Genomic DNA, 144,179 nt, shown 5'->3' with positions numbered 1-144,179 from the left:
CTGGACAGGTCGCCAGTCTGTCGCAGGGCCAACACACAGGGACAGACAACAATTCGCGCTCACATTCACTCGCACATTCACACCTAATGGCAATTTGGATTTTCCAATTAACCTATCCCCACAAGCTGCATGTCTTTGGACGGTGGGAGGAAGCCGGAGTACCCAGAGGGAACCCACGCAAACACGGGGAGAACATGCAAACTCCACAAAGAAAGACCCCGGCCTGATGGTGGAATTGAACTCAGGACCTTCTTGCTGTGCGGCAACAGTGCTAACCACCGTGCCACCATGCTGCCTGTCTCTGCTTTACTTTAAAATGTAATTACATTTCCATTTAATTGTCAGCTGAAATAAAAACAGATACTTAGATTGGCAAAAAGCTAATATCGGTCAGACTTTAGTGTGTAGTGTTGCAAGCAGATTTTTTTCCCGCTGTGCTTATATTGCAGCGCTTCTTTTAATCTCTGTGTGACAGGGAGGACGACGGACTCGACCGCATAGTTCAGTTTACACACTTTTATTTCCCGGTTGTCGTTCTACACACTCAGCTGCAGCTTTTCAGCTGCCAGCCACACACAACATAACAACAACAACAACAGCAACAACGTCCTCAGGTGCCAGCACGTTTAATAGGGGAGGCGTGATGAGCCGATAGAGTTCAGGTGTGCCACAAACCACGCCCATCACACTCTGTAATAATTTTTTATTATTATAATTAATGAAATAAGACATTGTTAGCTTAACCAAAGTATTATTTGTTGCCTGTGTCTCACACTGACTGCTATGACCCCAAAACTAGCAACCACTAGATTGTGTAAGATAGCTAGCAAATCTTAGCTAATTACCGTTCCCCTGTGCTTTCACATTGAACTGTTTTCACCTCCCAAACGCAACTATACTACACGTCTGTACATTTCTACACTTTTAAAAGGGCAAGATTTTCCACCAGCTACACATCAACATTGACATTACAAGAAATTACCAAGAAAAATGTATTCACCAATTAAATATCCACTGAGAAAGGATCTAATACAGCAAACCTTTAGCAGTACAGTGTAACCCAAAGTTAATCCAGTCATTCACTTTGAATCCCACAATAGTACAGGTAGCAGATGCCATTAACTTAGTGGGTTTTCTTCATGCACACAATCATTAGACACACCGAAGGTGTTTTCAGCACTTGACAGACACCTGTTGAACAACACTGGTACAGACAGCTGTGTTAGAAGCAGTCACAAATGATAATCAGCTTTCATGGTGCCTACACGGGGCAGTAATGGCCTGACTGAAACCTGTGATTCTCCAGCTAAAGAACCACTTCCCCTCCACAGAGGGAGCGCATGTAACCACGGAAACCTTCTGTAAAGCCACACAAAAGAAGCCACTGAAAACAGATGGGGATCGAACACTGCAGTTGACTATTATCGATTTAATGTTTGAGAGAGAGAAGGTGATGTGGACAGAAGATCAAGTAACTGCTTCTGGGCTCAAGTTGGTCTTCAGCAGCTAAACTGAATCTTTGATCTCGTGAACGTTCTCACACATTTAGATCCTTTTATCAGCCTTATCAACATTTTAACTGTAAGAAAGCACTAGACATTGTCAGGGGAAGACAACCAAGAAATGTCTCTCGTGTTTGCAATGTGGCTCTTTAGACCAGAAGTAGGACTACAATCACCAGCTGCAGTCACGGACAGTGGAGTGGGTTTCTTACCACAGACCACACCTGAATGATAGAGAAGCACCACAACAAAGACCTGATCAGCAAGGAAGCCATGAAGGAAAAAACAAAACCAGGGGCAGATGGATGAAATGGTACCCGAGCATTTCAGAATCTACAAAAGCTGTCCAGATGACATATTTTGTTTCAGAGTGAGCCCTGTTGTTAGACAAAGTGATTTCCAGGTAGATTTCTGATAGTTTCTGTTATATAACATATGATAATATCTTCCTTTCCTTGTGTCATATTTTACTAATTAAAGAATAGGAAATTCAATTGTTACACACGGGGTGCTGCTGATTCGTATTGCGTAATGGCTTTGGGAGTAATTCATTCTCATAGGACTGTTCCTCTCTACAGTAGTAGTGTTTCCATCTACTCAAAATTACTTGAAATCTTGAAACCTTGACCTTAACACGTGTTGTCACCGTATACCACACGCAGGACGCAGACTAGCATCGTGTTTGAAACCTTAAGCTGTGTCCTTTTTCTTTCTCTAAAACTCAAAGCCTCAAATAACCCCAGTTCTTGTTTGTGCGATTGCTTATGCAATACTAATTATACACATCTGACCAGTAACACGTGATTATGGGAAGAATTGGCATCAAATTTCCCCAATAAAGCCTTTTATTAACACAGACAGACGGGCTTTTCTTTGCTGTTTATTAGGTTTGTATTTGTCAGCCTGTGTCTTCTGGGGTGAACGGTTTGCAAACCAGGAATAATAAAGGACTGTCACAGAAACCCACCTGATTTGGTGCTTACTTGTACATAATGTAACACTCACACACACATACCAAACATCACACACCGACATGAGCACAGATGCCTTAGGACATGGTTGCAAGCTCTTGCCCTGTGTAATTTTAAGTGTGTTGGAAATTGTATATTGGGGCCATCAAAGCAGTGCCCTAACCGTTAATGGCTTTACAGCTTGTTCGTTAGTTTTAGCCTGCTTAGGAGGGAGGGTGTGTGTACGCAGGCTTGTGTATGTGTGTTGAAGGGAGGTGTTGTTTTGTTTAAAAAAATAAAAAATAAAAAAATCAGGAGTGTGTCAGGGTGAACTACATATACACAAATGCCTGAAAACGCACATCAGTAGAGGAAAGACACGCTTGTCTATACACACACACGTAAGCAGGAGGGGAATGTATATAGTGGAGATTGACTCATATACACAAACACACACAAACGGTAAACCAGCATGTCGATAGTCATCTCTCTTTCTGCCTCTCTCTCTCTGGGAGTCCGGCGAGGCCTGGCCTAATTGAGCTGGCCTCAGGAAGCCCATCATTAGCCCTGCTGCTCCGGTCACACATGGCCACCAGATGTGAGTCCAGCCACAATGGAGCGCAGAGGGCCACTCTTTCTCTCTGTCTTCCTCTTTTCCTTCTCCATCTCTCTCTCTCTCACACACAGCCTGTTACTCTGTCACTCTTCAGCCTAATAAACTAGCTTTTGTCTCCATACGGCCATTGTCCGTTTAGCCTACCACAGCCATAAGAGAAGTCATTGGGGCCTGAATGTGATGCTTTGTACTGACAATAGACAGAAATAGGAGAGGCAGAAGAGAGGGATGGTGAAGGCGAGGGGGGAGTGAAGGGTAACTAGAGAGGTTTTCAATGAACTCTCTGGAATTTTTATGGCTTGTTTTTGCACTTTGAGAATTCAGTGTTGTGGGACTATGAAGTACGGCATGGCACCTTTCTTAGCTTCCGCTCTACCTGCCTGTCTGCTGCAAGACGCTGCTCGTGATTGGATAATTGTGTGTGTATATGCATGCTGTTTTTATGAGATCCAGATAAAATTAACCTCTTTAGTAAGGGAATTTGTTGTAACTCATTTAATGTTTAAGTTAAAGGCTTACATTTGTTACAGTTTTTGGACTGCTTTCACTTTACACTTTAATTTGGCAATCATGAGCTTTAATTTGCTGCTACAACAGCGAACTCCTTGGAAAGCTTTCTAATAGATTATAGAAAAGGGTTCGCGTGGTCAGCCACTGATGCCACATATTTCTAACCTTGACTGTTCACTGGACACAGCTGGATTGAATTCAGGTTGAACGGTGCCTCAGCCGTGGCTCTGATAGAGTTCGGATTCTCACAAGCAAAAATATAGAGTATTTGGATGGGCCTGCCAATGAGCAGATTGGCATTGCTATGCAAACTAAAGTTCCACATGATCTATCAGCTTTACATTTGGTTTTTCCAAATGAGGTTTAAGACAGTTTGGGGGAAAAAAGCATTGCTTTGTGTTACTCCCAATAAATGGTTTGGTTGAATCCCCTCGCTCTTACACTACATTCCATATAAAGTTTGAAATTCCAAGTTGGATTTCCAACTCGAAAAGTCGAGAAGCCAAGCCCGACTTTGCAAGTTTTATGGTTTTTGCAATCTGTATTATCACTGTTGTTTATTTGTGCCGCACTAAATAAGCCACACAAAGAGCTCTGACCAGCCTCGACCCATGAACGTGGCACAGCTGTGTTTTTAAGTGCAAAAAAAGAAGGCATTGCATTGTACTGCTAGAGATGCATGAATGGCTTTACCTTGCCAGGGACCAAAAGAAAGCCTGCTTTTCCGACTATTGCTGCTTGAAACAATGTCAAATCAGGAGTGACTTCACTCCTAGTTCTGACGTCTGACTTCCGATGTAAAAGGGGCAAAGCATTCTCATTTTGAAAGTTGAGTTGTTGCTACCAACTAGCCTTGGTACTTACCGTCAGCTAGCTTGCTAGCCAAGTTGCTGCTGTTGGTCCTTAATGTCATCCAGCTGCTTGAATTCAGCGGTCTGAAGAACTCCAGCATCACAGCCTAGGAGAGCAGCTGGTGATGGTACCCCATAGCATTAAAATATAGTGGTAGAAACAACTGCCCTTTAATCAGAACTAAGAGAACTACTTGAAAGAATAAAAGGCAAGCAGAAATTTGACAGTACATAGACAGTGCATACATACCATATTCCATATTGAAGTAATGAAGCCTGATGTATCTGCAGCAAATACACTGAAACCACGTTCACGCTGCCTTTCTTCTGTTGTTTTCTAATTGTAAAAATGTCTTTATCTCACAGCCACTTAGGGGAGGTGTCTGTGCGTGTGCATGCGAGCGTGTGGGTTAAACTGTGGACGCATGGCAATACATGATCCATTTCGACGGCTGCCCTCATTTGAGACAAATGTAATTATCACGCGTGGCTGAGTTTTTTCTTATTATTGGAAAGTTAAGTCACTAATCTGTGAAGTTGTTCCTCGGCTGAATTAATTCAATTATCTGGCAGCACGAGTAGATATCAAGGTTTGACGTTTATGTCTTTGTGGTTATTTCTGTGTGTGTACAGTTGTGCGTTATGCATATGTGTGTTTTGATGTTAGTGTGTATCATTGTGTGCGTGTTTCTGACATGCTGTAGCGTGCATGAATGTGTGCACGTGTAAAAATGTGTGAGAACAGACGCCATGTTTTTCAACTCCCACTGGATCAAGGCCTTTTATAATCCACTGAGCCGACATAATTCCACCTCACTTACAATGGATTTGTCTCTGCTTTGTCTCCTCATTATTGTTCTCATTCACATGATAAGCTGCTTCACGATTCCATTAGCATTCTCTTGTAGCCGCCACCACTTTAGTGTTGGGGAATCAAAACTTTTTACTCAATTTATCTCAGTCTGACCAGCTGAATAACAGCTGTGAAACATTCAGTATGGAAAATAGGTCACCTCAGACTGTTTTCATACTTTTGGGGGTACGTATGAACCAAAGCATTTTATCATAATATCTCCCCTTATTCTCTGTGTAAATCAGTTAGTTTCCTGTTCTAAAAAGTATACATTGTTAACTGAACTAATTAGCATCAACACTGGACCACATGCTTATTTATTATCTCTAGGATTTGCTGAGCTCTTTAACATTTTTCAGCTCATTATATTATAATGTGGTTTAATGGCAAGCAGCGTGGTGCTGCAGTAGTTAGCACCCTCAAACAATCTTGAGCAAGAGGGTCTGAGCGAGCCGACTCTCTTGGGTCCTGCTGTGTCGAGTTTGCATGTCTAAAGATGCATGCACGTTAGGCTAACTGGTGACCCTGAATTTGATCATAGATGTCTTGAGGCCGGCTTCTTATTCAGCGGCAGCTTGGATAGGCTCCTCCGTAGGAGCTAGCATCTACTGTAAACAGATAAAACCAGCAGCTAAGCAAGCACTTGAAATTCAGCTCTGTAGAAACTTCTGCGATTGTTGGTTCATAGTCTCACCTTGGTAATAATTTCTTGCCGCTATTGAAGGCTAACAGAAATTTGCTGTGACTTATTAAATGTATTGCCCGACTTTGTCACAGTTTTGTTTCTTTCCGCCAGAATTTGAACTGATTTATTTATAAAACGACATCAATTCTCGCTTCTTCTGTAGTACCGCCCGTAGCTGTGTCATCTGAATTGTCATTAGCTGTAGCCATGCCAGCAAGTTGTATTGCTGCTTATTGTTCATGATGTGCAGCACATCTGTGTCACCACAGCTGTTTAGAGCCGTGAGCTAACTTGTGTGCTCTTGGTGTCTTTGATAGCTTTAACTGTTTAAGTTAAATGAGTACTCTTTTTAATTTCATATTTCAGATGTAATACTCTCATTTAGCCTAGATACAGTGTGTTACTGTCTCCATCTTTCACAAAACTGGGTGATGTCCATACTACTATACTTGCTTTTTTTGGCTATTGGACATTGCTTTCATTATTGTAGTTGTGTCAGTCGTGTTAGTCTCATCAGGTTAGTTTAAAAACAAATCTTATTTTCCCTTAACTAAACACTGTACCAGAATCAGTTTGCTTTTAGTGCTGGTTCATCCCATTTAAAAGAAAAACTTATATTTTTTTAATCATCTTTTTAAAAGACTTTTGGACTCTGGACAAAGAGCAGCAGTCGGCTGTAGCATGTTTTTCTTCTTATCTTTGTTTTTTTCTGGCTGTCTTTCTCTTTCTCTGTCAGACATGCTAATGCTATTGATCCTCATAGGAAACAGGACAGAACCATCTACAGATAAGAAGACAATGCTTGCAGCAGCCCATAGATTTCTTCCTGGTGCTCTAAGAGGTGTGTTGCAGGCTGTATTGGAGTTCATGGGGTTCTCACAATCTGTTGTCTTGTATTGACAGTCTCCTCTGAGCTCAGCCTAACAGTCTGTTTTTATCAAAGAGGATAGCAAATTTTAGTGTGTGTGTGTGTGTTTGTTTGTGGATGATTTTGTTTGTACATGCATATAACATCGTGCGTCATGCATTCATTTTTGGATTATCTTGATCAAAGACCGTAGAAATTTGTTGATTTTTGCATTTTTTTGTATGTATTTATCTGATGTTTGAGCAAAGGTTTGTGTAATTTATTTATCTAATGTCAGGGTCCCAGACAATGCAACTCCAGTGTCAAGGTTGGCAGTGATGGTTGCTATGGTGACGCTGGCAAACAGATCTCACAGATCTGGGCTCTCTTTCTCTCCTCCAAGAGGAAGGGAGGCTTTTTGAGACTGAAGAGCAGAGAGGGACCTTTTATTTTTCTTCTGCCAGTAGAGTGGTGGATATTGATCAAGAATCGAACCTATGTCGCTCAGTAGAGAAGCCTAATGCACTTCTACTCAAGAGAGGGGAAGGAAAAAAGGATGACCTGCTACAGTGTATCACAGATGGAAGAAAAAGAAAGAATGATTGACAAAGAGTAGGGGACAGAGGGATGGACAAGGGGAGCTTGTTTTTAGGAGCAGATCAATTAGGTCTTTGCAATCTACTGCTACCATCTGCATCTGAAAGGGCATAAATACTCCAGTTAAAATGCAGCCAAATTCACACATTCAGTACAGTACATAGGCGTTTTCACGCACAAACCAGTCAGCTTGAGCCCTACCTGCTCAGTGTGCCATGCAGGAGGGAGAGTAGTTAAGTGAAACGTGTTGAGCCCTCTCAGGTAATTACATCTCCATGCTAATGTCTAATTAGACAGCTCAGAGGGGACTCATCTGCACTGCATTAATTAATACAGTCAATCCACAACTTACATGCACGCATGTTCAGTGACAAATGCACACATCCCAATCCATTGGTGGGTGTGTGTGTGTGTGAGGAAATCAATCAGGCCTTTATACTGGTCCCTGCTCGTGTGTGTCTGTGTGTGTGGCCAGGGCACGAACGCGGGCTAAAAGGAAATCTGTGCATGTGTAAATAGATGCCAGGACTTAAACTGATGCACACTGTCATCTCGATGACATTTGCAGCGTGTGACTGTGAACTTACCTGGAATTTGGATCATCTTATTTGCTAATTCTGTTTGTCAATATTTGAGAGTAAATCATGCTGCATAATAATAAGAGGCTAAAGACATCAATTTAAATGGAAAAAACCCCTCTAATTATGATTTGTAATGAGTCTTAGAGGGCAATAGTTCGCGATTGTGAGGGCTGGGAACCCTTCAAAGGGTCACATGAGATAGATGTTGTTCCATAGATTTAATAAAGCTGAAATGATTCGCTTGTAAGTCAAATAGCGACTGAATTTATCCTGACAAACCAGCAAAAACAGAGGGGAGAAAACAAAAACTATGTTTCAAGTCATTTTTCATAATCCTCAGAATTTATAAACTAGAAAGGACTTACTTTCTAGTTTATAACAACATTTTTAGTTTTTATACTGTGATATTGTTTTGTCCCATTAACTTGTTATATATTGTTATTTCTTAAAATCTTTCAAAATTTCTTTCATTATTACATGACAAAAAAAGAAGCATCTGACGATGCAGTCTTGTTGCTCTTATATGCTAGAAAATTCTTCGTTTTTAACATTTTTGTCCTCCTTCTGTAAGAGTGAAGTAACTAACTGTCCACCCATGAACCTTTCTGGCTCATGAGAGAATCCTTGACGATTAAATAAGAGGTTTGTCCTCTGCCATGCCAGGCAGACAAAATAAGTCTTAGCATGGTGCCCCACCAGGACACTCCCAGTGTCCACATAGTTGTGTTAACTGGTTTGGCACTGAGATTCATTTTGACCCCAATTTCACCCCATGTCACCTAGAAAACTGCTAAGATCACCAGACAGCACCCGGCACTGTGTGTATTAGCATGTCTATGCTGTATGTGAGTGTGGTACAGTAATCTACCGACCCCGGGCTTTTACAGTAGTGATGAGAGGTAACTGCACTAATTCACTGTCCTACTGTGAACGTCTGGTGCAATTAAGGCCAAGTTGTCAGACGGATCATGCTTCTGTTTTGTTCCTCCATTCTTGTTCTCCCAGTGCCTCCACTCAAAGTGCTTCTTTATTAGGCGCGTGAAATTTATTTTGAAAAATCTTTAAATCTCCTAACGGGGATTCAGACCATGTAATCTGGTATCAAAAAAACCAAAACTGGCATGCTTTAAGTAGAGGTTCCGAAAACCATTTGTTAGATGACGCTTGTCTAGATTTATTCACCTTTAATGGAGGCAAAAAGTTTCAATGTTCTCCTGCTGCTATTATTCTGAAAATATTTAGAGGGGAGTGACTGGTGTGTATGTACAGTTTAGACATATATGTATTTATTTTTAACCATCTTTGTACTAGATGTATTTATCCATATGTGTGTGGAGGACTAAAAGAACTGTGTGTACATGACTCTGGCATACTGCAAAGCGTAAGGGAATCTGGTCTCCAGCGTCTTCCTTCGCAGCAGCGTATCTCCATCAGACCACAACATGCAGAAATCTGCTTGCTAATTACACCCATATAAATCAGCAGTTGTAATTATGCTAATTAGACTGCTAACTTCCTCTCAGAAGCCTACACAAACAAAGGCGGCAGTATCGGATGATGTGGCGTGTTAACGAGCTTGTCAACTTATCTGACACAAGCTAATTACTCAACGGGACTCCTCTGTGTTTAGGAAGAGGTAACGAAGCTTCTGCTTTTTAAGGTTGCTGCACCTCTGCCTGTGACCTCCTACACCCGGCAGATTAATACCAGCATCTTTCAATGGGATTACCCTGAAGTTTTTAACTGCATCACTAACTGCTAATCGTTTAATCACTCTAGCTGTCTGAATGACAGTTGGGGTTTTGCTGTTCAAAAGCACCTTGAGTACTCAGCCTAAACTAGATAAGGCTATATAAATTCCGGTCCACTTTACTATAAAGAATTGTGAAAGAACATTTTACTTTAAATGGTGCAGATCAGTCACATGAGATAACAATTAACATGTTTGGTTCATGTACATCTCAGCTGGGTAACACTTTATAATAGGCACTGTAAATACATTTAAATTCTTTGTCTAGGCCTCAGTAACACATCGCTAGAAGACTAGTCAGCAAGTCCTTGAAAAACACTGGTTGCTAGGGAAAAATGTATATTCCCTAACAGGTTGGCAAGTGGTTGCAGGAGGTTGCTGGCTGTTGGATGGTGGTTTAGTGGGTTAACTTCAAAATCAAACCAGACTTTGACGCACATGAACTCAGCAAATAAGCTGATCCGCAGATCTGTCATGTTGGGGATCTACAAATTTTAGCAAGCTTTATAAATATAAATAAAGTTTGTCATTTCAGAAGGAATCCATTTTGCTTTGTGTGTATTTTTTCATTTGAGGGCAAAGGTAGTGATGGCCTTATCTGGCATCCAGTGAAGAAGCCACAGGGATTAAAACTACAAGAGACCAGGATTAATTAACATCACATTTAATGGAAAAAAAATGAAAAAGAAAATTATGTGCTACTGTCGTAGTGCGGATGTGTGTTTGTGTTTGTGCCAGTCTCAGGTGTTCAGCTTCACAACACAAGCTTCCAGCTGTCATGACACACATGCACACCCAACATTCATGCACAGATTCACACACTCTCAGCCCTTCTCCTGCATATTAACCTTTGCCCTTCTGTCCATCTGCCTGTCTGTCTGTCCATATGTCTGTTGTCTCTCTGTCTGTCTGCATGTTTTTCTGCCTATCTGTCTGTCAATATGTCAGTCTTGCTGTGTGTTTGTGTGTCAGACAGACTGCTTCAGACCCACAAACCTGCTAGAAGTCGAGTGCTATGAAGAACGCCGAGCCTGAAGACAGGTGAGAAAGAAAGTTGCCTCTCATGTCAATTATTTGCTAAAAATAATACTTCAGGAGAAAAGAAAATATATTTGATCCAAAGAAAATACCAGAAAGTTGGGGGTTTTTATACTTCCTTGAACTTCACTGTTCTCAGAGCAAACTGTACAAACTGACAACTACTCTTCAAAATAGTTCCTACAAGGTTTGAAGCTGTCTTTTGGGGAATTATCCTGTGGTTAGAGGAAACTCACTCCACTCAAGCAGCATGTCATGGCATTGTGATAATCTTTGTTTTATCCAGTACCAATCCTCAGACTTTGGCCTCACTCTCCTTCATCTTTCGATATTTCTCGCTCCAGTGTGCTTTTGCTCATTCTAATCCTGTCCTGTTCTTGGTCAGGTCACATATGGCTTTTTCTTAACAACCCTGTGTAGAAGGCCAGCCTTCAGCAGTCTCCTCTTGAGTGTTGTGTCTGGTGTTTTGCTTGTACTGTTTAATAGAAGTGCCAGCTGAGGACTTGTCGGATGTTTTTTTTTTCCCAACCTAGAGAGTTTTAGGGTATAATACTGTGCAAAAGTCTTGATCTGTCCCTCATTTCTTGAAATGAGTAATTAGTTGCAGTGGTTTATTAAAACATGTGCAAACACACATGGAAATACAGGATGCAAGGCTAAAACAGAATCTGTACTGTTGTAAAGAGCTTGAACCTTTATTCTTCCAAAGTGCCTGAACTCTCTTGAGGAACTGTCTTGTAGTTTCTTTAAGTAGTCTTCAGGAATAGTTCTCCAGGCTTCTTGAAGGACAGCTCTTCTTTGGATGTTTGTTCCATTCTCTATCAAGATGATCCCACACTTCTTCAATATTGTTGAAGCCCGAGCACCGGAGAGGCCAATCAACATCGGATAGTGTTCCACTGTCTTTATCTTTCCACCAATGCTTTAACTGTATTATCAGTGTGTTTGGGATCATTGTCGTGCTGAAAAATGAGGTTGTTGCTAATCAGATGCTTTTCAGATGGTGTTGTGTGGTTGATCAAAATATGACCAGTGATCAGTGATAACATAAATGCAGCCCCAAACCATGACAGAGCTCCTTTTAAATTGATTCATCGCTCAGTCCAGTTCTTGTGTAATGTGGCATGCCTCAGTATTTTCTCCCAGTTTCCCTTCCATTGAGGTTGTTTATGATGAGGCTTCAGCAAACAGCAGTTGGATTGACTGAAAGGCCCGCCTCGTTGGTACAGAAATGCTATTTTATTTTATATCTTTAAATGTTCCATATATTCAACCCAAAAACTGAGAACAAAGATACAGTTTAAAGTAGAGCTGGGCGATATAAGATTTTTTCATATCACGATATGTTTTTTTCATTTCAGGCGATAACGATATATATCACGATATAAACCAAATAACTATATTTGTAAGATTTAAATGTGCCGTTGCTCACAAGTAAAATGTGAAATAATCAGCAGCTTGTTTTGATTTAAATATTTATTTCCCATAATAAGTTCAACAGGGTAGATGTATTTAAGGAACATGAGACTTTTTCAGATAAATAAAGGCAAATATTGCAAACTACACAAAAGGCAGCCGCTAAAGCGTTTAAGTTTCAAAATAGAACAAACAAAACAGACTAAATTGTCAATTCCACTTAGAAACAAAATATTAATTCTAAAAATAAATCTTAGTTTGTTTTACAGAAGATCAGACAAAATTGACTAACTTTTGTCAATATCAAATAAACTGAGAACTAAAAGGAAATTCTCAATCTCTCCTTGTTGTATAGCTTAGCTTTTCAAACAGTTTTAACAGTTACTTTAGTCTGACAAAAGCCGAATGACGAATTAGCGCTTTCAGTCAGAAAGCGATTTATCGTATTTCCAGACTTGCTTTCGGCACAATTTACAGTGCGCACTACTGTTTTTTGTCAGACTTGAAATAGCCGAAATACCTTCACACTACGGAACTTCTTTGGCTCTTCCGTTTGACAATCTCTCCGGCATTGGAACCATCATCTGTTTTCTCTTCGGTAACCTTCGGTCACGCTCTCGGTTGATTTTTCTCTAGTCGGCACACTCATTTCCTCCGTTACCCGGGCGACACGGCGGCTGGCTGCTTCCCAAACAAATACACATGTGCGGCTTGGCACTTGTGCTGTACGTAACAAGTCACGTGACGTGACGCTGCGGCTGTGATTGGTTCGGCTCTGCGCTACTTAATTTGGATTGGCTGTTCTTCCTTTTTTTTTTTTTTTTTTTAAGAGGACAAGAGCGGCGAGGTCTATCGCAATAGTTTAATTTTTCTATCGAGAAAAAGTTATTTCGCAATACATATCGTTATCGTTCTATCGCCCAGCTCTAGTTTAAAGTATAGTTTTACATATAACATATCTGTCACGTGAAGACACAACACTGGTTCATGCCAGTATTTTTATGCTTGAATTATTATTCCAGACAAACCAAAAACGTCTGAATTTTGTCAAGTAAAAGGACGGGAATGAAAATAACTGAAAGGGAGCAGAGAAAGTTCTCTCTTCCTGTTGTTATTACGGTCAGTCTGTTTTTGGAATTTTGGATATTTTAAGACTATCATTAAACCCATTATGATGGACAAACCTAGCCAAACTATTTGTTCTGTGACCAACAAAAGCTATTCCAACACAACAATCTGTTACAATAGCATGGCCGCTGGAACACAGGAGTGATGGTCACTGTATTCCATTAAAAATCTTAGCTTCTTAATATGTATTTATATCTAATCTACAAGTTATTAACACTTTAATGATAGTTATATTGAAAAACAGCCAACAAAAGGACGGATAGTATCCACAGCAGCTATAACAAAGCATATAGAAAAGCAAAGAGTGAACATACCATCGGTTTTCTTCTTCTAAGTAAAGTGTTTTAATAGAAAAGTAACTCTGTCCTTCGTTACCGATCAGAGTTGTTAAAAATGTTCCTCTGTGCATGACTACCACCTGCTGTCTACCTCAGTCTCCTCCTTCCCTCTATCATCTTCCTCCTCCCTCTATCCTGCTATTCCGCTTCTGTCTTTCCACCTTTTTCCTACTGCTTCACTCGCAGTCACGTTCGATTTCATGAAGTTTTGACATGTTGTACTCAGAAATATTTCATGTGTAACAAGTCCAGATGAAAACTACTGTGTAATGTCAATGGCAGGCCCATTGCTGGTTTCCCTGCTCTCTGTTGTTCCCACCTGATTTTCAACACTTTGGGATATTTGATGATCGGGCCCTTTTCTTACCTCATCTTAATTATTTTACCCTGCGTTACATTGCATGGTTAGCTCCTCTCCTCTCCTCTCCTCTCCTCTCCTCTCCTCTCCTCTCCTCTCCTCTCCTCTCCTCTCTCCCTCAATCTGTCTCTGTGTTCAGTATGCGGTGCTGAGAGGGCATCATTACGGAGCCCGTATTTGAGTCATTTTGATTTAAGCAGCCAGACAATGGCCTGTTGATTGAAGCAACCAGAAGGCAGACAATAGGGTTCTATGCCACATAATGCGCCACCATTTTTTCTGAGCTCCCCGCTTTCAGAAAAGGGCCCCGGCTCTCCATTGTGCCTCTCCCGGAGGGAAAAAAATGGTGCTTGGGGAGGAGGAATATTTTCCCGTGGTATGTCATTATTTTGCAAATTTCTATTATCTCATCATGTTGTCTTCATTGTAATTGCAGCTAATTAGGAGGCTAGTTAGGAGCCTGGGCTTTGAGGCTGGCTCGGCTGCTGAAAGGAGCCCACCGATTATGGCCCCGACAAGAGAGGAAGCAGGAGAAAAGGGGAGATTAATGCTGTTACCCAGGAGACACTGGCTTCCATCTGCGGGGAACAATGCAGTTTTGTTTTCTCCGGGATCCTGCTCAGATCAACAGAATGGGCTAGCTCGGCTCTACTCTGCTCGGCGACAATGCCCAATTCTGTCTTACCGGGGCTCAGGCAAACCCCCCCCTGTCCTCTCCTTACCTACCCTCCCTACTCTAGTCACTTTACCTTCCCTCCCTTCCTCCTCCTCTCGCGTCCCTTCCCTCCGTCATTCTCGCCACCTTTCCTCCGTTCAGCAGGCCCTGACTAAAAAGCTTAGCACCCTCAGCGAGCCAGCCAGCACCAGTGACTGAGAGCTCTCACACACCCCCAGTATCAGATGAAAGCGGCGCAATGTGTGTGGATTGAGTTCCCAGGTTGCGGGAGGTCGTGCCCTTGTCACACAGAGCTGCAAGGTTTTACTCCCCAATCCCTGCCGAGCTCCAAAGCACTTAATGAAATAATATACTCTGTCGCTTTTGCTCTTTCTTCTTCCCCTCGTTCTCTCACTCACCACACAGACCCCTTCCCACCCCTGCCACCTCCCTCGCTGAGCCGAGGCAGGCCCCTTGTCTCAGAGCAGGGCCCCCGCAGCCCCTAGACACCTTCTTTGCAAAGAGAGAGAGAGAATACAATGAGAGAGGGAGACTACTTTGGTACAGTACAAACACACAGAGGACAAGCAGGCTAGAAGAAATGAAAGGCCTTTGTCAGGCTTCGTCAGGGGGGAGAGGATACTGAGAAAGAAGGAGAAGAACGAGCGCTTATGGATAGAAAGAGAAAGCGACAGAGAGAGAGAGAGAGGCAGGAAATAGCAGGCCGGATCACATGACTGAGAGCATTGTGATCCTGAGTGAGAAAGGTTTGGAGCAGAGCATCTCTCCATCTGGTCCAAGCAAAAAAAGGGAGACGGATAGAAAAACACACCCGAGATGGAGAGAGAGGGAGAGAGGAGCGCAGCATGAGAGCAAACAGAGACAGAATGAGAGAAAGTATTGAGTTAGTGCCAGTGACATCTGCTCCCGTGGGCACAACAATAAAACTCCCTCTAGATCGGCCTCGCACTATACAATATATGTTCACACAATGCATCATTTTCAAAGGCACAAATAAATATGTGTGTGCGCGTTCGTGTGAATGAAGAATGCTCTTATGTTCACCAAGTGTGCCCACGAATCTGTTTAACATTCACCTACACACCGTCTAAATTGGATCTTTATCTTTATGGTGAATATATTTTTGAATACATTTTGTCTCCTTTTGTGGGAATCGCGGTTAAAATAGTTTTGCAGAGCTTTGAAAAGTTTCCTTTTTGCTTAATTGACAAATAAATTAGGGCACCTCGTCGTTCTTCACAGAAGAATAGGATCGTTCTGTGTGACTCACACGTTGTACTCGACTCCAGATGCTTATTTAAATCTTCCACGTGCTTTTGTTTTATTAACGCCGCCGTCATTATTCACATATCCTGTTGTCACGCAATTTTCACTGTTTTTAATAACTCTAAACAGTGTTGCGTGGTGTGGTACGAAACAGCCTACTTAAGCATCTTGTTTCTAAGTAATTATGGCTGAAGTTGTCCTGTTGATTTGACCCTTGTGAAATCTATACCACAATGAATAGTAAATAGCAGTTGTTTGTTAGTAAAGAATAAGGAAACCGTATGACTCTGATACACCGCCATATATAGATGAACAGACATATAGGATCTGAACATAGCAGCTACTTATCATGTTACTCAGAGCCAGAGAAACGCTATTGGTCCAATTAAACCATCTCCCTTTTCTATAGTATACAATGAAAGAAGTCCCTCTATAAATCCTCGCCATTTATTCTTTCAGATTTCTTGCCTTTTGTATGCGACAAACACTTTGTATATATTTTTTCCTCTTAAGTGTTTTTGGCCAAGGATCTGTTTTTGATTGGCTGAGAGATGATTGAAGAGAAAAAGAGTAATTTTTTTTTTCCAGTTGGCTTTTGAAAAGTTGGAACTGAATAGTTGGAAAGTTATATGTACCTGAATCAGAAACAAACCCAACAAAACTTTAATCAAACGGCTTGAAATCCTAACAGATTCTGAAAGCGAGCAGACAAGGTAATCTTTGTTGTTTAGGGACCGCGGCGCACCCCTACGCCATTTATCTTTGTGGGGAAAAATTTCTCCCTGTTGCGTTTAATGTGTAGTCAAAGTGGAGAGGGCGAAATGCTACTCTCTAATTTTGTATGTCATCTCTCTCCAAATCACTTCAAAGACGAGGCCCTTGCCAAAGATTTCCTCCCTTTTTCTCCTTGCCTTTTTCCTTTTCTCTCTCCTCTTTCTTTTGCGCCTTTGCTTGTTCCCTGAGTTGCTGTTGTCACCATCGCTCGGTGCCAGCAAATCGCGGGCATCTAAACAGCAGCACACAATGTCGTAAAAAGGCTCTAGAGTTTTACTTTCAGATGTCACTCCAATAGCACACATCTGCTACGTGCCGTGCATCTGCTAGGCTCTCCCGTCTCACAGAGCCGGGAGTGCTGATTGAACTGAAGACAGAAAACGTCCTCATTATCTCGGGCAATGAGCGAGCAGGGCTCCGCAACAGCCCTTTTAATGCATTTACTCACTTAACTGCAGCCCGGTATTGTGGATACGCACATGCGGATACATGCACGCACACGCAAGCACACACACACACACGCACACGTGTTGACATAAGGAATTGTATGTACATATATGAACACACAAACAAATGCTGCCTCGGTTCCAAACGCCACTGTGTCATGAACAATAGTATTAACCAGCTTTTGTGTCAGTGCTTACTGAGAGCTATCCTCTGTCTCTACTGTGTCTCTGCTGGATATTCCAGCAGCATGCATAAGGCTGATTTAGCGGACTACACGATTTGTCAGTGGGAAAGCAGACAGTGAAAGTCGACCAGAACAGGTGAATCTGCAACCTCTATGCCTGTGTTGACTCTAATGATCTTTGCTCGTCTGGTGGGAAGAACTTTGGCCTAACTTAAAGAGCTTTAATGCTTATAAACCTATAAAATCACCTACATATAACACTGCACTGGGCTGATGAAAGTCATTGTTATGGACTGCTAAGGAGACAAATTGAAGCTAACCACTAAATACAACATTTTGTTGTATTTGTTGTAAGTGACATAACGTCATTTTGCCTCTCTCATACCTACTTTATGTCAATGCCTGCTGCTAAACACCGGAAAAATGCATGTTATGTTATTTCTCATTCATTATAGGAAAAGATCAAATAAAAACAAAATGAAAAAGAAAGCTATACTGCCTTTAACGCATCGTAAAACATTTGTAGGAGTATTCGCATTCCAAGCAGATTGCGCTTTTACTATCATCTGATGGCCAAATTCAAGGAGCAAACTGATATATTTCAATTCATTATTCAACATAAATGTCTGCACAAATGTTTGCAGCTTGCAAAGGAAAGTAAGAGCTGTTTGCTGTCTGTTAGACTGACCACCAGTTCTTGCTTCTTTGTCCGACATCTTGGATCGGGTCATCGCTCCCGCGGTTCTAAAAAGGATCAGCTTTTATTTTTAGGATTATGTGACCCTGAATCGTCCCTTAGTTATACTTCAGTAGGCTGGGGACTTCCCCTGCTACCCACAGCGCTCACCTCTTTTTCACTCCCCATGTATTGATATACCACTGATGCATATTATTGACTCTCTCTCATAATTTGATTTGTCCTCGTCACTCTTTGCTGTCCTTTATTCTCTTCACTTCTCCTTCTCTTCACCCAGATGGCTCCTTTTCCCTGAATCATTCTTCCTGTTAAAATGCCGTTCTCTCTTCCCTCCTTTGCCAGTTGTGCTCATAGGGAAGATGACTGATTGCTGGGGTTATCTGGTGTTATCAAATGTTACAGGGTTTTTGCACCTTGAGGGGTTGGTGTCTATTGTGAGAGATTAAAAACGCTGAATTGAATTAAACTGAATTGAATTGAACTAAAGCAAACGAGTAAACGAAACCGATTTTGTCTGTGGTTTAGATAATTGTCTCTGACTTAAAGATTGAAGTTGATAGGAGAAATCATACAAAGTAAATCATGTTTGTCCTTTTGAGCTTCTGAATACAAGATGCGCAATCAGTGACAACCAATGAAATTTAGACTGGCACAGATGCTGGCCAATCAGATGTCAATAAATGACTTCCTCTCCTGCTCTGGCTCCGCCTCAGCATTTGGTAAATCCTGTTATCACCTTTTGTCATCGAGAATCGGTTCAAGCCCAATCCATCACAGAGCACTGTTCCACAGTTGACCAGAGCCTTGGCTTCTTACCCTCACCTACTGACGCAGTAGCGATAAAATGTAACTGTGGCAACCGTCGCTAGTGACAGACTTTAATAGTCACATTTCCAAGCCTGTTGTCAGTATCAAAATCGTTCCTTGTCCTCTGCTAAGTATGTCCTCGCAGCCCCTTCTCTGACTCAGTGTCGCTACTCAACGCTTACACTGTCCTCTCAGGTGTACCACCACTTCCTGATGTTGTATAGTTTGTACACCAGTTATTCAACAGTTCTCTAAAAGCTGATCCGTTGTTCAAATTCAGATTGTTAATTAAAAATCAATGACACACGTGATGTGTCACTGAGGCTGATTAGGTGGGGTTTATAATGCCGGGACGAGAGACGGCAGGAGCAGGGTAGTGTGCCAACGCAGCCAGCTGAGCTCGAGTGTGTGTAACCTGTATTAGCTGGCAGGAATCGGCAAGGGTGAAGCTGTTCACCACGTTAATAGCTACAGAATGAACTGAGGACACGGTAATAAAGCGATAACAGGACTGGGTTGAGGAGGGGTGGGAGGGAAGGGAAAAGAAAAGAGTGGAGAAAAGGGCTGGATTAGGGAAGGATTAAACAAAAGAGAAACGAGACGGAGAGGGCAAAGAGATCGGGGTGATGGTTATGGTTAAGTGAGGATTGCAGATATATTAAAAACAGGAAACACTGTAGAGTGAGTGAGAGAGATGGTGGAGAGACTATGAAATGAGGGGGGAAACGGCTCATCAGGTAGCAATAGTGGTGTGAATATATTAGTAACTTTAAAGGAGAGCATTTAGTTTGTTTGTAGAGGTATGTGGGATCCAGTGTGTTTGGCACTCGATCCAACCTGAACAGCAAATTGAATGATGTCTTCGCATCTGCTGCTTCTATTTTAATCACCTGTACAATACTTGAGTGTGTTATTGATAAGATTAGATTAGTAGCAATCTAATGCAAAGTTGGCAACAGTGTTAAATCATTTTACAGGCAGACAGAAATAAATAATGGCCCACAGCAATCGATGATACGCGACCTTTTCTTTTGCCAAGTGTTCTCACTGCCCTGGCATTTTAGGACTCATAAAATGGAGACTTTTGGAAATGTTCCTGACCCCATTTTAGATTGAAATCGTGTTTTATTTGGGATGTGCAGAAAAGGATTATTAGAAGCATTATTAGAACAATGGGCACACACACTCAGGTTTGCTGCTGATGACTAAAAACCTTCGTTTTTGTCCCCATGACGACCCTGTACTCAAATGTGACCTGTGTTGCAGGTCTTTGTCATTTCAAACAAAGAGATCAGTGACCATAACTTCACCGCTCTTTCTTTATTTTCTATAACTTAAACCAAAACTCTCTGCTTCCTTTTTAGGCTGGCACTTATATGTGGTCTTCAGGTGTATGCATGCTAAAAGGTTCAAATTAGTGAGGAGGTAGCAAGTCTTCACTAGTGCAAGATAAAGAGATGTCAGGCGGTTGAACAACTCCTTTGAAATGGTTGCCTCAAAGTCAGGGAGCAGGTCTGCACCACTAGCAGTCGGCTGTCCGCCTTCAAGATGCCAAGAGGGTGATAGAACAGCATTAACACAGTTTGAATGGGGTCATGTTGGGGATTTGTGATAATACAATAGTTACTTGTGAAATCAGAGTCAGAACCTCATAGATTTCAGAGAGAAATTCTGAAATTCCGGCACAAATAGTAACATAGTTGCTGCAAGCCAATCTTGTTTTTGCTTTTGTATAGGAATATAACCAGAATAACACCAGCTGCCAACCAGTGCACCCTATTGAAAAGAGACACGTAGCAGATGAATCGGTGCATGCTGACTCAGATAAATTGCAACGTGTTGGCGTGTCTGTGTTTGTGAATTAGGCAGTGATTATTCATCAGTTTCCACCAATCTTGTCTGAGACTGGTTGCAGCCAGACTGAGTTGGATCACGATTGTTTGCAGATAGGTTGCTTCCCACCAGATGACATGTGTGATTGTCAATGATGTTGCACATTCAACCTGTGGGAGTTGGTCACTGGAACTATTTGCAGTCAGTCTCTAAAAGCAAAATAATTCAGTATATGACTTTTCCTAGTTGCAAGGAGGTTGGCGTCCTAGATTTAGTTTTGTTTCACTGAGACATAAACAGTCACAAACCGAAGATCTAGAGACAGGAGTAAATGGAGAAGTAAATAAAGTTAATCAGTTTGCTAGCTACATCATTAAGATCAGGATGTGCTAAAAGAGAGGGGCACTACTTTTACAGCATCTTTAAAAAACAAAGAAATTGCTTTGACAAAAACATTTAAAAATATGATTGTTTTTTTTTTCCCTTAAAGGTGCTGTGAAGCTCATTTGGATGTTCCACACCAGCCAATTGAGTTTAATGCTACAAATAACTTTGTTTAAAAAGAAAGCCAGTTGTTTGCACTGCAGTGTAGAATGCATAGTCTATTTTAGAAAGTAGGCACATTTAAATGTTCGGATTTTTCCTCCTCATTACAGCGTGAGATTGATGGCAGAATAACTTATGCATACAAGACAAACAGTCCAACGAGCAAATTAGGCTTCACCTTATTGCCTTAAAGAGCAGAAAGACGCATTCCACATCAAGAAGAGCTGTTTTTAATGATAAATTCAAATGTTTTTATGTAAATATTGTTCTATTTACATTACAAGTGAGGGGAGTGAGTCCCCCGGTAGACAATTCAGAAGATAAGGTAAAGACAGATGAGAATCAGAACCTCTGGACGGGTTAAATGATTAGATTCCCACTCAAACACAACTGTGTGTGTATGTGTGTGTCCATGTCCGTGGTCTAATGACTGCGCTGTCTGCGGAGAGTGGAACACAGGAGGGAATTAGTCGTCATTGCATATCAAAGGCTTAGCCATTAGAGACACAGGGTAGGGTCTTCCTAATGAGAGGGGTACCGGTGTATGTGTGTGTGCGTGTGTGTGTGGTATTTGGCTGGGTCACAATATATGCATACTTAGACACACACCTTCAAAAGCAGCATGGTATATACATATTGTACTTTGTTACACATATTTAGATAGAAGGTGCACCGAACCAATCACCAAGCAAATGAACACATGCATATGCGTACACAAAGTCAGAGACATACACGGCCTTGCCAGCCCCTCTGGCAGGCCTCGCCGTGCCTCTCAGTGTGGCACGGCGTGGGCAGAGGTGCCAGCGAGATGCCAGGGCTTTGTGTGCCACGCTACATTAACGGCAGCCATCGCACGTACACAGTACACCGCATGCCCGGGGACACAGGACTCACACACCCACCTTCATCTATACATGCATCCCTATCTTTCCAACTCTTCCCCATATGTCTTTACCTTGTTCCTCGTCTCCCTTTATTTCCCTGTGTAGGTGCGTATGTGTGTGTATGTAGGCTGATTGGCGATGCCCTCTGTGCCATCTGCAGCAAGCCCCCCACCACACACACCCTTCCCACTCATCACAAGGATGGGCTTAACCATCTGTGTGCCAGTGTGTTCCCACAGTTTGAAAAGAAGGACTCGAGGGTGGGGGTGGGAGGTTGTAGTAAAAGGTGTTGGGGTTGCCACGACAGACATTAGAAAATAAAAACGGCATGGCACACTGCATGTTGAGATTACATGAAGTGACATGTGAGCGCATGGTAATAATAGCCTATAATATCCCATGTATAGCTCGCAGTATTATTTGGATGAAACAAACGTAAGACCCTTTATTTTTACCATTTAAGCTTCGGCTTCCATACTTTCCAGGATGAGTTAAAGTGAGCAATAAAATATGTGTAAAGGAAATCGATGATATGGCTTAAAGGTAGCACACATTATTGCTAAGAATAGAAACTAAGCTCTTATGCTTACACGGTACAGAGACGAGAGAAGCAAGTAGCTATGATGCATTTCTAATTTTAACGATCATGCATTCATGTTGTAATTGTACTGTTTATTGTTGCCCATATAGATAAGTCCAACGGCCGTGCTAGTGCTTACCATTACTGCAGGGAAAAGGTACACCGAGTAATTTTCCAACACAGCTCACATGTTAGCTAGCTGATCATTGTTGGCTAATGTTAGCTGCTGTTGTTGAGAAGTTTCCCTGCTGCTGTTTCTGGGCCCAAACGCCTGTCTTGATACTCTCTATCAATTTTTCCACATTTAGCTTTTTTCTTGTTTTTCAAAATTAAAGTTTGCCTCTATTTTCCAGGTTCTCCAAATTTCTGAGTTGTCAAAAGTAGTGTTACACTGATTTCTCAGGAAATTGTAGAACAGCTTCCAGGGAGACAGCACTGCAGTATTTTTAACTCTTAGAAATCCACAAATAAAATTTCTTCACATCTATTCTTTTTGTTTTGGTGCATTTGAAATATTGTGTCTTTGCCCTTTTTATATTTCTAATTTCACCTTATTTGAATCTTTCTTTCTTTTCTTTTTTTTTGCTGAGATTTTTTTTCTTGCAGTTTTAACCTCCTAAGATCCGAACTCTTCCACGACATGCATTTTTAATTTCTCTTTGATATTTGGGTATATTGGGGCCCAATGAATGTAAAAACAAAGAATTACCAGATTTTTTTTTACCTTATTTTTGTTTTGAAGAAAAATAAGAGCCACATATGAGGATATTCATTTAAAATTTTGATAGAACAGTAGCAGTATAATGTCCTTGTAGGTGGATATCAGGCCACTTACGAGGGCAAAATTGAGTATTTTAGTCTAAATAACCCAAAATGTGATGTCCACATATGTGGACGCCAGATCCTAGGAGGTTAAATTTCTTTAAATCTTCAGGATTTTGCTGGGCTGTCAAAGCACTTTGTAAACACAGTTTTTGAAGGTGCCATATATAATGGGATTAAAGCAAAGTTTTACAAAAAAAGTTGATTTAGTCTGTGTGACTTGAATCTCCATAGTGATGGTGATGGAGGGTATAAGTACCAAAAGTTTCTAATCACTTAGTCGCTTCACCAGTTTGTGTAACTTTACATATCCTGCTTTGGGTTTCTCCATAAAAAGCCAGACTACAACTAGAAAGCAGCTATTTATCATCTTTTCCTTTGACCCAAGTGTCAAAGTAGCTTCTGCACGTCTGTAGTAATGTTTCAACACCTTAGGATTAACTACACATCTGCACTGGCCATAGATCTGGTCATTATTAAAATCTGATGTAAATAGTTTGTATGAAAAGGTAGCGAGCTGTTCTCTGGTAATGATGGTGTGTGGGTGTAAACTGCATGCTGGTTTACGGAGGCCGCTGGGCCGTACGATGTTTAGGAAGCTCACCACAACTGGTGTGCCCATGGGCCAACTGGCTAGGAAAAATCAAGTAGTGCTGCTCTTTTTCTCCGATTTCTGAGCGACTGTTATCTGTCTGTCGTCGTCTTAGCTCTCCGTGCCCGTGTCTTACTTTGGCATATTGTCAGAGCTCTTGCGCTTGTCCTCTTAGCCCACCTGTCCCTCTGCAGACGGCGCGCACTCTCAAACACTTCTGTCTCTTATTGTTCTTTTTCACACATAGTAGTGCTGATGAAAAAGAAAAAACTCTGTCAAACCTCACACTCAGTCTGCTATGCGATAAGATTAGAATTATTTCTCCAGCTGTGACACAGAAATTGGAAGTGGATTATTTAGTAAGAAAAATGACAGAATTAAATTAAAACTAGTAGGCGTTATTGTTAAGCAAGGAACATTGGGGGGGCTTAAATATATATATAGGCTCAGCATAGCCCTCAGGCAGTGGATAGCACAATCTCTTCTCTTCTTGTTCTCACCAATGGACTTAAAAAACACACATTTAAACAGCCTTCCAGGACCACAAAGCCTGTGTAGAAAATCAGAAAATCATTTCCTCTTCACTCTAGATTTCTCTCTCTTTTCTTCTGTTCTCTCTGTCGTCCCCCTTCTTCGCTTAGAGCAAGTACACAGGGGGCTGCCAGGCCGCATCAATCTGGGGCTGAGCTTGTGCCTTGACGTGGAGAAACACAAAGTGCAGAGATTTGGTGCATAAACATGTGCTCTTAAAAACGACTGAAGCGAGCAAGGAGAGGGAAACGGTGCCAAATCCCCCCATTCAGCCTCATACCCAAGGAGGCAACATCCTGACAGCTTTGAGCAGGGGGAAAAAGTAGGGGGGGAAGAACGAAGAAGAACGAGAGAGAGATAACAACTGAGGGGAGAGATTGTGATGGAAGAGGCGGGAGAAAGGGATGAAGAGGTAAAGTCAGCTCCTGGGGATACAAACAAAGCTTAGAGTCTAAAAGTGTTAGATTTATGCTGTTTTTTAATATTCAAAAGTATTTTACTGTCTTTTATGATGAGACTAGAAATCAGCCTCTAGTTTGACCTGTCACATCTGTCAGATTTGAAAATACTTTGGGCAGAGTGTTGCTGTTTTCTCCTGCTTCGTCTCAGGGATGTCATCCGCTAACCTAATCAGAGTTGTCTCAAGCCTTAACCTCCCATTCAGACCACCTGCACGTGCACATTCTCCATGTTAACACAGCAAAGATTTACCTCCGTGCCCAATTGACCGTCATGTTGAGAATCGTCACTACAATGAGAGCTTGTTTTCAGACTATGACCTAAAGATCAAACAGTATTCGAGGGTGGTGGGTGCAGTGCAATGCTTTACAACGAGAACACCCTGAAGGGCACGTTGGCCAGATTTCAGTAGTTTTTTTAGTACAGAGTACGTCTTCTGCTGCTTTGGATCTTATTACATTATCCTTATCGACAGATTTTCAAATCCAAAGCTCTCACTGCAGTGATATTTATCTTGTTGCCACAAAACGTAAGACACAAATTCAATTCTTGTTCATTCTTAAAACGTCTTGACAAGAATTGAACCCTGGAGTTTCCTGAATGGCACTATTGTAACAATTAGGGATGGGTATTGATAAGATTTTCACGATTCCGATTCCATTTTCGATTCTTATTTTTAAAGAAGGAGAACACTAAGGTCGATTATCTTAGAACTTTGTTTTATATTTTCTCTTTGAACAAGATAGAAATTTGGGTTTGTAAGGCCATGTTACTCCTAACAGTGAGATCTTAAGAGATCCAGCCTACGGCTCTTCAATGGGGTGTCACAGGGTCCCCAGGAAAAAAAATTGTAAATGTAAAATAATAAAATAAATATTCTTCTGTAGCAATAACAAAGTGTAACATAAATTATTCTGTAGCAATTACACAAGAATATCCAGTAATGTCCCTGCCTACAATTAAACACATTCACTTACCAAAGTGAAATCGGGGGCATCTGCTGTGGCAAATGGGTTCAAGCCTTTGACCACAAACTTAGTCACTGCTCGGTGACATTCGTCTATCCTGGCCTGAAAGGAGACGCTACGGTAGACTGCAGCGAGAACTGCCAGCATCTGAGCCAGACTCTCTCTCATCATGGTCACCTAAATGCACAGTAATGGCAGGTTTTGTAATAAGGCAGATCGCGCTAACATAATCTGCACTGTTAGTTGATTATTTATCTGCTGCATTAACGGGAGAGGACGTGCAAACGTTACCGCTGCTGCTGGGTTGAGATTCACGAGTCCGGAGCGGAATTAAAAACACGACATTCATTTGCCTTCATTTGACATACATTCATCGTAGTGTTTCCTCCCTTAAAGGAAATATCTACTTTGCAAGTATTGCAAGTTTCCCTGTTGTCATCCGTTCTCGTAAAGTATAACCAAACTTTTGAGCGTTTGAGCCGCTTAGGCGCCGTGTTTCCTGCCAGGTAAGCGACGCTTCGCAACGTGGTGGCGTCATTCAGGAAGACTGGAATCGATAAGGGAATCGTTTGCAAAAATGGCAAACAATTCCAAGGAATTGAAACAGTGGGAACCGGTTCTCAACAAGAACCGGGTTTCGATACCCATCCCTAGTAACAATAAAGTTCATGTTTTAGTGTTCATGGCCAGATTCTATAAGCTGATGGGAAAAGGGTTAATTTTTTGAACGCCAGTACTTCTCCTTGCAAAGAAAATTATTTCTTTTCTTAAAAAACATCATATATGAGACTCTGTTAGACATTGTAATACACAACTCTAAAACTTCTGTGTAGACAATTAACCAAATTTCTTTAACATAATTAGATACGACTCTAAACAGGAAGGCTGATTACTAAAACTTTGACTTCTAGGGGTATAAGGTGTCATAATTCTGCAGGAATTTGGCGTATAATTTTAACTTTATAGCTTATAGGTATGATTCTGTGTGAGTCACTTAACTGTGTGCCTGTGCAAATACAATGCAATGCTCAAGGTTATCATAAGATGAAAAGTAGCAGCAGTGACTTTTGACCTTTAGAGGAAATGCATAGAAAAGAATGGATGCAGAATTATGCTTGTCCAAAGTTGGCTCTTAGTTGAGAAGAAAAGTCTCCAGTGTCTGTGTTGTAATGAAGTGGCAGGACAATTAGAGCGTGTGAGTTTGTGTCCTTAAGTAAAAACACGCTTTGTGTTTGCATGTGTGTATTTGTGTGCTTCTGTACATTTTTTTTGTAAATCATTCACTTTTTATTTATCTTCCCAGGCTAGTGTTTCATTAACCCTGCCGTGACACAGACTCTCTTTCATTCTCGTCTTACTTTGTCTGCTCCAGCCGCTTCCTCTCTCGCAGCACTGAAGCTTACTAATAAATAAGTGACACCAGAAACAGACCATTTTCCCTCAGACATAATTAACTGACTTGATGTTTTCAAGGAGAGGAGCTAATTAGGAACGAGTTAAGATTTTCACAAAGAGTACAGATCGTTAATTAATTTTCCACGCTGCCATTGTCGGCGAAGAAAACAGCTTTGTTTACAGTGCAGCGTTTACCTTAGTGGTTAGAGCGGCGTGCTCGCCGTAGGGGCACGGCGGCAAAAGGGTTCTGGCTTGAACACTGCATGCGCATTCACTGTCCGGTAACCTTGTGCCAAAGCAGAGAAATGTGTGATTAAGACTCGGAGTCAAATGATTGGATGATGGAAGGCATGAACCTGTGGTTTCATTCAAACAAGATGGAATCAAAAATGATTAGAAATTAAATGATAAAAAATGTTCTGCTGTCCATCGATGCTGATGTAGATCCATGACGTCGCGACATTTTCATTTTCTGAGCTCCTTAAAAAACACTTTTGCAATATATTCAAGCTTACAGGTGAATTTAATAGTTTCAGAAGTCAAAATTTGCCAAAAATCACTTTCTTGATATAAAGAATAAAGAATAAACTCTATTATTTAGGACATTTATAGCATGAAAGTTGGTGCTACAAGCACAATCGAGCAGGCAGCTTATACTTGCTGCTGTTCTTACTCACTGCAGAACACCAAAAGTGAAGTCATCGCTGCTGCCGTGTGCTGTGGTGTCGCTTCGGCCGTCACGGATGAGCACGATGCACCAGTGTGTAAACAGGTCTGTGTCTACAGACATCTCTATGATACATTCATGCAGGAGCGTAGGAATACCCAGATGGCACACAGGAAGAATGCTGCAACTTTAAAAAAAGATGAGATGTTCTGCAGAAAAGTGTGGAAAACCTCTGAGATCATTTTGTTTCCTGCTTTGTTTTGGTGTTACCTTATATAGACTGATTCAAATATTTGTCAAGCTGGCTGGCTAATACGTGTGGCTATGCAGCGGCAGCACTGATTCGTTTTACTAAAAGTAAATCATTTCATGACAGACTGCACACTGTGCCCATCCTTTTATATGCATTTTTAATCAATGCAGTGCAGTGTTGAGATTTATTTTAAAGGCTCTTCTGCCAGTTGAAGTTGCATAAAGAGATACTTTACTGTTTATAGATTTTCACTCGCTTACAGATTTTTAAAAGAGAAGCTTGATATAATTTTTGTATTTTTGGACTAAGAGGCAAAAAGTCATCAACATAGTTTGACAGCTAGGCTGGCTCTCTAAAGTTAAACCACCTATTTACATTTACCTTGAATACTTTGTATAAATTTCATCAATGTGACTTTCATTAGTTTTTTGTTATCCTCTGTTTACATGTGGAGGGCAGGAAATAGCCAGATGTTGTAGTTGTTCGATCAGATTTCACTTGATCTCATCAGATACAGAAGAGTGATCCCTACTTATATCACCTTTACTTATGCTCGTATCTATTATTTTTAATAGATGTGGAAGTGCAGTAAAACACTTAGAGTCCTACAAAAATAGGCTCTCTATAAAGATCCCAAAGATTACTATAAGTACTGCAGGTTTGAGGCTTGGACTTCATGGTCCACATTATTTTTCAGAGAGAGTAAAACCTTTCCAGTTAAAAATAAACTCTTTCCATGGATTTCTTTTCAGATTTTTTTCAGTGCCATGTCTCCTCATTATAAAGCCATAATAAAAACAAAAATAAAAAAAGTAATGTACAATACTGTACATCCTCTGTCGTTTTGAGATATCAGGACATCAAAAGTGATCCTTACCAGATTTTAAAATTAGGTCAATTTAATGCATTAGAAAACGTGATTTGAAATTGAAATTCTAAGTCTTGATATTTAAAAAATAAAAAATTGTTATATATATATATATATATATATATATATATATATATATATAACAACAAGCTTTATCTCATGGACAGATGGTCTCACGTTTGACTCCAGAATACTTTGGTACACAGACGAGTTGACGGATAACTGCACAACTGCAAGGTACCCGGCTCCTGTAGCTCCTATAGCTGCAAAACAAGCCACAATCATGACCCTTCCACCACTGTGTTTGACAGATGATGGGTTTTTGTGCTGATATGCATGTGTATGCACACGGTGCTGTGCATTATGGCCCAAACCTAAAGGATATTGTTCAGAGTCTTTTAGCATTTTCAGATCCTTAGTAGTCCTGTTTTAAACAGGAAGGTGATTTCTCAACAAGCCATACTTGTTTAGTCGTTTTCTACTCCCCAACTGCCAAAACCTCTGTTTTTATAGAGGTGCTCACACTTGGTGAGGATCAATCAATCAAGTGCATAAGGACCAGATCATTTTTATTACATCCGAAAATCTTAGAATTTACTTTACTTTTACCAGGACTGTTCTCTGTCATGTTGGTTCAGCCAGATCCAAGGTGTGTGAAGAGTTTTTGTAGGAGAACAAGAATCTCCAGGTTTCTGTATTTACTCTACAGCTCTGACAACAACCAAACCAAAATATTTATTTCATGCAGGAATGTTGGCAGTTTAGTATTTAATTGTAAAGCAGTTAAAAGTTTTCAGGACAAGTGTGCAACCTCCTAGAGTCCATTCCACTAGTGCCTCCACTTCTACGGGAGAAGGAGAGAAATTGTGGATGCAAACAAGTTCGGTAAGGGTGAGGCATCTTATGAGTTACACATGGATGTCTCAAAACAGTAAATGTGGCGTGCACTTTACCTCACATTACTCACACCACTATACTTTGGTCGTAAAAGAGGCAGAGACAGTAATTTGTTTGTCTGTGTTCTGGTCTCCACCCGTCTACCTGCCCATTTATCTCTTCAGTTTTCCTCCCTATGTGACGATTGATGGGTTCAGGATGGTAAAATAGACACACAGATAAGGAATTGCTTGTAAGTGTAAATGAACACGCACATGTCTACATCCATGTTCGCTGTGTGTCAGTTAAAGTACATCAGGAGTGAAGGTGTGCTTCTGTGTGTGTGTGTGCGCATGTGTGGATGACAGAGGCCCGAGTCCCTGCCTGTATTAAGAGGACCCTGGCAGCAAGAGATAGCGGCTCTATCTTAATGGCTTCTGCCGCCTGCCACTCAGCCTTCAGACGGAGTCTTCTGCCTGCACGTGTCTCCCGACGATAAAGCCACTTCACACGGTTTTGCGCCTCTCCACACTGGCCTCTCCTCTGTCCTCCTCTCCCTAGAAAGAGGAGAGAGAGGGAGAGAAGAAAAGATGCCATAGGTATTGATATATGAGCTCACCCTGAGACTGAGAAGAGTTTTGAGAGACAGGTGGAGAGAGAGCCTTAATGCACAATTCTGAAATGTTATCTGATATTTGTGTAAGACTGTCCTGCGATGTAACCTAGAACGTAATATCTGATGCAACAGTGTCAATTGTGTAGACCTTCAGAGAAACAATAAGACTTTGCAGGTATTTTTGGATCTATTTTCTGTTTTTTCTTCTTCTTTCTGATGTGTCTTTGTGTCACTGATACGTTAGTTCTAGAGCTAGTGTTATAAATGTAAGGTGAACGATATAAGCTATGTTTTAGTCATTCGTTATTCTACTGGTAGATAACATTGTAACAGTTTGTACTGATCCCTTATCAGCAGGAAATGTTGAGTAATTAAATATCCCTCCATAGATGCATCCCTAGCGGGTTCGACAGATATGTTAAGTAGTACTGGACTTTTTGTTCGATGCGTTTTGCAACTAGAACTACCTTAATTCTTGTTGACACAGATTGAAAAAGGTTTCCTCTGAGTTTTTGGTCCATATGGCGTCACACAGTTGCTGCAAACTTGTTGCACATCCATTATATTAATGCTCTGTTTCACTACATCCCAATGGCGTTGTATTGGACTGAGATTCGGTAACTCTGGAAGCCGTTTGGTTGCAATGAACTTGCTGTCTTATTCAAGAAGAAACTAGTGTGAGATGATTTGAGCTTTGTGGCATGCCGGAATTATTCAACTGGAAGCAGCGATCAGAAGATGGTCTTAAAGAAGGGCAATATACCGAGGTAGGCTGTGGTATTCAAACAATGCTCAGTTGGTACGAAGAAGTCCAACGTGTGCCAAGATAATATCCCCCAAACCATTACACCACAACCACTGTTTACACAAGGCATGCTTTCATGTTTACACCACAGCAGAAATTGAGGCTTATCAGACCAGGCAATGTTTTTCCAGTGTTCAATTTAGGTGAACCCAAATTGTATCCTTTGCTTCCTGTTCTTAGCTGGCAGGAGTGTCACCCGGTGTGGTCTTCTGCTGCTGTAGCCCATCTACTTCAAGGTTCAATGCGTTTTGCATTTGACATGCTCTTCTGCAGATCTTGGTTGTAATAAGGGGTTTATTTAAGTAAATGTTGGCATGTTGTCAGCTTGAAGTTCTCTGGCCATTCTTCTCTGACGTCAGGCAAGCATTTTCACCCAGAGAACATCTCCATTCTGATTCTCACTTTAAACCTGAACTAGTTGTTGCCATGGCATTGGCTGAGAGCGCGTCAGGTGTGAGTAAGGCAGTGCAACTTGAAATAATTAGCTTTGCTTCATTTAACGCAATTTCAAAACCTCAACGTCTGGATAACTCAAGCTGCTATGTAAGATGGACAAATGCCAAAGGTTCAGCATTAAGGCTTGACCTTGAAAAAAAGAGTCTGTAATCAAACTGTAAGTGTTCAGAAGTGGGATGAGGTAAGATGATTTCATAAGAAGAAGTACAGAATCGGTTCTTTTAGCAGCTTCCTCAAGACATCTGGTCACCTTCAAGTGACAAAGCTCCCCCTGCAGCAACTGGGGTTATAAAAGCAAAGTCTGGTGGAATTATTATAGAGAAAAACACAATGTGATATTTTTCCCCAAGTTTGGTGTCAATATAATTGCTGATATTACATTACTTCAGTGTAAAATTAGATTAACTATGATGGTTTTTGAAAATTTAAGTTCTCTATGAGGGATTTTGTGAGGTGCAGTCTGAGGATTACCCATAAACCCCTTGATAAAATGCAGCATGGTGGTAGCATCAAATGGGTTAACATGTTGACAAAGCTTTAATATAGTGTGTGCTTCTTAAAATGCAGGCCTAGGCTTGCTTGATAGACGAATACATTGCTGATTTCACTCCCTGTTGGGCCACCTCACCACTAGGTTTAGGGTTTTTAAGGTTTTTCCAAAAATCTAATATGACTAAAATTGATGTCATTAAACTCTACTTAATTCATTACATTAAACAGTTCCTCGTGTTCCACCTCATAAAAATTGGGCTTATGGTTAAAAAACATAAAAAGCGAATTGGCGGTGCCAAAGTTCCCAACTCTGATTAAAAAACTGGTGCCAAATTTGAAAACATTTAATTATATGTTTCAAGGAGTTGCTATAGATTGGAACGGCAGAAGACGATAAGAAAGAAGAAACATAAGAGAAGCAGAAACAGCTTTTGTGTTTACACAGCTTTGCAGTTTGGCCTCCAATGATTTTGACTTGCAGATGGGGGAGCAAGAATAGAATGCTTGTGTTGTCCTTTAATGCAACTAAATGGTTGTTTTAATTTAGAAGACTTGTTGGCTGTTCTTTCCAACTCAACCTTTTTTTTCTTTGTCAACATAAGAAGTCCTGGAGGTGCTCTGGCAACTGAGCATACTGCACCTGCTTATTAAGACAGTGTGGTACAGTGAGTGGCCCCAAGATAAACGAGTAAACAGAACTTGAGCTGAAATAATTTTGTCAGCTGTTGTTTCGACTATCTCTTTCCACAATATTTGGCCACAGAAACTGCGATATAGTTATGTTATCAAAGAGGATCACTTTAATGGTTGAAGTGTAACTACACACACAGTCTGATGCACTCGTGTTTATCATGGAAATTGTGTACAGCTGCCTACTGAAGTTGTTTTTAGGATCCTAGACCCAATAATCATTAATCACTATAAAGCAGTCATTTTGAAAGCAAATTATTGACCGTTTCTGTCTTATGAAGAATGGCTGCAACAGAAAAAAGGAAAAGGTAAATGCAAAATTTTGGACAGCTCTTCCCCAGAACTTTGATTCACAGCAACAAAGCACAGGAATATTCAACAATCTTTAGCACGCTCATTTCTCTCCGATTTAAATGCAAACTGTCATTTTCCAGACGCGATCTTGCTCTTTCACGAAAAGCCCTCTTAGGTCCATAACTACTGATTTGCCACATTGTGTCTGATGTGTGTGTCTCTGCATTTGCATAATATGGCGCATGAATGTTTGTGAAAATGTGGGGGTGATGTGTGCGACCGTGTGTGTGTGTATCTTCGGGCTTTGGGATTGTTGCTGCCGGTCTCTCCCTGCCCTTGCACATAGTCGGCCCTTAATGCACTACAGCTGTTAGGGTCCCGACACGGGGGCCTCCCATCAACGGTTTCATTGTAATGGACTGTGTGTGTGTGTGTTGTTTGTACATGTTAGCCTCTCTGTGTTTTTCCCCCTTTGGTAGTGAATGAGTGTGTGATACGTGTGTGTATCTGCAGCACAGTGGATGTTTGCTGTATCGCCTGGGTATTTTTTTTCCTGTCTCTGTGATGGTGTGTTTGGTTCTGTGTGCGCTTTGTCCTCGAAGAGCAGCTCTGTGACACTTTCTACTTTCCTCGAACATTTGAAATCAGCCAAAACAATAAGTTCTGGTCCTTTTGTTTAATTGAATTCTTCTTGCAACACACGAACTGCAGGCAGTACTTTGTTATTGGGAGACTGGTTGTTCCTAGAGCACTCTGTGTTAGAGGACAGAGCCTTCTAGGTTGTTTTGGTGTGAGTTGCACAGTTTTGGTGATATTGGCTCTAGACATGCAGGCTTTCCTGCACATAGACTTTACTTGGGCAGGCCGCTGAAGCACATTGCTGATGCCTCAAGTATATTTGATGAATTGGGACTGCCCTGCTGGACAAGCCGCTTTTGCCTTAGCCTGTGAAATCCTTGAATAATCCAGCTCCATTATCGTGGCCGGCAGGTGGTAACGCCTGGGACATCAGTTCTGAGCTGTACGGAAACTCTGCCGAGAAACTGACGGTTCATGTGCCCCTAATTCCTGCTCTCCAGCTGCAGTCCAAGACAGAGGTGAGACTGATTGGAGAGGCTTCCGCTTGTATCGGTTGGTTATATACCTGTAAGGTACTCAGTCTGCATCTATCTATGATGGAAGGCTCATACTGGAGACACAGTGTAAACAGTAATGATGTTCCGCTTGAGTCAGCTGTAATGTTAGCTAGCTGTATGCTTCTTTGAGACGGATGTCGATGAAACTGCTCCGAACAAATTTTGTGGATTTTTAGATTAGTGGAATTTCAGCTGCTTCCTTTATATCCAAGGGAAGAAAGATATTTCTACACTTCTATCTGCACAACTGGGGAAACTTCCAGTAAAACAACCTAAATAACACTTCAGGAGAGAGAAAAACAAAGTTGATTTTGTGGTTGTCCCTGAAATAAAAAGAAGAAAAGTTTATTTTTTCACAAATGCTTTCTGTGCAAATTCCACAGAAGGCTTTTTATACATGACGCTCGGGTTGGCTGATTGCTGTGCATTTGCATTGTCCCTGCACCGTCTTATTGACTATATAATACATTGTCAAGTCAAAAATTAATCTCAACTAAGTTCATGGCAAGTGAACTCTCACAGCTGCTGTTGGCCATGGCTATTGTGTGAGTGTTATTCTCATAAACATGTATTGAAAACACAACAAATATGAGTCTTGTCCTTATTCTCCCAGTGTTCTCCAGCGGGGACGGAGAGCAGGCTAAAGAGTGTGCCCAGGTCAGCGCTGCTCCGTTATGTTGACCAATTGCTGGCGACTCAGACGTACAGTGGGGCAAAAAAGTATTTAGTCAGCCACCGATTGTGCAAGTTCCCCCACTTAAAATGATGACAGAGGTCAGTAATTTGCACCAGAGGTACACTTCAACTGTGAGAGACAGAATGTGGAAAAAAAAAATCCATGAATTCACATGGTAGGATTTGTAAAGAATTTATTCGTAAATCAGGGTGGAAAATAAGTATTTGGTCAATAACAAAAATACAACTCAATACTTTGTAACATAACCTTTGTTGGCAATAACAGAGGTCAAATGTTTACTATAGGTCTTTACCAGGTTTGCACACACAGTAGCTGGTATTTTGGCCCATTCCTCCATGCAGATCTTCTCAAGAGCAGTGATGTTTTGGGGCTGTCGCCGAGCAACACGGACTTTCAACTCCCGCCACAGATTTTCTATGGGGTTGAGGTCTGGAGACTGGCTAGGCCACTCCAGGACTTTCAAATGCTTCTTACGGAGCCACTCCTTTGTTGCCCGGGCGGTGTGTTTTGGATCATTGTCATGTTGGAAGACCCAGCCTCGTTTCATCTTCAAAGTTCTCACTGATGGAAGGAGGTTTTGGCTCAAAATCTCACGATACTTGGCCCCATTCATTCTGTCCTTAACACGGATCAGTCGTCCTGTCCCCTTGGCAGAAAAACAGCCCCATAGCATGATGTTTCCACCCCCATGCTTCACAGTAGGTATGGTGTTCTTGGGATGCAACTCAGTATTCTTCTTCCTCCAAACACGACGAGTTGAGTTTATACCAAAAAGTTCTACTTTGGTTTCATCTGACCACATGACATTCTCCCAATCCTCTGCTGTATCATCCATGTGCTCTCTGGCAAACTTCAGACGGGCCTGGACATGCACTGGCTTCAGCAGCGGAACACGTCTGGCACTGCGGGATTTGATTCCCTGCCGTTGTAGTGTGTTACTGATGGTGACCTTTGTTACTTTGGTCCCAGCTCTCTGCAGGTCATTCACCAGGTCCCCCCGTGTGGTTCTGGGATCTTTGCTCACCGTTCTCATGATCATTTTGACCCCACGGGATGAGATCTTGCGTGGAGCCCCAGATCGAGGGAGATTATCAGTGGTCTTGTATGTCTTCCATTTTCTGATGATTGCTCCCACAGTTGATTTTTTCACACCAAGCTGCTTGCCTATTGTAGATTCACTCTTCCCAGTCTGGTGCAGGTCTACAATTCTTTTCCTGGTGTCCTTCGAAAGCTCTTTGGTCTTGGCCATGGCGGAGTTTGGAGTCTGACTGGTTGAGGCTGTGGACAGGTATCTTTTATACAGATGATGAGGTCAAACAGGTGCCATTCATACAGGTAACGAGTGGGGGACAGAAAAGCTTCTTACAGAAGACGTTACAGGTCTGTGAGAGCCAGGGATTTTCCTTGTTTGAGGTGACCAAATACTTATTTTCCACCCTGATTTACGAATAAATTCTTTACAAATCCTACCATGTGAATTCATGGATTTTTTTTTCACATTCTGTCTCTCACAGTTGAAGTGTACCTCTGGTGCAAATTACTGACCTCTGTCATCATTTTAAGTGGGGGAACTTGCACAATCGGTGGCTGACTAAATACTTTTTTGCCCCACTGTATAATGGAGAAATTAAGTTTCTGTAATGCACAAATGAGGTTATCATTGGTTTTGCAGCTGTTCACGGGGTCAAGGAGAGATGCCGTTTTCAATCGAGGCTCAATTTAGTCGGGAATGCGATTAGATTTAGTCCTTCCAGTGTATTCTCTCTATTTGACCATGAATTAGATTAGGTAAATAGAAAACTAAAGCCATGATTGTTGTTGACGTTGAAATGTTCATATTGCTGTCTTGCAGGAAGCCAAAGGCATAGATATGTACTTTGTCTCTGCATAGGTAAAAATAAACGTAATTGCATGAATTACAGTGTTATCTAATGTGGCCATCAATACTTGTGCTAATAAAATGTTCTCGGTGCTTTTGCATGAGTGCGTGTAGAAACAGAGATTTTATCCTACAATTAAAATTGGCATGGGGTCATCTCAGTGCAGGCCGATTTCCCATAATACTCAAAGCAACCTGTTGCTGTTAAAAGGTTATCTAATTATAAAGTCACGGTGTTTCTGTCATCTACAGCTTGTAAAGACATTACCGTCCATCGGCGGTATCTGTTGAATTTTTGATGGGTCAATTAAGGTCGACTTCGTATTGTTTCAGATGCTATAAAATGCTGTCGTTTATATAACACCACTGCCATTGCTGAAATCTTGCCTATTATACCCAATGTTGTTGATAATCCAAAGAAGCTAATATCTGACATCTGTGTTGAGTTGCTGGCTCAAACTTTTTGTATAAAACATTAATTTCCGCATGACTTTTTCTCTCCTTTAAGTAGCTTTGTGTTTGGATAAAACCATCTCATAACATTTACTGGCATACTATATATACATAAAGTAAACTAAATACTGATGGGTTATTTTTAACTTGTTTGCATTAATTTACCGAAAACCCAGAAGTAGCAGTGTATTTATAAAATAAATGAAATAATAACGTGTGAGAGTAGGATGAGCTAAAATCTTAAAGAGAGGCGATTCACAGTAATGTGGTGACTTAAGACCGCAGGGAGCCAGGAACATTTACTGACTTTTCCAAAATGGGAGAAATAACTAGAAGTTTCTTTCTTTCTTGTCCTTGATGTCAGCAATCGAAGGGACTATAAATGAGTGTGGAAGATATCATTGATAGACACATGACAGGGTGATAAATGCATTAGAGGACGACTATGTAACCACTCCCTAAAACATCTGCCTGTGGCTAATCATCAGCTACAAACCAATGTGCAACAAGTGTATCAATTCAATTCAATTCAATTCAGTTTTATTTATATAGCGCCAAATCACAACAAATGTCGCCTCAAGGCGCTTCATAGATACAGAGAAAAGCCCAACAATCATATGACCCCCTATGAGCAAGCACTTTGGCGACAGTGGGAAGGAAAAACTCCCTTTTAACAGGAAGAAACCTCCGGCAGAACCAGGCTCAGGGAGGGGCGGCCATCTGCTGCTACCGTATCGCTCCCTTTACTCGCAGGTAGCTGCTGCAATAGGTGTCACCACAGATAATAACGCCATGTTAGTGCAGATATGGGAGAAGAAGTCAAAGCCAGAACCAAAGAAATTGCGGATGACCCTAATATGGGCATCTTATTTTGGGGGATTTAGCTGTAACCACAGAAGCCCACCTGCTTTTCAAACTTGCTGTTTCTGATGGACAGCCAATCAAACAGAAGCTGCCTTCAAGGATGGATGGGGGGGGGGGGGGGGGGGGGTGTATGTATCCATGATCGTTTATGTTAATGAGAGTGTGGGGAGTGAGTTGGAGGGCGGGGTGGGCTGCTTTTAACCACGTAAAGCACTTTGTGCTACATCTTTGTATGAAAAGTGCTTTATAAATAAAGATTGATTGATTGAACCAATACTGAATATTAGTAGTAGTCCAACAATAGAAATCTAGAGTTAGTAATGAGAACATAATTCACAAGAAAGAGCTTAAGCATAATGTTTTAGAAAACATTGAAGGGTACACTCAAAGGTCATTCGCAACCCCCTGTCTCACCCAAATTTAGTGGGTCTTCTTGTGTTTATGCTCCACGTCCCCACCAATTTTTTTTTGTTGTATTCAGATCAATTTAGAAGTATTTTATTGGCATGTCAGCTTATAAAAACAAATTGCCAAAGTGTAAGGATACAATTTAGTGAAGTATCGCAATAACAGGAAATAAAGAACGTGAAACTGATACTGAACTGAGTAAATATTATACAGATGAGGTAAGAAGCTCTTGTCCCCTTATTTCCAGCTGTCTTTACTCTGATGTCATAGGTCAAACTGCAACCATCCCTGAAGTCAGCCTTTATTTTAATCTGAACTACACACCTGTAAAATCTGTTGACAAAATCTGTTCACAGACAGACAGGCAAATAAACACAATACTCAGTACTGCCTTTGTGGTACTTCCTGCTGCAGTAGGTGTTCCCCAGACCACATTTTGCTTTTTTAACACAAACACACACACACAGGCAGACAGACTCGCAGATGGCAAATGGCACCAACCCTCTCTGTCCCAACTGGTAATGACACTCTTTCCCATTAACATGTTACCTTGTTACCTGTTCTTTAGAACTCTTGCTGGAAACATTTCAGCAATAAGATTGAAAAAAATAATAATATAGTTACATATGTCCAGTTTTTACATTTGTAACAGTTCTAGGGACTGAAAGTTAATTTTTGATCCTGCATAAGGTAAGAGGACTTCACTGACCTGGAACTACTTCTCTTTTTTATGTAGTAATGCGGTCTCAGGCTTGACTTTTCTATATATGTTCATGGACAGAAAATACTAAAAGTACAGAGAATAAAACTGATCTACTTCCACACCAACTGGCTGAAGTCAAACTGCTTAGGAATATTGCTTTTAAAAGAGCTACCAAATGGATGTTGTGAAAGGCTGTTTCCAGCTGTTTCAAGTCAAAAATGAGCTTTTGATTTCATCACTACATCTTAATGTACTCTCACTATATGAACAGCAGTGCATGCATGTTGTGTGTGTGTGTACATACAGTAGTCTGCTTGTCTACAGTAGGTACAGTGACAGGGCTTGCTTTCTCTCCTTCCTCTGTGTGTGCCTCTCTCAGTGTCTGAGTGTGTATGTGTGTGTCTGTGTGTGTTAAAGTATCACAGAAGTGGCAGTCTGTCAGCTCTGCTTTTCTCTGTGCTGCGCAGAACAATAGCTGGATTGGCCGTGTGTGTGACACGCAGACCACACACCCTTAATAGTGACTGACAGCGCTAAGGGCTGCAAGCAGCATGCACCACCGATGCACACATACACACAGGCATTCGTGTTGTACGCACACCTAAGGACATAATGGTTTTAGTTGATTGGTGAAGGTTTCAGTCGAGTTGCATATGTGCATTGTGTGATTTTGAAACTGTGCGCGTGTGTGCATGCGTTCATTCATGCATGTGAGCGTCGGCATATGTTCTTTTGGAAGTGTTCAGCTGTCTTCTTGTAACGAGACTGTTCTCTGTGGCAGAATGAAATGTCTGTATCAAAGAAAAAGGAAAATGAAAGGAAATTAAAGTCACTTAAGGTTTTTATTTGTTATATTATGGCCATGAAGACAGACGCACTCTGATTGGCTGGACGATAGAAGTCATTCGTCAATACCTGTAGTGCATATCCTTGACAGTATCCCCTACATTAATTAAAGGCAAAGAAATATTCTAACATTATGTTGATGTTAATAGCAACAAATGTTAGCACAGTAATACATGGAAAGGTCAAGATGGTACAAACAAAGAGATGGGTGATTAAAGTAGACTACTGGTAGATATACATCTCGTTTAAAAGAAACTTGACTCATTACAAAAGTATGCTGGGTCTGAAGCAGAGGTGAGAAAATGTGCTTTGGACTGTGCAAAATTGTTGGATTGGGTGATGGATGTGAGTTGTATGCATCATGCTTGGCCCGGATGACAAAAATTAGCTTTTAAATGCATATCAAAGGAATAACAACAAGAGATGGCATGGTGCTCAAGTACGAATGCAGGTGTGGTGAAAAGTAAGACTGGTAGAGGACACAGCAGTAGTATTAATGTCATTTAATTTTGCTTTTTGACCTGTAGTGTAGGGAAATCAGTACTCTGAAATAATTCAGACACTTAAATGTTGGGGTAGCTCGTATTAATCTCGTTTCAAGGTTTATTTCACATCCACTGTTCTCTTACTTTACTCTGTTAGCATGGCCAATCATGTCAAAAGCGTGATGTGAATCAAAGTTGAGCACAAAACAGCTTCACTTTCCTAACACGGTGGAACCAAAGGGACAGTGAAAGAGGCTGGGACAAGACAAGATAACCAATTAAGCACGGATGAGTCCACAGCATTGGAGTAGGGATAATATGAAAGGAGAATGTATACATTCAGTAAGAGCATTAGAAGTGTGTAGAAGTGTTTAATGGCCCAAACTGAGTTAGACTCATTTGTCAAACTTGGACCAACTTCTTTCTGTAGAACTCTTGTGTAGCTTTTAATATTAAAGTAAAATAAACCCAACGAAAAGGTTGCAGCAATGCAGTAAAAGTGATTAATTAAGGTAAGTTAAGTGAATTTTTGTTTGCGGTGTTTTTCCAGAAGAGTTGAAAATGATTACCTGTTAAATGCAGTTAATGCTCAGGATTTTCTGTGTGTGGCAAAAGACGATATAAGTTCCCAGTAGTGCAATTTAAACCTGGAAAAAAAACCCAGCTAGCATCACGTTCAGACGAGGCGTGTAGTTTGTTCTATTAGGTGTCATTAATTCCCTGCTTATTGCATAATAAAGTGTATGAGGGCTTGTAGTGGTCCTATCAGTCTGAAGTGTGTCTACATGATCTGTAACTGAGTGTTTGAACACTGTGTGTGTGTGTGTGTGTGTGTGTGTGTGTGTGTGTGAGAGAGGGCAAGAGAGAGATGGACTTGTGGAAGGGGGCAGCACTGCTGTGCATTTACGCTGAGAGATAGATGAGCCCTCTGGTCAAACAGCCCCTCCCCTTTGCATACACACACACACACACACTCTCTCTCACAAACCCCAACACACACAGTCACGCACTGAGCGAAAGAGAAAGAGACTGTGCTTCTGGCCCTTTAAGAGCAGAGCATAGATCTCACAGCTTACAGCGAGGGAGGGAGAAGAGGAGGGACGGAGGCAGAGCGAAAGAGAGAGAGGGAGGGTGTGAGGCTGAAAGTGTGTGAGTAGAGAGAGAGAGGAACACAGAGAGAGAGAGAGAGAATCAGCAGTGTGTGTGAGGTTGAAGGATCACTTCTATCCCGTCTTGTTTTTGGGAGACTAACCTTGTTCATCTGAGCATTGTGGGACTGTTTTATGTTGTTGTTGTCGAGAGAGACGGACCCTTACTCCAGCATGCTCACTGAGCCTGAGCTACCTCAGGAGTGTAACAGGTACGTGACGCTTTCTCTCTCACACACACGCACACAAACACACACATACCCACGTTCACATACAGATGACAGAGGGTGAGGACGGAGCGGGATGCAGGCAGGGAGGATAGGGGTATAAAGCAGAAAGTTGCTGTGTGTGAAGAGAAGACTCGGACTCGGTGCGCGCGCGTGTGTTGAGCAGCTGTCTCAGCGAGTCCGCTGAGTTTGAGTCTGGAAGAGTGTGTGTGCGTCTCTGTGTTTGTGTGTGTGTGACAGTGGGAGACGGTAAGGGGGGGAGACTTTATGATTGACTGCTACGCTTCTGGTATATGCAAAGGAAACGTATATCAAGCAATATATGTGTACGCGTTTGTAACAACAGTGAGAGAAAGGACTCTTTCTTTCCTCCTCCTTTGAGTTTACTGACTAAAGTTCTGTTCATTCAAAACCTCGGTGTGTCTGTAAGAGAGAAAAAGTAAACTCAGAGGTGTGTGTGTGTGTTAAAGTCAGAACGTGTGCGCCGTTCCTCTCATCATTTCGTCTGCACCACTCACTCACCTCAACTTCTACTCGTGCGTCCACTCGCAACTCCTCCTGTAAACCTAAACCAGCCTAATATATATGAAGTTGATCTGAGCAAGTCAGAAATAAACTCAACATTTCTTCTTTTTCAAACACTAAATTGTTTAAAAATAATCGGCCAAAATATAGAAATATGCCATCCTTTATTTGAAGTGTTTGCACTCTGCCCCGCTTCCCTTTTTTAAAGTTCTGTTTATTTGAGATTTATTTTTCACTTAATCCAAATTCATGCAAACCCTTAGTAATCCTATTGTCAGTCTCCATGGCAGTGGTGTTGTTTTTCTATTTTTCCCCCCTTGCCTTATGCTAATGTTAATTTCAATGTTGTTTGTGCAGGCCTGCTTCATTTAGAGGTGTCAACCCTCTAACCTTGCCCTTTTCCAACACTGTCAACACAAGTGGCTTTTGCCTGTGGAATAATGGTTGTTTGATGCTAATGCTGCGAGAGACAGATTATGTTATAATACCCTACGATTTAATACCAACACACATACACACTCCTGTCTCCCTTTGCCTGCTTTACTTTTATTGCATTATAGTAGCACTCTGTTTATTTTTGTTTTTTTTAATGCCCTGATGAAACTAATCTTTTGTTCAGAGATAAACTGAGGTTGGCGGGTGGGTTGTGAGTGCGTCGGGCGGGGGGCCCCCCTTGAATTAAGAACACATTTAGATGTGGCAAAAAAAAAAAAGAAGTGTTTTTAATAAACCGTTCAATCCGGCAAAGTGGTTAGAGGAGAGAGGGGAGAAAAAAAAAAGATGACAACAGCTATGAGGAATTAAAAATTTAAAGGATTACACAGAAAAGCAGAATGTATGGAGATAAATGCAGGGATTACAATGACTTAGGAGGAGAGCGCTTAAAAGTCTTGCTTTCCAGTAATGCACTCCATCACTGTGGCCGTGCTACATGTGTTTGTGTGCGTGAGTGTGTGTGTTTTCATATGAGCGGGCGAGCGAGGTGAACCTTCCATTGAGCGGTGCGTTTCGAGTGTGTGCGTCGAGCGCTTGTCTCTCGGCGAGCGGAGCGCGCGCGAGCTGCCAGAGTGTGTGTGCGCTCCAGCCTCGGTGGTTGAGATGCTCTCGGTTCCTGTGTCTCTGTAAGTGCCCGCTCGCCTCCTTCACCCGCGCTTCTTCTTCTTCTTCTTCATCTTCCCATCAAACTTCCTCTTCTCTAATTCCTCTTTTCTTCTTTGAAAATCATGCAGTTTGCTAAAATTAACTTTTTATTAAAAATAGCAGTTGGGGAAGAGTTTGAGAGAGTTCTATGTAAATGTATGATTTTTTTTTTTGCAAGTGAGAAGTCATATTTTTGTGTCGTTCACTTAATGCATGCAAGAATTTTCATCTCTTTTCTTGTTGCTTTGACAAAGACTCATAATTTTGCAATTTACATTATTTCATGTTCTAATTTTGCACTCTGCTTTTTTGTGATTTCAATCACTTTTTCTTCTTTTTTTTGCTTCTCTGAGTGCTCTGCTGTGTATCAGAATTTCCAATGTGAGACTGAAAATAGTGGAAACAGACTGCCTTCGCTAGAACGGCCTCATCTGTTTGCACAAACAGAACAGAAATATACACATTGGAAGAAACGGAGAAAGCCAAAGCAACCAAATCATGAGAGGGGGTTTAAAAAAAAAAGAAGAAGAAGAAGAAGAGAGAAAAACAGACACTTGAAGGAGCCGCTGATGCCGCTGCTGTTGGACGGAGAGATGAAGGAAAAGAAATGATGTGGTCAAACTGACACATTCCTCACCCACAAAGAAAAAGAAGCAGGTTTACAGAAAAGTGAGAGTGCCAGAGATGAAGAGGGTAAGGGCGGGTGGGGGTGATGGGGTGAAGGAAGAGGACGAGAGGAAAGAGAGGAAGAGGTCCCTGTCAATGTGGTGTTAAAGCAGTGGTGGATTTTCACACCCCTCCATTTGTCCCCTCCGTCTCGTGTGTGTGTGTGTGTGAGTGGAGATGAAGGGGGTAGAGACAGACAACAGTGGATGTGTCAACACTTTGAACACTTTAAGCAGGACACACTCAGACACGGAGTGATAGTAGTTGCGTTGGACTCAGCAGCTAGAGCGGCATTAGCAGCCGGAAGGACTTGACTCGGTTTCCTCGACACGTTTCAACAGTTTCAATATTTGTCACTTTAATTTATCTTCAGTGGCAGAGCACATTTAATCATGCCCTCTACTCGAGCACAGGCACCTCTAATTGTTAACTACCCTCTCAGATAAACACCTGAAATGGGATGAATTGTTCATATTAATCAGCTGTTTCGGTCAGGCAGTAATAATTCTCCCATTGTAGGATCGATTCACACTTTTCAAACTTTTGTGATTTTTTCTTTTTTTTTGTAAACATAAGAACGGCGTTTTATTGTGAATCTGCAACTTCCACTAAATCAGAATCGAGTCTTCCGCTGCTGTTTATTTCTGTTTATTAGAATATTTATTGGCTTTCGTTTTGTAATTATAGAGGAACGGACAGTTTTAAAGACCGAGTTCTTGTGGCTGGCCGATAACAACTTGTTTCCAATTTGAGTGAGCAGTGCTGCTTGCAGTGCAAGTGTCGCTGTACTTCATTTAAAAGGGGTGAGATTAAAGTGGTGTGTGTGTGTGTGTGTGTGTGTGTGTGTGTGTGTGTGTGTGTTGGAGGAAAAGGAGAATGTGTGTCTGAAGGAGAGAGAGTAGAGTAATTGAGTAGAGTGTCCGTGCTCTGAAAACTAATGCGCCATTCTGCCCTTCTCTTCCCCTGTGGCCCTGTCCTGGCCTCCCTCTCTCCGTCTCTCTCCCTCTCTCTCTCTCTGTGTCCCGCCCCCTCCACCACCACCTTGGACTGGAGGCCATTGTCTGGACCATATTGTCCGTCCCCAGAGAGGCTTGATAACCGTGTCTCCATCCATGGAACGAGAAGGGGGGGTTAAAAAAAAAAAGAAGAAGAAGAAAGAAAGGGAAAGAAAGAACGACAGACAGAAAAATACCAGAGGAGAATGCCAAAGCCTCTCCCCACCCCTCCTCCCCACTTCCTCCCCTTTCTCAGCACACTCCTACCCAACCCTTCACCCCTCCAACCCTCTCTCCCACCGCGACCTCCCACCCTGGTGTGCTCAGCTGACCCTCGCCAACAGCCAGCAGAGACGGGGAAATATTAGGCCACATTTGTTTGTGTTGTTGTGTTTACGGACGGGGGAGGAGGGGATGAAAGAAAGTGAGAGTGATGAGAAGCGATTTAGGGGAAGGAAAAAAAGTGCGTGCGAAAAAAGCAAGAGACTGACAGAGGTGTTCCCTCCAGGCTAACTAGAGTGTAGTCATATGACATGAGGTCATAGGGTTGGAGTCAAAGGTCAGGTGGTGGGATTCTGTTGTCAGCAGAGCCAGAAAGCTCAGCAGTGTGCATGCACTGTATATTCGCTTTTTCTTTTCCCCCATTTCTTTAGCCATCCATCAATCCAGGCAGCTTGTGTTGTGCTAATCCCACTATGTTGCTTTTGCTGTCGCTCTCTGCCGTTCACATTTACACACTCTCCATCCTTCGAATCTTCAATAGGAGACAGTTTCAGGAGCTTGGAGCTCCCTCCCGGAGCGCTACAATGAAACCTCTGTTTTTCCAGGTAGCGAGGGCGAGAGAGATGGGGTAGGGAGGGGGTGGGGGGGGTCGGAGGAAAAAGGAGGAGACCATTTGGGCCGAGGTGGGAGAGTTTCAAAGTGCGGGGACGAAAGAAAGAGGCCAGCTGGGACTCTGTGTGCGCTCGTATTTGTGTGTTGTCATTTATGTGAGAGAATGAGCTTGCATTTTGTGTGTGTTTATCTCTGTGTGTGTGTGTGTGTGTGTGTGTGTGTGTGTGTGTGTGTGTGTGTGTGTGTGTGTGTGTGTGTGTGTGTGTGTGGGTTTACAGGGGCAGGCCAAGTCGCTGACAGTGAGACAAATGTTGTGACTCCTTTATAGATTGCTTAACAAATGCAGCACAAATAGTGGCCCTGGCACAACAATGGAAAAACACTGTCCGTCGCTCAATAAACATTATGCATCGTCTCCCCCTCGCAAAACACCAGGGGAGCGGGGCCGCCGTCCACCGGATGCACTTTTTCTCCTCTCGCCGTCTGCATCCCCTCACTCCCCACTTCTCCCCCAGTTCTGCCTCTCGTCTTCCTTTTTCAATGGCAGCACTTGAGATTTTCCCACGGCCTTCCGTCGCGTTGATGGCGTTCCTTATTTCTCCCGTTTTGCTTTATCTTTTCGCCAGTGACAATCACGTAGTGACTCCGTGTAAGGACATAAATAAAAGTTTTAAAGAGGGAGAGAAATAAAACTAAGTATGTGGAGCGATGCCCGTCTGGTGACTAAAGCTTTGGGTGGATGAACGGGCGAGCGAGACAGACAGAATAAGGGAGGGAGAGAGAGAGGTAGTCTGAGAGGCCACATGAGTTAGCCCACGTCTTTCTGCGCTCACCCCCTTTGCTCTCTCATTTTCTGTCTCTCTCTCTACACACACACACACTACACGCATGACTTTTTTTCTCCACCGTGTGTGTGTGATTAACAGTGGTGACATTAGGGTTGTGTGTTATTGCCTTTTGTGGTTAAGCTGGACAGGAAACACGGTTTGAGCTGCCGGGCGCCGATTTAGGGCACCTCACAGAGGATGCTTTGTGTTTGTGAGGCTGAGTGTGTGTTTGCGCCTTTGTGTATACGTGTGTGTAAGGGTGTGTCTCTGTGAGTGTATGAGCATATACAGGCAGGAGCTGTGTTCACATTTTCTGCCCGTTATGCGCTGTTTATTTAAACAGAGAAAACGATTACGGAAAGTTCAGCGTTTTACAGCAACTCTAGTGGAATTCGTACAAATTTTTTAAACTTTATTTTCACACTTCATCAGAATGTCTCCCTATAAAATTGATATTTTGTCTACAAGTCGCTAATGTTTGAGGGCTTATTGGTCCGAAGTTCTCTCAAGAGTCTAAAACGAAATCTTGTGCTTGTCAAGAATATTTAAATATAGCAAAGCAGCCCCAAAGTAAAAGGGAATATCGCTGACCACCTCCTTCCTAATCTTTACGCCTCCATCTCAGCTTTTCCTCTCTGTTGCTGCCCCACTCATCCCACTGTTCGAAAGGACAGTCTATAAATAGATATTAGGCAATATCCTTAAGAGTCTGCTCGGAGAAGAAGGGAAAGAAGGAGGGAGAGGGAGAGAGAGGGGAGCGATGGAGCGACATTCTTACAAACAGCTGATTGTGTAAAGAGGGAACAGTGAGTAAGACAACACCGGGGGAGGGAGAGGGAGAAAAGACGGGGAGGACGAAAGAGCAGGAGGACAAGCAGTGTTCAAATAAGTTCAACAGCGTGTGACGGAGAGACGGAGGTAGAAGGAGATGGGGAAATTGTTTTGAAAGCTGGGAAGTGACGAAGGAAAAAGAGGAGGATAGACAAAAAGAAAACGATGGCAATAAAATGAGCGATAGCGTGACACAAGGGGGAAACATTTGTTGAAATTCCTGCCTGAGGTGTCATACGTAAATGTTGCGGTCTGCTCCTCGGAGGCAAAACGCTCTGGGCGCCTTATCTAAAAGGCACATTCCGCTCAACTATTTTGATATGCCCTTCCATCCCCTCAGAGAACAATTTCAAAGATAGCTCACATTTCCACGCAAATAGACCCCACACCTGAGTGACAGGCAGGCAGTTCTTAGCGCTCTTAAGGTGGCGGTGGATGCGGTGGTAGTGGGGGGGGGGGGGGGGGGGGGGGGGAGGAATAACGAAAACACAAATGTCACGTTGGCTCCTGACGGCCTTTTGGAATTAGCCTCTGCGCTTATTTTTACTGCAGACGATAGATCCAACTGACTGTGTGGTGGCTGAAATAATGGGTTGTAATTTAAAGCGAGGGTGCGAACGCGCACACGCACACTCACGCGTGCATATGCCGAAGCACAGACGCACACTTTGCTGTGGAATTCTCCAGAGGAGGCTCCCACGCTCCCTGAAAGCTTGTTCTGAGTAGAGGAGTTAACAAGAGCAGTTAGCACCATGATTATGTTAGCAGCCAGACACACAGAGTGAAAGAGCCGGGTGTGTGTGTGTGTGTGTGTGTGTGCGATAGTCTGTGACATTTCTGTGATGGCTGCTTTTGTCTTTCTCTCGCTCTCCCTCAAAGCTTAAACAAATCTTTGTCCCCACTTTGCTTAATTCATTTGAAATGTGTCTGGATGCATTTCTGGGGGATGTTTGGCGTGTGAGAGCAACATCGATCGCGTGTTCATAAGCTCGCTGCCTGTATTTAAACACGCTTGCGTAAGCTTGCCGCCGCTGACGTGCCAACGTGAAATGGACGTGTTGATTACAGTAAGCGACGGCCAGGAGACAGTTAACCACCGCTGATGGCGATTATTCGGCCTGTTAATGGACGTCCGTCGCTGTCCGATTAGTGACTTAGCTGCGGTGGACATATGTGATATGAGGGACTTAGTTGAGGAGCCACTAATCATCAAAAAGCCAAAGGGAAGTGGCACTCTAATCTCAGCTTAGCACTCTCACTGTGTGGTGTTGTGTGTGCATGTGTGTTTTCTGTGAAAGAAATGAGAGTTTGGATGGAGAGGGGCGCAAAAAGATGACTTTTTAAAATTCCTTTTGCTTGAATTTGTAAATACGGCAAAAAAGGGTCATCATCTCATTTGAAATGTTAAAGAAACATGTGTCTCGTGTGTTTAACAGAGAAGGAGATGTTCCTTGGTGTTCTTTTGTTTTGTTTTTTTAAAACAAAATTATGCTAATTTCCCTTAATTATTACCTAAGACAGCCTGGAAATTAATCACATTATCTCTTTAAATCCTCGCTGTTTAGACAGCTTCCTTTAGGTCTACCACCAGCATGACAGCCCTGCCAAACTTTTAAATGAAGTAGCCAGCGAAACCTGCACACCCGCTGTGCCCAATTGTATAGTAATTTGACTTCAAAGGCGAACAGACGGGGGAAAGAGGGACTTTATAGCCGGAGAGGAGCTGCGAATGGCCTCCCCATTCATAGACACCCACCTCTGAGGAAGTAGTAGCAGAGTTGCGGGAGAGGAGTGGGCAAATGAGAAGAGGAGAGAAGGAAATCCAGAGATTGAAGGCGCTCTCCCTGCCTCTTAGAGCTTTTGGATACCTGTGTTGCCTTCTGTGTTAATGTGTAACTGTTCTTGTCTATGGATTGCCCATGTATCTAGATATGTTTCTGTGGCTACTGTGGTTAAATGACGGATAACAACGTTGTAAAAACCAAATTCAAATCCTCCCATGCTTTCAAAGATGTCTCTGTAACATAGCCAAAGTGTAACATTAGCGAGGTAAGAGCTCTCAAAACTGATCACAGGTGTGTGTGTGTGTTGGGTTATGGCTGGAGTAGAGGTGTGCAAAGGATACAAGGGGAGGTGTGTGTGTCTGAAACAAAAGGCCTTAGTGTGAAAGAGTGAAAGGAGGTAAAGTAAACAGGCGGTGATGAAGACAGACCTGCAGTGTTCTGCTCTGTTCTCTCTGTGTGTGTGTGTGTGTGTGTGTGTGTGTGTGTGTGTGTGTGTGTGTGTGTAGTTTGTACAGCTGGGCCTGCCGCTTGCATTATACAGCGCGGCGGCACACGCACAGATATAGGTTTCCCCACAGTCATTCCAACATGCATCATAAATGTTATCTCAAGTCAGTTTTAATATCAATTTGCTTTAGTGCTCTCATCGTGCAGTTTTATTTCGAAACAATACACATTCTTCAGCTGTCATTTACGGCCTTAGTTTTTGCTGAGCAAGAGAGAGCGTCCAGGAGAAACCGATAAAGAAATCAGCTGCAGATACACCAGCCAGTTTCGACAACTGTCTCTGTGTTTGGTTGCGTGTAGTTTATACGGCGTCCTTCATGAAAGCACTTAGCCACCGTCAACATTATTGTAACTACTAGAACATGCTTCATCCAGTCTAACCTTGATTAAAGCTGCGAGAAAGTCACTGAAAAGAAACAATTGTAGCTGTACAGAACTTCCTGATTTAGTAGTAAAAGATATATATATATATATCTGTAGTGGTGATTTAGCAATTTTCTGATTTAAGTTCAAATGAAGGGTCCCTTCTAAGTGGATGAAATAGTCCGGAGCAGCGTTAAACAGCTCTGCAGAGCCCATTGAAACTCAAAAACGCATGGAAGGAAAGTTCCATGATCCTTAAATCCTGGGGTTTTACATTAAAAAAAAGAGATCCTGTATACAAAATACACTCAGTACGAAAACAGAGAATACAAATTCCAATTTGTAAATCAGTTTAAATTATTAGATTATGTATATCTATGAATATTGCAAGCATCCTCCCAAATCAATTAAATGTAATTAAATTAGGTCACTATGGTGCAGGGGTTTTTCGGTTTCCTTTCTCTATCTTTATCATTTCTTTTTCTTTCCTTTTTTTCTTTAATCTTTATACTTCAGTGGAGTTTATTTGATTTTGACCGTAACCTTCCTTCGATGTGATAAAGCCGCATGTTGCGTGTCCTAGCGTGGCGCTTTCCTCATCGCCTCCAGTGAGCTGCACTCAATATTGTTTGCCTTTCCACTGTCATAAGGTAAATAAGCAATGAATTAGCAGCAGGGCTGCTCCTAGGAAAAATGCCAGATGTACAGTCCAGAGGAAATCCAATAGAGTTGAGAGTGTAATCAGTTTACCAGAGACAGGCAGGGGAGAGAGGGGAAGAATTTGAGGGAGAAAGGCTGAAGAGGAAAACGGAGGAAATCACAGGAAGGCACGATATGGATGCCGGATAAAGAGAGTGAGCGGATGAGTGAAAAAACCCAGCTTGTTAAGTCAAAAGACGGAACAAATTAGCGGAGTTTGAAAGTCAGATGCCTGTTGCTTATTTCATCAGGATCAACCCTCTGCTAAAGTTTTCACAATCCCTCCATCCTTCCATCGCTGTCATGTGTTGCCTCTGTGCGACTGAGCGTTAGCAGCCTATTACCCAGGGTCATAGTCGCAGTGGCTTCAAGGCTGACAAGTGCATCTGAAAGCACTCAGGCGATGCTGAGAACCACATTAAATTCTATTATTGCCACATAGTCACTGCATCCCTATTCAGCTGAAGTACAGGGAGGCAAATTTACCTTGTGAGAGACAGAGTTCACCTAATAGATGTGGCTTTATATCCTTTGCTTCCTTTCAAGGGAACAAAGGCAGAGTAACAAATGCAAACAGCGGGGGCTGTCGTGCTGCTACCTTTTTTCCTTCCCGTCACTCTATTGTCCAGAGGTTTTCATAAACACATTATTGTCACTGTACATACTGCTCTCCCTCTCTGTCTCACACACACTCTCTCGCTCTTTCACAATCTGTTTTTCTCTGTGAAAGCCCATTGTCAAGACATGGTCATTTCCTCCACAATGCCAGTCCAAGCGCGCTCCTTTTGCAGTAACGGCCCCGATGGTAAACATACTGTAAGACCCGAGAGTGCGTTTGAATGTCTGCCAAGAAGCTCGCTAAAGTCGATGTGAGGAGATGCACCGTTGTTGTCATTATGAGGGCAAGGGTTTCCCCAGAAAACTTAAGATGGAGAAATGTTGCAGGTTGATCAGATGAATGTCTACCGGACAGATAGCAGAGGGGTCAACACTTAAAAGTTTGAACTATCCGGGAGTTTCTGAGAACTAGTTTGGAGCCTCCACACTTTTCATTGCTACCAACATATAAGTGGAGTTGTCAGCCTATTATATCATCTTTTGAGTGTTGCTCATTCTTCCTCCTGTTTTTCCTTCTCTCTCTCTTGTCTTTCTATCTCCTATTTATTTTCCAGGATGTCTTCCAAGCGACCAGCCTCTCCATATGGGGGGACAGATGGAGAGGTAACCATGGCAACCAGCAGACAGCGAGTGGAGGATGAGGAGAGTGAGGGACTGGGCGGTGTCATCCACCTCCCCCTGGCCTCCTACTGCAACAAGGTGTCCCCTCGCTCGCCCCCCAACCGCAACTTGGACAGCCCGCCCAACATGGTAAATAATAACGGTTTTCAAATCAGTCTCACCCATCGTTTCTCACGCTCCGGGCACCCACCTGTGGGTGACGGTAGCTGATTTGGGGTTGCAGGTGAAACAGTTGTAGAGACATTTGGAGGAACTTTAGTGTCTGAACTCATCAGAAAAGTCTTCGTAGAGAAACTGCAAGAAAACTTTGTAAAAATGACTGTTGGCATGTCCTACACGCTTCCAGTTTCTAAAATATAAACAGATATAACCCAGAAAAAGGAGTTAAAATTGATCTTATGTTTACATGCCCAGAAGAAGAAGAATCCCAAAACTTGCATGGTTATCCCATACATAGATACAATGCAGACCCTACGTTCACAGATATGTTTAGTGTCAGCAAAGGTAGTTGAACGCCACAGTGATTATGAGCAGCCAGCTGTTGAATATTTGCCTTATTTATGAACTATTTTATTTAGAACTAGAGGCAGCATTAAGAGGCCACAGAGGTGACATCGTTGGTGGGATCAGTGATGTTGTACGCCACCTGTGAGTTGGTGTCATCAGTAAACCGCATCGGAATGGTACTTAGCCATGTTAGCTAATCATGCAATTCTCACCAATACATGAAGGAATCTCTGTATGTTTGCTCTCTCATGTGCTTAAGACTATAGCTGGAGCCCAAAGAAGTGCAGTATCCATTAATGGTACTTGGAACTGCCATTTCACTGTTGGCGTAACAGACCTCATGATGTCAGTGTCAATGTCCAGGCTATTACGATTAGTCGTTAAAAAAACTACGACTCTACCTTTAGTGAGGCTAACATTTGTGTGACTTTGGGACTGCACTGCCATAGGCCACAAAAAAGAAAACATTTTTTTAACCACAACCAACCACTTGGCATAGAAATGTGTCTACCAGTGTAGACCTTCAGTTTTACAGACTGCAGGCTTGGTCATTGGCTTGGGCTTCATCTCTCTATCTCCATTGGCTTTCTGCCCTTCCAGTTCCTTCCTATAAGGCTGTCATCTGTGTGCGTTTGAGAGGCTTGGGGTTGAAAGTAACCCCAAGGCTCAGACCCCAGATCAGATTGTGGTCATGGTAGTTTCAACCTCTCAAATTAAGCGATTATTGAAAGCATAGCCATTTTCTGTCTTTAAAGACAGCCTGGGCTGAAAATGGAATTAGTACCTGTATGACAAAAATCTACAATCTTTGCTTGCAAAATGTTTCACTTTGCAGATGTATTCAGCTGGAAATTAACTTCCTCGACCTTGTGTATTTGTCATTTTAATTTCGTGAATTAAGCATTTAGAAGCATTTAGAAATTAGAATGGTTTTGCTTTTATGGGATTTCCAGTAATTTCTGGACAAGTAAACAGCTTTTTTTTCCACATATTGAATGCATTAACAGTTTGGGTCTGCTTTAACTTTGGTATGTTGTTTACTCTTCTTATGGCAGCCAAACTATGAAAAGGTACATGTATCTCAACGACGATAAAAGAAAGCGAGGTTATTTGTTTGGTGACTGACGGTAGATGTGAAAAGAAACAGAACCCTAAAAAAACAAAAACAGAAATTGACTTTCTTTGCCAGTAGAAAGCAGGTTCTTTCTGGGAGCTGACTTTTTCTTTTTAAATATGAACATTTTTAGGTTCAAGGCTAAAATTTGGGTGCACGTGTGTTTGTGAGAGAGGTTTTTTTCCCTTTTTTTCCGCTTTTATGTGTGCGCCACCAGCCGTTGCCTTGAGCCCATTTGATGCACAGTTGCGTGACTGCTAAAATGTGAGCCATTTGTGTGAGTCATTTTCTTGGGGATGAAGTGTGAGGCTGCTTGGTGGTGCTAAATGTATGGCGCTGTATTTGTAAATGTGTCTGTGTGTCAGTGTGCGTATATGTAAAGTTGCGTAATTCAAATTGAATATTGAGCTGTATTTTTGCTAGTTAGTTTGTGAGTATCAGACGTTTATTTATTTTTTAAACTTGCTGTGATATGTTGACACAAACAGAATTGATGCAACACTTTTAATCTTTTCCTCCCTGACTTTTGTATTATTTTTATATAATGATGATCAAATTATTTAATGTGGGACGCATGTACAAATAAAGGTTTTGCTACATGTGTTTTTTGAGATAAGAGTGTTGGGGTTATTAACACAATATTATTTATGTTATTCGACTTCGTTATGTACCTATAACTACCTTAGCTGCCAGGAAATCCATGTTAGCTAGTAGCTAAATGTGGCAACTTGTGCATGTTTTAACACATGCTACCTAACAAACGCCAAAAAAACAAAACAAAACTAAAGGAAACTTCTCGTGGCCCTTCACCTTGATACACACCTTATCATACCAGTGCTCTCATAACACCTGTCGACCTTTCCCCCATACTGACCATAAATACCCACGCGCTATAAAACAATGAAACGGTGGTTAGCAACTGTAATTAAAAGCTAATTCTGTAATTAGCTTGCTGATTAGCCAGTAAGCCCCTCCTACTGTGGACTCTGTATGTGTGGTAGCTGTGGACTGCAAACCAAAGTCCTGGGTTTGCAGGGGAATACACAAAGACACACACACACACACACACACACACAGGTGTGCAGAGATGCAGATCTTCATACTGGGTTATCTGCTGTAGTTGAGATTAGTCCCTCTTCATTTAGATTTACACTATCCAAACAAACATTACGCTCATGAATATTTTAGGCGTCATGGCTGACCACTTTAGGTGATCATGAAGAGAGACTGACAAAAACCTTAAATATTCACGACAAAATGACACACAGCTGCTTTCTTATTCATTAATGGACACCAGAAGGGAGGCTGTTGACGTGTATGTGTATGTGGAAAGTCTTATTAATAATAGTTGATGTGGATTATTAAGTGCAAGCCTCTGCGTGTGTGTGTGTGTCTGGCAGGAGGTGGAATGGGGGCTTATCCGACTGCCTGCTTGGCATGTTGTAAGATGTGTGTTTTTCTTCTTTTTTTTAAGGGGGATTCAGAGGGGGGTGTTTAACAGTGCCAATCCCTTCAGCGCTGACTGTCAGTGAAGAGTGGCTGGAGAGTGAGGAGAAATAGGGGAGATTTACAAAGAGGTGGGGGGGATGGTCTCTCCCCCTCTCTCTCTCAGGGCAGTTGTTGTAAAGTGATAGGGGGAAGTAAATGGCTCATCAGCGACTGCTTGATTTGGATGTGAGGCAGCAGGGGGCAGCGGGAGGCGAGAGAGAGAGGGTGGGGGGCAGATTACAGCCTTATCTTGTCATAGTAAATTAACACGGTGGCGGAGAAGCGCTCAGCTCCACACTGACCTCTTCATTCTGGCTGCCTCGCCTGCCTGTTTGGCTTTGGCTCGGCTGCTCTACCTGCCCACTACAGCTGCACAACCACACCGAGTGAAAACGGCACCCGCGCATATTTTAAAAGCGTGAAAGGTGTCGGATTATTCACTTTTTTCTCCTTTTTTTTAATGTGTTTTATTCCCCCCCGCCTGTGAGTAAGAATAGCACTGCTCATAATGGTTTGCAAATGAATGTAGTTTAGCTAAAAAGGGTGTCTTTAAAAAAAAAATAATTATTGAATGCGAACTTCTCGCTACGCAGCTGGACCCTGATTGGCTGGGAGCACCTGAGTTCAAATGCGTTACGGGAAGGATTTTAGTCGGGAGTTCAGCGAGGTCAACCAATCAAATCCAGTTATGACACCGCCGAAATTACAGAGGGAAACAAAAATCTGTGTAAATGTATGTGAAAATTGTAAATGACGACAGGAAACGTTTAAGCCCACAGCCCGCGAATGAGATATTTTTCTCTTGCTTTCTTTCTTTTAGATCTTTTTATGTTTATGTTTGCAGATGCTGGCAAAAAAAAACCTGTTTTCACATCAGGCAGAGGCAAGCATCTTCTCTCATAAATGTGCTAATGGACAAACACTAATTATTTCATTAACAGGCGAGATGCACGCTTACACGTTAGAAAACTATAAAGATATTTCATCAAGCATAATTTCTTATTCATTTTTCCTCTCTCTCTTTTTTGTCTAATTTGTATGTGTGATTATGTGTGTTCCTGTGTGTGTGTGTGTGTGTAAATGTGAATTTGACAGATTTAACACAGTCATTGAGCAGTCTTGAGACACAGTGGTCACACTTAATTTCTCATGCCAGTGATGCACTAATGAATCAACACACGCTTGCCTGTCAACAGTGAGAGGTCTTGGTAAAATATACTGGCGTTTTTTTTTTTTTCTCCTTTTTTAGCCAAACTGCTACTTAAAATACAGCTGCAGGTTTTTAGATAAGGAAAGGGCAACTGTGTGCAATAAGACAATTAGAATCAGCAAATTAAAATTTTGTAATTTATTGGCTTTTTTTTCCTCTTCAGTTTTAGGGGTCAGTCGCATAGCTCAATATTGTTGGAACGCAAGGAGAAAATTAATGCGTGTCGTTGTGTGTTTTCTTGCTTGTCCTCATCCTGAAGGACCCCCCGAGTCACCACTGACAGTGTCTGTGTTTAGCCATGGCATGTAAAGGGATTTGCTGTATCTGAGGTGTGTTAAGTGTATATATTGTGGAGATTGGCAGGCTCTGGCACAGGGTTGAGTCTCGCCCCCCCTTCGCAGGAGCGATCGGTGACATTCTCTCGGTGTGTATTCGTGGGCACGTATTTTAGTTGAGCAGCTGTTTCCAGCTCTTCCTACTGCCACATTGTCCATGCCTTGATCCACGACGACGCGCCAAGCATCAAATATTGTTTTTCACACATACACCTTGCACAGCCCGAGACATGTCAGGCTGTGGCGCAGAAAGAAGAGAGAGAGAGAGTTTCTTCTGTCGGGCAACGGAGAAGGAGGGAGAGAAGAAGACGGAAGGAATAGGAGAAGGAAGGAAAAAAAAGAAGAACATGAACAGCGGCATCTGTGCTGGCTGTAGGAAAAAAATAGCATTTGGCAAGAGTTAAGTGTTTTTAAACCAACCTCCCCTCACAGATGAGCTTAAGAAGACAAAAGTTGTTTAATTCGGTTCCATTGCAGAGGCAGTAAAAGGATAAAGAGAGTGGGGCGCAATTTTTACTTTGTTCCAGTCATTTGGAAGAGAATTGACATCTGCAAACTAAAGGCAGAACCGCCCACACTGCCAGCCTGCCACATCCAGTGCATATAAATACATATATGCAGACACTCACACATTTACACACCTACAGGCTATGTGGTGCACTCACAGTGTCACACATATATGCACAAAAAAAAAACCCTGCTCGCACAGACATGCACAGAGAGGAGGGCATGAACATTTACAGTAGCCAGAATTTCTGTTTGCACTCATGAATAAATGCATGCTGATGAGGAAAAGTTTTCGCCACCTGCGTTACTCCGGGATCGGCTGACTGACACCCATTTACAGCGGAGAATCTGCCTTGTGTCGTGTCTCTTTTTTGATCCCTCTGTCTTGGACTTTGCCGTACAAATCGCCAGCGAGGCGTGTGGATTATATGCCGGGAGGCTGATCGGGAGGTGGGGGGGAGAAACATAAGCCATTTAAGTTGCCTTCGGGATAAGGCTGTCTGTCAGAGTTCACACATAAATAATGTCACAGGCCGTAATGTACCAGGTCTTTGAAGAAGCCATGGCTCCCTGCTAATTCCCTTTGATTGGGGAAATGACCTTCATTGTTGGACGCAGCGAGATGACATCTCTCTGGCAGCTTTTCGGCAGAGTAAAGAGATCCGACAACCCCTCACCCCCTCTCCTCTCCAACTCCATCTCTCCTCCGACCACCCCCCACATCTCCCTCTGCATATTCTTGTTCTGTTTGTTTTGTTTGCGCGACATCTTTCTCGAAAGAAAGAGTGCGGCTGTTTTAAGTAGGCGCTGGATTAGATAAATGGGATGTGACAGGTGTGACCGCTGCCTTCAAGATGCCTGCTTTCCTCTTTGCTCTCTCTCTCTCCATGCATCTCTCTGTCAACTCGCACGCTCTCGCTCGCTCTCATTTCCTCTAATAACGCTGCTTCTCTCTTCTTTTTTTTTTCTGGGGATTTCACTCAGTCTTTCTTTCTTGCTTTCTTTGACTTTTACACTCTTACGCTCTATCTCTCCTTCCGTCTCGTTACATTTGCACGTCGTGCCGGCGCTGATGCAACTCCTAATCACAAATCCGCTCATTTTTGAAGTCTGACTTTCCCTAATCTGAAGAACAGCGAGAGGGTGAGGGAACAAAGAGAGGCACGAGCAACTCGGTCAGGTGGTCAGAGGAGAAGAGCAAAGTCTTTCAGGGCTTTTAAAATCACAAGACGCTTGTGACACAAGGCTGTTAGCGGCCTCAACAGCGACTGACTGAAACCTCATTACCCCGTCATATACAGTATACACAAACGTTCCAACCTTTCATTGCTGTCACAATCTGTCCCTCTGTTACAATGCATGTGCAAGAACGCCAAGGAGAGGACGAGTGAATTATTGAGTGCGCTGACTTATTCAGAGTGTGGAAACACACAGAGCCCAACACAGAGAGTCAGCGAAGTGTCGAAAATGCCAAGTGATAATGGTCTGCTGTACCTCTCATGCAATGTTTGGCTTCCGACAACAAAAGCATCATCGATATTGAAAGCCTCTGCCTGGCTTTATGTGCTTAAAAGGACAAGAAAAAGTAATTTGAGACTTTGTTTTGAGTTTTTCTCTTCTTAAATCGTCTCATTTAAATGCTTTTTTTAATTAAAGAGACAGATCAGTCTGTTTAGACTCTAAATAACTTCACTGTGGACTGTGATCTTAGTGTTAAGTTCCACTTCCACCAGCAGCCTGCGAGTTAATGATTAGAAAACCATCTCCACCTTAATGCTCTGTAATGTCATTATTAAAGGTGGAATGTATCACCACCTCCATCTCTGTGTCTCTCCCAGGTGCACACCCACACAAAGACAAACACAGGTACGGCGTATGTGTGCCGCTGTCACAGGTGGCGTGCCCCATACTGTAGTGAGATTAGCCAAAGATTAACCCTGTGGACCATTGACCCCACGGAGAGCTGCGCTGACAGACTGCTCGGCTGATCGACTGACTCATTTGTTTTTGTAATTAAACAGCAACACGCACAGTTTACCACACCTGAGTGCGAGTTCAAGAAGGAGCGCACTTCTGTGCATGTAGAGCATACATACCCTCATGAATCCATCTGTGCATGTGACAAAGAGATAACAGCGTTCCCTCTCGAAGCTGACGGCATCCTCACTCTCGGTGTCACCGCTAATTGGGCTGAGCCGGCGTTAAGTCTGTAACGCCGCCTGTAGAAACAAACACAGGTTTTATGGGGTCACAGATTAAGATGCTAAGAGTTACTTAGCACTCGGCTACTGTCCCGAGGCTCGTTGTTCATGTTTGAGCTTTCGTTTTGAAAGGGGACAATAACGTCCATACTCAGACTCGCTTATTTAAATGTAAATAAGTGCGTTCGAGCTGTCGGTGGTCAGAAATATAGCAGTGAAAGTTGATACAGATTTCTAAATATAATAAGAAAACAATGTTTAGTGGAAAGAGGTCAACTTGTTCTTCTGCGAAAGTCCACTTTTCAGCCACAGTCATTATTTCCAAGCATCATTAAACTAAACGTGTTGGCAATAGAAGAGAGCTTTACTGTAAGCTGTATATGTTATAATTACTTGCTGACATGCTGATTGTCTTTTCTCCTACAATGATGTTTTTTGCCCTTTCAGTTCTTTATGAGTTTAGGGGAATGATTTGACCTCACAACAGAGGCGTTTTTGGAGTTTTTTTTATCTCTGAATTTGACGGAGTTGCTTCCTCAGCATTAATTTCTGAAAATCTTTGGACAAAAGTAAAGCAGCGCTGAAAGTTGGGCTTGGAATTTGTAGCATTGGACATCCCTCAAAGGAAGCCATTGAAGGCTTTGTAATGAAGAGTTAGCGTGACACTTAAAGAGCGTGCAGTCTTTTACTGTTTCATGTGCTCGTTCTGTCAAGTACCTCCAAGTCAGTCAAATGCAGATTCCAGAGGATCTGAGAGCGAGAGAAGTAGTATGCCCTAACTTGAGATAACTGGACAGGGATGAAAGTTGTTGCTTTGGGGTATAAGAACAGGAGATGTAGAAAACAGGAGCAAGAGTAGAGAAGAAAGATGGAGATAATGAATGGGTTTATGCCAGCTCCTCCCTCGTTTCCTGTTAATTTTCTTTCTCTACGGTTTGTTTGTGTCTTTAAAATCGCTTTTTTGAAGCTAAGAATTGATTAATCCCTATCCCCCCTCTTCTTCTTCTCTCCAGGAGCAGGATGGCACTAAGGGGAGCTCCCTGAGTCCTTACCCTCAGCACAATGCTACCTCACCAGGCAAAGAAGAGGGCGGAGGCGGGGGGCGCCTCTGCAGCGACGGGGGCTCGGCCGCGGGCACCCTGGGCACCCCCGAGAGACGCAAGGGCAGCCTGGCAGACGTGGTGGACACACTGAAACAACGCAAGATGGAGGAGCTGATCAAAAACGAGCCAGAAGGTCAGCGATGAAAGGAAACGCTTGTTACAGCCAGATGTGTGATCTGCAGGTCCCCACCATCTCCCTGGCTCTGCGCCCGACTTTTATTACACTCTGTTGTCGTTTCCCTCTTCTTCATCATCTTCTTCTTTCTTTCTATCTTATTTTCTTTCTCTCTCTCACTCTTTCCCTCTGTTCTGAACCCACACACATTCAGATGAGAGGCGAGCCTTTGTTTTTTTTCCCAGCATACAGACAGACAGCATTGGCTGCTTGGGCCTATTGTCCACCGTGCCTTGCATATTTATCACAACCTGACAAATAAGATAAGCGAAAGGCCTCCAAACATACTTTAGTAGATTAACAAATCACCAAATGTTTCCCTGCTTTAATTTGAAGCAGTTACTTAAAAATTCTCTCAGCTCAGTGATCATCTTATCACCTTTCTTAGTCATTTTGTAACATGTTCTGTTGGATACAGATTCCAAACATTGTTTTTCTGCAGGGCCTCCATAGTTAAGCTCGATTAGCCCCCGCATTTGACTCTCAAATGTATCCTCAGGCTAAACAGTTGGAGTCTAGAGAAGATAAAGTTAGCCCACTAATGTCCACTGCTGCCACAAATGGGGGCTTAAGTCACCATGAAATGCATTTAAGAGATAATGTGACAACAGGTGTCCATCCCCTTTAGGAAGACGTGTTAATATAAATAACAGGTTACTGTATTGGTCAGTGTCAACTTTAAAGGATAAACTGCACCCCTAAGAAATGCAGCTTAGAGCCTGCAACATGTTGGGGTCCTACCAAAACCTGTTGTGCAGGAAAGTCCTTTCTAATTAACCCGAATAGATCCTGATTGAGGGAGACGAGTTGATTAAGAGTCAGTTTCCAACAGTTTGTCAGAGTTGGACATGGTGTTGCTATGATGTCACCTGTTGGTCTCTGGACTGAATGTTTGTTGTTGTTTTTGGAGCCGAAAGTGATATTTAGGCGAGAGTGAAGCGTTAAGTTATCAGCTAAGTGTAGTCAAGTTTGTGAGCAAGCTGCTTCCTTAAGCAAAACGGACGCAAAGCCTTAAAAAAATCCAAACAGGTGGGTTTTAAAAGAAATGCACCTTTCATATAGATGTTACAATTCGGGGGAACGATCCGTGGATGCAGTTTATGTAGTGTTTTATCATCTATTGGGGATGGACGAGCTTTTGGACCCAGCCTGAAGTGGTCGCTGGAGAACAGCTTTCAAGTCTGCAACGCGTTAATATTTGTACATCTCTGACCGAGCAGCCTCAAGCTCACATAACAGCATACCCAAAAGGTGAAAAAACAGCTCCGTGGTGCAGTGTGGATTTGCCTTTAAAGTGTAGGTGCATTATGTGTTTGTATTCCGCCAGTACATCAACAGGCTTTCATTTCAAGCTGCGATGCACTAACCTTATTTTCCAGGCTTTTCTGCCGAGTTTTCAAAAGGCCGAGACTGCTGGTCAGCTCTCGCTGTCTGGTTGTTTTTATTCCAGTCGATAGAGAGGCCTGTTGTGGCACATTTTAAGGAAAAAAAAAGAAAGAAAGAGAGAAAAACTGAACTGTTTGTTGAGCCGAGCTGTAATTGAGGTGTGTTTTGGGTTGTTCGCTGCTTCACTGGACCTCGTGAACTGGCTGCACAGGGAAAAAAACCAACAATAATGGATCTTTATGAGTCAGCCAGCGGAGAGTGAGAGAAGGAAGAGACAGAAGGTGAAGGTAGGGAAAGTGAAGAAGAGAAAGACCAGTGTCTTCACAGACCCCATTAGCACAGTGCCACAGCGGAGCAGCATCCAAACCGACCTGGAGCATTAGCTTCTCTATGTTTAAATGAGACGCGCTAACAAAAGGCCCGAGCGCCTCAAGACCCGGCACGCACACACAAACCCGGGCTAAAGAAAAAAGAAAAGAGAGTAAAGGAAGAAAAAGGAGGCTGAGAAAAGATGAAGAGAGGCAGAGGGAAATGGAGGAAGTGGGGGGGGGGGATGAGGGGCAGTATTGAACGTGAGATAGAAATCCCTTTTCTGTGTTCTGTGCCCGGCTAGCTATTGTTTGGCTGTGTGGCTCACAAAGGCCATTAGCAGCAAACAGCAGGTTGGGATGAAAATTTAATGAAGGCTTTAATCATTATGAAAGGCCTGGAATATTACTGCTCTCTCGCTCTCTCGTTCACACACACACATACACAAAGCCTCCAGCTGGATCAATGAGACACACACACACATTCGTAGTGTACGAACATTGACACCAGGAGGGATGTGAACAAGGGGCCAGGGACACAAAATGGGTCAGAAAACGATAAACATCTTGAAACAGAAAGAGGGGCTTGACTTATCGAAGGCAGGCCCTGAGCTCTTTAGACATCGCGCACACACACAGACACACAGACAGTCACGCTCGCTAAGAATGCCTTAAGTTTGAAAGATTTAGTTTTGTGTCTGTGGCTAGTGCTGCTCTACTTAGGCTAGATGAATGGAGATAGTAGATACTAGGTCAGTGTGAGTGCTGTTAAAGCCTTTGGGAGCACATATACTTGCGCATGTGCATTTGCATATGTATTTGTGGCAGAAAGTATGTGTGTTCGCTGTGGGAAGGATTGCATTTGGTTGCATACATGTAAGGTGTGTGTGTTGGCCTCTAATAAATGACTAGCCATGTTGTCCCCCATGGCCTGGCCCAACCATGCTCCACCGCTCTCCTGCTCTCTACATTCATCTCCTGTCTTAATCCACGGCCACCTGCTACCCGCGAGATACTCACACACACACGCGTGCACACTCTCTCAAACACACTGCTACAAAACATGTGCAAAGACACACACACACAGACACACAGCGTTCTGTCTTTAATAAATTCTTCAGCAGTGACAAGGCGAAGATAAAAATGCCATGACAAAGCGTGCGTACATGTGCGTGCATGTGCGTTCAACTCGATGCAAGAGGCCGTGCTGGAGCGTGCGCGTTGTGCCATTACGTGGAATTATGAGTGCAGAGTGCAGAGCATGGCAGGAGGCTCGGGGTCAAGAGGAGACGCGGTGCAGAAACCCAAGAGAGATGGCTGCACGAGCACAAGCACGCACACCTGGACAGCTACCTCGGAGTCATCATTTAACCTTTTGTGACCCATACGCCACAGAGCAACCCCCAGTGATAACCTATTAGCCCAGTCAGACACACAGACATACAGACAGACAGAAGTTATAAGCTGCAAAAAGAAAAATGAGGGGAATTAAAAAGAGGAGTAACATCACTAAATGGGGCACAGATGTTCCTCTCGGCCCCTGGAGTGGTGCCTCCACTGCCCTGGACTTTCACCAGACACTCAGCCTCCTCTCCTCTCCTTTTCTCTCCTCTCTTCTCCTCTCCTCGTCTCACTACATGGCAGCACGGACTGTAAGTGGCTCGCACATTAAGTGCCAGCTGAGCTCCATCTCTGGACCCGTCTGTTGACCCTCTGCTACCCAGCTACAGCTACCAGTCACTGGGGCTTCATAGCCTTTGGGATTGTGTTTTTTTTTTCTTTTTTAGCTTCAGCTGTTACAGGGATAAACAAAGCTTCCCAGCCTGAAGTCGCTCAGAAAATCTGCTGTATGTGTTTTTTGGTAGATACAACTTTCGACTTTGTATTCAGCTTAAATTCTGTTGCAAAAACTGAGACCCAGTTACTCAGAAAAGTCAAAAGTCTTGTTGCAAATAGTTTAATGTGGACAGTATTTACTTTTTACAGTCTATGAACAGTAAAAGAAGCAAAGAGCACAGGTGAGGGAGACACCATTAATGCTTACATCCTGTCACACCATCTTAATGTTTCGCCAGGTGTAGTTTTCTAGAATGAAAATTGTCCCGACACGAATGTGATTACACTATAACAAGGCTCAAAGCTGTTCTTTGAGCAACCACCTCGTTATATTACGTATATCATTAAAATGTATTATTATTATTTCAAGAAAGAAACATTGTAGCTTACTTTTATAGGTACTTGGTGCTTTGGGCACCTCAGGGCAAGTCCTGTTTCATTCCATTCCATTTAAGAGAAAGCAGATGTCTCCAAAACTGGGCAACTCACACCACAGCAGTTTACATGGATAAATAGCACCACAGGCCAGAGGAAAGCTATGTGAATTAAATTCTGGGGTGAGCTGTCCGTTCAACTTAACAACATTTAGGCATTTTAGCATTTGAAGATTTGAGAAAAACAAGAAGTCTGCAGGAAACTGGATTCTTAGTGTGACGCTTCCTTTCCTTCGTACCACTTGGGAAAGAGTTTTGTACTAGTTTGAAAGTGAACGTTAACATTTGCATAAAAGAAAAATGTACCTGAGTCTACTGCCATTGATATGAATGAGAGTACAAGCAATAATACTGTCCTGTATTTGATGTATGCGTCTCTCCTGTCAGAGTCTTTGTCGGGGTCAGTAAATGGCAACGCTGTCGTTTCAGCGAGCCAGCGTGCATGTTCGAGGTTCTTTATCACCTAATTTTGTACATACATGCACAGAAACAAGAGACGCGCTCGTCCCCACGCACTTGTAACCTCGCACGCCGGTCTGCAGCCCTGCAACCTTAAGGTCAACCAAAACAGTATTTCACTGCTGAGCGTACTCGCCGCCCCGAGCTCCTCGAAGGCACAGGTTTCCATCCTGAAAATGCCAACTCAGTGACAGATGTCATGCAGCACACAGTCACCGACACATGCTCGCACATGTACACGCAGCACTTCATCTATTTTCGAGACATGGAGGGGTACCAGGGGCTTGCTTTTAGAGAGCACTGAGGCATTTTATAGGACAGCACTTAGGCGAGGCCATTGTGCCACACAGGCGCACAGTGGCCGGAGCTCCCTCACGCCTGCGTACACTCCAATGGGTGACAATGGGAAGGGCGGATACATTCTTCCTAAGAAGAAGGAAAGAGAGAATGAAAGGAAGGGGGGGGGAAAAGGAGGCAGAGAAGCGGAGGGATCGAGGCAGTTTCTCGTTCATCCGTCCATCAGTCGCGTCGCCTCCCCTCTGCCCCCTCCTCATCCTCACTTTGCCTAATCCTACTTCTTCTCTGCTATCTGGGGGGTTACGTCAAACACGCTTGCACACATGCACACACTATAAACATCAACAATGGCATGTACGGCCCTTGCAAGTCACCACACAGACCTCTTGATTTTTTTATTTATTTTTAAGCAGAGATCCCTGAGGGGAATTTGCAAACTGCAACACACATATATGGATCTAAACACACACAGCAGCAGGTTCACACCCCTAGCGTGGGAGCGGGTTGAACGTCTTTATGTGATTTCCACCCTTTGTTGGTAATTAGTTAGTTGTATAAATTAACACGAAGTGCAGCAGGACTCTCGCAGCCATTGTTTGCCGCGATTATTCTTGTCGCACTGGGGAAAAGGAAAGCAAGTGAAACCAAACCGAGGGGGGACGTTGAAAGAGATTTTTTTTCCTTTTTGCTTTTGTCAACTCGCTAAAAATGAAGGGGTAAAGCAAGAAAAGGCGTGATTTTACTCATTCGCAAATCAAAGCGCTCCAAGTGTACGGACAGCATTTGCCGAAGAGAAGTTGACACCATGCTTATGAGACTGCTGCTACCTTGAACCCTTTCCTAAGGAGATGTGGACTCGTGTTTGGTGTTTTATGCTTCACCATCTATTCGGTGACCTGGTGGAAAAAGAAAAACGCCCTCAGTAGTAAAAAATCAAACATTCTTTGCTTAGAAAGATCTTCACATTAAAAAAGAAAAGAAGAAGAAGAAAGAAACAACAACCTTTTTGGTGAAATAAAACTCACTTTGAAGCAGGAAAAAGTGGACGCCTCATGTTGCTTATCCAAGAAAACCAAACCTTTTTATTTATCGTTCTCTCCACTTATCCGAGTCTCATTGTGCCAGTTAACTTCGCTGGGTTTGTTATAGAAAGGGGAAAAAAATCATCATGGACATGGCTCACAATTCAAATCGAGTCAATTTGGCATTTCTTTTTCTTTTCCTTTTTTTTCGTTCTTTCTTCTTTCTCCTTTTGTGGCATGAGAAACAGGCAACGTCATGGGGCGAACCTGAGGCCTATTGTGGGGCTGGCCATTGTTGGCTCGATGAAAGGCGCATTCAAGTCACTTTTCTCATTGAATTGTTTTGCGTCCGCTTTTCAGCGTTGCATTCTCTCTCCAGCGTTGCACGAGACAATCGCTGAGGATGAAACTCTTTTTCTGCCATTCTTCCGTGTCCAGATGAGCAATATTAAGTAGATGAATAGTGTGTGTGTGTTTGTGTTTTTGAGGGGAAAAGCAGTGCCCCAGCTTTTGTCCAATACATGAGCATAAAAGCGCTTACACAGAGGAGAGAGGGTCCTGTGGTTTTTCTTAAGGTGTGTGTGCGCGCCTGTGTGTATTATTGCCCCCCCGGCGTGGCATTAAGTTAAGGACAAAGGCTCGAGCTTCATGAATCAGCCGGGGCTCCCATAGCTTAGCTGCTGTGACCTAGTCACAGTTTGACTGTCCTAGAGTACAGTGTGTGTGTTTGTTGATATCTGATGATGAGTTGGGCAAGAGGTGTGCGTTTCTTCAAGGTGAGATTGTAAAGTGCATGTGTGCAAATGTTTGGGCTTCTGTGCGCGTCTATTTGTGTGAGTCTCTCATAAAGGCCTAACTCCCAAATATTAGACAGGCCCCAGTGTTTTGGCACTCACCCATTAATTTCCATTCAGCATCATGTCCCATGACCAAATCAGCGGAATCCATGATTTATCTATTCAGCTTTCTCATAAACTCTCTTCATTTGCACACCCACTTGTTGTTTTTCTTCCTTTTTTCTCTCATTTTCCTTTTGGTCTTTTCTCCCATTCCCATGGAGAGTCAGAGGAATGTTTTTATGCTGCAAAATGGCTGCAAGATTAATGAGTTTTGTGCAGAGTGCGCTGACTTTCATTTGTCCCTCAATTACTTTATCAAAAGGATATGAAATGCGGCAGAAAATCTCCAAACTTTTCGCCGAGGCACTTAAGCAACATGAACACTCTGAGAAACACTGTGGTGCAATTGCTGTTTGGAGTTCAACCAGTTTTTTCAAAGGGGCCAAATAACTGTGCCCTCCAACATTTTTACTTTGTGAGAAAAATTGTCAAGTTAGCCAACAACTTCAACAATCTTCCATTAAGTAGTTTAGTGACATACCAGCAGTTACTTTGTGAGTAGGTGGATGTTGCATTTTGGAAAGAAATGCTCGAGTTTTTCTCTTTTTTTTCATCTTGACTCTTTGCCACAACAAAATATAAAAAGGTATCACTTAGCTGCAAGGTTTCCACAAACTTCTCTTAATGTGGACATTTAGTGCGTGCACAGGAACTGAGCTGACTTTAAATAGGTGGAAATTGCTCACAAGTTATGCTTTTGAGAACTTGAGTAACATATATGCTGTAGTGTATGAGCTGCCTGTTTTATATTTTGTATTTCTCGGTTAATTACAGGTCTGTCATGTCCTTACTGGGCACAACAATGTGCTTAATGTGCTCTGGTGCTGATAAATACCTCATAATTCATAATTCATTGTATTACACTAGTAACCTTTTGCATGTTCAGTTAATCTGTCTTATAAAGTTGCACCAAAACATAATTTTACTTGTAGTGTAATTGATATACAGCCTGAGGACCAGAAAGCTTTAAAATCAAAACTATAAAGGCCAATGTATGAGCCTTCTGTAGGATATAAAATATGTATTTTAAACAGAAGCAAGTATCCTCTGTGATTAGCTTATTAGCAGACTTTCTGTACTCTTTATTCCATACATTAACCAAATCTCTTGCTGTACATTGTGGTAACGTATACAGTATGTGTGTAAGGGACTGCACTCCGGTTTCCCCTGTATAATCCATGTAGGCTTGTTGCAAAGTAGCACAATCTGCTTAGTGCAATTTTACATCTCAGCTCTAACACTGATGTGAAAGCGTCAGAGCTGTAGTCCGCTCTCGCCCATGTCAGCAGCGTCCAGAGCAGGATTTAAAGCCTGACATGGATGTAAAGGGGCTTTAACAACTTGATTGGAGGCGTGGGATTGATGTCACCACATAGCTCTAGTTATGTTCTCTGCACACACGTACTTTCAAGTCTGCATACACATGCATGATAAATGCACCAAGCTGTTTGACCTGACCAAGGAGTCAGAGCTTCCCATGATGCATCAGGGATAGCGAATGGCCACACGCCAGCTATCCACGTAGCCACCACCCACGAGCCAGCCCCACCGTTTCTGCTCCCTCCTATATCACAGATATGAAGGTGGCGTTCTTCAGCGCGCAGAGAGTAACAAATCTGTCTTGTAGTGTGTCAGGAAGCCAGTCCTAGTCTGGTCCAGCAGCCAGTCAGTGTGTCAGTCTTTGAAACCACAAGGTCTTTATTAATTAACCCCGGGCTGGCTGCTCAAAGGGGTAAGGTCCTGCAGATGAAGTGGCAGCGTCTGTGTTGTCAGCCGCATAGGTCACGACCTGCCCCTGCAGCATGACCCCGGCCTTATTTGAGCCAGATGTTAAGGAGCAAGGGTCTGCGCTGCATTCTTTTCTTTCCCTGCTGCTTGGCCAGCAGAGCGGTCACCATCAGCGACTCGAGTCGGAGCTCTGGTTTTCTTCTGGGTAGATCGCTGCTGTTCTCCTCTGTCTGCCACCCCACACCCCACCTTTTTCCCTCTCTCTGTCTCCCTGTGGGATCCATCCTTTCACCTCTCCCCCTCCCTTCCCTCTGTTTTTCCCCCTCCTTCCTTGTTTGGCCCATTGCCCCTTTCCGCTTCGCTCAAGGGAAAGAGTGCCGTGTGTGTATTGCCTGGCAGTATGCCCGCTCTCATCATTTTCTCCCCATCCCCTCCTTCGCTTTTTATGCCATCCTTCCCTCGTATCTCTCTCTTCTCTCACTCATTCTGTGCTTTTTACCCCTCTCCTATCTCTGCCTAAATTTTTCTTCTCCGCCACGTTCCCTTCATCTTTCTCCTTCCACCTCCCTTTGTCTCCATCACTCTTTCCACCTGCTTCTAATCACTAACCCTCCATCTCTTTCACTCCCTGCCTTCATTCATACTTCGCTCCGCGTCTTTCTCTCTTCCATCCTCCCTCTTCCCCCCTCCTCATCTTTTCCTCGGCTGGGCTCAGGAGCAGTGAACAGGTGTTGTCTCCTTTTGATTTGGGTGCGTTCGGATTAATGCTGTCAGCTCAGCTGTTAAAACAACTGCCACCGCCAGATGCCAGTCAGTTTGGGGCTGGAGTTGTCACCTACACACAAACACACACACACACGTACACACACATATTCAAACATCCAAACATGCTCAGATGCAAGTGTGCTTGCACACACGCACACGCGCACTCACACACACACACAAGCACTTGGCCTCTTGGCTCATTGTAATACTGACAGAGCAAATCAGCTGTTGTATGCCAGTCTTCTCTATAACCCAGGTGTGTGTTTCTGTAGCCTTTCCAAAACATCACAGACAGTCAGTATAAAAGAGTATATGACAAGATACTGCAGTGATCATTAATACACTGCCAGAGTTGCTAAAAACTCACTTAGACTGTCATTTTTTAAAGGTTTTTTTTGTCTTTAACCATAGCAATACTCACACCGGTTCCAGTTAAGAAGAATACTTAATGTTCTGAGTGGAGCTCGATGAATTTTCTAAACTCAAAGAATGACTTTACCAGCGTTTTCTTAAGTTGTGTTCGGGGCTGTAAACCATGGGAGCGGGCATTTAGCAGACAGGAAATATGACTCTTGTGAGTCCCTTAATTTAATAGAAGAAATCTTGGCGCACTAAATGATGATGCTAAAAGTCTTCCTGTTGTGGACAGTTACTTTAAAGTGAAGAGACACCACTCAACCATTTTGGGATCTTAAATTAAGCAGTTTGTCATTCAAAAGTTAGTCTTAATTAGATATTTGTCTAAAAATAATAAAAGACAAGTAGTACTAACCAACCGCTGATGGATCAGCAGAATTTCCTAATAGCAAATAAAATGACATTTAGTGATGTCAGCTGCCGATTTCTTTTGCCAAATCAGTTTTGCCCTCTCTGTAATTTTTCTGATCGTGTGAAACACGGTCAGTTTTTTCATTTTAAGTTTTTTTTAAAGGTTTCCTGCACAAAAGAGAGAATAGATAACTATAGAAACACAGCAAAAATACTGGCGTCAACCCAAACGTTCACAATCGGTACATTCAAGTAAAAGACATTTGATGAAGAACTAACTTTGAAATGTTTTAAAGCTTGTAGCCAGTCAGTTATTTAAATGTTATGCTACAAAACTTTCAAATTCTTATCCCAACACATTTTCTTCAGCTGATTATATGTGTTTGTGTATTTAATGAGAAACCTTCAGAAAGACTGGTTTGTATTAGCTTAATTACTACATTGCTAAAGCAACATATGATATCCACATTTCCCTTCACACTTCTTCCTTCCTTTCTTTTTTGCTGTTGTCTGTAAGTGCATACTCTGCACTCGAGAGGTCCTTAAGCATCCGTACCTGCTTGATTTTAAAATGTGATTGTAGTTCTAGTTCTTTCTCCTGTTTTTTGTCACACACTACCCAACACACACACACTCACAACCATTTTCTTCCTGTCAGTTGCTTAAATTTAGAATGTGGTTCCTTGTTGTTTAAGTTTGTTAGTAAAATGATGAAAATTATGATCAACTGTGAATATCAGCGATTAGTAACAGTGCTATTTATGGCTCCATCAGATGTGGGTAGAGACTGCAGACTCACTGGAGGTACACGTGTGTGTCTGTGTGTGTCATATGGTGGGTTGCTGGCCCTGTAGTGGTGATACTGGTGCCTTTCTTTCTCTGGGGTTCCAATTTACATCATATATTCATATTTCATCTTTTTTTCAGTTCAGTCTCATGATGGTGGCTTAAGGAGAGCCACACAGAGACGTTTTTAAGGTGGTGCTGGTTTATCTGGCACTCTTTCTCCCAAACTCACTAATATTGAGCCCTATTTGTAGTGTAGCCCCCCGCCTCCCAATCCCACGATCAGATTATCAGTTTACGCTTGTTGCTGTTTTGTAACCCACCAACTGAACCATATTTTACCCCATTTTACTGCCGATCACGGCCTCCTCGTCCATTTCGTTGGTTTGTCGAATTACACTAACAAAGTTATTTCCAAGGTTATTATACCCCACTGTAGTCTCCAGTTTCCAGCGAGCCAAACGTTGTTAGGACAATTAGTCCAATCAAGGAGTCATGGGTGTCTTGTGGGAGGAGGAGGAAAAGCGGATCAACACAGACAGGAATGTTCAGGAAGAAAATAAGTACCACACAACATGTTGTGTTTATAAGGGTTTACAATAAATGTGATATTTATCAATAGAGTTCATGCACCCGACTTGACTCAGTTATCTTGTTCTGAAAAAGATATGAATGATAAGATTAAGCGCGGGTTGATTTAATAAAAAATAAAAAAAAGAACCACAATATGTTTTGATAAACATTGGTTTCTAGTTTATTTCCAAAGAAAAGCTGAAGCGGTGTCGTAGCAGATATTCCAATCAGATTTTGGCTTTGAGTAAATTGAATTTGAATTTTTTGACAGCCGTTTTAATCCACTTCAAACTTCAGCTGGTAGTGGGGTAGACCTGTTACACTGTACTTATACTTCTATAGTATATTACTTGTATAGAGGTGAATGTTCATGTTAAACAAGACCAAAGTTTCAAATAATAAGGTCAACGTTTTGTACAAGTAATACCCGTGAGTAGGGATGGGTACCGGTATCCGGCACCGGTTCTGACATAAACGGTAGTAACCAGACCAAAAAGCAGCGCACATTTCGGTGCTTTTTGTTTCCTGAGATGTCATACACTTTGGATTCTAGCCAATCATTTTACCTTTCCAAGGATAGTAGGCGGGCCCAGGTACGTACGTTCTTTTAGAGCAGAGCTACAGATTAAAAAATGTTTGATAGAGTGATACCATATATGCCCTATAGCTGCAAAAAAGGCTAATATTGGTATCTTTTTACAAAAAAAAAAAAAAAACCCAGCTAAACATGGGGTTTTTGGACAAAGTTTGTGTTTTCCATTGTTTAAGCACCGGTTCCAACCAAAGGAGGTATGTTGTATCAACAGAAAAGGCTAACTTCGGTTAACTAACATCGGTTTGAGCACCGTTTAAGCACCGGCAACGTTTCAAAAGTACTGGTTTGGCCGGTCCGGTATCGGAAAAAACCTAAACGATACCCATCCCTACCCGTGAGGCATAAGCTTGGGCTCCAGACTTCTCTAAAGGCTTGGTTTCATTCAGGTTTTTCTTCTGCTGGCTCTGTATGATTTAAGTGTGAGTGAATATGTCTGAAAGGGTCGTCAAGCACAGCTCACAACTTTAGAAAGGAGCCGTTTAAAGCAGCAGCAGAAGTTCACTTTTCAGTTCCCAAACACTTTGTCTTCCAGCTCCCAAAATGTTGACTTGGAAACTTGTATTTGATGCTTTTTGTTAAAAATTGTAAGTCTAAAGACTGAGGGGAAGTAGAGTAACCCTGATGACAACACTGTCACCTCCACGGGGTTGTTGTTTTACTTCACTGTTGTTACGTCATCCCTCGTTATAGTTTAATTATATCAAGTTGCTCAAATGTCAGCACAGGCATTGGTTCGAATCCAGGCTAGCTAGACCTTTACTACGGGTCTTTCTCCTGCTCTTTCCCCCGTCCTTTCTGTCTATCTCTGTAATTTGCTTCGTAAAATAACGGCAAAGACACCCACAACTCTGTCATTTAATGCGTGAGTTTTACTCTTCCTATTTGCTAGCCACAGATGGCTAAGTGATCTAAACGTGACCTAACCATCGGTTGTTATCAACGAGGCATCTCATCTACCAAACTTATTTCTTCGCCTAACTGCGGCGTAATCTTGCCAGGAAAACTTGAGAATAGGAAAAGATTTACAAGGAGCGACGTTGACATGCCCGAGTAATTGGTGCACGGTGACCCATAAGGCTCCAACAGGTCAGACACACACACACGCAAACACACACATGCTAGTCAGCAGAACATTCCACTGCTGTTTGGACTGTTGTTGCCATTGGTCTAATGGTTCTCACATGTCTGTCGCCCTATCTTTGAGCTGCACACAGGACAATGTGGGCTATTCTTAAGACTTTACAACATGCTCCGTCTCAAGCCGTTCAGCGCACAGATGGAACAAACATTCACACATAGAGAAGAAAGACAAAAAAGAGACAGAGATGGATATCAAGACTCAAACAGACACATAAACAGAGGGAGAAGTGTGTGCGCATGTGTGCGCGTCTGTTTGCTCTTGTCAGCGGCGTCCGCGTTAACTGGAATAGGCGGATCCCGCCTCCGCTGTCCGGCAAAGCAAAGCCACTCTAAAGCCAAGCCAACTGTCAATCAAACAGCCAACACAGGGCCAAACTATGATAACATCAGAAATAACGGTCTTCACCCATCAGTCTCACAAGCGCACACACACACACACACATAAGAGGTTAAAGTCACAGCTCAGCACTGTTTGAATAGGCTTCCAACATGCAAAACAGCATTAGTGTGTCAGCAGCGTCTTGCTGTTCTGTCTGTCTCTCTGTCATTGCTTTGACAGGCAGACGAAAAATGTCATGACTCGCAAGAGAAAACGCTGCTGCCGTGTGTCTGCGTGTGTGTGTGTGTGTGTGCGTGCACGGAAGCGCGCACTCTCAGTCTGTCTCTTGTGTAGTTAATGCGTGGGTCCATTCCCCTTCTATACTCGGCAGGCCCAATACACAATGTCTTCTTTTGTTGTCACGTTAAAGTGATGCAATAAAGCTGTGCAGTGACAAGGACGGCCCGGGGGCTGCTGCAGTGACAGAGACGTCGAGTGTGTTGCGTGCGTGCGTGTGTGTGTGTGCGTGCGTGGAGTGGAGACAAGAGCACTGAAGAGGGGTTATTGCCACGAGACAGATTGCAAGTGTCATTTTCCATTACAGCAGCCTGAGCCACTGTGTGTGACACATGCACACACACGCACACAAGGTGCACATGCCTTGGCCCACTTTAACAGGATGCTTTTGACAGGGAGAGATGTGCATGCGTTAAGAGCACTGGCCCCTAGTATTTAACTCCATCCTTATAGAAACACATTTAAGGATTTTTTCCCCTTTTTCTTTAGATGGCTTATCTGATTGGTTGAGCCACAGCTCATTGGTATGAATCTGATTTTTCCATGAAAGTAAAGACTTCAGGTAAATTGCATTTGAATTTGCAAGTAACTAATAGATGCTGAAAACCTAATTTTAGCGATTTACATAGTTTAGTTGAAAGATTACATCACGAGCCATATTTGAACCCTTGTTAAACAGGCTGAAAACATATTGGATCATTTAAAAAAATCTAAAGGTAAAACAGAGATTTTCTTAGTTGTATTTCTTTATTTCTTTATTTATTTTTAAAGTTCACAGTCACAAGATGCAGGGTTTTTTATGTGGCAACAGAGCAGCTTTTCAGAGGCTCCTCAGTGAATACATTGAGTTTTAAATACAGCATGACCCATTGTTGCATGTGAACTTCTATTATCTATTCAAAAGTCTCTCATGAGGCTCTGTTTGTTAACCAGGCAATTAGCAGGCAGTATTTGGTGGTTATCAGTACTTCAGTTGACACTTGGTCTCTTCAGCCTGTAAAGTATGAGGCAGTAAAATGAAAATGGGATCTGTGTTCAGTCCCATAGCTTGTCCCTAATAAGGTGTGGTGGCAGCGGCTATCAGGGGTTGAGCTGAATTAGTCCGCAGTGGATTCAAATGTCTAGATCCTATCAAACACCATTTAATGATAATGGAGGTCACAGAGGCAATTGGGAAAATGCTGTGTGCATGTCTGTGTGTGTGAAAGGAACGTTTCTCTGTCTCCCGCAAAAACACAGCATTAAGATAGCATCGCTAATTTCACCGGCTCGGCACAAAAACAACACGCAGAGGAGAGAAGAAAGGAGGGGAAAAAAAATAATGCAACAACACACAAGCGAAACGAAACAACAAGGAAAAGTTTCTGTGCGACTTTCTCGAATGTCGCTCCAGATTTTGCCCTTCATCGTTCTTTCACAATGTCGCGCCCTCTCCGCTGCTATTTCTGACTGCCAGTGTGTGGATCTGGCTCGCTGAGATTTCATGCCAGTGTAAAAATTGGCTGAGGGTTTGGTTCAAATCAAATTGGACATAAGCACCCACAACACCATCTGTTAGGGAAAGGCAGTGGAGTGAAGGGCAGAACTCTGCATTCAGATAAATGGATTTTCAATTTATTAAATTGTTGACTGACACCCTTGTAAATGTTCGCTTTATGTGGCGCGGCCTATTCTTAGAACTTAATGGAAACATGTTGCCATACATCCATGCAATTCCTAATATTAGAATGCAAAAAAAAAAAAACCCGTCCTGCTGCATCTGTTGTTTTGAGTTCGATCTTTTCTTTTTGCAGCACGAGAGAGAAAAAAATAAAAACGTGTCCTTTTTCTACAACTTAAGACTAAAATAAAGCGCCCCGCTCGGTTAGACTTCAGGTGTTTTGGCAAGTGATAACGTGTGTGACGGTTTGTATTAACAGGTGTGTCGCACCGAAACACAGCTGAGATTGTCACAGCACTTCAGGGGAGGGCCATATGTCGTCCCCCCACCCTCCCCGTCGCTTCACCCAAAAACCTAACTTACATTAAAAGGTGAAAAACAACCTCACAACTCTCTGAAGTTGATTTTGTTGAGCATGCCAGATACTTTGAGTCTGCGTGTGCTGGTGTCCTCCCTAGTCTAGTGGTCTGGGTGTTTATTAATAACTAAAGTTGGAGCAGCTTCTGAATGAAGAGTCACTGCGGACACTGAGGCCGACCAGGGACTGAATCTACACTCACGCACACACATCCTCTTCTGTTTCTTGCTGCGATCCTCTGCTTCAGTGGGAGAAACGGAGCACTGGGGAGGGGGGTTAGAAAGTAAGGAGGGAGGAGGATGAGGAGGAGGAGAGGGATTTTAGTGTTTACACAGAGGCCCGGCCACCGCGGCAACTGTTGCCAAGCGCCGTTCTCCCCAACAACAAGCCAGTAATTGGTACTTTTAGCAGCTAACCTTGCGGAGGTGGTGGTGCGAGGTGGGCTTGGACAAAAAGCTTTTTGATACATCTCCTCTCTGAAACATAGTGCCCCTGTTTCTGTTTCTTTTTCCTTTTTTCCCTTTTTTTTTTTATAAACAAGAGACTGCCCATAATCTTGGCACCATCCTCATTGCTTTGGAACGATTGGACTGTCTTTAGAAGGAATCGATGAAAATGTGTCCAGACACATGGCCCAGCTCAACCAGACATGAATTGATCATCAAAATATCAACATCATCATTTCGTAATGGAGCGTGTTGGCGCCGTCAGCGTGAGGGGGGGAGTCGGGGGTAGACAGACTGCGCAAAGCAAGAGCTGCGGTATCGAGAGGGTGTAAATAAGTGAGTTGTATTCCAAATTCAAAAGTTTCTTTGAACACCTCCATAATGTAAAAGACTGTTAAAGTTGAAGCGTTTTACTGCGGCGAGACTGGGTTACCTACAGCTTTGTAAATAGTAACAACCAAGCTTTTTGCTTTTTTGGAGTAAGTATAGATATACCGGAATAAATCTGTTTTAGGTGAAGCATTAAGTCAGGTAATTACAGCTTGGAGCTATCTGGAATCAAACGTCGTTCTTAATTACGAATCCACGTGTAGGTGTGTTTGACTCCATCCTCAAACTGGTGCTTATAAGTCTTTTTCGTACAGTGTGTAACCCAGATACAAGGTAAAAGTTTGATTAGTGCTTTTATGTAGCTCGGAATAATCAGATTTGTTTTATAGCTGACTCGAATGTCTACATGCATTAAGAAATTTCATCTGTTGTTGTATCGTCAGACAATTCTGACTAAGGCTATAAATCCAAAATGACGAGCAGGTCAAATCAGTTATGTTTCTGTGATTTTCACTTTGATTCGTTTAGGGTAACCTTGTTAAGGTGTTTGCATGACTGTTGCACAGAGTTATCTTAATCTAGTTATAGTCTAATCTTTAGATCACATGTAGACATGCGTTTTCTGTCTCTGTGATGAGACCAGCTAATGTGCGTGTGTGCTTTTTTTGCTTTCTTAACTGCAGAAGTCGCCACACGTTTTAGCGCCTCACTCGCTGCCTCTCTGTTGCTTCTTCCTGCCATCTCAATACTTCTGTGTTCAGGGTGGCAGTCTTAGACAAACTGCACCAGTGCTTGTATAATTGCTTATTCAAAGCTGACCCCTGCTCAGTTGGGGAGGAGGAGAATGAAGGAGGAAGGGGTTAGAGGGGGGAGGAGTAGATGGAGTCTCCTCATGGCTGCCAAGGCCCAAGTCAATGTGGAGCCTGTTTTGCGGGATATAAGCGCCGGCCACGGGTCCCAAGCCAGGGCCCTTTCCTGTGGGCCCTCCTCCTCCTCCTTGTCTTCGTTCTCCTCCTTCATCCTCCACCCTCCTCTGAGCCCGGCTGGGCCTGGCGCTGGCACAGAGGCCCCTTTGTTGTGCACCCGAGGACCCGGGCTCTCTGTCTCTCATACTCTCTCTTTTCCTCCCCTCTCTGCCTCTCTCTCTTTTTCTTTCTTTCTCTTTCCACACACCACTCCGCCTCCTCCTCCTCCTCACCACCACCCCCCTCTCTTTTCCTTTAAAGGTCTCCAGTCTTCACAAATATGAGATAATAGGAAAAATAGAGCTGGCTGCTTCTGGTGACTCAGGGCAAAACGTCTGAGTGAAAAATAGAAAGTGAGAGAGGGAGAGAGAGAGAGATGGCATTGTTCGTAAGGTTGGTCCGAGCAAGCTGGACTGAGGTTGAGTCTCCTCCCCTCGCTCTCTCTCTCTCCTCTCTCCAGCAGCTCCTGAACCAAAAGCTTACTGTGGATCCAAAAGCCGGACGGGGGTTTGCTGCAACACACACACACGCACAGACACACACACACTGTTTCTCTCTCCGTCTCTCGGCAGGTGGACGGGGTTGTTTTGGCTCGGCTGCAGGGCAGCAGCTTGACTCCGTTTGAGCCAATGAGCCAAAATAATAGCCGACGATTCCAGAGTTATTGTCAGCGCTTTCCCCCCTCTGCTTTTCCCAGAATCCTTCTCAGCTGTGCGGGATCCGAATCAGAACGTCGCCCTCGGATGAATTCATTCGCTTACGCATGAAAATACAACAGTGGGATCACCAGTTGTTTGTACTGTACGCTCCAAACCATACAGACAAAACAAGGAAAGATGATTTTTGAAACTGCCTAATCCTCTCTGATGGATTCAAGCGCCAAAATGTTGCAGGCAAAAAAAATATAAATTGAAGGAAATGCACAGAAAAACATCTAGAATGATGTGTGTTGGTATTTTACTCAGTGCAGACATCATACAGTTTAAACAAGGAGCTGAAGAATTTTCATACAGAATATGTGTGTGTGATATTTTCAACATTATTTACATCCTTAAGCGAATAATGGAGAGAACTGCAGTTTAAATACTTAGCATGGTGAATGCGCCGTGAATCCCAACACTTCCTCTCGCCTAATTTTTCTTTTAACACAATAAACTCCCCTCGCACCTTATTTTTTCTCACAGGGTATCCTCCCTCACCCTCATCTCACACCACCCAATCCTGAAAATATGCGACCCACACCCGTGCGTGGGCACCAGACTCCACCCGCTTACCTCACACAACACCAACATACGCAGACACATACTCGCATACACACTCAGCATCCCATACGTCAGAGAAACAGGGAGTAGTGTCTCGTATTTTCATGGAAAGTGTTGTGCTGTCCTCCTTTATTATGTGATTTTTGGCCCGTAATTAGCACTAGTAGATTCTTGCTGTGTTTCCATTCAGCTGTCAAGCAGATTTTATTTAAAACTTCTTAAAACATTATGGAACATGAAGGGTGCATTAAGTGCATTTCCATATGCTGAGCTGAAGGAAATAAATCCTTGAATCTGAACGAGGTGGAAAGAGTCTTTCAAGAACCGATTTGTATTGGACAAGTTGTTTTGGTTGTTGTGGAACATCAGCCGTGGACGTATTTATATATATATTTTTAGAAGGAAGACAAAAACAAGCGATTTGCTTCTAATGAACTAGTGAACAAGTAGATAATGCATAGACAGGTCACAGTTTCAGGCTGTCTAAACCAAACGGCAACCTCTGGGGCTTAAAAACGAAGTTTGAGGCTGCAGTTCCTTTAGTGACCACTAGGATGGCTCCAAAAGCACGTTAATCTCCACAGTCTGCCATGGTTAAAAGCCTTTCACTTAAAGTTTAAGTATAAATGGCACAGACGGTCATTTTTTGAGGTTATTTATTAAAGATTCATTGATTAGTATACGATGTGTATATCTCTGAAAGCAATCTCATAAACTATTAAAAATACCTAGGAAGTGTGTGTCATTTTGAGGAAGGTGCCATGTTGCCCCGTCATTTTGAACACACAGTGGACAACAAAATACCACCTCATATGTAGTACACCAAAGGTGAAGAGAAGTTGACTCGTATTCATGTCTGCACCTTCAAACTCAAGATATGAAGGATCATACCTATGTTTGATCAGCTTTTCAATTCAATCCAGTTCAATTTTATTTATACAGCGCCAAATCACAACAACAGTCACCTCAAGGTGCTTTTTATTGTAAGGTAGACCCTTCAATAATACATACAGAGAAAACCCCAACAGTCATATGACCCCCTATGAGCAGCACTTTGGCAACAGTGGGAAGGAAAAACTCCCTTTTAACAGGAAGAAACCTCCGGCAGAACCAGGCTCAGGGAAGGGCGGGGCCATCTGCTGCGACCGATTGGGGTGAGAGAAGGAAGACAGGATAAAAGCTGAAAAGGGGTCCTCTTCACTGAAGAAGGGAAAATGTGAAGGAAAGAGACAACACAGCTGGCATCTCCTCACCTCAAGCCTCAACTCCTGAACTGGATTGAGGACTGACAATGGACCAGCTAAACGACAACAGTTGATTATAAGCTAACATTATATCTCATATTATATAACATTATATATATATATATATATATATATATATATATATATATATATATATATATATATAGCTAATGTTGGGCTCGAGTGTTCTAAAAATCACACTTTCCTTCTTATAAACAGTTTCATTCAATTCGCATTTACCAAGCGTCAGAGTCTAACTATGTTTTCTCCACTTCAAAGAAAGTTTCTCTAACAGTAGCAAACAGTCGAACAACAGCTAACCAATACAGACAAATGTTGTCTGTTGCTGTCTGTCAGGTGTCACCGCCACTAATTTGAGTCACTGAATTGATCTTCTCGGCTGTCTCTGTGATGTTTGTGGTTTTTGGAGATTTTAATGAAATTACGCAGTAAATAACACAGCCTGCTGTGTGGTACAGAACATCATTGCATTACATTCATACAGTTTATAGAGGTAGCTGGATAGTCTAAGCCAATAACTTGGCACGCCACCCTCTCATCCAAATATGGTTCTGATACCAAAACAAGCACCCAAATATTGTGGCTTCAAAATGCAAAGCCCAGAAAGCAATGAGTGATGTCACCGATTCCATGTCCATCTTTCTTTTACAGTCTGTGGTTCAAACAGACCTTTTAACCGATTCGCACATGTATGCGTGGGTTATTGACCTCTATTTCTGTGTATGTGTATTTTTGCAGTTTGTCATGGGTGACAGTGGAAGTTCATTTCTCTTAGCGTTCGCCACATCAATCAACATCCCACTAAAAGATACAGCACGCCATCCCCTCTTTCCTTCTCATCCCCTCTTTTCTCTCCCTCTCAGCTCCTCCTGCCCATTTCCTCCCATTTTGCCATCCGCCGCACAATGAAAGAGCCTCTTGGCTTTTATTAATAGTTAAAGTGGCCCCAGCCTGTCACTGGGGACAATGGCTGCAGCCCTGTTAATAAATAAAAATAATAACTAGGAGATGGAGACAGAGAGGGAGTGCAATGGAAAGAGAACAGGCGACACTGCCATTTGTTGTTCCCTCTCACTTGTCAAAGCTCTTTGGCTTAAAAGCCTCTGTCATTGTTGAGGGAGAGGGGGCTGGGGGGGAGGAGGGGAGTGAGAGACAGAGAAAAATAAGGAGAGAGAGAAAGAGGCAGTGCCAGGGGCTAATAGCACCTGTTGGGGTGATGGTGAGACAGCTGTCGTGGAGGGTGGGTGGGGGGGGACACAGGAGCACACTCTTTCTTCTACTCTTTCTATGCATGTTTTTGCAAAAGACTCTCTATCGACTCGTGCTCCTCCTCTTCGCCCTACCTTCATCCTGCTGTGAACCGATTCCCTGAAGGCTACGGTGGCTTCTGAGTGAAAGCACTAGGGCTGCTGTCTTACTGGTTAAGTGGCAGCGTTGAAAACTCAAGGACAGAACAGGGCAAGGACAGTGGGAAGACGAACAGGAAAAAGTGAGAAGTGGACTTGGCTCGAAGTTCAGCGTTGATCCCGAGGTGTGTGTTTTTTTGCAAATGTGTGCTCACTGTAATCAGCAGGGCATGGATAATGTCGTCTCCGCCAGAGGAAAGGACCCGATTCAGGCCTTGAGGGGAGCAGAAATTAATGTGCGCTATTTTTTGAGTGTGTGCGATTATGTGAGGGGAGCTCGCGTGCAGGTTTGCAGGTGATCGGGTGTCGTTTAAATCCTTTAAATCTCCAGGTGGTTTGTCAACACTCCACTGTGGACAGAAAGGGAAATAGACGGATGAGAAGGAAAGAGAAGTTTAGGCAAAGTGCTGCTTTTTTGTGTACTCTGATTTGTTGTTGTGTGGAAGATGTGTACATTCGTGTCTCTTTTAGAGGAAGATGCACTAAGCTGTTCAACTCAACACACCGGACATCCCCCCCGTCTCTCCTCTGTGGAAAACCTGAGTGTTTGTGCAGCAGTATGCATGTGTATGGGTTTATGCATGCAGGCTGTCTCACACCAGCGAGATTAAGACTTTTCTTAAATCAGTCTCGTCATTATAGGGGGAGAAAAATAATCTGGGGACAAACAAACTTTTTTCCTGCTGTCAGCGTTTGCAAGTGTGTATACATCTATGTGTGGAGCCACATATACTGTATGAGCACATTCAAGTGTGTGTGTGTTTGCATTGGCTGATAGGGTTAATCTCCCTACTCAAAGTGTAAAACCTCTCTCCTTAGGAAGGCCTCACATCCCAACTGCAGATGGCTCCCAGTAAATAAAGTACTCTCTCTTTCTTTCTCCCTCTTTTGTCTGATCACTCCTCTCTCCTCCTCGTTCACGTCAATCACAGCCAACAGGGCGACTACTCTAGGTTCGTGGCCGTATATCTGTGTATGCGTTTGTTTTTTTCCGGTGCTTATATGTGCACACATCTTAGGATTGGATCTTTCCAAGTGTACACTCACCCGTGTGACATTTCCATTTCCCTCACTGTATGTGTACTTGTGTGCACAACTGTTACCATAGTTTGATTGTAATTAGTGAGTCTGCGAGTGTGTGTTTAGGTAGCGGTTTGTGCGTGTGTGCGTGCGCCTGTAAGGGTCTGTGTGGAGTGTGTGTTGAAAACAAAGCACTAGCTGATAATGTGTCCATTGTGGCGGGTGCATTAAGGCCCTCTTTGTCTCAGGGCCCACAGGGCTAATGATTCTCTAGCAGCAGGTGAGAGGGAAAAAAGCCTCTCTTTTTTCGTCTCTCTCTCTCTCCCCCCCCATCTCCTCCACTTGTCTCTCCCTTTATCTTGCGTTGCGCTCCCTCGCTCTCTCCCTTTTTCGCTCACTTGTTTTTGTTTTTCAGATTTCCTCTCTTTCGATTATCAGCTCCTCTCTTTCCGCCTTTCTCTCCCTCTCTCTCCTGCTGATGCGGCCATTAGGCTGAGCCGCTGCTGCCTTTATTACAGCAAATGGACTTTAAATGAGCTTTATTGTCATGTTGGCCAGCCATCTGAATCCCTCTCTCTCTCCCTCTCCCCTGCACCCCCCTGCCCCTCATCCTCCCCTAAACAGAGGCCCCCAGCATTGAGAGGCTGTTGTCAAAGGACTGGAAGGATAAACTTTTGGCCATGGGCTCAGGGCACGTCGGAGAAATTAAAGGTACGGTAAAACTAAATTATGCCAGAACTTAAAGACTTTAACCTGTGTACTTGATTACATAGATTAAATATATGAGGCAGAAAGACCTAAAGCTTGGTATGACATCTAGTGATTGGGCCATATTGTAAAGATGGCAGCTCAGGTTAAAGTTGAACTGAATTCAGATGAAGTGATCCCTAAATGAACTTGATCTGTCCTGAACTAAACCAGGACACCTGCTTCATCTTGTGCGTATGACCAGCGCGTCAAAAAAAAAGAAAAAAGAGTTAATGGCGTCTCTGCTAGTCTCGCAGCTCGCTGTTAATTCACTGCTAATCGACCATTTTATCCACAACAACCCTCTTTAACACCCAAGAGCGACACAGGCGGAGTAGGACAGAGGGCAGCAGGGGATACAAAAAGGGAACAAGTGGAGCTGTGCGGTGAATATGCAGGAGCAAGAATCAACGAGAACGAAAGCGAGAGAGGGGAAAAGATATAAGAGAGGCAGAAGAGACTGTGGCCATTATTCCCTGTAACTCCAGGGCAAAGCCGTCGTTCTCCTCCAGTAATTGAGCTTCATTAGGAAGCAAAGCAATATGTAATCAAAGAGCCTCGCGGAGCAGCGTGGCCATCGAGAGCAGGGCTCCATTGATCAAACCTCCTTTTCCCAGCTCCCTGCCGAGCTGACATTTCTGTGTAGGGGCGTCCCGCTTGGCGCACCACACACCAACAGCTGGGGAGCAATGTGTGTGCACGCAGCGGAAGCACACATATGCACGTTTGTGTCTGTTAAGCCGGTGCGTGTCTTACGTAAGAATCTATGAGAAAAGGTAGAGCTGCGGAGATACTAACGTGTTTGCTTTAATAGCGTCAGTGGTGAGCGCACACTCTCACACTGTCAGCGCATCTCTTGATTTTATTTTTTTTGCCCCCATCGAATTCCACTGAAGAGCATTTTGTGGGGAACAAAGTGAGCCGCTGCCTCCTGCTCCGTTGGCTTTATTGAGAAGAAACATTGGTAAAAAGGCCCCATGCGGTTCACATAGCGATACACATACACACAATTATGGAACGCATAGTCCTGGAATAAATCTCCCCACGGTGTTATGCTATTAACGTCGCTCCCCCACACTAAAAAGTGACAGCACAGATGAGAACAATGGCTTGAAATCTGGATAATTTTTATTCATCATTACGTTTATATGAGGGGAAATGCTTAAACACCATACCAGAGACTTTTAAAGCTGCACCAATCTCTTTTGGGGGGGATAATCTTTGTACAGCTGTTTGCTTTTTCCTTTTTACTTCTGCTTGAAATCTCTGCTAAATATTTATCTCTACACTGCATTCCTTTTTACAATAGAGTTGTGTGAATTTGATTAAAGCTTGGATACACAATGATGGAATTCAGTCGTACCGTACAGACACTGTAAAGTCCATTTCCAAAGTGTGAAATGATCGCTTTGCTTAGCTGCTCAAAAGAAAGGAAGAGAAAAGCAACAAAAAGAAAATAAACTGGTGCCATTTATAGTCTTAACCCTTTAAAACCGGTCAGAGCGGGCACGCTCTGTTTTGCTTACCTATTTTTAAATCCCGGTAGCTCTGCAACCACGTAAGCTAGCGCAATAATTTTTTTTGCATATGAAACCGGAGGAGTTGTACTTACATCTTATGCCATCAGCTTGTCCTCGGTCACGGTTTCCTTCCACATATAGCTTTGCAAAAACTGCATAAAAAGCACTTGCAGCAACAAAAACATAATATTCCAGAAACACGCTTTGCCTATCCGATCAGCTGTTCACAACACTTCCTACGCCCATCAGCGCGAACTATCGCATGTCTGCCATGACCTGCCCGAAACCGGAAGTGACGCCATTTTCGCGGAAATGTAGTTTTTTACCATCAAGGCCTCATGAGCCTATACTGGTGTTTTTAAAAGTTATCTTTGACTTTATGACTTTCTGTGTCGTTTCTGGGATGCTTAGGACTCATATTGCACTGCTGGAAATAGTTTATTTTGATGCATATGCTGCTTTTTTGCAAATTTGCACAATAATATTTATTTTCGTTTTTCCTGCAGTGTATAGAAATTGGTGTATTTCAAAAATAAAACTATGAAGACACTCAAAATAAATTTCCAGTGGTGGGAAACTATTTTGTGCAACTTTTTTGTATTTACAGTTTTGAGGGATAAGCCTCTTAAATTTCTCTAACGAGAAATATATGTTAAAAAAACAAACGATTTTCAATTTTTTTGTAGTTTATTGCACATTTCTGTAATTTATGTAATTACTATGCACTTAATGCAGACATATTATTAAAATTTAGGCTGTAATGGTTGTATTGATGTATAGCAACTTGAAATGCTCCCAAAAATGGCTCTACAGCATGTAAAAATATAATATAAGCTCTGGCAGACTTGGTTCTATGGTAGGTCTTAAAGGGTTAAATAGTAGCTTTGTACTTGAAGCCATTTTTCTGTGATTGGTTGACCCTCACAAACACCAGGTAGTTTAGGCTTCTGGACTCTGAGATTAGATACCCGAGGTATCCTCTTCCTTTGGCTGAAGAATAGAAACACTGCCTGAAACACAGCTTCTGGAGGAGTGTTAAACCTAAGCTTTTGGCTCATAAAGATTACTTATTCACTGACCTTGTTATCTTTATTGTCTTTACTCAGGTTTAATATGACCATCTTGGTCATTCTGTACACCACCCATACATAATGAGACAAAACCAGGTTTAAAGTCATTACGACAATTAAAAAGAACAGCTAATACTGTGTGGGGAGAGGATGCTGGCTGAGAGAGAGCAAGAGAGTTGGAGGAGTTTCACTTGGTTCCACTGACCGGTCAGGAGAAGGTAATTGTTGACTGGTCTTCCTAAAACAAATTAGGCAAACAGGATCAGGCAGGTACACACACAGCTAGCAGGAGCAACAGTGGTATTCCTAATAATGTACTTACTGTGTGCATTTTAAACTCCTCATTTATCTTTAAATAAACAATAAATGCAATAGAACGGTCTGACTATAACTATTTTAGGATAACAAATTCTTCTGGTTTTTATTACTACAAACTACCACAAAACACCCACCGTGTTAAGTACCTTAATTTCTCACCTTAGTATTGACTTGATGATATCAACTAATTTGATTATTCAGAGAAATTAAGTTCTTGTGTCCAAGTAAATATACTTCTTTGCATATGTTCTGCATTCTCTTATTCTACTTCACATCTATAATCCATTTCCTCCTCTTCTTTCTCCCTCCCTCCCTGTCCATCTCATCCCCACTCCTCCTTACTTACCCAGGGGGAGTTATCAGCGCAGCCGGGGTCATTAATTAGCACCGAACACAGTGACAAGTATTACATTGTTACAAATTGGTTAATTACACTGCGCACGAGTGTGTGCGTGTGTGAGAGAGAGAGAAAAGGGAGAGAGTTGGTGTCGGTTCGGGGAGTTTGTAGGTAAGCTCAGGCCACGGCAATCAGCCTGAGGAGAAATGTGTGTAAACCAATGGAGGAAACCAGTTATCGATCCACCTGCCTGCCTCGCAGCAGCTGAAGAAACAAGGCAACGCGAGCTGATTTATGGGGTGACCACAGAAATTCAAAGTGTGAATGGGAAGGAATGAGAAGCAAAAGACGGGGGCGCCTCATGTCGGCGTCGGAGATTTTCGACATCTCGTCTCAGTTACCGAGCGTGTCGTTTGCCCCAGCGTTAGAGGGGAGCTGGAAACAGCTCGCAGAAAAAGAACGAGGACTTCCAGGCTCCTGGTTCGAGGAATGTCCGTCCACATCAGTGCGCACGCGCTCACTGTTTGGAACCAATTTTCTATATGTGTGGGTGTGTGTGCAGAGGGAGGCTAACCCTAACAAGAAAGCCCTACAATAAAAAGCCTCCTTTGATCCATCCTTTCACCTTTGCAACCCCCCTCTTAGCCTCTTTTTTTTTCTCCCCTTCCTTCACACCCCTTCACCCCTCCGTTTGAACATGCCAACGTTTGTAACACAAGGCTCTTTCTTGTCTTGGTCAGCTTTGGCTACACACACACACACACACACACACACACACACACATATACATTCTGGCTCTACAAAGGTGAGTCTGTGAGTTAGGACAGCGGCGTGTTTATTTTTCCAGCGGCCAGTGCTCCCGACAGTTGCCTTTATTGTTCATTGTTGGCGGATGGATGGAGCGCGGGGGGAAGTGAGGAAGAAGGGGGGGAAAGGGGGTGGCGGTGGGTGCAGTGGGGGTGGCGGTAGGTGAAGCGGCAGCTACCAACAGGGGAAGACAAATGGATGGCTCTCACCTTCCCGAGCGGTCAAAGGCCAGGTCAGCAGACATGGCCTACGTCCCCCCCCCCCCGACACAGATCTCGTCTTCTGGCTCCCCTCTTTCATCCCCTGCTGTGCTTCTCCTTCTTTCCTCCCCTGTTTCCTTCTCTTTCTCCCTCTTTTCTCGTCCTCATCTGGTTTGACTGGTGCAGGAATGTGGCCCTGTTAAAGGTAGCAGCTGAAGAACAATGGGGGATTGTGCTGTTCCACACTCTCACGCACACGCACACACACAACAAAAGCATGTAGTCAAACATCAATATATATGACCAGACATGGGCGCACACACACATACTGATTTTGCCTCCGTGTGCCTCTCTCTAACTACATCCTGTTGAATGATTTAGGCCTTGTGTGGAAGCGCGCGCATGTGTGTGTGTATGTGTGTTTGTAATGGAGCTGGTATGTCAGGATCTAAGGAGTCAAAGGTCAGGCCATGCTAAATGTGAGCAGGAGGTTGGCTGACTGCAGGGTAAACACAGACCAGACACACTCTCCTTCTCTCTCTTTTCCTTCTCTTTTTCTCACAAGCACACTCATAGAAAAAAAAACACAACTCAATACTGCTACGGAGCACTTCCAAAATTATCCATATTTCAGCACCAATCGGATAAATATTGATTGTACTTTAAGTTTTAGTGAAGAATGTCAATTTGCAAACCTGGCTGAAGATTGGTTTTGTTTGGTAAACGTACGATTCTGGCTCAGACGTTACATTTGCTTTGCCTCTTCTTCCCACCACATTTTGCCTGTTTACAAATACTTCCTCAGCCAGCTTTATTTTCTTTATTTCAATACGGCAATAAAGGCGGTGATGGATGTGGCTTGATTAATCACTGCTGGCCTTCTGTGCCCAGGAGAATGAGTCAACATCTGGTTTTACAACCCTGCTGCACACAAACGGCACTTTACCCACCTTCCTTTGACATGCCCCCTTCTACCATTCAAAGCCCCTAACCAGTCATATATTAAGTCAGCTAACAAGTCATGGATAGCTTTGCTCTGTTTTTTCTTTTTGCTTTCTCTGACCCTGACTTCAACCCCAATGATTCATGCCAACCTTCGAATAGCCATTTTAATTTACAAAAACTGGAAAAAACAGTAAACTACAGGGTTCATTTTAATATTTGAGGTGCTCGGACTCAGCTGTACTCAGCCTGTTTCTAATTTAACAAAGGAAATATCAAGTCTAAAAACTGGAAGTGGAAACCTTAGCAGAGTACTGCTTATTTCATATCACCTTTGACCTCTTTTGCCCCCCCCTTCTTCACTCTTGCCCTTTAGGTACCCCAGACAGCCTGGCGGAGAAAGAGCGCCAACTCATGGGCATGATTGGCCAGTTGAGCAGCCTGAGGGAGCAGCTCTTGGCGGCCCATGAGGAGCAGAAGAAGCTGGCCGCCTCACAGATGGAGAAGCAGAGGCAGCAGATGGAGCTCGCCAAGCAGCAGCAGGATCAGGTATAGGAGCACGGTGCATGTGAAGGGCCTCATTTGGAAATGGCGTTTACTCCATGCCTATGCTGCAAAAAGAAAAAAAAATGTCCATACTAACAAGCCATTCAGTCTCCATTACTTGGTATATGGAGCACATTGCTTGATTGATCGCGTTGCAAAATGTAAACTTCAAAGGTCAGTACTGTTTAAAATGCATCTTATAGGTCTACAACAGAAGGTGGATTTGAAAAGCAACAAATCACAGGATTTTCTGTCCCCTGCACGCTCTTTCTTCCACACACACACATCTCATGCAGCGTTCAAGCAGCCAGAGACATGCGCCTTTGGCAGCTTAAACACAAGGACATTACACAGGAATCAGCTGAGGGTATGTAGTGTTGGAGCGGATGTAGAAGAGACGTACACGCACACACACTCCCAGCTCCCGGGCGAGAGTCTGCCAGGTATTTGCATAGAGAAGGGTTTCCCTTTTTTTGCCGTGCTTTTTTGCTCCTGGAAGGCTTGGTTTTACAAAGAGAAGGATGGGCCCACACACACACACACACACACACAGAGAAATACAGCTGTAAGGACAAATCACCTGTGACAAACACAATGCATTACAGTGCTCCTGGCTTCATCCTGCACCAGCACACAGTGAATGACTCTGACATTATGGAGACTGTACTCTGTGTGAATTCTTGTGTTTCTTTTTAGGAGTTGCTGGAGTTTCAGCTCAAAAGTTACTTATGTTTTCACTGTAGCTGTTGCGTTTCATTGAAAGCATTGTTTTGAATGCAAAACAAAAGGTAAAGGTAAAGAAAGTGAAAAAATTACCTTTCAAGAACAAAAGTATTTGTATTTTTGTCTGTTTTTTTTAGGATTGTAGAAGCCAAATTTCACATAATTGTGTAATTCTTTCCTAGTTAAATAAAAGACGCAGTCACATAAGTGAAAAACAAGCAGCTTTAAATTATCCTATGAGGCTAACTGTTAAAAATTGTGTGCTCATTATTTTCAGCTAACATCAGTATATCAAAAGCAGTCAGTTGTCAGCATGTCAGTAAGTGGGTCGGTGTTGAGCTTTTTAATATTTCATACCAGGGCACTGACCCTCTGTCGTGCAACTGGGGCATCAGAGACCTGCAGATGTGTCGCATCTCCCACAGGCTCTGCACACACGAACGCACACGCATGCACTTTGTATGCCGTTCTAAAAGCGCACGGTGTGCTCTGTCCACAGATTGCCCGGCAACAGCAGCAGCTTCTACAGCAGCAACACAAAATCAACCTCCTGCAGCAACAAATCCAGGTGAGGCCAGCTTGTGTCTGCATGGCCATCCATACGATGTGCGCGCATGTTTGTGTATGTGCCCTTTGTGCGTTGGGTTTGTGTGAGCGTGCGAGTACGTCTGCGCGCGCGTCGGCATCACCCACAATAGCAATTTTGTGATTGTGATTGTTGCAGCTTTTCTATGCTCAGCCATCAGCATTTGGGGCCTGAATCAACGTTGACTTATAATGGTGACCCCTCCTCCTCTAACGTACACTCATACACAACCTGTGTAATCACTTAAAAATAGGTCTGTCTGCTTGGAAAAATCAAAAGTACTCTGTTGGCAGTATGTGTGGTTAAAGTGATTATTATATAAATCCAACTTGCTTGTCACACTGTCGGTGAAGTCCACTTTTCTGATGTTTATTCCATTGTGTCTGAGAGTGACTGTTAAAGGAATACAGCACCAGCTAATCAACCTAGATAATGGTAGCAAGAGTGAAAGAGAGACTCAGACAAGTAAAACCTTATTTTCGGATTATTCCAAGGCTGTTACGTTCTAAAGTACAAATAAACACACCCACCTCGGCACAGCTCTGCAGGAAAGTTCCACATTGTTGACTTTTGTACGACTGCAAACCCATAGAAACTAAACTGTCCAATATGGCATCCTTGCTCTTTTTGTGCATAGCTAAGCCCCTATCTGATTAACCTGGTTGCTACGACTCACACTTTGTTCCCCTTTTGAACAGAGGTTGATGCCAGAAACACTCTTAACACTGCAAAATAAGAAGAAGAATCTCATTCTGCAGGCCAAGTAGTACCCTGTGTTAAAAAAATAAACGTTTCAGTTGTAGATGTGATTAAAATTGCGTGATATGTTTGAGTTGGGTGGTTGTTGTATGAGATACTTGTTTATGTTCTCGCTTCAAAGGAGATTTGTAAGGGACTTTCTTCACCAGCGAATCCTATGAAATGCAAAATCAATAGGCCTTTATTTAGTAATGGCCAAATCTTATCATGTGGTGTGTAAAAGTGAATGTTAAATAGCCAGTAAAGTCAAATAAAACTGCAAAGTAATTCAAATTAAAAGCGCCTTTGAATGTGAGCCTGGTCCTCGGCTTGAGAAAACGGGTGGGTTTATATATGTAACACTTAAAAATGGAAGTATTGTACTTTTGGGTCCATACACTGGAGCCTCTATTTTGGTCCAGGTGGCTTGGAACGAATAGCCCAGCCCTTTGTAAAGGCAGATGACACTGAATTTTAAGCTGAGAAAGCTGGGCTTTGTATCATAAAGAGACACCCTGTCCAAGAAAGCGCACACACACATACACACACACTCCCTTTCCCCTGAGAGTGTAGCCATACACGGTTTGTGTGATAAGAAACCTTGTGATAGCATGTGTGTAGGACGTGTGTCTGTGTGTGTCCACGATAATGTGTAAAGCAGCTGTGTTTATTTGCATTATGCGAATTAAATTCTTAATTGTCCGCGTTTTGTCTCTCTGACAAAAAAGCGAGCACATGTTTGCGTCTGAGGAGTTCTCTGTGCCTTCTCCATGCGTTCGTTTCTTAACCCATGCGCTTGTGTGTGTGCGCGCGCGCAGTACAGCTGTGTGTGTGAAGCCGTAAACACGTCCGCTCATGATTCACTCCCTCACGACCCCGCCGAGACAAAGCTCTCTTTTCCCATGACTTTGCAACCTTTTCCCAAACAAGCGTCTCTCCATTGAACGGGCCCAACAATAGTTTCTCACAAGCAGGGGCAGCTGTAGGCAGCCTCGTTAAGAGAGACACACAATCAACAGGAGCTCATCACAGCAGCTCAAAACACTCAGACATCCACATGTATGTTGCACACAACAAAGTATGCGAATACACGGACAAACATCCGAAATATACGCCTTCCCTTGCCCGTTCACACATATCACAAGCGGTCGTGGAGAGTGCTGCACACTCGCTCGATGATCAAACACACACTCATCATCAAAGACTTGGTTGAGAAATACACTGCTTAATCATTCATGAAGAGATTGTCCACACAATCCCACAATACAATGGCCTGCCAGAGAGAGGGCACCAGGTTCAGTGTGTTGGGGTGTGTACGTACGTGTATGTGTGTTTTGTGTCTGTATGATAAGCCCCTTGTGATTGCATTTCCCCCTAACAAGGCTGAGTTCAGCTGTCCCTTCGTGTGTGTGTGTGTGTGTGTGTGTGTGTGTTTGTGTTTGTGTGTCTCCGTCCTTGGCTTTGTTAGACTTGAACCCCCAAAGGCCTGTGAAGAATGCTTTCAACCGTCCACTTGGAAGAGGTGATGAAATGAAACGAATAATCAAGCTCATGAAAAAGAGAGGAGAGTGACACACATCCTTCATGAAAAGAGGACAAATTATTTATTGTCCTTGTGTCTGCTTTCTTTTCTCTTTTTTTTCCCTCTCAGGCTAGTGATATGCGTGTTAGCTTTCGCTATTTAGGCCAGCAGCACTCGCCGAATGCGGCGTAAGAAAGTTCATTTGCACAGACGGGCATAGCAGCAGCAGAGGCTAATGGCATACAGGACGAGCAGCACATGTGCACCTTCATTGTGTAGACGCTCATTAGTCTTCACAAGTCGGTGATTGGCTGTCTTCTCGCTCTAATTGATTCTACCTGAAATGATCCATGATTTAGCATCGCTTACAATCCATTAATTTTAATCATCCCCTACATACACACACACTCTCCCTCACATTCACATTGTTTTACTTTTGAGTGAGCTTTCATACACTGTCCTAATCCCCAATCTTCCCTGGATGTAACCCTTACTTTTATTGTGATAAACCGTCTAAACCTAACCTTTAATTGAAGTCCTGACCGTACGTTATGTCTAACTTTGCCATAATCCTACACCAAAACCCCAAACATGACGAAACCTTTCCCTCTGGTTAAGCAGAGACCTTGAAAAACACCCTTTATGTTATAAAACGTGTTCATTCCAAGGGTTCAGTCTAACTTGTCCACACAGAAATTCCAAAGCAGGAACATGTGTGAACATAAGGACGTACAAGACACACAAAAACACATGCACACACACTTTCCTACCCCCTGCTAGGGGCCTTCTTGTTAAGCTCGAAGGGGTGAGCACATTTTCTCAAACTTGCCTTTACTTTCGTCTCATTCTAATTAAACGTCTTGTCTCCGAGGCTCCCCCCGGTGTTTGCCGGGGACGACTGTTGCTGCCGCGCGAGGAAGCGCGACAGGGATGAAAGCAGCTCACCTGCCGTGAGGCTCAGGGCTTACCTTGAGAACACGCACACATTTTTTATAGAATTGCCAGACACAAATGCACAATATATATTGAAACAGAGGGATGAGAGAACACAAGTGTGGCCTGCCTAATGAATCAAAACTCACTCATGCAAAGCACTCACACACACACTTTCAACTGTGTCTGCTCCTGTTGCGCTGCCCCTGTGTGCTGTCTTTAATCTCATCAAGAATCACTACTGCTATAGGTCAAAGGCAGCAGAGCAGAGAGAGAGAAAGGAGGAAAAAAAAATCAGAAAATGAGTAAAGCCACCTGATGCTTTGACTGGTTTAAGAGAGCCCAGAATTGGCGGCGACAGCGGCTAACAAGGTCTCTATTAAGGCCATCCTACACTGGTAACTCAATCTCACATACACAAAGCTAAGTGTAATACCTGATGCAATCACAAGCACAAACTCCTGTCTCTGTGTGTTTTTTATTGTTGGGAAGAGGCAGACAAAAACATTGAAAAACATTTATTGATTTCCACGCACACGGTGCAGACCACGAACGTAACACAGGAGCACCTCTGTAGTCTTTGCATAGGAGCAGCTAACCCAATTGGCTGTGTAATTATTTAATCACCCCCATTACACCGCAGCCAGTGTAATTTGTGTTTTCCTTACACACTGTGTGTCAGCATGCACACACACGTATGCACTAATAAACTGGACTGCAACCAAACAGCCTTTCCCACTGAGGCCCACCCTCTCGCTCTCTCTCACACACACACAGACGCTTTCTCAGGCACAGATATACCTGTGTGTGCATCCTGCAGTGGCACTGCCACCTGAACCATGCCCCTACATTCACAGCACACTGGCCTAATAGCCCACCGTCCATAGAAAGTTAATGGACTAATATTAAAAGCCAGCTCCCTCTCTCCCTCTGTCTCTCTCTCTCTCTCCAAATTAATTATTGGTTCTATCGCTCGCACATCCCCTCTTCAGCAATAGGTCATACAGGTCTTGCATTAATTGCCGGAGCATATGGTCGCCAACAGATTTTAGCTGTGGGACTCGCACTTTAGCGGGGGCTATTTTTTCGCGCGCTCAGATGCGAGCCATATTGTGCGGCGCTGGCAGCTATTGTTCGGCGCATTAACTTCATAGAGCTAATTACTCCCCAATAATAACTTTACCTTGGAGTTTTTAGCGCAGCGCGTGCCAACCAACCTGTTTCGCACCCCATATGTTAATTAGCGGCCACATCTTCATTATGCCGCAGCGGCGCTTTAAGTTCAAGCTGTGCCGCCTGGCGCGTGGTGAACGCAGCCTCGACTCGCTGCCAATTATCCAACTCTTGCTCCCCTCTCCGTCTCTCTTCCTCTCACTCGTTCTCCCTCTCTCGTTCATTCTGTTCTCTCTATCTGCTGTTTATTTCCTGAGAAGTTGTCTCGCCAGGGTGAATTGTCAACTTCTCTCTCTCTTTCCGTCCCCTTTGCCCCTGTGAAATTTCTCGAGAAAAAGTTTCACACTTGTTCTTAATATATGTGATTTTTTTTTTCCCTTCTTCTTCTTCTGCTTAGAGTAATTTTTTTCTTTGTTTTGCATTTAGCTTTCACTGATTAGAGGCGTTTTTCAGATCCGGTTTCTGTTTTGGGTGTGGAGGTGGGGTTTGCAGATGAAAGCGGCAGCGCCTCTTATTCTCCACGTCAGCAGTAGCAGCGTGAAGATTTGTGTGTGTGCATTGTAGGTTTTCATGTTCGCTTTGGGCCTGATGTGAAAGAGAAGCTGAGGAGCGCATTATTCCCAAAGCTCCTGCTGTTTAAGATGTGCCTTTTCCTTTATGTGAGATCTGGAGATTGTCTGATAGATCCAGCCTCGCTCTCCCTTTCTCCTACTCTTACTTTCTCCCGCTTTTCTTTTTCCTTCTGTCAGCTCATCTTTGTCTCTGATTTTTATAGCACTCTCCCTCCCTCTTCTTCTTGTTGGTTTCAAAGTTTACGGCGTGATCACAAGGCAGAGCTCGTGAGTTGCTTTAAGGCATTATTGTATATTCAATATTAAATGGGAAAGAAAGCTCCTACAGTATCAGAGTGATTGATCCTCTGTATTATGGGATAGCCACTCCACAAACAAACACACTCTCAGTTTTTGAGTCCCTCGCTCAACTTGCTGCGACCCACGTTTCCTGCTTTAGAAGGTCGATAAGTGTGAGTGTCAGTGAGCACGTCAGGCTATTGCTGCTACTGATCAGCCCAGCAGCTGTTACACTAACTCAGCTACTATGAGAGCAACCTATGTATGGGAATTGTTCTCTATAAACCATTCGCCATCTCACTCTTGTCTCTGTTTCTCATCCCTTTGTTCTTCTTCCTCCTGATCTTCTTATCCCATTGTGATGACTCATATTGTACATAATGCGCAACAGTTCTTAGGCTGATTAATGTCTGCCTATTGTATGCAGGCATATTGTTCTGAGATCTAGAATAGGAGGGGATGATATAGAGGAGAAGGTAGCTTTTTGTGGCGTTTTCATTGGCAAAGAAAGAAGCAAAGTCATGTGCAGACACTGAGTCACACAATATAGATATACAAGTGTGTGTATGTACAGTATATATGTGCTGCATCTGCCTCAAACTTATCTTACTCTCATCCTCTGCTCCCCTTCCCTCTCCTCCCTCCGGTATATTACAGCATTTCTAGCCAGCTCTACTCCAGCATATGTCCAATTAGGCCTGAAAGGCAAAGCAGAACTGTTCTGCCTGTGATTCGTCCCCGCAGGGGTCCTGTCCGAGCGTCGCTCTGGAACGCCTCCCCCTTCTGATCGTGCGTCGCAGGCGGCACGACGGTTTATGGTTAACCAAAATGGTGGAGTAATTATTGTTTTTGGTGTAAGGGGGGAACAGGAGCTGCGCTGTGATAGTTTGATTACAGTGCTGCTGGCTGCCGCGTGCCGACACACACAGGAGCGGGAGGAGGGGGATGAGGAGGAGACACACACACACACACGCACAGGAATTTACAGTACACTGTAAAATCACTGTTGATACTGAGCGACAGCCACTCTCTCTCTCTTTTTTTTCTATTTACCTGTCTCAAACACTAACCACTTAAAGGGCTCACATTGCTGAGACATTACCCGATTGTACCGTGGCACCGCCGCCATTCTTTATGATTGTGCAGCCATTTCCTTCATTCCAGATCAATTTTCCACATCAGTCAGCTTTTACTCACCCATTATCCTATTCAGCCATTACCTTCTCTGGTCTCCTGGCAAAATAAGAGTGACAGAAGAAGAGGAAGAGAGATTAGTTGCAAAGAGGGAGCAAAGTGCTTTGCAACCAGACATGTGCAGGTCATGGGCCTTAAGACATTATCAGGGATTTGATTTAAGCGGGGAAGCCTCACAGTTTAACACGGAAACTTCAGGATGCCCGTCTTTCCTTTGCTTTTTTTCTTTTAAATTGAACATAGCATTAGTTCTGGCAGGTTTCACAGTCAGCCTGAGGCAGCAGCCTCAGATCAGCTGTTCTCATTGACAGTCACATCAGCTGACGGCTCAGCTAATAGCTTTCTGTGCATCGTATTTGCATATTTGAAAGCTGCATATCATCAGCCTGCTTGCTGTGGCCTCTGCAAGCCGCTGTGGAACCCAACGTCACCTCCTTTCATCCCTTTTTAAACTCAGTCAGTGTCACATCTGTTACGTCACTGATGCCTATTCTGTTCTGAGCTACTTTCCACAAATGCACAGGGAGGTCCCGGAAGAGGCATACTGCCAAATACAAATGACTGCAGATGGAAAAAACAATCTTCCTTTTGACTGTAGTGTTTCTGACAGAAATCTGTTTATACTGTAAAAGAGAAAAAGACATCATTAAAGGTATAGTTAAATTGACAGAAGCTGTGAAAATGTTAATTAAATATATTACACTTCCAAGACCTGCTTCTTGTACTTCTAATTTTATTTGAGTACAGTGTGGGCGCAGCATTGTTGTAATCTTGCCATTTAATATTCAAAAAACTGGTGGCCAATGAAAAAAGACAAACTGTATGCTTGTCGTTACTGAATAAAAGCAACAAAGAGGGCAAGATGTGTCCTAGGGCTGGCTCGGAGGATTACGCAAGATTCTCGCATTATTTTTTTAAATTCTGACTTTTTTACTTTGCTTTGGGATGCTTTGCTGTCTTCATCTCGCGTTACACCTTAGCTTTAGGTAGAAACTCTCCATTATTTCCTTCCTTCTCCCACCTTTTTCCACTCTCCCCATCTCCCTCGCCTTATCTTCTCCTATCTTTCCTCTCAAACTGTCAGTCAGTCCATCACGCGCAAGTCTTTGTGTGTTGTTTTTGGCAGAACGCTGTTTAGTGCAACCATCTGTCTCCTACTTCTCTCTCCTTCTCTCTCTCTCCTGTCATCCCTGCCAAAGTCACCCATCGGAGGAGCTTCTTTTTCTTTTTCTTTTTTCTTTTTTTTCTCTCCCTTCGTCTCCTTTTAAAATCCTGGAAACCTTATGAAGTCGTATGGCTCTCTGCCGACAGGCGCGCACACAGCGTTGTTGTCTGTGTGTTTGTATGTTAGTGTGTGTTTTGGTCGGTGGGAGGTTTGATGCAGGGAGAAGGGAAGAGAGCACTGTCTTCCAAATAAAACGAAAAGGCCAGCTGTTGTTAGAGTTTAGTGAACTGTCCTCGTGACGTGGCTTTTTGTGTTTGAAACGACACGATGCTCTCTTTACAGCCGCGTGTGTTCGGCATCGATTGCATGCATACAGTGTATGTATATGAATGCATTTGATTGTGTTACTGTGCAAACACCTTTATTTTCAGCATTGCTCATATCGCTCCCAGCGCATGCACACACGAAGAGCTGTACAAATGGACAGGTCGTAATGTTTATGCCTTCTCATTTTCCTTTCTTTTCCCCCTTTTCCGACTTCCTCCCCTTGTTCTTCCCCCTCCTTCATCAGCAGGTCCAGGGCCAACTCCCTCCACTGATGATTCCCGTCTTTCCCCCAGACCAGCGAACTCTTGCGGCAGCTGCGGCCCAGCAGGGCTTCCTAATGCCCCCTGGCTTCAACTACAAGCCTGGCTGCAGTGAGTGGCATCCGTGCGCGCACACACACGCTGTACATTCATGAATAGGTGCAACTTTCAGAGTAGCTTTTATGTGTGATGTTTCACATGTTTTTCACCAAGCAAGCAAGGTAGAGTCCTACCATTTTCCCACACAAGGAGTCTGGTTGTTTCCCAAAAGACGAGCTCGCCCCTATAACAACATCTCCCTCTTAATAGAAAAACCAGTCCAAATACACCCTTCCTGTTTACACTTTCTTTATCTCTCTCTCCCTCTCTCGCTCAGTCCTTTTGGCTCCTTCCTTTTGTCTTGTCTATTTTTTGATGTATAAAAGCAACAAAATGAAGGCGTCCTGCAGAATTTTTTTTTTTTTTTTTTGGCTATCACGCTCCGGCTGTGTGGCAATGTGTTGTTTACCATGATAGAGAGAGAGAGAGAGAGACACAGAGATGGAGGGAGAGAGAGAGGGAAAAAGGAGAGGTTAGTGCTTGCCAGGGGATGCTGAGAATAAATGCACAGTGGGGGGGGTTAGCAGAAGGGGGGGGAGGGAGGGTGGTAATGTGACCTGCCCCAGGTTCTCCTCACATTAACACGGGACGCAGCCAGAACATGTTTCCAAAGCAGCCCCCACACACACGCGTGCGCGCGCACACACACACGTCCAGACAGCCAGAAATGGCTTTGTGGAATTGCAAACACACACACACACAAATCAGACACAAATATGTAAGTGTGCGCACAGGCTCGTGCATACTCCCCCCCCCACCCCACCCCACTTAGAGTTTCACAGCTTCCCAAACAAGTCCATTCCATTTTAATTAGTGCCATCTTCACCCACGCCCACTGCCCACGTAAATACCCTGTCAAGTAGTGGGCTTGTCTTTTCACTGCCTCAGCCAACTTCAACCGGACTGGCACACTGCGGCAGGCCAAGCCGCCCCTGAGAAAACTCTCTGGCAACTTTCGAAGTTGTTGTGAGTCGATGTAGTTTGGTGGTGAAGCTCTAAATAGGACATGTGTAGCATTGTGCGCTGACATATTCTCACGGCGCTTCGCAGTTTGGAAGACAAGAATACATTTTATTTGCACAGTATGGATTTCTGCGCATTCCAAGCCTCTCCTGTTTAAGCACTTGAACAGTAACGCAGTCTTTTTTTTCACGCTGCAGTTTAAGAAATCAGCTAGCATCTTCGAGGGAGGGATAACGAATAAATAAGTGCAAAACATACCTGCGTTTATGGTTGTAACTTTTTGAAAAAAGCTGGAAGCTTAATTCCTGCTATTTTTAGGGTAGCTTTGCATGAACAACAGTTCAAAATACTCTTCTTTAATCTGATACTAAGCCTTGACGCGGCCCCTCGATTCATCCACAGTCTGAAACGTGCCAGTTTAGATTTTCTTCCTTAAACGCAGATGGGCTCGCGCTTTCAAACAGAAGCTTTGAGCAGAAGCTGGGCGGCATTTCTGCTGAGATGACCATATCAAAGATCTTTGATTTGGTTTAGTCTTTATGATATCATATGGATCAAAACATGTCTGAGTGTGCAACTTCATACTAAGAGATCACTTTGTTATTTGAAATTTTGGCCATGTTTTATATCTTTAACTTTCAGAGTAAACAGGAAAAACTTAAAACTTTAAGCTCTAAAGTTTGACAAACTCTGTTTTATTTGTTTGTTATTTGGAGAGACTAAAGTGATTCAAAGAGTGTTTTAGAGATGAGTAACCTAAACTAAACATCCCAAGTTCAAAACACAGGTTTTTCTTTTCAAAAATTAAGTCTGAGTAACTTGAGAAATTGTTCAGAAAAAAGTAACACATAAAGCTTTACTCTTTAAGGTAAGAAAACTGCATCGTCTCGCTGTTGCTTTCATGTTGAAAGATTCTATAATTCCTCTTTAAAAATAAAAAATGTGCAAAATTGTAACATCAAAGTGTCACTGATAGTGTTTTTGTATATATCGCTTGCCCTCATCCATCTCCCTCTTTCGTCTGTTTGTCAGTGAGAAATCTCAGCCTCGTCCGCCTAGGTCGCTGTCCCCGAGCCAAGAGCAACATGTTTGCTTTTCTCCGTCCTTCTCCCTTTTGTTACAGCGACCCCCAGGAGGAGCATAAATATCCACTGGGCTCATGTTTGTCCAGGGAGCAAGGAGAACAGACCAATCTCCTAGAATACACAGTCCTGAAATAATTCTTTAATCCCTCCAGCCCTCCTTCCCAACTGGACAAAGGAATGTCTCAGCTTGGCTTTCACCCTCTTTTTTTCTTTTTTGTGTGTGTTATTTTTAAGAGTGAAGATATATGGGAAAATATGTTGTAAGGAAAGTCTGGCTTGTGCCAAGCTAGGACACAAAACGTACACGGGCAAATACACACAATAGATAGAGCCAAGAGGCTGATCACTGCGCTCAAGGTTCAGGTCTGAAATGCAAGGTCAAGCACTGAGAAGCTTCTCGAGTTTTCTTCAGATGAAAGAAGTTTCCTGGATTAGATAGCTGCACAAAAGCCCGATCTCGTCCACCAACTCCTCTTTAGTTAGAGAGCAAGTTCAAATGAGCTTTCAACCAGCATGTTTGTACAATATGACCATAATTAAACACCGTATCCTCTTCTTTTCTCCCTTCTGCTCCTCTCGCTGCTATCCCTCACCCTCCACCTTCTCTTTCCTGTTATCTCTGACCTTTCTGTCCCTCTTTTTCTTTCTTTCTCTCTCTCTGAGTAATTACAGTGCAGCCTATCTGCACTTACTAACTAATAATCCAAACTCGCCCCTTTCTCCCCCTTTCTTTCTCCACCTCGCTTCTGTCATCTCTTCCGCCCTGTTCGTCCATCTATCTCTTGATTTATCACTCCTGACAGAAGAGCGAGAGAGGGATGAAGGAAAGGAAGAGACAAAATGGAGAGGTAGCGAGTAACTTGTGAAGAAGGCACCAAGAAGGAAAGAAGCAAAGGAGACGAGTGAGGGGAGCAGTGAAAGCAGCGCTGTGTCCACAAAGCAGGAGAACAGACAGTTGAGGGGGGAAAAGGGAGAGCGGAGAACAGCAATCGGCAGTCGCGGCTCTTAATTACGGTGCTGGGGCCGGCTTTATCAGAATCCCTTCACCTCACTGCTCTTTGTCAGGGGGTATTAAGGAGGAGGACACACAATCAGGCTTTTCATTAGGGCCCTACCGGCAGCGGACACAAAGGATGGCTTTAACAGCTGCAGAAAGGGACTCAGGTGGCAGCGGCGGTGGTGGTGGGAGAGAGGGTTTATGGGGGAGAGGAGAGAGGGAGCAAGAGACTAAAGTGGGAGGAGAGGGAGGAGAAAAACAAAAGGATGAGAGGAACGAGTGAACAAGAGAGATGGAGGCTGATAGGAGAGGAAAATGGAGACATGGGTGGAGAAGGGGTCACAGAGCCATCCTAGTCTAACAGGGGGGAGGTGGAGAAATTGGTGTGTAAAGTGCTCGAAAGCAGTCGTTGTTTTTAATTTGATATTTCATTTTATATAGAAAAAATGTGATTCTTGTCTTCAGGTGACCCCTACCCTCTCCAGCTCATCCCCACAACGATGGCTGCTGCTGCCGCCGCCACACCAGGTCTGGGACCCCTACAGCTCCAGGTAAGGCTATAGCGCCTACAGTTGATCTCAGAAATAAACTGAGGGGCCAGAAACATAAAAACGACTTCCAGCAGCAGCCACAAACCTTCAGATATATCACAGACGTTTCTCTTCTCACTGGGACGAAGCCATTGTGAACAATTCCCCTAACCCTGACAGTGTTCACACCACATTCTGCTGCCCACTGAGCTAGACAAGACCACAAACACAGCCACAGGGGGGGGATGCGCAGCTGTCACTTTCAGCCAAAGTGTTGACACCAAAGTGATCCCACAAAAACATGATCTTTATGATCAGCGCTCAGGAAAAAGAAGCACACACAAACAGAGAGATGTGACAAATGTAAGCGTAGCCCTCGGCTTTGTCCTGTGATGGGGAGCAAATGGGGTTGATGCAGTTCAGTGGGAGCCGGCATGCAGAGTAGAGCACGGAAATATTCAGATTGGCTGTCAGAGGTAATTTGGGGGTGATGCTGAAGACATTTCAATCTCCCTTAACAGCACAGACTTTACCGAAGGCGCCGAATAAACCAAAAGAGGGATATTTCTAACCTAAGGAATAGGTTTGGATCACTGTACTCAAGCATGCCTTTAAAATGAAGTGTCCAAAACTTTTTACATCACAAACCAGAAGTCGAAGCATTAAATCATTGTGTGTCTTTTCACTGCATGTAGAGATTTTTAAAAGTATCCAAACTGACAAATTCTTCATTTGATCTGTTTCGGGGATGTTGACCAAACAAAGGAAACTATGACAAAGTCAAACCCAGGATTTAAGGGGCAGCTTACATCTACATGCACCTCAGGGGACTCTGTGGAAAGCAGGGCAGAGATGAGGGAGAGTTAAATGGGAAAGGTAAAACACAGGTGGGAAAACAAGCTGACATCTGTTATCCAGCTTAAAAGGAGGACGAGATGCGTGCTTTTCCTCTGTGTGTATGTAAAATAGGCGGCCACTTATGTAATCTTGACCACTGTCTGCCCTGCATAGAAAAACACACACGACTAGAACTCAGAGATCCACGTCGGCTTTGGGCCCCCCTCTCAGAGGGGTTAAGAGCTTGCACTGGCATCCTCTCACTCGCCTGTCTGAAACACATTAAGCACCAGTGCAGGGCTCACCCTCAGCACACTTGGCCACCTGTGTACATCTGAGAGAAACAGCTGCATTTGACACACATGTTTTCATGTAGTTCTCCGCGTCTTTTCACTTACACGCAAGGGGAATGATGAGAAATTATGGGTTAAAGGTCAGACAGAGGGTGTGTAATACATTTGCACCTGTCAGCCAAAACGTGCAGCTCCATATGCTAGACACTACAGGGAGAATAGAATAGCTGTGTAACTCTATCATGGAGAACGGACCCCGCTGTCGTCACTGATTTCATTATTGCTCGCGCGCCTGTGTGTGTGTGTGTGTGTGTGTGTGTGTGTACGCTTGTGTTTAGCCCCAGAATAATTTTCTCTGTCTGTTATCACTGCCTCAATCTAGCTGTCCATATGTTCGACTGTGTTCAGACTCACTCAAAATCTCCAGTCGAACAGCTTTGTCCACCTTGCAATCAGACGCACACACACAAGCAGGGAGGGGCAAAAGAACACAACAAGTGCACAAAAAAAAAAGGAAAACCCATCGCACTCAGTCAGATTTCTTTCTTCCAATCCTCCAAGAGAAATACACATCCACATGCACGCTCACACAAACACAGGCGCACGTTGAGATTAAGGCTTTGTCACAAAGAAACGGATTTGCCAGGGCTAACACAAGTACAGATGTCTCAATGTGGATGGATTTCCTTTGGGATCGTCTCTGCGCCCTCATTTGATAAGGAGGTGTTTCTGTCGCCCAGACGAGACATGACAGTTAGCTCGGCCCTCGGGTCGCCACGGCAACACAGCGGTTTGGCGGGGAAGACGCGAGTGAACCCATTCAGCCGACGCGCGTACACAAATGAAGACAGAAAATGAAAGATTTTCAGATACAATGGACAATAAACTAAGGTGCATTCAGGGGAACATGCAGACATGCCCACGGGTGTGTTATTTCAACATGTGGGTTGGACTTGAACCACACACGCACAAACATAGTGATTACAGTTTGTACACACGCTTCTCACATATGCTACACTTCCCGTGCGCCTGGGATCGAAGGTTTGGTCTTCAACAATATGAAGAATCTATATTTGTTGTCCAAATTGAATTAAATTCAAATCCAATATATTTTGATTTGAAAAGGAGTTAAAGGGCTTTTTTGATCCACAAAGAGCCTTTCTTATCTTAAGCACTATTGATCCGGTTTATGTCGTTAACTTTGGTATCACAGCACATCGGGCTGGCTCACTTTGGGGAAAGTGGTATATTATATACACCCTGATACAATATAGGATCAAAAGCTGCATTTGGTACCTTGCTGGTTCAGTTTGCTTAAATTAGTATACCTGCCAATTTTATACATCCCTCTTAATTTTCTGCTAATAAATCACTGAAGTTATTGTTTAAAAACTGCAGCGGCTCCTGTACAAGCAGCTTGCATTGATGAAACTGTAAGCAGTATAGTCTGAGCTATGGATATTGGTAAATGGTAAAATGGTCTGTATTTGTATAGCGCTTTACTTGGTCCTAAGGACCCCAAAGCGCTTTGCACTATACGCAGTCATCCACCCATTCACACGGATGATTTGATATCCTCGTGTTGGTGTTGTTCCCAGATCATCATGAAAATGTTGTTCCAGGTTCAACATTGCAAGTGACCAATCACATTATTGTGACGTTATTCTTTTGCGCACCAACCCATTCGTGCATTTATGAAATTCCAATGTTGCAAGGACAATATCAATTCTGCTTAGCGTTTATTAAGCAGAATTGATTAGTCCGTTGATCGGTGGACAAAGGCGGTTTCTCGCAGCTTAAGTACAGTTTTTTGTTTTACGCCGGTTTTTCCCGAAGTCGCAAAAGTATGACATCACAACATTCTGATTGGTCACTTGCAATGTTGATCCTGGAACAACCTTTAGTATGATGATCTGGGAACAACACCAACATGAGGATATCAGATCGTGCCATTCACACACACATCCACACACTGGTGATGGCAGCTACATTGTAGCCACAGCCACCCTGGGGCGCACTGACAGAGGCGAGGCTGCCGGACACTGGCGCCACCGGGCCCTCTGACCACCACCAGTAGGCAACGGGTGAAGTGTCTTGCCCAAGGACACAACGACCGAGACTGTCGGAGCCGGGGCTCGAACCGGCAACCTTCCGATTACAAGACGAACGCCCAACTCTTGAGCCACAATCGCCCCATTTACCATTTACCATCTATGGATATTCTTCCTTTTCCAGTGTATAGGTGCAGGATTTTTTCTTTGCTCACTCAGTTATTTGCCTATGCAGGCATGAATACTTCCTTTAAATACACTCATATATTAAGCTTCTCTATGTAGCTCACACTTTGAGCAGTTGCTAATGTGATTTTTTTTTATTGCTGATAAAGCTGTTAGAGGAGAGCTGTAGTCTAACTGGGCAGTTGTGTTATTAAGCTGTCTGTGTAGGAACAACAGCCACAGAGAAACTGTTCAGCTGTTACTCTATGTAACTCTAGTTTTATGAGTATGAGTGTAGCCTCTAATAGGCTTCACCACTGGTTGTCTTGGGTGGCCAGCTTTTAGTCTGTCGTGGCTGTGGTTACCCCTTGGCTCCACTCCTTGTCAAGTGCCAAAACACAGAACCCCCACAATCTTTTGTTGGCACGTTATCAACTAACACCTGTCTTTTAAACACTATGTCCTATTTTCTGTGACATAGGACTCTGCAAACCCACTAAAATGTACAAAAACAAACATATTTGTAATTTAAAGTTAGAGAACTGTTAAATTTATGAATTCTCTCTTAAAGTTCATAATATGAACAAGAATGTTACTTTGACACAATCCTGCATAAAATTAGTTGTCAGGCAGTCAGCTCATATCAGCTGATAGCTCAGTTTTTATATATTTTTATGCATCCAAGTGGCAAAGTTTACACAGGGCGCAGTGTTTGCTTAAACTTGCCCACATTTCCTGCACAACTGGAAGCCGCTTTGCGACCCACCTCCACCACAGCTCCTCCGTTCACACTGTGTGACTTCATCTGTGGTCATTAATGCCTCCTCTGTTCTGTATGAGTGTCCTTTTGCTGCTCTAAACAGAGTACAGCCTTACAGCCAAATATAAATAATCGCAGATAAGAAAATAATGTTTTTCTTTTGACTAAAGTGATTCTGACTGAAACTTCTTTTGCGCCAGTTTTTTTATTGTGTCATCGCAGAAATCTCAGTCCTATTTGGAATCTTGTTCCTTGCAGGCTGTAGATACGAAGCAAGAAATCAAGTTTGGAATAATGGCTTAATCTGTGTGCATCCAATGTGCACACAGAAAGAAAGAAGACAGAAAGAAAACCTTTCAAAAGCACAGTGTCGAGATAAGTGCAGTTCTTAGAAAAATGTATTAAACTCAATGATTTTAAAGCTTTTTTTCTACGTTTGAACCGTCCTCCATAGAAATCAACAGAGTGGCTCTTAAAGTCAATAGAAGCTTAACACTGAATCCTCTACAGAAGCTTTTCAAGGCAGTGGAGGCTTTGGAGTGTACAAGGTTGGCATTTAGCATCTTAATCTGTGGGATGAGTGTGACATTGTGCATTAGAGCATGTTAATCTGGCTCCCTATTGACCCTTGATATCATTGATATCATCCACATCACACAAATGGACTGAGAAGGACAGACAGAGAATTGAAAAATGAAAAGAAAATCCACTTATCCTGGTGAGGGAGAGATTTGAGGTAACGATGAAAAGGCAAAAGTACCAGAGGATGATCAGCTGAAAGGATAAACAGAGAGGAAAAGAGATGAGGGAACGGAGGTAAGCACTGGAATAAAGTGTGTTTGTGCGCAACGAAGTGTGTGTGTGGCGTGGTATAAAGAGGGTCAATGGCATGGGTCAGGCATCATATGGAGAGGCAGATGTTGGAACATATTGTCCTGGATTACCGCACTGTACACCGGAGACATAGATGGACGAACAACGGATGGGCGGTTAGAGGGAGGAGGGGAGGGGAAAAGAGGAACAGATGAGAGAGGTAAACGAGAAATCAATCGCGCAAGTCGTTTTTTTCTACAAAACCTTATCTGGAAGGAAGACAGATAGCAACACAGCAGTTTTCTCAGATGCTTCAGTGTTGGAGGTGCTGAGAGATTTATTTTTGAGATTGCACTGTGAGCCCGTGAGCAGCAGGGACAGCAGATAAAACTTCTGAACCCTTCAGAGAAAAATAGATTTTTATAGAAAATAGAGTTCATAGAAACATTTTGGTGTACAAGTCCCACGTATTTGAGCGGCAGTTTTTATATTCCGGCTTTAAATCCTGGTGAAATTACAAAATAAAGTATAGACTGCATTGTTGAGAAGTTATTCACTTTAAGTAACCCGGCGATGTTAAAGTAAAAGCTAAATATCGGTTATTTTGTTCTATTCAATACTTTAAAGAGAGCACAAAGAAAAAGAAATAGCCAAAATACTTGCTGTCAAGGTATAAAGAAAGCATTGTAGTTATTTTATTTAAACTTGACCACTATATTGTGGTGAAGTAATCTCTCTGTGTGGGTTGTTTTCATTCAGTTTATTGTAGTTCGATCTCACGTAGGTTTCCAAACAAGAACAAAGGCTCGAAAGCAAAATCGAAGAAGAGGTTGATAAGACGTAAAGATCGGACAGCGTTTGTGTCAGACGCTTCTGACTCATTATCAGTTTTACCGAGGCTTGTCTTCTTTTTTTTGCCTTTAAGGACCAAAACAACCCACAAGTGGGGGTGAAAAAAACACGCTCAGATAGACAGAGAAGAATCCATTAAGATCTATACAATAGTCCTCGTGTCCACGTAAACAATAGAGCTCAGACCGCTCTGAGGCGCCCACGTACTCAGACAACAAAGATCAGGCAAGCTTGTAATCTGTCTAAGGCTGCAGATTATTGACCAAGATTCACAGACACACACAGATCCCCAGTGACTAAGCTGACAAGAGAAACAGCAAAACAAGAGAATGGACACAGCTTATTGTGTGTGTCAGGGAAGATGCACACAAGATAGTGTCAGTACTACTAATACCACAGAGTGACCCCATGTTTTCAGTCAGAGAACACCAGCAGTCTCCCATCACCTCCCCACCTGATGTCAGTAGAGGTCGGGCTACACACAGACACACACACACAAACACACATGTAAAATTTCTATTGACATATTGCTTGTTTCACATTAAGGGATTAGGGACATAAAGAGGGAAGGGCTGTACAGCTCAGCAGTGTGCCTGGGTTGTGAGTGACATTTCAAATTCCTTAGTCTCATCCTGCAACTGCAATTGCACCCCCCTCCCCAATCTGTGTGTGTGTGTGTTCACTCCTCTAGTCACCCCAGGGGGCTTTGCGCTGTCACTTCCTGTTTGTTGACATGTATGTCGTTGTGGCGACGCTCTGGGCACGCTCCACAGTGCCTCTGCCCTCTGTACCGTGTGTGTGTGTGTGTGTGTGTGTGTGTCATTGCTCGCCGGCCCATTGAGCAGGCTTTGAGTGACGGGAGCTGGCCTTGTAATGGAACTCAATTCACTCCGTAAATAAAGAGGCCTTTGAACCACTGGTCCGAATATGGCAGGACACACATACACACACAGACACACCGCCTGTGGTCCACTCGCCGGGGGGGTTTGGCTAGCAGGGAAGGGGGGGGGGGTGAGGGGTTTTCATGCTCGGCTGGAAGTCCACCCCCACACCACCCGCCTTCCCCTCCTTTGCAGGAGCTACAGTACAGCTAATTGAAGAGCAATGAACAAGCACCGGCTGATCTGATCTCAGCAACTCAGGAACTCAGAGCAGCAGCAATACATCCAGTGCACATTATGTACCTCAATCATGCACTTCACTCATGTTTGAAAAATCTATACGGTAACTCATCAGAGAAGAAATACTTGCTTCTGTGTATTTTACACTTACAAGAGACGACTCAGGAGCAAACAGTAACGTGTGAGAGCCTTACACTTTAGAGAGAGTGGGGGCGCAAGGCTCTCAACAGTCAGTGAAAAATGTGGATTGCCCTTGGATGAAGTTACTTTTCACAGTATTATTTATTTTACCACTGAATGCAATTCTTGGAATGGCAGGTATCTGTTTTAGAGTGAAATTATAAGTTTGGAAAATTGATAAAAGTAATAGAAAAAGATGTCGTAGAAAACATGCTTTTGCGTTGCTGTTGATGTTGGACAGTAAATATTGTACTATTTGAATGAATGGCAGTCATGAAGAGATTATTTCATATTCAAATATGAGATTCTTCCAAAAAGTATGCCGCTATGCAAGTGTGTGTGTGTGTGTGTGTGTGTGTGCGCGCACGCCACCAGTTTGAATGTCTCTGTTTTTTCCCCTCTTGGTAAAGAGATAAATGTCTTAGTTTAAGATAGCAAAGAGGAGAAGGAGCTAATGTGGCTGTCAAGAGAGATAGAGTGAGGTACAAATGGACAGAGAGAGAGAAACAGCAGTGACAGCATCTCTTCCTTGTCCATTTGCATAAACAGGCCTTTGTTTGACGCCGGTGGCCGGCAGCCAAGCACCAACAGAAGGACGGAAGTTAAACTAAAAAAAAAAAAAGGATGGTCTTCTTCCAGAAAAATATTCCACCAGAAATAAATAATAACAATTATAACTATTCAAAAAAAAAGAAAAGAAAAGAAAAACAACACATCAGTTACTTCGTGCAAAAACAACCATTATGTTGCTCTTCACAGGAAGCACTAACAATTCAGAGGAACACAAAACCAGCGTCTTAGAGATTTGTATTAGCCAACATGAAAGTAATTGAGCTTTGCGGGATGATTTTGAGCAGAAAGACAGAAAGAGGCATTTATGAATATTGAAGCTTCGTCCAAGTTGTGAATATTATGCTGTGTCTGTTGCTGTGGAAATACTGGCCAGAGACTGTTTTGTGTGATACAATGCTATTGCATAAATATCCCAGAGTATGTTCGCACCATCGCAGCTCACACCATAATGCTTTTATTTAATTGGAAATTAATTAAATACATAAATAAGAATAACGAAAACAGTGTTTTGGGTTTTTTGCCTCCTACTGTAGTTATTGAATCAATTTATCTTTATTTTAAACCTATTTAACGACATTTGCGTCTGTTTTTGCATCTTATTGTCGACGCATTAAAAACATCACAGGGCCACAACACACTCCTGGCATGTCCCATCTGGCATGTAGCGTCACAAATTTCTCTCCTTCTCCATCATCACTTTTTTTTTTTTACCTTGAGCAAGAGCTGGGCTCTCCATCGTGACCTCGATAGGCAGAGTGTTTGCCTTTCTCCCACGATGCACCTGGAGGGGACATGGCCGTTTTGAGGCCTGTCAGAGAGGCTGTTAGCGCTTCTCCCATGGGGTGGGAGGGGGGCTGACAGTGGAGATGTCCCACTCTATCTTTCTGTCACACAAACAGAGGCCGGGCCACTAATGGCCTCTCCTTCCAGAGCTTTTTAGCCGCCTTTTTCTTTTCTTTTCTTTTTTTTTTTTGTGGTCTCGACTATTCATTTATTCATGTCATCCTTTCTTCTCCTTTTTTCTCCTCCCCTCTCTTTTTACCCCCTCTCTTCTCCCTTTCTTGCTGTCCCACCGACTCAACTCTTGCCTCTATCCTGTCTCCCCCTCCCGTCCCTGTCTCTCTACCTGTCTCTCTCTGACCTTGCAGCAGTTGTATGCTGCTCAGCTAGCAGCCATGCAGGTTTCCCCTGGGGCCAAGCAGCACGGAGGCAGCCTTCCTCCCCAAGCCAACCTGGGCACGCACTCGCCACCCACCAACACACATTCACAGAGTGACAAGGGCCGCAGCTCCCCGCCATCAAATAAAACCAAGGTAAGAAAGAAGAAAAGTAACACATCTGTGTGTGTGCGCATGTTTTTGTGGTTTGAAAGCTGGCTAACAAGGTTTCTTCGTCAATAACGAGCACGACTTGATGAATGTTTATAAATAAAAATCCACAGCTTAGGAAAAAACATTTAATTCCTGAAGTTTTTAATTAGCAATCACATCTGCTTTTCAAATTCCTGTCTCTGATATCGCTAAAGTGTTATTTTTCGACAAGTTTGCAAGAAAGCTGTCAATGGAATATTTCAGCTTTCTGTCTGTGGAAGTATTTTCCATAAGTTTTATTTTCTCAATTCAGCATCAGTCTCTATTTCTTTAAAAAAAATTCTTGATGGTAGTTGAAATATTCTTCCAGTTCATTCAGGGGAGAAAAAAAAATCCAGTCAATTAAAGCTCAACAAGCCTTTAGCAGCCTAATTACTCGAGCTGCGTACACGCTGGCCTTTCCAGTGTGACCACGCTAGCTGAGAGTGAATGACTTCCAGTGCATGAGCTGAAAAATGTGTTCCCGAGTGTCGCAGACACATTTTTATGGTTTTTTTTCCTCTTATCAAACAAGTGCCCCAAGCAGCGATTCTCATTCTATACCTTAGTACAACTTGGTCCTCGATCAGCTCACCTCAAACACCAAAGGTTTATCAGAAACTTCCAGCTGGTATCTGGTCGGAATTCAGGATGTATTGGTGCTTCTGCCGTTTTCTCGGCTGGCTGCCCAATAGGGGCGAGGAGAAGCCTTGTGACCATCCAAGTGGAATTCTATGAATATCTGGTTGGCCATTGGGACACACACACACACACACACACACACACACACACACACACACACACACACACACACAAACAGCCATGCCTCCTACCACCCTCTGTCCACTCTGTGACCCTCATAAATGTTATAGTCAATCATAAACACAGGCACTGTGTCTATAAGTAATACTAGACTATCAAGTTCGACAAGCTGAATTCACATTTGTTGCCATATAAATGAAAGCTTCCGGGTTTCCTCTTCTTCTGCCTTCCTTCTTCTTTCCTTTGTCTTTCCTAAACTCTTCTTTCCTGTCCTCCTTATTTCCACTTGCACATCTTCTTTGCTACTTCTAACTTTTTCGTCTCTTTCTCTTTCGTTAATTTCTGCGTTGTTCTCGCCCTGTTCCAACCCCTGTGTTTACACACACACACACACACACACACAGGACTGGTTCATGACAGATATTAAAGCATGTGGTTGACCCCAGAGCTTGCACCCCTACTTCCTTGTCCATCAGCCCCTCCCTACATCTCCATCACACACACACACACCCTGCCATCCAGCCATCCTGCCCCCACTGTCACACACGTTATTACCATATATATGGAAGACAGGCAAGTGCTGTGGCCTGTGGTGGAGGAGAAGCAGGGAGTCGTAATGGCCTCCCCAGTCCAGCGGGAGTGGCTGACTGGGGAGTGGACCAAGCCGGACCCCGACAGTCTCCGTAGAGGCAAAATCGCAGACTGACCACAGAGCTGTTCACAAACATTAGATAAGTGCTTTGGAGAGTTTTCTTTCTTGATTTCTTCTTTCTCTTTTCTTTCTTTCTTCCTCTTGCTCTCTTTCGGGCTGACCACTGAGGTGCTCTCACTGATTCCCTTTAACACTCTTTCTCTCTCTCTGGTCGAGTGACATGTATATTTCAGTGGTGTGCTCTCCCTGTGGGCTCTATCTCAGGTCTCTAGTCATTTAAAGGCCCACTGCCCGCCTCTGCTCACAGCTGTTTGGACTCAGGCTCACACTGCTTAAGTGCTTTACCCTCTGGTGATACACGGACAAACACACATACATTAAAAAAAAAAAAAAGCACACATGCACACACAGGTGTAGAGCTAGGCACCAACTAGAACCTACACACACACGGTCAAATCACTGCAGCTGCAATCACATGCAGCTTTCTTATATGCAAGAGTGGATCTTCAGATGCATACAGACCCACACAATGTTGTTTCAATGCACCACACGTAACCCGGTTGCTTCAATACTGCATCCCTATTTGAGACCATTTGATTGTGTAGTAATATGTTTTCTGCACATTGCTTATTTATCCTTTTAATGGCGACGTGCATTATCAGTGGGTACAGAAACCTTGATAGCCTAGTACAGTGCTTCTTAAAGTGGATTCAGGAGACCCTCAGGGGTCTACAGTAATTTGCTATAACTCATAATACTGTGCTTCATTATTTAAGAGTGCATATATGAAAATCGTTTACTCAAATAATAGAAGTATATTGTGTTCAATATTCCTGCCTGTTTTATCTTCAAAGCTCCTGTATGATTGGAGTCAGATAGAAAATCCACAAATCAACAAGTTAATTTGAGTGTGTGCCACACAGGAAACTATGACAGTGTAATTAATATCTGAACAGTCACTTATAGCTGGAAGGGAAGAAAGAGATGCGGAGATGAAGAGTGAAAGGCACATTTAAGGGTCTTGTCCTTAGCACCCACCCCACACACACACACACACACACACACGCACACACACACACGCACGCAGGCCTGACTGGGATAAACTGTAGTGACACACACACTTGTCCTGTTAATTGAACCGTCAGCTCCTGCAATAAGATGCAGAACCCTGATGTCGCTTTCACATGTCGGCATCCACAGAAGTGAAATCCAGCCCACACACACACACACACACACGCACTTTTATACGTGTTATCTCTCCCCTTCTGCTTCTCCTCTGTCTCTCTGTGTCCTTCTGGCTCTCACTGTCACTCTGCATGTTTTCGGTCTCAAAGCTGGAGACTGTTTCATCAGCCAAGAGAGGCACAAAAGCAATTGTATTAATTCGAGATTCCAAGCCTTTCAGAGGCTTTAGAGGCCTCTCTCACACACATAAACACACACACACTGTCATGAGATTTAGAGCTTGTTGAACAATGTCTTACAGTGACACACGCACACACACACACACACAAACAAGTCGGTCCAAGCCTCTCAGCTCCACTGTCTAAACTAATTCCTCCACACTGGCATAATGCAGGTTGGCCACCTTCCCACCACAGGATTTGGCTTGGCGCGAAGGGAAACTCCCCCAATCCACTGTACAAGAGGCATAGGCATTATCTATTTGTAATAAATATTCAAACACGTTCCCAGCCAAAGCCCACCATAATATGGGTCAGGATTGAGAAGATCCTCCTCAGTTTTCTCCTTTCTCTCCTCATCTTCTCCAGCCCATTGTCTCACTGAAGGCATCTTTGGGGGGTCCTCCATCTATTTAGAAAGCCCCCACCCCCCAACCCACCCCACCCCTCCTAATGAAGGACAATCCGGTTAGGCCTCATTGCGTGCACACACACTCACGCACATGCATGAACACGTACACATGTAGGGGGGCTTAATTGGAAAGGCTTAATTGAGTTGTGAGGGGCTCATAAGGCTTAGTAAGACTCAAGGAGTGGGAATCAGGGAAAGTCGGCCTTAATGAGTGAATATACCACACACATACACACAACAGTTTCTCTTTTCCACTGTATGCCAGTTTCTACTTTGCCTAAGCAGCAATTAGACTAATGACCAGAAAATAAGGACAAATAATGTCTCTATTCTCTCTGCTGTAAGGCTTATTTTGCTACACCTGTAATGGCAAAATTTCTCCTTTATCCTGTTTTCCAAAGTATACACAAGATGAATGTTGTGAAACAACCAAGGAAACTGTATTTGTAGGCCTCCTTTTGACTCTGTCGTGCGCCTTTAGCTGGCTGACCCGTTAAGCCGTCCATCCTCTCATGTTGTGTCTGGCTTTTAATTGTGGAGTTTTAATTACACAGAGTGGTTTGTGTACATCTGGCCCCTCTGCGATCCAATTCTTCCTTCCTGTCATGTGACCTTCTAAGGTTCCTCCTGATTGGATTAGGTCATCAGCAGGGGTGACGTTGCCATGACAGTTAACGTGATAACAGTGGTGGTCCACATGGCGATTTACTTAAGGAGCGCTGTCTGTTGTGTTGAGGATGTTGCTGTGTGCCGAGCAACACGGTGATGGATGGATGAGGGAATTTAATCGAATCAAAGAATTTAGGAATACTTCACGTTTTTTAGCGTCTGGATTTCCGATTTCATGCGGGGCGCTCAGAAGATGGTACAGAACAAATGGATCCTGACTGTGTTACACGTCAAGCATGTAAATCTTTTGGAGTAAACATTTTTTTCTCCAAAAATGGTCTCTGTTTCCAATAGAAGGTGATCATCACTTTTCGATTTTTCTCAGGTTTATTTGTAGTCAAATATCTTTGGGGTGTCACAACACAACAAGCCACTTAACAGCACGCACCATTTTGATTTCACTCACGAAATGTGCAGCGGCTACGAGCAGCCACATGATAGCGATCACAGTCAACCTCCCCCACCAGCTGCTTCTTGTACGCATGTAGTTCTCTGTCATTTTAACCATGTTTTAGTTTAGTTTTGTGTTATTAACCTTACACACATTAGCAAAATGCTATCATTTTTATGGGACAACTAAGTTTCCCTTTAAGGAAGATAAAGTTATTCTATTGTAGCTCGGACATATTTTCTAAAAAGTTAAAATAGCAAAATAAAATTTGAGGCTTTGGTCTAAAAAAAAAAATCAGATTGAGAAAAATTATTTTAGCTCCATTAACTCGTATTAATTGAACGCTATCTTACGAGCGCCCCCTTCTGCTCCTCTGGTTTAATTGCAGCCCAGGTTTGTGCAGTATGAGTAACAGGAAGTGGAGGGATTCTGTTTATCTCTGATAAACCTCAAAAACCAGCTTTAAGAATCGTATTGATCGTTTGTTAGGTGCTATCGGTGCGTTTTTGGGTGAGGCAGAAAGGGCTTCTCCGCTTTTCCCCACACACACACGCACGTTCCCGACCATGAAGGTCCCCCGTTTCTAATGGACCAAGTGCACATTGAAGTGACAGACAGCCCTCTGTTCAGTGTCTTGAGACTCTCACACCTCTAAAGACTCTCTGAGGGAGGTGTTTTTCTCTGTGAAAGACTGTAGTTTTACCAATGAGTTCAAGGTGTTTCTCGTCCTCGTGTGTTTGGTTGTTTTTAGCATGTGAAGCACCATAGTGCATGTTTGCCGGAGCCTGCATGCGGAGTGCGCACGTGCATGAACCGCCTTGTTTGAAGGTCGAGTTTGCTGTGACAGGAAGTCGGTTATTTTGCATGTGAATGTCAGTGGTTCGCACCAAAATATGCAAATATTTATTTTCGTATGTGCCGTTATTTTTATGTTTTATCTTTTCGCTTATTACGAGCTGTTTGGAAAGGGCCAGTGGCATGCACCTTGTGATTCGTCCCGCCGGGGCTTGCCTCAGATTGCTGTGCATGGGCTCCCGTTCGATTAGCACACCTCCACTGAAAGTGGTTCGGTGAGGGGAGGGCGAGGGTGGGCCCCGCGCCTCCCGCTTCCAAATTCCTTCGGTGGTCACAGCAGGCGAAACTGTGCTGTTTTGGTTTTTGCAGGACAGTGAGGGTGCACAGCCACTGAACCTGTCGGCCAAGCCTAAGGCATCCGAGAGCAAGTCACCCAACTCCCCCCCAACTTCCCCACAGGTGCCGGCTGCTGCTGCTGCTGCGAACAAGCTGGACCCCACTTCCATGAAGCACAGCGTTGCCCCCTCCAGCATTGGAGGACCACCGACCAGAGTCAGCTCAATTGGTAAGTGGATGTAAATGCTCACACATTCACAGCACACACACAAAAACAATCACAGCAGTTTGCACTGTGCTGATGTCATACTCCTGCAAAGCTAGATACCTACATAGATGTAAAATAGTTCAACCTAAATATACCAAAATATCTGTTTTCTTGGACTGAGGGGCAACTGGTACTCCAGTTTCCACATTGATTGGGACAGGTGCTGAACTCACTACAGGTGTGTTTACACAGGATTCCACAGACCAGCGAAGCCATTTCATCTGGCCAAAAGTTGGGATATTCAGTAGTTTTGTTGTGCATGTTTATTATTTAAACCACATACTTGTTCATAGGTTGATGGACCAAAAATAAACATTAACTGATCAAATTTTTATTTAACAAAATTCCATAGTGCTTTGCAGGAAGGCTCCAAAAAAGAACAAAAGAAAACCACAAGTGATAAAAACGTCCCAGAATCATGAAATAAACAAACAAATCACGAGAAAACGTGATAAGAAAAAAGTCACAATGTCCAACTTTAATTTAAAAAAATCTTTTCTGAATCAAGAATGTATTATGAGATTCACCAGAGTGGTGATTCAGAGGGACTGCTGCACAGTTTGGGAGCTCTGATGGCAAATCCATCCTTAGTTTACAGGAAGAAACCTCAAAATAACCAGCAGAGCCTCGTTCAGTGATGTCAGTGAATGCCCCAGAATGATAAGCCTTTGATGTAATTTGTAGCAAAGCCATTTAAAGAATAGGAAATGTAACTTATAGCCATGTTTTGGTGTCCCTGATCTAAACAATGAATTCTTTTCCTGCCAATAAGTTGTCAGTGGATGTTTACCACAGTTCCTTAAGCACTCCTGCTCTCCTGTGCTTGGAAGTTGTTCCCACAACGACAATCAACTTCTTTTAGAAAAACAGTTATAGCTCCGATGACAAGAATAGCGTTCTTCTCGCAGTGGTGCCATTGTTGCGAGTGCCAGTACCATAATCAGACCCGGCCATATGCACACGTACAAAATATGACATAAATGAATCACTATTTTGTACTCTTAATCCATTTTTCACGCACCACTGATAGTTCAAATATTACACATATGTAACAGGCTATAATTAGTGTGTTTGCGCTGTTCTTCCATGTCGCTATTTGCCCGCGGGGCTGCTTCATTGTTATGTGTTTATTAGTGACTGAAAGAGACAGAGGAGTGAGGGAAAGGAGGTAAGGGGGGGGGGGGGGGGGGGGGGAGAGAGATGAGGATTAGCACTTTTTTTTTTTCCCTCCATGCAACTAAGCGGGGGAATAATAAAGAGAGGAGTGCATGACAGACAGGAGGTATCACCAATGAGATTAGACAAGCCTCTTACATGAGCCGGGACAGCGCAAACACCCAGCATTAATGACACAATGACAGCACACGCACTCAAACATTCACTCAGACGCACACAAAGGCTCTTACACACACAGAAACACAATCCCAGCACCACCACCTCCTCCTCCTGTGCAATAGGCAGTTTTTCCGACTTCCCGGCTAATCTCACTGTTTTTCAACAAATCGGCGGATTTAATATCAGATTAGTGGATTTTCAGTCCCAGATGTTTTTTGTTCAGAAAAATGGATTACAGTGTTTAAAGTTTGTGTGTGATCCCAGTTGAATTATTTGCGCGTGGGGACGAGTGTGTCAGATCCCAGTTATGTTGCAGCTCACGGTCCCATCTGTTGCCACCGAGTTTAGCCGGTCGCCGGAGCGTTTGCTATTACAACTCGCAGCCGCATTGGGATTGCTGTTACGTAGTTTATCGGGGATGGAAGGAGCAGACCAATTGGGATAGAGTCGAGAGGTGGTTGTTTTGATGTGGAAGCGAGTTGTTTGTCAGGATGGTGCAGATTATGTCTGCCTTTTTCAGGTTATTTGAATTCAGTCATCTGCTCTCAGGTCAACTCTTTAAGACTATAGAAATCATCAAATGAGCTTTTTTCTTTCTCTGCTCCACCATATTCCTGTGGGATATGCTGTTTTTATTTTTACATCACTATCTGAAAGCTTGTTCCGTGTTGTTTTGCTGCTTCCCAAACAAAAATGAATCAGAACAATCTCGAGCACAAACAGCTAAAAATTAAACAAAAGTACTTTTTACATGTTGGAGCTAATAATCAAATACAGTTCAACACGAAAAAGTTTGGAGAAAGTCGACATTTTTTTTAAGGCTTCAATATGAGTTTGGATTTGTCTGTTGCTCATATCCGCCCTACTGTCCTGCTTCCTTTCAAATTCTGACACCTATCAAGCTTGAGGCATGTGTCTCGTCTGTCTGTCCATCTCCTCATTTCAAACTGAACTGAAGTGCTGTCAGCTCCTGTAACTTCTACCACGATCACACATTCGTCTCTGTCGCTGTCATAAAGCGCTGCAGCTCCCCCTGACCTCTTGCATTAGTTTTTTTTGTTTTGTGTGTGTGTGTGTGGTTAAAATGTATCACACTTGTCTGTAGAGATTTCAGAAAAAAGTTGACCGAAGGAGCAAGACCCCCCTCCAACCCCACCGCTCTATCTGGGTCACATCTACTTGTCTGGATGTCTGGCGTTGCAGTCAGTTTAGGCGACGAACACGATTGTAGGCACGAAAGAAAAACCCATTTTTGACTCCAGATTAAAATTGACCGCCACCCAGTTCCATCACCCTCTGTCTTCTTCCTCTTCCATCCCCTCCCAACCCTGCTGCCCCTTACCCTTTTTCTTCTCTTTTCTTTTCTTTTTTTTTTTTCCACATCCAGATTTTCCGGTTATGACTTCTGTAAGAGTTCACAGCTCTGTCATTACCAATCTGAAGCTGGTAATCTGGCCTGAGATGGCATTAGCGGTGCGGATTAGCGCAGATAAAGGCCTCATAAGCCAGCCGGGGCTCTTTGTTAAGAACCTACCCGACTGATAGGGAGAGGCGATAGCAGTGCACACAGAGCAGATGCCTCATCAGAAGCTAAGCTGCAGAAATAATACGAGTAATAGGCAGCGAGAAGGAGTGGGGAGATCTGATCTTTGCGGAGCAGATGTTCACAACTGGGAAAATTAGCAGGACTTTTTAGCTGTAATAAGAGTGTGGCCACCTCTCTTCAAAGCAGGACTGTGAGGGCTCAGATGAAAAGAGTCACAGCCGTCAGATGTGCGAAAGTGAGTTTTAATGTCGTTTAAAGGATATTGAGTGGTTTAGAGTGGCTGTGTGTGTGTGTTTAAGGCTGATGGCAGGTGGGAGGTGGTGGGCAGCTTGCAACAAGGCTACCTGGGGGCGCTCTCTGACTCACATCTACAGCTCAACAGTCAAATGGTCAGTTTGTGTGAGTGTGTGAGTCTACACACACAGAGGCATACACAGATGCTCTGGCAAAGTCCCCTCATCAAGTGTATGTTAATGTCTTTACCTCACGGTTCAGAAGAAGATTTATTCTGCATGAAAAACCTCCTGTCAGGTTCCTAAAAATAAACAAGCACACGCTCAAGACATATTAATTTTCCCGTCCGAGCTCAACTGTTAAAGCAAAATGCTATTCAGTGTTTTTCTTGTGAAGGAAATAAAGGAAATGAAGACGCTCAACACGAGTCCCACCTACATATTCACTCACTAATGATTATCCACATTAATTGATTGTCCTCTGCGTGTGTGTTTGTGTGCGTGCGTCTCCGTCTCTTGCCGTCTTTGCGCCTCAGCAGACTTGTTGTCGTCGCTGTCTTCGACAGCCTACCTGAACGACCACGAGGCGGTGACCAAGGCCTTCGCCGAGGCTCGGCAGATGAAGGAGCAGCTGAAGAGAGAGCAGCAGGTGCTGGATGCCAAGGTGGCAGCCGTCAGCAACCTCAGCCTCAACAACGGCCGCTCAGACAAGGTAAAGCACTTCAAATTGCATCTACGTAGCAGAACATGACGGGCGAGTGTGACAGCTGATCAAAGATTTATTTTACTTCTGCATTTTGTTAATGTTTTGGTTTTTTTGGGTCACACTAAATCAAAGTTGTGTGTTCAGTTAAGTTAAAAGTGTATGTGGATTCTTACAAATAAATACACATTTTTAAACCAGGAAAAAAATTAAAAATCTGAATTGTTGGGACTGAACACATACTGTAAATCCACCCGACTCTCCAAAGTCATCACAAGCTGTACCGTCTCATTGTCAGCGTGTAATAATTTGTCTTGCCATATGCCATCCTCGCTGCACCATGTAGGAGGTAAATCGGTGTACAATGCTCTCGCTGAAATGTGTTGAAGCTAAACAGGGCCAGATAAGGTAAAACCAGAGGCATCTCAGAGGTAATGAGTGTCTGTAAGGCGCACTGCAGGGCTGTGTGTGAGTGTGTGTGTGTGGTAGAGCAGAGCGTCAAGGAGACGGTAATGCGAAATGACGGCGCCGGCTCCTCGGCAGCGTGGCCAAATTGTGGTTATTTGTTAAACACATTGGGAGTCAGCTGGTGCACACACACGCACAAACACACACACACACGCGTGCATACATGCAGGGTAACAGCGTGCTGGAAGCATCTGCACTGCTGACATTCAACAGCTCTATCCCTCTCTTTCTTTCTTTCTCCTTTTTTCGCTTTGATGTGACACGTTTCAAAGTGTCTAACCCACACTGATCTCTGCATTGTACACAGATAGTAACACACTGCATCACACATGACTATAACCAGTGAGAACTGGAAATATGATAATTATACCAGTGAGTAAGTGAACATATTTTACAGTTTGTTCCTTACGTTCCTTCCTTCCTTTGTTCCAAAACTTACATTTTAACTACTGATTTTATCTGTTTTGATTTTATATACTGTTTTGTTTGTTTGTTTGTTTGTTTGTTTGCTTGTTTTAATCAATTTTAAATCATGCTTTTTATTTGTTTTTGTTTCTAATGTCTCTGTAAAGCACTTTGAATCACCTTGTTGTTGAATTGTGCTATACAAATAAACTTGCCTTGCCTACGTGGAGACATTTAGGTGCTTAAACACATTTTTCATGTCTCGTTAGATCAGTTCAAGTTCCTGTTATTATAAGTTTTTTATATCAGTTGTACTGAGGAATCATATAATAATTACTTATTAACAATAACAGGAGAATTGTTGAAAGAAATTCTTATTTCTGTTTTACATTTCTGTTTTTTTGACATGCAATCCTGTTACTATAAAACATTTTTAGTTTCGGCGCTGGGAATATTTTTTTGTAAGTCGTAACTCGTTTGCATCCTCACACGCTCACCTTGACTCCTGTTCCCTTTGGCTTTGTGTGAAACAGGCGAGCTCCCGCCGTTCACATGCAACAGTGTCATCCATGACACACACGCAGGATTAGTTTTGTCGCTACTTTGTGTCTTGGCTCCAGTGTCAGCCATTCAATCCACGTTTCTCATGTACTATACTGGAGCTTAATGTCAGACTAGGCTGTCATCCACTCGGTCTCCCTGTTCATCTCCATCTTTGCCTCACACACACACACACACACACACACGGCGTAAAACCATTCGAAACAGCACATTTAATCTTACGATCTAAAAGTGAGAAGCACACTTTGTGCTCTCTTATCTTTTTTTGTGGAAGGAAGTTTGAATGAGGCTTTTATTTGTGCAAAATGAGGACGATTCTTTAAATACGTCTGATTTGCATGCAGAATGGCTGGATAATTCCAACCCATTGGCAGGTTATTGAGCGTTTATAAAAACAAAATTCCAAATAAAATACTTTTTAAAAGGCTTGCAAAAACATGTTTCGCTGCACGCCTCTGGCTTTTATTCTCCCGCTTCCCTTCCTGTCTTTTTAGCAGTATTTATTCCAATCTGGGGAGGAAATTATCGCTAACAATTAAACTCTATTGGACTAAAAACAGAGAAAATGCATTTCATTATCATTCTGCCCTCCCTCCATCTAGCCAGCCAGCTCGCCAGGGTCACATGTAAATGGAGAGGGACACTTTTTGGAAGGTTGTTTTAGAAGACGACAGTGTTTTGGGTAGCGCTCCTAATCGTATAATTAAACTGTAAAACGCTCGCGCTGGTGCGCCTCTGTGTACGTGTGTGCGAGGGTGTGCACTCGTCTGCAGTCAAGTTCTAGCGCAGAGTGTGCCGGCTGCTTGCATTAAGCATGTAAATGCTCAGTAAATCAGCCTTTTATTGGTTGTAATAAATACCCAGGGGGCCGTGCGGCGTGGCCTCGCTCTCGTCTGTGCTGCACTCTCTCGTTCTCTCTCTCTCTAATGCGTCGACCCTTGGGGGCCTCTGCAAGAGAGAGGCAAGCCGCAGCACTCCACTCTCGCAGGTGGCTGCCAGGAGTTGCCACACACACACAATCCATTGTACACACAGAATATGCAGTGTACACACAAAGCGGCAAACATCCAGATAGGAGCAAATGTAATCAACATTCTTGCACATGCAAACAATACACACAGATGTGTGTTCAAGCGTGCGGGCATAACGCACTCAAACAATTTGATGCTTCCACAAACTGACACTGAAATGAACCAAAACACAAACTGCCTTTCTACTTAAATTACAACCGTCATTTGTCTGCAGCCTCTGTATTGATAGAAAAACGATAAATAAACAGATTTGTTTCAGATCAAAGGCGAGTGTGAGGAATATTCCTGAGTTTCGGCGTCTCCGCTCGCTGAAACTGTGACACATTTAAACGTTAGACAGTCGTTGCTTTTCATAGTTATGAAATCAGTCACAAGAATGACTTGTTGTGGGTGCAAAAGGAAATTGTTCGGCATCACTGCAGGTTTGTGGTTTCATTCATTCACATATTCCCTGACTCAGTCGCTGACCGACTGCAACTGTGAACTGTTTGTGTTGTTTAGGACAAAGCTGCCTTGGAGAGTCTGAGTCAACAGCTGAAGCAGCAGGCCGAGAACAAGTTCAGCCACGCCATGCTGGACTTCACCATGAGTGGAGACTCTGACGGTAGGGAAACACACACACACACACACACACACGGCATGCACAGTTTATGCATGGAGTCACTAAACTGAGAAAAAGGCTGTGAGTGTTGATGAACGATGACAAGAAGATGAAAGTCTTCCAGGCTGGTACCGTATATCTGCCAAATATTTATATTAACTGATATCAGCCTGCCTGCAAATGAGGTCATGTTTACCAATTTGCTGTTTATCTGTTTCACCACGATATTTCGCTCGCTGATTGTTCCACGATGAAGTGATGAAGATTTGAAAGACTTTTAATGATATCAATAATGTTCATAATTAAGTTAAAAATAAAAAATAACCGTTACCTCTCTATGAACTTGAGCATACAGAGTAAAACTCTGTATGATATTTATTTAGCTTAATGAGCAACAAATTTTTCTCTCCCATGCAAAAAAATTCCCAGCATTTTAGCTCGTCTAATGAACGAAACCTGTCCAGTTTTCCGTATACGTTTGACCCCCTGGTTCCCTTCCCCAGGCTCTCCCAGCGTGTCAGACTCCAGGATATTCCGAGAGTCTCGGGGTCGTAGCACCAGCGAGCCGCACATCAAAAGGCCGATGAACGCTTTCATGGTCTGGGCCAAGGACGAGAGGCGAAAGATCCTCCAGGCCTTCCCCGACATGCACAACTCCAACATCAGCAAGATCCTTGGTAAAAATCGCACACCTACACTCGCACGGTGTGAATGACAGGTGGCTTTGCTCCACCCTCACCCTCTCATAACTGGTGTGAGTTGTATTTTCCACTTTCTTAAACTCACACTCACACACATGCACTAATTGTGATTTCCTTACAAGCAGTGGCATTGTGTAAGTGCTGTTAATGAACGGTTAGGGAGAGCACAGCTTCGACAAATGATGATATAATTCATTATGCATTAAACAAGCAGCGCGAGGCCGCCTGACATTTCCCCCAGACCGCCGGGATCGGCCCTGACATTTTAAAGAGCTCCTAAGCGTTTTATAACACAGGGAAATCTGGTTTTAATAAGCCTCCTCTCTCTCCCTCTCCCTCCCTCCCGCTCTCTCGCTCTCGATTGCTAACAGATCGCAGAAAACAGAGAGAGAAAGACCGAGAGAGCGAACAGCCGAGCGCTGACAGCTTTTAACCATTAAACATACAGTAGTCAAGTGCAAATTCAGACCAGATATGAAACACACAGGGGGAAGACATGCTCAAGATTACACCCACACACACATGCAGGGCGCTGACGCTACAAGCAGAAACTGAGCTGAGAGATGACAGCAGGTTAAGTGAAGTCCTCATTAGCTGAGATGAGTACCTGTCGTCCCCGCTGCTCCCCTCATTAACCTCCTTTAGCGCTCTATGCGTTCTCTTTCCGGGTGAAACGTCCAACATTATCTCAGCGGCGCTCACAGTGCAGCGACATCGATGCCAGCTTTTCATTATCGTTCATCTCTGTGCTGTTATTTGTCGTCTTGCTCTATGATCACATTTCACAGTTTCCTCCCTTAGACAAAAGCTCTCTCTGGAAACCTCCCATCTGCCTTTTTTTTATTTTATTTTTTCCAAAGACACGCAGCCATCCCTAACAATGCATGCTCTGTGTGCGCAGGCTCACGCTGGAAAGCCATGACCAACCTGGAGAAGCAGCCGTACTACGAGGAGCAGGCTCGGCTCAGCAAGCAGCACCTGGAAAAATACCCCGATTACAAGTACAAGCCACGGCCCAAACGCACCTGCCTGGTGGACGGCAAGAAGCTGCGCATTGGCGAGTACAAGGCCATCATGAGGTCCCGCAGGCAGGAAATGAGACAGTACTTCAGTGTGGGGTGAGTGGGTCGGCTTTTTTTGTTTGTTTGTTGTTGTTTTTCCAGTAAGAAAACAGGGATTAACAATTACTTTTTTTTTGGGCATGTGTTTGACTTTGTACTTCATATTTTAAACGAGTTACTGTTTCTTTTTCTTTCTTTTCCTGTCACATCAAACGCCTAAAAAAATCAATCAATCTTTCAGTTTTTAATGAATTAGTAACAAAAAAAAAGATCGCAGCAGAAATTTGGAGAAAGCAAGTCGGCGCATAATTGCATAATTTCCTTTTGTTGTTTGCGGCCTACCTGCAGCGAGGCCCGCCCCTCACCTTAACAAATTGAATTTTGTGTCAGAACAGGCGTGACAATAAGATGCTGAGTTAGTTATAAACAGAAGCAGGAGGTGTTCTCCTTTAGTGTGATTTAAATGGCCTATTTTGAGTGTTTTTAAATACAATCCTTTAAATAATAATATCAAAAATTAAACTACAGGCTTACTTTTCTCACAAGGGGTCACAGTGAGTGTTATGAGATAATAAGCACAGTTTTGTTTGGATGTTTGTTTGTTTTTTAATATTACCTTTGATTTGATTTTTTTTGATTTTTTTTGATTTTTTTTGATTTTCCTAAAACATGAGTCAAGAGAAGCAACAGCTACAGTTTTATATGCTTTATATGGTTTTATCCACTTAGAATTGAACCTTATGGTTGCCCATAGGAAGATTTTGTTTGTCCCTTTACAGTTGTATTAATGTTATTAATTTTATATGCTTAGATCCTGTATTTGAAACTAAAGGCTGTTGAAAAAACAACAACAAAAAAACACAAAAACTCTCTCGATGAATCAAACCATTGTTCCAAAAACGGAAATAAATAGAAATAAATCAGTTTTATCTTCCTGCATGAAACATAAACCATCAGTTGAATAAACATACCTCTCTGCTAATAACAATATTATTAGCAGAGAGTACAAATTACAAATGTGGCTTTTTTCTGTTGTGCGTACACGGCGAAGCCATTTGCATTAAAGTTTGTCCATATACTTAAGTGACCACACATGCACATGGGTATCCAGATGTGTAAAGTATGGATGTAGAATCCAAACATTACAGATTGAATGCAGTTTAATTCTTTTTTCTTTTGTGAAAAAAAGAAACATTTGTTCTAAAAAACACATCAGGATAAATCACGCGTTCTGTGTGGGTCAGGCCGTGAGGTTTCATCCACATCAAGTGCAATATTGTGTTTAGAAAGTAAGAGCTGTTTCTGAGTGTTTAGCTGAGAACGCGCACTCAGGTTATAAATGTCAGAGGTTTCAGACGTGATGCTTAAAGAATCACTGTCGGTGCTCGAGAAAAGACTGAAGACGTCAAACTGTCAGTTTTCTCTCAATTCCAGTTTTAATGAGAAGCTAAGCTAACAGCGCGCAGGCTGTAGGTTTATGTTTACCACATAGATATGAAAGGGATTTAGTTTTTCCTCATATGTGTCATCATTTTCTTAATGGCTCAAAGAGAGAGGGGGGGATCTCAACATTTATGGGATTTCAAAAGTGTTGCGAGCGCTGCATTTAATGTGCTGACAGCCTTCTTCCTGTGTGCGTGCAGGCAGCAGGGTCAGCTGCCGTTGTCCTCTGCAGGCGTCGTTTACCCAGGTGCCCTATCCATGGCGGGGATGCCCTCACCCCAGATGCCCTCAGAGCACTCGAGCATGTCCAGCAGCCCCGAGCCCAACGCCAACCACCACCACCAGAACCCGAGCATGCCCGGCCTCAAGGGGGAGGAGCCGCGAATCAAGGAGGAGGAGCTCAGGCTAGACGACAGCAATGGCGACGTGTACGACGACTTTGACTACGAGGACGAAGATGGCGACTACGCCAGCGATAACGAGAACCATATCACCCAATAGGACGGCATCAGCACCGCCTGCTTTTTTTGTTTTGTTTTGTTTTGTTTTGTAAGCCAATCACCGCTGGTTAATCTCACAAAATCCCCACCAATCAGGAAGAAACCTTTCGCTTTTGCCAATCGCTTTGGAACCAGTTTCACCGCCTCCTCCCTCCCCCCGACTAACATGGACTCTTCTAATAGAGCCAGATCCACTCCCCTTCCTCTCCCCCCGGAGTCCTGATACCAGCATCTTTTGATCAATCAACCGAAGCACAGGACCTGTCACTCACACTGACTGTTACACACTGACTGGAGGAAGAGACGACCACGGCAGTTCTGAAGCTCGCTGAGGAATACCCACATAGCACTGCAGGTGTTAGAGTGTAACGCCATGAGTGAAGAGAAAGCAACATGGCTCTCAGAAAGCAACCTTTCAGTCCCGTTTGTTGAAGAAAAACTGAAAAACAGAGGACCTGTCAAAGGCTAACGTGACACTTTAAGATGGCGGACCTGTTTATTATCAAGAGACGTTTTTAAAAATAAAACAGCTTTTTTTGTTCTTTGGTTCTATAATATTCTCACTCAGGTACACGGTGCCAATAAGTGGCTTGTGAATGTGATTTGTTGTTTTTGTGCTACAAGTTTGAATAATAATAGAAAAAAGAGACTTTTCTTTTTTCCCCTTTTGTTGTAAAGCACCTGAAAGACATGAGACATTTATTTTTAACAAAAAGATATCTTTTCTTCAACCTCGCAGTGTGCTGTCAGCAATCCCCCCCCCCCAATTTTTCTCCCCCTTTGTGTTTTTTTGTGACCGCCCGCTTACCCCGCCTCCCCTCCTTGCATCGCATGGAATCAAATGGGACGGTCCAGCCGGGACTGACCAGCACAAAGTGGACTGTCCCACTTTGAGTGGATTCTCGGTGTGTGGGGAGGGGCGGGTCGCAGCAAAGGGAAGTCTCTCTGGCGTCACGGAGCAGAAACAAAAGCACTGTGTTGCGAGACAATCCACCGGTTTCCTTCTCGCTCCATCCCTCTATCTCGATCTCGTCCAGGGCAAAAACCCCACATCAGTGCGACTTCGATCGAAACATCCCAACAGTGCGAGTGTGTGTCAGTGTGTGTGCTCCACCATTGGACGTTTGCACACGCGCTCGCAAAGAGAAAGCTAATAATACTGCAGAAAGACAGGCAACTAATGCTGCTGCTGTTATTTCCTGTAACACACACACACACACACTGTGTTCTGTCCAGTGTTTTCCTAACCCCCCACCCTCCAATCAACGTTGTCCTGCTGTATTGCAGTGGGCGGAGCTGAGGTGAAGTCAGCCAGTCAGTGTTTCTGTTTGTATTTGAATACTGTATTTTATTATTATTTTTCTTCAAACTGCCTCTAGTCTAATAATATTATTAACAATAATTATAAGGATGGTCAACGTTTCCTAAGTTTAGTAAGTTATGTACAGTATAATTTATTTTTCTCCTCTTTATTGGGTTTTTATGACCATATGAAACAGTCAATGAAGCATTATTCTATTTAGCTGGTAGGTATTTAGATCTAAACAAAAAGTTGTCATTTTACCTTGCTTTGTTTTGCAATTTTATTTTATGTTATTTTATTTTCGATCCCCCTCCTATTAATCCTCTGCGGGCGGGTGAGCTGGACTGACAGACATGGACGCCAGCCTTCGTCCGAACTGAAGACGTAACCCTTTTTATCATGTCCGAACCCATTTCTAAGAAGCACTCAGACTCTGTGCAGTCAGAGAAGAAGAACATGATTTTATATTGTTATTATAATTTTATTTGTAATGATTATCATAATGTATAATGTGAATTTCCTCTTCTTCTTCTTTTTTTTTTTTTTTAAATTTTTACATGTTTTTGGTTTGTCACTTTTTCTGTGAACAGAGACCCGTCCCCGTTTACTAGTTTGGCTGCCTCACGGCGACACAGTGGAACATCTTTGGCATGGATCCACACACAGACACACACAGACACACACACACACACACACACGTGCGCACTGGGGGATGCACCGATGAAATTCTGGGCCAATACCAACACTGATGTTTATAATGTAGCTGACAGCCAACACCTATATTTTTTCAGTGTCTTTCTTTTGTACAAAAATATACTGACCTGTTTGAAAGTCTTTCAGATCTTCATCACACATTTTTTGAACATTCAGAATAAAGGATGCCAGGATTGAATATCGGCCAATAACGATATTAGGCCGATATATCGGCCATTTTTTAAAATATATATATACATTTTTTTTGGTGGGGGGTATTTATACACCCTTTTTTTTTTTTTTTACCAGTGAAGCAATGAAATTGTTTTAAAGAGATACCACCTGACCAGTTTTAGAGTCTTTTATTGGATATTTTAAAGAATTAATCCAAATAAAACCTATTTGCCAATATCTGTCAACGAGGGTCAATATTAGCTGATATCAGTACATCCCAAACGTGCAGATACAACACATACAGGCACATTTCAAATGAAGAGATTATCATGACAACCAAACAAATCCTATGCTGTCCTTTTTGTTTCTTGAAAAAAATCCTGTATATAGACTTTTTTTTTGCTTTGTTGTTGTTGTTTTTGTTTTTTGTGGTAGCCGTGACTTTTTTTTTAATCATGAGAAAGCAGTGTTTACTGCGATCCACCAAGGCTGTTCCACTGTGTGCGCGTGTGGGTCTGCAGTATCTTCATCAGGAGCCCTTTGCTTTGTTTGAGCTCCACACGATGCTACAGGAGCCATGACTGCTCTTCAGGTGTGCTGTTTCCATGTCACATTCTCGCTTATAGGTGTTTCCTACATGCCACATAACAAGCTTCTGGGTCTTAATTTCGCTGTATAGTCACCCCTGTTATCACACCTTTGTTGAACCCCATGCTGGAAAGAGGGGACTAAATGAATAAGTCCATGTTTTTAAACAGTATCAGGAGGGTGGGTGTTTGGGTGGGGCATTAAGAGATCAGTCATCCCTGCTGGCAAGGTCCGTCCCCATATCAAGACAATGAAAATGATGATGATGATGATATTATTTAAGACAATCAAAGTCATGAGTGGAGCTCAAAACAAAGTGAGAATTATTACTAGTAAACAAAAAAAAAATATCTTACCATCTCAACTTGAAAATTCAAGAAAGATAATTATGTAAATATAACATAGAGTTATAGATTTATATTTTGTTCATAACACAGTGTAATATAAGTTGTATATTTCTTTTTTTTTTCTTCCTCTCCCTACTGTCTCTTTTATTGATGTTATCCATGCCACAGAAAAAGCAAGAGTCACAGCGCTCGCACAAAAAAAGAAGAAAAATATCAAAGAAATAAAGAAAAACAGGGGAAAAAAAGCCGTGGGCTGCCACCACCATCTGTTCTAAGTTCACTTTTTTTCAGTATTACTGCCAGACAAGGCTCTAATAAAGACAGCAATGTGTTCAGTAAAAAAACTTGTCCTGGTCCTGGTCACTTCTTTTCCTCCACACATCCACACGGCTTTACAGCTCCCAACACCAACATACAAATGTACACTGCCACTTTCCCCCCTCTGTTTTTAAGGTATAGTGCAGTGAACACACCCCAGCATAAACTCACGAGCAGACAGACAACTTTTTAAAGTAGTAGTGCTGGGAGTGTCGACGTTTCTTCAGTCCTCTTTCTAAAGTGGCTTAATGTGAGCCCATGTGTCGCCAAACGATTCAATCATCTCCATAACAACGTGTTAATTATGCCAAGTCCACCTTCTTGCCCCTCCAATCAGAGGGCCAGCTGGGAGGCGTGGAGAAGAATCATGGCCCACTAGCAACCTGATAACCTAATTAAGCACAACAAGGGAACACGGGGAGACGTGCTGGAGGGGGGGTGTAAGTGATGAAATGTGTGTGTGTGTGCTAATCATAAAAAGAAGAGTAGCCTATATTCGCAGTGTCCATATAAGCCTCCCCGGCCTGTCAGAGTGCTGGCTGTGCTGCTGTCACCAGTTTTAAAAGTGAAATCTTTAATTGATGCTCGCTTAAGAAGGTTTGGGATGTTCGTGCCTCCACTTCTGAAGGGTTAAAAAACACAAAACCCCACTCAGGGCGCCCATTAAAGCACTGTCCCCCCCATCTGTGTCCATATGTTAAACCCCCTCCACACGGCTCGACGCGCTGTGCGTGAAAACAGTTAAATGCACTCCAAGGAGATGATTTTACGTGCTTTGGTAATTACCATAACTACACACACACAGAGACCCTTTTGATGCAATAAAGAGGCAGGATGGGGGAAGAGCCACAACTCCTACATTAAGAGGACGACTTCTTTTTTTTCCTTCTGGGCTTTGTGAATTTTTCAGAGGCGGCCTGGAGGTAAAATCTGAGAAAAGGTTTATGTGTGAATAGTTGAGGAGCAGAGAGGGGATTCAGATCCCCCCCCCCCCTTTTTTTTTTCTTTATTGTCAGCAGTACGTGAGATGCTGGAGGAAGCAAACAGTGGCTATACTCAGATTAAATCACACACACACACCCTAAGGTGTACTGTAGGAGTTTGCTCAGCTTAAACCACATTTATATCTAGCGGGTATTTCCATCACAATAGCTCAGACCAAAGAGGGGAAACTATTACAATGAGCACATATTTACATTTGAATGCCTGCTTATTTTTCTGATTTAATTTGCTCAAAGTTTTTGCGCAGGCCCAGTAGCCCGCTTGAAAAAATAAAACAACAACAAAAATTGCGTGAACGCGCACCTGGCGTGACTGTGAGCGCGGCCCTCTGCCTGCACTGCCTCGGCTCAAATATACAGCTTTTTTTTTTTCTTCGAACCGTGGGTGTTTGGAAATTGAGTGAAAACGATGTCACATTAATGATTTAAAGTCGGTAATAGGATGTGCTGTGACGCTGAGCCCCCAGCTAAGCTGAGTTTAAGGCTCCGGCGTTAATGTATTCATGAGGAGGAGGATTATACAGAGACAAGAGCAGCTAGAGAGCTGAGTGCAGCACAGCAGCCAGGGCCAACAGGCCTTCTAGATATTATATATAACTCCATTTATACTGCACGATGCAGGAGGTAGGACACACACACATAAAGGGAAAGGCGGGAATTGCTTTTGAAATCATGCAGCGTGAGCCTGGAATTGAATTTGATTGTATTAATGTTTTATTACTTATTAGTTTTTATCGATAAAGCTGGGGAGTATAGCAGCACACTGCTAAATTGCTAATAATTATCGCCGTGGTTGTTATACATTGAATCTAAAATGAACCTGTTTAAATATAGTTTATTATTTTATTTTAAAAAATGAGAAAAGAAGGGTAAAAATCCTTTATTTTGAAAATGCACCGTTATCTCATTGATTCTAGAGGCGAACACAATTTTTAAAAATGCAATTATATATTAATTCTAGACTACAACGCAGATCATTACACGATTGCGGGTCTAGTTGTCTGTTTTTTTCCTCCTTCTTCTTTCATCTTTGATCCTGGCAGAGCAGCTAATCCTCAGTCTAACATACTAATGTCTACACAAACTGCAGCATCATTTACCCCCCCAAAAATGAAAGCATCATAAAAATGATTTCAGCAAGTACTTAAGCTGCCATTTTCCCCCAAATATTTCATCAGTCATGTCTGATTTTGTAAAAGAAAAAAGGGAAAAAATAAGAGAGAGGGGGGGGAGAAAAGTGAAATAAGAGAAGAGGCTGTGCGCCTGGCCGTTAATATCAGGTGGCTGATGCATTAAGAGTCCATAAAATAATCCCTTATCAGAAAGCGTTTGCACTCAAACCATAAAAACGAAGTCACGTGGTGCAGAGATGTAAAATAAAATATAGACGTGCAGGCATATGGTATGTTCAATATATTTTTAAAAGAAAAAAAATCATTTTGGCAGATGGCCACCCAGTCACTTTATTCTCCGTGATTTAAGTGTGAGGAGCTTTGCACGCGGATTAATGTGTGACATTTCACATGTAGAACATATCGCATCATCACATGACAGCCCCGCTCGGTCCTTGTGTCTTTGCATGCAAACATGACAAATTACGTTCAATCACTTGTGTCTGGCATCTGTTTTTTCTTGGGGAAGGAAGGGAGGGGGTGAGTCAACGCGAGACGAGCCTTGAGACAAACGGGGTGAGATGGCGGTGGGGGTGTTGATTGGAAAACATGGCCAGTGACCAAGCGGACATTAGCGGTAAATGGCCGGCGTGACCTGAGCGCAACTTCATCTGCTTCCCTCAGTCGGGGTCCTCCAACGAGCGGAGTAATCGGCGTGACACGAGGCAAACGAAAACAAAGCGTCGCCGGTGTTTGAGCGACGGGCCTAATGTGACAGATCTGAGAGCGGCGGCGTGTGAGAGACAGGCGTGGCACGCGGGGGAACAGCGAGGCCCAGGGGGCTGATCCCCAGTCGAGGCCGGGAAAACTGGCTTGCCGCCCCTGACACGTCGCCCTTCCGCTTCAGCCGCAGCTCTCACATGAAACGCTCGCCGGCTCAATCCGCCGGCAGCTGGCCTACTTTCAGCCCTGCATCCCCGTCGGTGCGTCTCCATCGACATTTGTTTATTTCCATTCATGCATCTGTGCAGAGCGTTCGTCTGCGTGTCTTCTCAGTGATTTGTGCTTCTTTCATTCATAAGACTTCGAATGGGCACCGTTATACCCTCCTCTTTAGCCTCTACCCTTCACCTTTGACCTCGTGTGTCCCTGTCGTCCTCCTGCAAATATTTAAGTCTTCATTTATATTTCATACGCAGGAAACGACCTTCACCAAGTTTTTCTTGTTTGTTATCTTTTACTCTAAAAAGGTAAAAAACATGGACGTTTATGTAACAGGTTGATCGAACCATAATGGTGACATAACAAATTAGACAAGTAGAAATGACTGAACTCATCGCCATCAGATGCTAACGTGTAGGTGGGCCAATCACACGAGAGCAGCAGAACTTTTCACAGTAAACTTGAAAACAGGATGATTTTTCACCGCGCGGCAGCAGAATCAAAGCGAGATAAAGAAGCCCGTGGGTGCTTTAACGTCAGTCCGTGAAATATGTATATTTTTTTGTGGCATGAAAAAAAAAAAAACCCTGTAAAACTGTTATTTTCTCTTCCCATCAACACCCTAATGCACACATGCAAATATTATGCTAATGGTATGTTAATTGGTGGAGTAGCTGCAAAGCAGCCCTGCTGTTCAAATGACTGGTGAGAAAATAGGTGGGGTCAGTCGCAAGCTGTAAAAGCAGCTCCAACACAAATAAACAAAACCCTCGGGGATTAACAGAACAAGGGCCAGTGATAAACGGATGAGAAGAGAGACAGGGAATACAACAGGCTGTAAGTGAGGGGGACAGGGGAATCAGCTCGGGGATATGGAAATACGAAGGAGAAGCCGAGGGACGAGGGTAAAGAGGAATAAGAGGAGGACGAGGGGTAAAGAGGGGTTTACCGAGCAGACACGGGGATTAAAAGGAAGACACGGTGAGGGGAGAAAGAAAGAGGACGAAGGTAAAACAAATAAGTAAAAAAGGCTGAGACATTAAAAGGCGAGGGGATGTAACGGAGGCTGGAAGTAAAAGGATCCAGCAAAAAAAAAAAAAAAAGTGCTGTGAAAGGAGAAATGAACGGGAGGAGATGGAAGAGCTTGTCAGTCAGAAGGGGGAAAAGTCACCTGAGAAAGATTTAAAGTAAAAGGAACAAAGAACAATTAAAGAGAGAAAAATGTGCTCGGATGGAAACGTCGCAGGACGACCATGAGGGAGTTTATTTTAGCTGCAGCGTCACAACAGTCGAGCTTCAAAAGTCATTTATCTTTCATGACTTCATGTATGTATAAATCACTTTGTGTATTTAAGTACGTTGTGTGAAATGTACTGGTTGCTTTGCAGCTTTGGGTTTCCCAAAGACAAACATGTAATAAAAGAGTCATTATTAGGTTATTAGGTACACTTAAACTTAATAATATTCACATTCAGGGGGAAAGGAAGAGTGCACGTCAGGCTGGATGAAACTTTTTTCTTCTTTTTCTCCCCCAAGCATCCTCGACACAGTGCTGGATGCAAGGCGATCACTCCTTCTCACTCTCAAGGTAGCGCCGACTCAGGCTGTAACTATGTTTCATCAGGCAGTCGTGCTCAGAGGTCACACAGAGGTCACGCGGGCCTTTCTTCGCTGCCTGACGTCAGATGCTGGCATCACGTTTTCACGACTGAACCGGTTGCTCTGCATCAAAGACGCCCTCTTTTCTTTCTCACATGCTGAAACGAGGGCGAGCGTGTGGGAGTGCAGCGTGCGGCATGTGTCCAGAAGGTGACACTGCACCCACAGGTATGATTAATTAAGTGCGACGCTCTTAACCCGCAGTAAACCGTGGTAAAACGGCTCATCGTTTAACTTATGGCTTCATTATGTAAATGCACTGCTCTCATATAGCGCTTGGCTGCGTTATCAGCAAAGCAGTGAGGCAGCAACGCTTTACACTCTCCTCTGCTTCACACGCACAGTCACACGCTGGAGCTGGAAGAGCCGCCGCGCAGCTTCGCTGTTTTGCTCAGACCCGACTCTCCTTATGTTCGTAGCTTAAAGTAAAAATAATCGTTTATAGAAAGCGCCAGACTCGATGAGAGATCGCGTCCTTTGTCTGTCAGCGTGTTTGCAGTGCTGAGTGTTTCATTGGTTGTGTTTATGACAAATGATTGTGATGACTGATTCCCAGTTTCTCTCCTCACCGTCCCAATCTCAGGCTTTTACTGGGAAGCTTGGGTGGCAACATTTGGGACTGAAACATGAAGCGACAGTGCAGTTCCACTAATGGCCACTGGAGGCTGGCTCCAAAAGTTTATTGAGCCGTCTTTGACAAATAGAAAGCAGCTGAACTTCTGTTTAACTCGCTTGTTTTAATTGTTTTGAAGCTCACAGTTAGGCAGTGTTAGCAGGCGTGGCTTGTTTGGCCGACAGGCGTGTTCAGCTTCACCTGAGCCAGTGCTGCTGGTTTCTTTTGGAGACATGAGATGTATGCTTCAGCTTTAGTGAGTCAAATTCAGATATTTTATTTGTATGCTACTTAGCATGACTTGTCTGTGTGTTTCCAGGATGTTTTCAGACCGTGATTGTAGAGCGGGAGCAAGAACAAGCAGGACAATCGATCTGAAATAAATACAGTGTAGAAATGTTTGTGATGCTTTAATGTTTGTGCTGTTGCATAGAAGGATTATGACTTTTATTTAAGTAAAATTTCTAAATACTTTTACTATATTTAAATAAATGAGGATTAATAAACAGTGTGGAGAACAATATATGCATATATGTACAAGTACATTAAACATATACTTCACCAATATATGTACTAAGTTACATCCCACCATTGGTCCGTGCTCTCATAATAATTAACCCTTTAAGACCTACCATAGAACCAAGTCCGCCAGAGCTTATATTATATTTTTACATACTGTGGAGCCATTTTAGGGAGCATTTCAAGTTGCTATACATCAATACAACCGCTATAGCCCAAATTTTAATAATATGTCTTCATTAAGTGCATAGTAATTGCATAAATTGCAAAAAAAAAAGTGCAATAAACTATAAAAAAATTGAAAATCGTTTTTGCTTTTTTAACATATATTTCTAGTTAGAGAAATTTAAGAGGCTTATCCCTCAAAACTGTAAATACAAAAAAGTTACACAAAATAGTTTCCCACCACAGGAAATTTATTTTGAGGGTCTTCATAGTTTTATTTTTGAAATACACCAATTTTTATACACTGCAGGAAAAACGAAAATAAATATTATGATGCAAATTTGCAAAAAAGCAGCATCTGCATCAAAATAAACTATTTCCAGCAGTGCAATATGAGTCCTAAGCATCCCAGAAACGACACAGAAAGTCATAAAGTCAAAGATAACTTTTAAAAACACCAGTATAGGCTCATGAGGCCCTGATGGTAGAAAAAAAACTACATTTCCGCGAAAATGACGTCACTTCCGGTTTCGGGCAGGTAATGGCGGACATGCAAAAGTTCGCGCTGACGTCTAATCCAACGTAGGAAGTGTTATGAACAGCTGATCGGATCGGCAAAGCGTGTTTCTGGAATATTGTGTTTTTGTTGCTGCAAGCGCTTTTTATGCAGTTTTTGCAAAGCTTTATGTGGAAGGAAACTGTGACCGAGGACAAGCTGATGGCATAAGATGTAAGTACAACTCCTCCGGTTTCATATGCAAAAAAAAATATTGCGCTAGCTTACGTGGTTGCAGAGCTACCGGGATTTAAAAATAGTTACGCAAAACAGTTACGCCGGTTTTAAAGGGTTAACAGTGTTCTGTCCCAGTGGTTGTGGTGGTGGTGGAGCACTCCTCCCTCTATGATCACTTCCAGCTTGATGGTGGCAACAACCGAATGCTGAAGTTAAGGCCTCAGAACAATAGTCCACTGACCAGTGTGTGATGTCATGGTGGATGTGTGCATCTTCTATATACAGTCTGATATTAATATAATGCGAGCAGTTTTGATCCTAAAGCAACCAAATTTAGATTCAACCAAAAAGTTTGTGAAAAGGTTTTATTGTCAAATGTTAGTAAAGTGCAATAATACTCTATTATATAGCATGTAAAGAAAAAAATAAAAAATAAGGATGATTAAAAAACACTTAGAGCAATCATGAAGGCTTCTTCCTGCCAGGAAACGTACTCTCCATACACCATGTTGCAATGTATAATTGTTTGGAGAATTGAGAGTTATAAAAACATTGCCGTGCGCACCCTAAATAAATAAGGCACCCTATCGTTTTCTTAGGAGTCTGTCAGGGGCTTTATAACACCAGGCCTCGAGTGCCTCTGGTCTTTTCCTGTGTTTGGTGTAATGTGTAAGAGCTCAGCGGGCCCTGGCAGGAACAACACTATTTGGAAACTGTCAGTGTCCGCTCTGTGCCAACCAGCCACAAGATACACCCCCCACCCCCCTCTTTTACTGAAAAACATCCCCTCTGGAGCCCCAATGGCTGCCAGTTTCTCAGACAGCCCACCGCTGACCCCTTCAGGCCAGGAAACTGTCGTCCAGCCAAGGAGCCAAAGAGCCCAGGGGCCTCGATTTCTTTCCTTTTTTTTCCCCTCCCGACTCTAAGATGGCTCTGCTGGCTGCTCGCTCAGGCCTGGGAAAGGAGGGTGGAGAGACACAGGGAGAGAGCAGCGAAGAAAGAGAGAGAGAGACGGAGAGAAAGTGCTCGAGTTTGCATTTTTAATTTGATCGCCCCGTCACTTCACTTTGCTCCAAGATTTAAAAAGCCCACTTATTCCTCCTCATCTTCCTCTGGACGTTTTTCTAATATGACAAGGATTTCCCCAGAACTCATGTTCTCCAGATGGCAGGACGGGAGCCACGAGCCATGCAGCAGACAGCCATGTGTCCTGACAGTTGACTTTGAGTCAGAGTTGCGATCAATTTTATTTGTTGGTTTGTTTTTAACTAAAGGTCGAACGAGGTCGCACGAAAACCCGCCTCCCCCCCAAAAAACAAGCGCCTTGATTGTCGTCATTTATTTGTCCTCCTCTGGGTTTTGCGTCCTCTCTCATCGGGCCCCAAACATGAGCGGTTGGCTCCGTCTCTCTGCCTCTGGGTCCTGTGTGGAAGATTTTTTTTCCTCCTCTCTATTGGGACAAATCCAGGACAATCCAGCCACAGTATGGTTGAGAGTAAAACGAGGGAAAAGAGACGTGACAGCGGAGGGATTGCGGGTTTAAAGTTTCAACTTTGGACAGCTGTTGTATCATCAGAGGGTCAGAGGGATTTCCTGGATGGAGGTGTCTTAATGGCTTGGTGTTAATATGTATTCATAGACAACCCATTAACGGCCTTCGCTAGCACACCACCTCCTCTTCCTCCGTCCCTTCCATAATGGCCCTGGCTCGGCCTGCCGGTCTGCATGTAGCGGATATAGCGTGGATTTATTCTGATGTTCCCGGGGATTACACCCTCAGTGAGCTGTGTATTATGAGTAGATTTAGAGGCATAACTCCTGAAGATAAGGGGGGATTGGGACGATTGTTTAAACGGCTTGCGTTAGCCATCATCGCGGGGCTAGCAGCGCGTGCTCGCGTGCGCGTGCGAGTATGTGTGAGAGAAAGATTCAGGACAATCAAATGTTCACGGCATTGATATTCATTGAAATTCCAAACGGTCTCGTTCACAATACGAAACACTGTTCTGCAAAACGCTTTAAACAAATTCAAATGAATGCTTTATGTAACCGAAATGCTTTCTGGATAATGAAAAGCTTTTGGTTGCATTAATCAAATGGGAAATTCCAACGATTATGCACAATCACTGCAATTTATTTTCACCTCATCGGTTTCGTTCCGACTATTTTATAAAAGAAAAGTGATTACAAAATAATAGATAGTATAATAAATAATATAAAAAGCAAAACTGTGCTTCTTTTAGATGAAAAATAAGTACTTTGAAAGATTAATCATGTTTTCTCACTCAATCTGTGGGACTTTAGTGTTTCTGATAATTAAGATGGAATTTCAATAAAAGCAAATGAAAATTCGAGTGCAACCCCACCTGACCCGCGTCTCTAGGAATCCAAGTCGTTTTTACCTTCAAGAGACATGCAACAAAAGCGTTTGATGATTGTGAATTGCGCCAGGAAGCTAAAATGAAGCGTGCAGCCCTTCCCTCGTGTCCCGTCGGGCCCCCGGACATAAATCTGAGGCTTCGGCACGCCGCTTGTTCGACAGATGTGTGACTTCTGGTATTGCGGTCTGTGGCTGAGCCGCCCTGTGGTGAGGCTCTTTTACGAGGCCTGGGGGACGAGCGGGAGACCACACCGACCGCAAAACACAGCTCCGTAAACACTTTACAGGAAGAGCTCCCAGAGCCGAGGGCTGCAGGCCTTCGAGCAACCACGCTGACAACAACGAAGCTTAATGCTGATAAAGAACACGTCCGATATCAAGGTCTGCTCCTAAAACAGGCGTTAAAACACCAACAACATGTCCACACACACAGTATCTAAACTTTTGACTTTATATTGTTAGTAATGAGTCAATAGTTCTCTGTGGTGAGCGAGCAGCCAGGGGGATCTGAGTTTTCTCACTGAAAATAAAAAGAAAGCAAGCTCTAAATTCACGAGCAGGTCTGGCCATCAGTAACCTGATATTTAACAGTCTGTGTATATCTGTGTATATGCAGCTGCAGGTGCATTAAAGTTGGACCAGCACAAATTAGTGGAGCTTTCTGGGGGTGGGGGCAATTTTCAAATGTAGTTACCCAGAAACTACAAACTATGATGTGAAAGAACTACATTTCCACTGTGAGCAAAAATACCACAAGAGAAGCAGAATTTGCTTGATTTGTCCTTTGCTTCCGTGTCCATCCAACGAGATGGACACGTCTTTTCTCGAGGTCACCGACATGGTCGGAACGAAATTTAACCAAATGTTTTCTGATTTGCCGTCACAGCTTTTTCCCGCTCAAGACGAGCCGAAGAGAAAGAACAGTTTGATCAGCGGGTGTATATTTTTGTTTATAATACGACTGGAAATAACAGCGATTTCTGTCAAAACGACGCCGCTGATGTGCCCCCGCCCCCACAGGTGAAGCACATCTGAAATGTGGCCTTCAAAATGATTCTCAGGCAAACACGCAGGGGAGCTAAAAACACAACAACTCCAAAAAAAATAAACAAAACTGAAATTAAAAAATAAGCAGGCCCTGGATAATTATGGATTATGGACCAAATTATCAGATATGAATGTTTGCCTGATAAAGTCCTGTATTTTAAAGTGTGGCGTTAATATGACTAAATAAATAAATACATCTGTTTGAAAGTTTTTACATCACGGCTCTGCAGTATATCCAAAATGATCCGTTTATAAAGTCTCGAGTCAAAGGTGTGTATCATCTTTCAGAGAAATCATTTTTACATTAATCCAGAGAAATTAAGCGCAAAAAAACCAATAAAAATAAATTGTTATTTCATTTCAGTGTCGTGTAAAATCTTCATATATCCAGCACGATTTATTTTTATTTTAAAGAGGAAGCTTCCTTCGATGAATCGCTCAAAACGTACCTTTGGAAATCGAGCGCTTCCATCTGCTTAAACTTTGCAGCATTTACAAATGGCGGCTCGTTAGAAGGTGAGAGTTAAATCTGCTTCTCTTTCTTTTTTTTTTCCTGGACTAAAATGTCACTGGCGTACAGTAACAGTGGAACTATTTTTCATTCTTGCCAATCAGCCGGTCTTGAAATGAAGCGGCGGTCCAGCGAGCTCTTTCCCTGCAGCACTGTGCCAAGCTGTCAATTTACAGACACAAGTACGTCGGCTCTAAAGTGTTCCAATAAATAAGCATTACTGAGCAAGAGGACAGCTCTGTGTGTGTGTGTGTGTGTGTGTGTTGCCAGATTTACAGCCTACATTCAGACGGCGACAGACAGACATTATGTAGCTGTGTCACAGACACACACACACAGAGGAGGAGGAGGAGGGCGAGGGGGGGGGAGGAAGAGCTGGGAGGGAACGGACGTCTCTGCTTGTAATTCAGCTTATGGATTATGTTCTGTTTAAATGACATCTCTTCAGCTCTGCAAAAACAACTTTAATACCCCCCCCTCCACACCAAAGAAACATATTTCATCAAAGTTCCTCTAAAAATAAACGCGGTCACAATGAGCATGCTCAGAGGCCCCGGAGAAACTGACCTGGACGCGGACCAGCAGACAGGAAGTGGACAAATCCTCTCTAGCCAGGAGGTCAGAGGTTAACATCATGTTTTTTGGTGTTGTTGAGAAAAAGTTGATTTTTTAACGTCAAATTTTTATTTGAGTGTTTATCTTTTTATGTGACAATTGTTTGCTTTAAACGGCGCTCTTTCTTTCTTTTCTTTTTTCTCTCAAAGCCGATAGGCACAGTCTCTGAAATGCCCCAGACGGGTGTAATTGGTGTGTAGGGGACGGTTGCCACAAATAACTGTAATTACCAGAAATGACTTGTTGCATGAAAACAGTCACCCGCGTCATTTTCTGTTTGAATGCGGCGGTCAGATGTCGGCGCAACTTTGAGTAACAGCACTTTGCAACTCATTTTTAACACATTAAAGCTCATTGTTTCCAGGCGCGCCGCGGCTCCCGCTGAACTCTCCGCGCGCTGGCGTGAAATGAACTCGTGAGTGTTTTCCGCCACGGCAAAAAGCTGGCAGAGCAGGAGAGGTCAGCGGGCGCCTTTGGATAATGATAATGTGAGACGCGCCATTATTGTCGCACGTACTGCCGCGCGCGCTCGACGAACGCAGAGCCTTCGTCGTTCTGCTTGTGCCCTTTGAAGTCCTCAGATATCATGAAGCATTTACAATCTAATTACGTGCGTTTCCTCTTTTCTCCCCACTTCCAATCCCAGCTGCAAGTTGAACGGGGGGGTTGGACACACACACACGCTCACACACACAAAACCGACAACAACCAGTAAATCATGAAGATGAGACGGTGCGGAGAGAGAAACAAACAGCGATGCAGTGATGTGGGGGAACAGGAGGAGGATGAGTGTTGACAGTTGGTATGTTTGCCACTCTGTGGGTCATTAAGCGAGACA

At 43.2% G+C, this 144,179-nt stretch overlaps 1 protein-coding gene across 6 annotated transcripts; it reads left to right on the top strand.

Moving 5' to 3' along the window:
- The first annotated feature begins 38,642 nt into the window (after positions 1-38,642).
- Positions 38,643-133,921, top strand: sox5 (SRY-box transcription factor 5). Of its 6 annotated transcripts, none has more exons than XM_085137984.1 (15): positions 38,649-42,329; positions 52,688-52,883; positions 61,130-61,352; positions 84,343-84,429; positions 90,036-90,208; positions 91,428-91,496; positions 99,665-99,788; positions 103,287-103,372; positions 112,145-112,309; positions 117,799-117,994; positions 121,687-121,859; positions 124,817-124,919; positions 125,420-125,593; positions 126,519-126,735; positions 128,322-128,622. In XM_085137984.1, the coding sequence occupies exons 1-15, from the start codon at positions 42,253-42,255 to the stop codon at positions 128,620-128,622; spliced, it is 2,364 nt and encodes a 787-aa protein (XP_084994110.1). In that variant the 5' UTR covers positions 38,649-42,252. The 6 variants fall into 6 exon arrangements, with proteins under 6 accessions (XP_084994109.1, XP_084994110.1, XP_084994106.1 ...); XM_085137980.1 differs by having other exon boundaries at positions 38,651-42,329; positions 121,684-121,859; positions 128,322-133,921; XM_085137979.1 differs by having other exon boundaries at positions 38,654-42,329; positions 99,662-99,788; positions 128,322-133,921.
- The last annotated feature ends 10,258 nt before the right edge of the window (positions 133,922-144,179 follow it).

This window comes from Neolamprologus multifasciatus, chromosome 17 (genome assembly GCF_963576455.1).
Source record: "Neolamprologus multifasciatus chromosome 17, fNeoMul1.2, whole genome shotgun sequence".
NCBI lineage: Eukaryota > Metazoa > Chordata > Actinopteri > Cichliformes > Cichlidae > Neolamprologus > Neolamprologus multifasciatus.
The sequence above is the reverse complement of the archived record's forward strand: the minus strand, read 5'-3'. Positions and strand labels throughout refer to the sequence as shown.

What these genes read in the sequence shown, in the direction of transcription:
- sox5 (XM_085137978.1), top strand. Translation starts at nt 42,253, where the DNA reads ATGTTGTTGTTGTCGAGAGAGACGGACCCTTACTCCAGCATGCTCACT. An exon ending in CGCCATCAAATAAAACCAAG is followed by an intron (nt 112,310 to 117,798) that starts GTAAGAAAGAAG and finishes TGGTTTTTGCAG; the next exon opens with GACAGTGAGGGTGCACAGCC. An exon ending in GACCAGAGTCAGCTCAATTG is followed by an intron (nt 117,995 to 121,683) that starts GTAAGTGGATGT and finishes TTTGCGCCTCAG; the next exon opens with CAGACTTGTTGTCGTCGCTG.